General features: G+C 38.5%; 1 long non-coding RNA gene across 1 annotated transcript; it reads right to left on the reverse strand.

The window, feature by feature from the left end:
* Positions 1 to 30,224: 30,224 nt before the first annotated feature.
* Positions 30,225 to 102,712, reverse strand: LOC306669678. The gene is made up of 3 exons (XR_013766197.1): positions 102,608 to 102,712; positions 30,541 to 30,735; positions 30,225 to 30,416 (listed from the first exon to the last, which is right to left on the reverse strand). It is a non-coding gene; the product is annotated as an uncharacterized lncRNA (long non-coding RNA).
* Positions 102,713 to 144,179: the final 41,467 nt, after the last annotated feature.

A 144,179-nucleotide genomic window follows, 5' to 3' on the forward strand; every position in this document is an offset into this window, starting at 1 on the left:
ATTAATAATCCATTTGTGACAGGATTCTACAGTCTTGCCCTGGGATCATTGCTCAACAAAATTTACCATCTTAGAAAAGGGATATATGGCCAACTTACTCAGACTGTCAGTGTCCTGAAGACAAAAACATCACATTCATCTTGGTCTGGCAAAAGCTTAGCAAATGTGTCAAGAGTGTGGTGCATTCATTGTCATTGTCATTCCCATCCATATTGCATTCTGTATTGCAGAAGAGCCTGAAACTCCAATTCCCAGAATTCCTTTTCCCACTTTGTCCTAGCTAGAACCTGCCAGTGAGACATTGCATGTCTTGGAAACTGAGGAAGCAGCCATTATTATGGCAACTGCAGAGGAACCTGCCAGAGGCAACCCTGCGGAGATTCCAGGCAAAGACTTGAGAGTCTTCCACCTCAGGGGACATGCCAGGGGCAATGGCTTCCCTGGCTTGTTTCCTCTGCCCTTCCAACAAGGGCAAAAGCCTGTATTTCCCTGTATTAACATTCTTCTTAATTGGAGGAGATAAAATGGTTTCTGTTTTCCTTGCCTTTGCCTAAATGAAATGAGCCTTTACTAGAAAGAAAGAAGAGAGAGAGAAAGAAAAAGGAAGGAAGGAAGGAAGGAAGGAAGGAAGGAAGGAAGGAAGGAAGGAAGGAAGGAAGGAAGGAAGGAAGGAAGGAAGGAAGGAAGGAAGGAAATGAGAGGAGAGAAAGGAAGAGAGCTAAAAAGTAACTGCTTGGCTGAATGCAGTCCACCAGAGCCATGATTAAGCCTTTTCCTGATTCTGTGAGCATCTCCTCAGGAGTCCAGGACTTTGGATATATTAAAATACGAGGAACTGTGACCAAAAGTCAGTCTCCTTCAGCATCTGTGGACACAAATAAAGCAAATCACTGAAGACTGGCATCACAAGAAATTGCTACTAATTCTCTAAATTAGAAAATGTGAACGAATTGGCAGATTGATAATCAAAGTTGACAGAATCATGGGGCCACCCAGAGGGGAGGCGGGTGGAACAATGAGTGCCTGCATCCAATTCCACAGGAGCTCTAGGGAAGGGCACAGATAGGCAAAGCCTATTGCTCTTTTGAAGAATCTCCTATTCCAAATAAAACTAAGAGGTGCTACAATTCAGAAAATTAAAACAATGAAGCTTCTCTGAATCAAATACTAACTTCTGTATTTTACTATTCACAAACCAAATGTTAGGGGAATAAAAAGCAAAATATGTTTGAGGCATATGTTAAACAAAGGTGTTAAACATATGGATTTTGGCATATTTAAATTGGAACGAAAACAACTGCCACTTGTAATGCAACAATTTCTGAAACTACTAAGCTTAGTCTCAATATTTCTCTATATATGTGTGTCTGTGCAAATTAATAGACTATTAATAGACTATTGATCTAAGTATAATCTTAACTAGTACCACTTATTATTGATATTTATGCTTTTATGTATATTTGCACACACATATATGTATGTATATATATATGTTTTCATAAAAATCTGTCTTTAATTATTTGATTATTTTTACTGAACCACAAAATGTAAATAATCTGTCCCACACTCCAGTATTCTCAAAGAAGTGACAAACCCCATTATGCAAGGATAATTAATTTAAGTCATGTAGAGATCATCTGAGTCATTTTTAGATAGTACTTACTAAGAGACTCATGAGTTTTTAGAATCCAAGTCTAGTGGCCTAATTTCTTTAACTGCTTCTCAACAGAAGCTCCATTCCAAAAATCAACCCCTCATTACTCCCTATTATCGTTCGTTCAGACACCTGGCTCAGAAACTTTGAATTATATTTGATTCCTCCTTTCCTTTATTTTTCCACACTCAATCTGAAGCAAAAGAGCTTGGAATTTTCCTAGAACATTTCCCTTTTCTTCTCATTCCTGTCATACTTCACAAACTGGCCCTTCTCTACATTCCACTATATGGATAAAAGATTGAACGCATCTCTGAAAAGGGTCTGACATAGAAGAGAAGATCAGCAACGTTAGCGCCCTTATTCTGCTTTTCTCTCAACTGTCAGGTTACACCGTAAGCCAACAAAACACAATTCTGGTCAGACCATTCTCCTTCAAAGACACCACTTTCTTGAAGTATGGCCTACTCAGTTCAGCATCCAAGTCTCTAATTTCCATTTAAAGTTCTCTTGCTGTCTTATGTATAACGCTTACGCATAGCCAAACTAAACAGTGGGTACAAGCACATCTGAGCTTCATCCCTAATCAAGCAAGTTTCTATCAGAAATTGCCAAAAAAAAAAAAAATTTAGAGACAGAAACTACTTACCTAAAAATCAAGTACATTACTTTGGATATTTGACTTTCCTCAAGAAGAGAAACGTCAACAATTAATATGCTGCACACTAATACCCCAATAAACCAGATCACTTATTATCTAAGCTGTGGATCAGCAAACTGTGACCCACAGGCCAAATCTCACTGCCATTTTTGTATAGCCTTTAAGTTAAGAATAAGTTTTACATCTTTAAATCATTGAAAAAAATCAAACAAAGAATAGTATGTCATAAAATATGAACAGTATATGAAATTTAGATTCTGATGTCCACAAATAAAATTTTAGTGGATCACCACCATACTCATTCACATCAAGCATCAGCTTTTGTGTTACAACAGTAAAATTTGAGCTGCTAAAACAAGATCATAGGCCCCAGAAAGTCTAAGATATTTATTAGCTAACCCTTGATTATACTATTAAGCATGAACTTAACTAGTACTACTTAGTATTGATATTTATGCTGTTATGTATTTCCTATTTCCTCAATTTTCTCTGAAGCCCTTCAAGAATAGAAGCCTTAGCAGAATACAGTGGCACATGCCTGTAATCCCAGCAACTTGGAAGGCTGAGACAGGAGAATCACAAGTTCAAGACTAGCCTCAGTAACTTAGTGATACCCTAAGTAACTTAGCAAAACCCTGTAACAAAATGAAAAATAAAAAGGCCTAAGGATGTAGCTCAGTGGTACCCATGCCCCTGTACCACAATCCCCAGTACCACCAAAAAATAATAAATAAATAAAAAAGAAAGAAAGAAAGAAAGAAAGAAAGAAAGAAAAGAAAGAAAGAAAAAGAAAGCTTTCTGCTACTTTCTAATATTCTGACGTAGCACAATTTTTTACGTAGCTGACACTCAATAGAGACTTGTTAGGGATAAAGAGAACAGGTATAGAGGAGCACATGGCTTATCCTGGTCCAGCTGAGAGAAAGGGAAAAAGCAACAGTCTGTGTTAACTGTAGTCTTAATTGCAGCAGATGCTTATTGTCTCCTCTTAAAAAAGAGTTGACCATTTGCTAATACCTACTTGAGTATTTCCCAGAAGTGATTTCTCATCCTCCTCATACTCTTGAACTGAGAGGTACTGATACCACTGGTTATCGGTGAAGAGTTCTGCTTCCTCAAGTGTTGAAGTATAATGTCACAGAAGCATGCCCAGACAAGCATAGGAATCAAGTTTTATTTAAAGGTAGTAACACAGACTTCTCCCAGGAGGGAGAAGGGGGCCACGGCTGGTATTCTGGTATCCCAAGAAGTGAAAGCGCCCTGCCCTGTTTTAGATTAAAAAATTTCCTTTGTTCTCCTTCTCTCTTCCCACCCCTTATCTTTCTCCTTCCTGCCTACATGACTAGGCCCAGGAGATGCTGGAGAGAGGTGAAAAACAGATTGGCAGGGGAAGGGCCAAATGGAGTGATTCAGACAGGTAGGGCCCCAGGGGGCATTAATTAGCAATTCCCTGCCTGCAGTCTTTTGTGGGGGTAGTACAGGCAGGTAAACTTGGTGATCAGAGGACTCTAAGGCATTGACATTCTATTCTCCCAGGGGCAGTCTCCAACTTCCCAGACTCAAGATGCCCTCCATGTTCTCAGTTCCGCCCAATTCGACCCAATTCCCTATTCTACACTAACTGCCTGTCTCCAATTCTGGCTTCATTACCCAATGGCATTTTGATACCTTGGTTTCTATTGTCATTGCTTCAACTGAATTCCTATTTTGACCCAATTGTCCCTGACAAAAATTTAAAAGTCTAGGACCCATCTCTTTGAATGGAGAAATCTTCAAACCCACATCATTTCATGGAAGAGGGCATGATAGTCTTGGATGACCTCAAAATAACTGACCAATTAAGTTGGTTCAGTTTAATTGCATCGTAATTCTCTGGAAGAAGGGAATAAAATTGATCATTTGGATATAAAGAAGTAGTTTAAATCTGTACAAATATAGATTTGCATTTACACAAATATTTGTCAGCACTGTGTGGAAACTGTATAATACTGATTATTCAAATGTTAATGTTGCTTCATCAAGCACAATACATGTATGCACACATGCACATGTGTATCCTACTTAGGATGTCCAGATATAGAGCAATGTTTAATCTGAAACACCACCATAAAATATATCTCACACTTTTGGACCCACATAGACTTTACCACTGATTTTCTATTCTTTCTTCCCTCTGAATCTTCAAGGCCTGTCTGAGCTGTCAACAATGCTAGGTCAATTGTTTACAATACAAATCTCATTCACAGGGGAGATAGAAGCCTGTTCTTGTGCTCCCAGAAGCTGAGAAAGAAAGAAAGAAAAAAGGGATGAAACATAGGCAGTTGTAGATTTTTATTTGAAGTAGTAAAATCTAAAGAATAAAAATGATGTCAGCAGAATCTACAATTCCTTTTTTTGGCTTCAGGACTGTATTAAGAAATAATGTCACAATATTCTTTAGACATCAGAAACATTTTTAATAGCAGAAATCTTGAGAGAATAAAAAATTGATAAGTAACAGATTATAAAATAGTATCTATTTTAATTGCCCTTGTTTCCTTTACTGTTTTCTATTGTTCTATCTGCCTTTCTCAAAATTTTGCTAGCAAACATAAGACCATGTCTAGTCCCTCAAAGTATCTCAAAAATTTCAAATGATCACTGTTGGCTCTTCCACATCTCTTATAAAGAGATTTATTAACACACATTTCCAACAGTTGTTCCAAGCACAACATATACATGGTGTTTGAGAGTTGTCATTAGTAAATCTAATAGAGTTGAGCTGCACAGGGTAGTATATTAATTTGTGTAGAAAAATCACATATGAAGAGGAAGTTGGAAGTTGTACTTTATTATATAACTTTAGTACTTGGGAAACTTGTTCTTGTGAAATATCCCATCTGTCTCTAAATATACTTTTATGAAAAATTACTACAGGAGCAGAGTGGCAACTACTGTTTCTGATTCCCCAGAATCTACTCACACGTTTGCTAGACGTGTGCCCATCTTCATATAGGGACATACCCTTTATTCACAGACTACATGGTTTTTGTGGAGTGAAGGTCACTTCCACTCACTGGGACCACATGTGATGCCAGCTTCCTCCACCAGACCATTCCCCTCACCCTACAGACAGGGATTAGTCCAGGTATGAGCACAGAAGTTGAGTTGGTCCTCTCTAAGCAACCTCCCAACCTTAGCACGAGTGATATCATACTTGGTGATAGGCTGATGCTTCCTATAAAGCAGGAGTCCATTAGTGAATGGAGTCAATGCCAAAAAGGTTGTAAGAAGAAATGAGAAAATGAGAGAAAATCTTGTCCTGATGAAAAGTTTTTCAGCCCTGTTTTGCCCAAAGAGAGCTTATTCCCAGAATTTTCTCATTTTCATGAGCTGATGAATGGCCTACTTTGAGTTGGGCACTTGATATTTTAAAAGTCATGCTATAGAAACTGAGGACTCTTCCCTTCCTTTGTTTTCCTGAGAGAAACAGAAAGGGCAAAAACTCTTAAGAATTTTTTGGCCACCATCCAGGAATCCTAAGGTCCCTTACCCATGTCTTAGAAAGTTTCCAAGCACAGGGTTAAAGAGAGATTTTCATTCCTGAAATATCTCTGACTAGTTTCCCCCACAACCCCTTTCCCTTAGGTTTGTCAGCCTTCCAGAGGTCTAAAGAGCATTGCTGATTCCCTCAAAAGACTCAAACTCAAATTCTTCAAGATCAGTTATAACATAGGAAGAGCCGTAATTTGTAAGTTAAATGAAGAGAGACATCCAGAAATGGTGGTTGGGCATTAATGTTCAGTCATCTCTCACATGTAGATATTGGCCTTTATTGTTAATCTGGAAGGAGAAACAGTTTTGATGCTTGACTTTAAAAGAGGCTGATGACTTTTTACACATAAAGTGGTGGGTGGCAGGTTTGGGTCACTTCTTCTACCAGTCTAGAAGTGAAAGAGATATTATACCAGGATGAAATCATTCTTGTCAGACCTAAAAATATTCAATCCTGGAAGTAAAGAAGGGGGAGGTCTCATGCATGCCTGAGATAACACTTCTCAAAGACTTTCTAAAGGCCCCCAGGAGCATGATTTGTATGTTTGCACACATGCATTGATTTCTGTAACACAGTTTGTCTTTACCATTCTTTGAGACTTCAATAATTCAGAAAAGATGCTCCGGACAAAACACTTGCCCAGCACTTCCATCAACCAGCTGATACCAGCTCCTGCCTGGGGTATCCAAGACCATTAAACTTTTTCCAAGTAGCTAATTTAAAGTTCTCCCTTTTTTCCCTTTAAAAACTCAATCTTCTTGAATACACCCATGGTCCACTATGGCAAACATATTCCCATTACAATTCTCTGTTATTCCTAAATAAATACCATTTTTCTTTAGAGAAGCCTTGTCTGATTATTATGTAGGTGGACAAACAGAACCATAAGAAAGAAGCATGAGACTGACCCGGGCTTGGTGAGCAGATTTTAGAAAGTATTAAAAATAAAAGAAACTAGTATTAAAAAAATAACTCAGAAGTTGGGTTTCTCTTCCATGAACAAGTCTAAAATGTTTCCATTCTGCTCTAAAATTTAAAATTGCCTATGAATGGTTTTAGAGATAATAATTCAAGAAGTAAAGCCCACGAGCCAATATTGTTAATCCGTCTCCATTTTCCTAATCCTCCTGGTTTTATTCCTTATTCAACTTCTCTACAGAGCACCCTTCCCCTTCCTTGGAAAAATTCAACTCTACTAAAAGATCATTTTATTTCCTGTATTCTACAAACTTCGGCTCCTAAATGTGAGGGTTTCCAGTTCAGAACCTTAATTTTGGTTATTACCCATCATTTTAAGAAAGAAAGAAATGCTTTTATGAAAACTTAACCCACAAGACTCTGGAATTGGGTTTGAAATGTGCTGAAGGTCATTTCAAGAGCTGAGCAGTAAAGGGCTAGTGGCTGAACCTTCTTTGTCAGGGAGACTCGCCAAACCTCCAAAAGGACAGAAAAGCTGCTGGGTAGGGCTGTGATAGCCAGGCAAGACTTGAAGGTGAGGGAGAAGCTGGGTACCACTGCCCTCCTAAAGCTGGGAGACCAGCTCCTGGTGGCCTAGGAGCATCTTCAGTGACCTTTCACAAGCAACAAAACTCTTAAAAGGGGACTTGAGGGAAAGAAGTCTATGTCAAATTCATGAATCAAAAAGTTTTCACCCTGCTTTACAGAACTCGGTTTGTCAAGATCACATTTACCTTCCAAAGAGCTACTCTAAAGATGCCCTAGAAAACTATAGAATACAATTTGAAACACTTTCAAGCCCACATGGCCATTGAAAGAACAGAAGACATGCTGTAATGCACTTTGCTGTGATTGAGGTTGAAGTGAAGTCCTTTCTTTTGCCTACACATGACTGTGCATCCCAGTCCCAAGCTAATTCCATGGACAGCTGGTCAGGTAAGCAAAGCATCTCATTTTTTAAAATACTTTGACTTACTCATTTTTAAGCCATATTTTTTCCAATTAAATGTATTAATTTTTTTTCTAATGAGTTTTATTATTTTAAAGAAGCATTCTTTCCAAATTTCAATTCCAAATAGATCAACTCCTTCATTGCACACATTTTGTCCAAGTACATATTATTTTCTTTTGCTATAAATTATTTCTAAAGAAAGTAAAATATTTTCATTAGTAGTAGAAATCTCAAGCATTTAATTGAACATTCATATGATAAACACATTCAATGTATATCTTCAGACCATCTGAAAGAAGTTTTAAAAGTTAGAGTAAAATAACCATAATTTACAATATTTTAGCTAAAAAGGTTAGCATATAAAATGTTAAAGTTCATCAAATTGCATAGATTAAACTTAGAAAAGATACAGACATTTTAGAGGTATATATTTATATCCACAATGTGCAAAAGATATATAAGACGCATACTTTTTGGTAAATTACATAAAAAATAATGTATTTAAATTGTGTATTAAAACAATCAGACAATATTCTTTGTGACAAGAACTTGCATCCTTTTGTTTACTATTTATGTTCATCATTTTTAAAAAGTTTTTTCAGTACTATAAAAAACAGAACACTTACTATTCAAAGCTAAAACCCAGCTGGATATCAACTGTGGAAACCTTCCCATCTTAAGGAACCAAACATACCTTCCTTTCTAATTTACACTTTACTTCACAAGTTAAAGGTACTTTAAAAGTGTTAAAGATAACAATAATTCTGTGATCTTATCAAATTTGAAAGGGCATTGTTTTTCTTATTATTCATAGAGAAAGTTGAGAAAGATATTTCAAACTAAAATATTCTCAGGAGTTTTTGGAAGAAAAAGATTTCACTTCCAATATTAACTGCACTATTTGCATAGATTGCAAAAGTAGCCATGTTTAAGTCACACATATAAAGTGCAGTTGTATATAAAGCATTAAGCACAGAACCAGCAGCTAAATATTTATCATGTCAGTCCTTAGAGACCAATTCTATGGCAACTCAGGATCCTTGCTACCTAGGACATCTCAAAAAATTCCAGGTCTCAGGAAGACCCAGCATCATCCCATGTTCACAAACTGCAGAGAGACTCTTGGAACCTCTAAGTTGTTTCATGAGTACCAGGTGCCATGGAAACTCATCCTGATATTCCCAAATGTAAGTATTCAAGGCGATGCTGCAGAGGGAAGACTGGAGGTGAACACATGAACCCAAGGAAAACATACTCATGCACCATCTCTCTTGGGCATACTATTCTATCCATATGCAAAATTTAACAATAACATTATACGACCTAGGATTGCCCAAGACTGCACATTCTGGCGAGGGTCCAGATAGTCCTTCTTCTTATTATTTTTTCTTCTTTGAGGCCATAATGTGTTGCCCAGTCCTAGTTTTTCATTATTGTAATTCAAATGCAAGTTTTACACACATATGCATTGGTCATCCTGTCCTTCACCTTATTAAAATATTTCTGTTCTCTTCTCCCATTGTTCCCACCTGCTTCCCGGTCAAAATACCAAACCAGTGTATGGTACAAGTTCCCTCAGGACTCTAGGTAGTCAAGTTTGAATTTTTTCCTATTGCTTTTTCTTTTTAGTGCTTCTTTACACAATCTCCCACAAACAGTAAATGACATTATTTTAATCTGCCCTTTCCTCTCCTCTCCACTCACTTGTCTTCCAGTTCAGAGTCCCCATGAGCTCAGGTCTGACTGGCAATGGTGGCATCTGAGTGGGTCTTTGTGTCTCCAGTCTCTTTTCATCAGATCCCACCCCTCACTGATTTTCTTCTAACTTCATTTCCTTCAGATGTCTTGAATGCTCAGCAATCTCCAAGGCTTCAGTGTCACTTATTATGCACAGCCCAAGCCTTTTCTGGCCTTCAGGGCTTCCCACAATCTCACACCCCCCAGGATTCCATCCCACCTTCATTTCTCATTACTTCTCATGGCAGTCTCTCCGCTGCCACCAGCAATATCTGCATGTCATCTCCCATATGTGATTTGCTCATTTTCATCTCCGTATCGCTCCTCATGCAAACCTCCACCCACTGACCTACAAATTCATTTCTTGCTCTTTCCATCAACATCTTGCTTCTTTTCCAAATTCTGCTCATCACTCATTTCTTCAGAAATTCCTTAATTAATTGAAACCAAATATGGGATTCATTTTGTCTTTTACCCCTTAAGAAAGGGCAATGCCCTGGAGTTATTGAGGGTTTGGATGTGGAAACATAAAGAGATTCATTCAGGACAATGCATGGAGTTTGGGTGCCAAGCCTCCCAAATAGTTTGCTCTAAATTAAAAACAAACAAAATGTCTTACAGATGATGAAAATTATCAAAGATCCAAGTGAACAAACAAACCCTCTTACTCATTGAGACCTTTACAATAGGAATAAATATCTATACATAATGACAATATCTACCAATTATTAACTACTTTATTTTATTGCTGCTTAGAATCATATGCACATTGATTCATTTAATTTTTACCATAAGTAACATAGATGTTGTAATAATCATGTTATAGAGAAACAATAATTGATGATCAGGGCAGTGAAATAATTTGCCCAAGATCATACAGCTAGGAAGAGGAAAAGGCAGAATTTTAACCCAGAATTCAAAGTCAGTCTTCTCTCCAGACTCTGTTATACTTAAGCTATTGTCACATATTCCTAATAGTATTGATAGGATTGATTCTAGTTGGTACTGGAGAAGAAAATTTTAGCTGCACTGATTGGTTGCACTTGACCTATTGGCATTTGATACTGCCCACATTTTTCTGCCTTTCTCCAACAATTCTCTAGAATTAGAAAACTGGAGTCATAAGGTACACATCCCTCCTCCTAGAAACAGATTGACCTTGATCCTTCCTTTTCTCTCTCACTGTGTTGTCCTTTCTCCCTATAAAGATGTAACCTCTTCCACATGCTTGGGTACCAATTTCTTCTTTTCTTCTCATAGCCGTCATCCATCATTTAACCAGCATTCTCCTGTATCATCAACCTTCTACTGCAACACTGTCATCAGATCCAATGTGCTATGGTAGCTGCTATGATTTTAGAAATAAATAATTTAATTTTTAAAATGTTTAAACAGAGCATTTGCCTACATGTGTGAAGCACTGGGTTCGATCCTCAGTGCCTAAAAAAAAAAGAAAACAAATAAGGTATTCCGTAAAAAAATAATATATATTCATTCTCAAGGTCTCATATATTGGTTTAAATATGGTTTTGTTTCTTTGTCCCCTTTCATTGTTAAACTCCCTAAAAGCATTCCCATTTTCTCAATTCTTGTTCATTGTGAAGTCCTTTATAAACTGGTATCTTCCTCTAATTCCACAGAAACTATTCCAACTGGCTAAGGACCTCCATGAATGTCAAGATCCATAGAGCCAAATTCAATAAGAATGACCTTTCCTTATTTCATTTGATTTAAAAGGAAAGGGAAGGGAAGAGGAAAGGAAGAGTTTATTTCTTCCTCATTTAAATTCCAAAAGAATTATTCCTAATCTATGACCAATCTCTAATACATGATTCCACTATCTTCCACACATAGCTATAAAAGTATCTGTGCTCATATCATCCAGCCAACAGAAAGCAAAACAGCATTTAGGATTATGCATGTGAGCTTGTATGAGACAGGCCTGGAAATTGAAGACATCACTCAGTTCATGTGCTGTTACTTAGAATTTAGTCACATGGACACATCTAACTTCAAATGAGTCTAGGAAATAATAGTCTGTTATGTATCTGAAAAAAAAATGGCTTTGATAAACAGCTAACCTGTGACAAATTCATTAAATGGAATTTGTTTTCTTTTTCCTTTTGTATAGCCTCTCAAAGAATCAGAACCCACTGAGCTAGAAGGTTATATGACCATAATAGTACTGCTTGCAAATAAGAACTAAAACTGTACATGACCAAATGGAAATTCCTTAAGGTTGTCCATCAATCAACAGAAGAAACTAGAACAATAGTCCTGCTTTGTCTTATCCTCAAGACATTCTGTCTAAGCCTGAATTCACATCTGTTATGCTTTGGATCAGAAATGTCCCCCAAAAGTCCATGTGCTAAAGGCATGGTCACAGGCATATGGCACTACTGGGAGGGAGTACAACCTTTAGGAGAGGTAAGTTAGGTCACTAGAGGAATGCCCTTGAACAAGACATTGGGATCCTGGTCCCTTCTCCCCTGATCTCTCTCTTTTTCCTGGCCACCATGAAGTGGAAAGATTGGCTCCAACATATGCTTTTGCCATGATGTTCTGCCTCACCACAGGCCCAAAGTGATGGGACCAAGTGACCATGGACTAAAACATCTGAAACCATAAACAAAAATAAATCTTTCCTTCTATAAGTTTATTTTCTTCTATAAGTTATTTTGTCACAGCAATGGAAAGCTAACACAACATCAATCAATGTTATTGTTTGGAATGAATTGGTCACTTTCAATCATGGTTGAGCTCCCTACCAGAAATAATTTCTAATATGGATGATATTTTGCATAGCAGTCCTGAAATCACTAAGATATGACCATAATATTTGGGCCAATGAAATGATCACATTTTTATTTGGAATGATCTCTTAAAAGTCATTTTTTTTCCCCTAAAGAAAAGGTTATGAGAAACTGCATTGTCAAATTTATTTCTTCAATGCATTATAAAAATCAACTATTTTCCATCTCATGTAAATAATGTTTCCTCTATGGACTGATGTAAACCCTTCAGATTTATATATTGAATCTCTAATCTTCAATATGATGACATTTGGAGTGGGGATTGTGAAATAGGATTAAACATTGAAGATGAAGCCCTTACGGATAGAATCAGAGCACTTTTAGAAACAGACACAGAGGGATGATATTTCTGTAACCATTAGAGGATAGCATGGAGGTAGCCCTCAGCAAGAAAGTCCTCTCCAGAACTAAACCAGCTGGCCCCCTTATCTTGAACTTGCCAGCCTCCATAACTGTGAGAAATAAATGTCCCTTGTTTAAACAACCCAGACTGTGGTATGTGTTATGGCAGTTCACTGTAACTAAGGACAGCCTTCTTCTTCAATTTCATCCACAGCTTTTAAAAACCAAATTGGATGTTTTTCATTAGTGTGCTGATAACAAAATTTTGTTCGATTGTATCTCTGATTACAGCTGTAGTTCTAGAAGCTGCCCTTGCCTTCCATTTCTGTGCATACTATCTCTGTCTGACCTTTTATCAACAGGTGTTGCAAGTTTCAGCACCTTCTCAACCCCTACAGGAAATAGAGACATGAAGCCCTTTGGGGAACCTAAGAATAGGCCATACACTGCAAGGCTCAGCATTCTGACAGTTTACTCATCTCCTCTAACTATTCTCCCTCCTCCTGAGTCTCTTTTGGAAGCAAGATAAATTGTTCTTCTTATCTGATTCCCAAAACGTGAGAGAATTTTTATTACATGTACATGACCTTGGGGTGTCCCCATGTACCAAAATTGATGAATCAAAGTCCTTCTCTCAGATGATGATTTTCCCAAGAGAAAATCCAATAAAGAAATTGTCTTAAATCTTTACATGCTAATAAAATATATTCTCATTTTTATTTTTTCCTTATTCTTGGGCTTTCTTCATCACTACTGAAGATGAGAAAACTATCCCCAGTTAACCTTCATTAATAAAACAGTTGTTATTAAAGTGCTCACATTCTGGCCAACATGAAAATGGAAAGGTATTGACAGTTCTGAGAAATGTAGTTGTTAAGAGTTTAAAAATAAGTTCCTAAGGATGTATTTAAATGACTATTTAATGAGAGTCTGAGAAATTACATTTTTTTTAGTGTCAGAGGTAAAATTAGTTATTTCTGTACTAGCTAGTATTGTTTGTGGGAGAGATGGAGATTTAAAATTCAGCAAATTTTCCCAAAATTCCCAAGAGTTTGGTTTTCCTAGTAAAAGAACTTCCCAATATCCTGGAATAGAGTAGACCAACTCTTCAAAAAGGACATGCCTTTCAAATGTCTGGGGGAATATTTTAGCCCACTATTCAGAAAGGTTACACTGCTTATTTACACTCTGGTGATTATATCTTTAAATATAAAGCACTAATCAATTAGTATTAAAGATTTATGAAGGGACAAGTTAATAATTTTCCACTCAATTCCTTCCTACTAATTAAAGATTTTTCACCATTAATCTTTGTCCTTTAGCATTTAATCTGAAGTAATGCTTGTCCTTTAGCTTTAGAATTAATTTTAAATAACATTTTTAATTTCAGCATAGAGAACTATTTTCACAATTGCCTTTCAGATTAAATTAAGAAATCTCGAGAAGTCTCCTATTTAATTTTACATACAAAATGTCATTTGCATTAATCTGATGATTTTAAACTACACATTTGGCCCACAATATCTAATTAATCTGGCAAGAGAATTATGGAAATAATAAAATTACTTCCAAATTTCAAGGAACACTTCATTTTTAAATGCCTAATTAAATATATCTTTGTAATAAAAGAAATCATTCAGAAGAAATGTAATAGTATTTTAATTTCTCACTAATAGGTATGCTGAATGTTAATTTGTCCTACATTTGGCATCCACAGGAGACAAAAGCTTTGTCTTCTCAGTGCCAAAACTGGAAAATAAAATAAAATAAAAGATGTACAACAAAGAACACAAATGAATGAGTTAAAAAACTAAGTTATTCATGTAAAGAAATTAACTGTCATAACATGAATATAGTGAGTTTTTCTTGCATTTCAATCCAGGGGACACTGGAAAGCAATATTAAGAAGATCAGCATCTTACCTCCTTGTTTATTTATCATACTCATGGCTGCTGCTTCTAACTGACCTCAGGAATAGTCCAAAAAGGTTCCAATCCTTCAGGGTGAGCACTGAGGTTGAATAAGGGGAAAAGTTATTACACTTATTTTCAAGAGTTTTCATAGCTTTCCAGTCTCCTCTTTTAGTCTCCCCTCTTACTTCAAAGATGAAAATCATCTGATGCCCTAATTTCTCCAGTAAATTATCCATAATCATTCCATTTTATGGAATTTTGTATTCCTCATGTCTTTATTAAAGCCAGTTCAAAATCATTTTATTTCCCCTTACTCCTGCTTTCAAGTTCGATGGCAATTAAAAGGTATACCAACCACATGACACAAATATAACACAAAATTTGAGAAATTTGTGATTAGAACTTTAAGTATAGCTCTCATGAAACAAGCATTAATTTCAAAGGCAATAGGGTCAAGGTTAAATACAACTGGATTAAGACTCTATGACCTAAAATATGCCACATCTGAATATTAGTAAGCATTATAATTCTAAAGTGTATGAGGACTGCTGGAAGAAAACCTCAATACATAAGTATATTAAATAAATGTACCCATTGACCTACAAAATATTTGAAAACAACATATCTAAAAATTATTATTATTCCCCCTATTTTACATTCAAGTATAAAGAACTTTGGACTTGTGTTTCAAATTTCATTTTTATTCAGAGCAGAAAGGAAATCAAAAACCTGAAGTAGAATCAAACCACGTCATTTAGAAACATCTTCATCTCTGCATTATCAGAGGACTAAATTCCCCGTACCTTGCCATGCCAGAGAAGCGCTGAGTATCATTGGTTAATATTAGGCTTCAGGCTCCTGCAGTTTTCCAAGTAAATGAAAGGTCAATAATGTATGCTACCTGCTGGCTTCAGGCTGGCAGCTCTGCCTACCAATTCAGCATCGCCCCTGGTACCACTACTACAGTTACATGGCTATCCCAAAGGTGCTTACAGCTCTTTCCCTATTCATTCTAGCATAATCCTCTCACTTGCTGACCATTAGCAGTGTAATTAATGGGCATTTTCTGATCGATGTACCCTTGCAGATAAGTATTATAATAAAGGGTGATTACGGTAAAGAATAATAGAGTTGAAAATCAGCACCTAGTCGTCACCACTCATTGATAGTGCCATAACAGAACCAGACAGTGAGACCAGGCTGCATAGAAATTATATCAAATAAAGTAATTCCCTCAATTTATTGCACTTTTAATTATGCCATCTTTAATTTAAAGAACTACCTTGCCCCTGTACAATGTAGGCTTGAAGCTAAAGGGAATTAATCTAAGGCTAACTAATATTCACTTCCTCCAGCACATTTGAAATCAATTTTACCTTAAGCAAAATGTTTTATGAGCCTTTAGTTTACCCTGGGCATTATGCATCTTCATAATTTTCTAATGAGCTTAAGATACCCATGAGCAGAAGCCATGAATCATATTTTTGGTAGCCCTTAAAAACAATTTTTTTCCAACACTGCTGTAAATTAAAAGAGATGTGAGAAAATGAGAATAAAATCTCATTACCACTGACAACCTCACAGCTCAATAAACCTGTTTTAAATCTTATTAAAGGGTCAGTTATTTGTCATTTTTAGTAACCTTCATCATCACAGCCAATACCATGCCATCCAATCTTTCTTTAAGTATCAGGACTTTGAGGTCACACAAAGAGCTGGGGCCATGAAAATCATCCCTGGGAGAGACATAAGAACAGGAGCTCTATGGAAGGCTTCAGTTTGAATATTGACAGGCACTGAGCTGTGATATTACACAGAAGGGGTCAGAGACAAAGGTCCAATAAACAGAACCTGAGAGACCCTGCAACTCACGGGGGTCTTCTGAGAACCAGAATCAGGGGGAATTTGATGATCATTTCACAGATAGACCATAAGGAAAACAACCAAGACGAGGATTAATTATTGCTTACTGGATAAAATTTAAAAGGGGATGGGGGCAGTTAGATTAAAAGTAGCTTCAAATTTTGTGTATAAAAATTTTCTACATACAAATTAAACCAAATATAGATTATCCTAGGCTGGACTGTAATCACAACAGATCACCTTCTGCCCTTGGCCAGTGGCATCTGAAGTTTGGTTCTTTCCTTGTCCTGAGTATGTTCATAAGAAGAAAGAAAATTTTAATATAATCTAAACAGACTGGATTAAACAAAATAAAGACGGCAGACAACCATTCTGAACATACAAGTAATTTTTCCCAATTCTGTGGTTGGTCTAGCCACTAACATTCTTCTCTATTTGGTGAGTAATTGAGGTGACCATAAATAGAAGTGGGTCTCTTGCTTTAAAATTGAGTAGCCTTTTCTTAATATCTGTTCAGGGTAAGAGAATCTGTGTGCTGCTCTCAGGAGTTAAATGGAGAAATTTCTGTACCCTAAAAGACATGTGAAAGAGGCACTTTATAACTGGATAGGCAGGGCTCCTGCACAAAATTGCTCTTTAAGTAGCCCATGCTCCCTCTGCCCTTCAATTTTGCCCCTGTCAGAACATCTTATCTAGCCTGCTTTACCCCTCAACCAAAATTCTCAGGTTCTAAATAAGAGGAAGAGGTTAATAACAAATCAAAGGCACTGAACATTTACAATTTTGCTTACAGTCCATTAGATTTAATTATCCACTCTCCCAGCAGCTTGCTACTCTGATTTCATGAATTTGGGGAATGTTGATCGTAGCTTGAATTTTATCCTTAATTATTTCTAATAATTGGTGGCAAAATTTTTTGCCCTGCTGTAGCTTACCTTTGAGGGAATTCTGATGTCAAACAAGTTCACTATCTGTGCAATTTTCCTGTCACCTAATTGCCACATTCAGACTTTATGCACTTATCTGGTTGGGTTGCCACAATAAAATATCCCAGACAGGATGACTTCAGTGACAGAATTTTATTTTCTCACAGGTGTGGGGACTGGGAAGTCCAAGATCAGGATGCTGGCAAGGTCGGTTTCTAACTAGGGCCCTCTTTCAGGCTGACAGACACCACCGTCTCCCTGTGTCTTCATACAACAGAGAACAAGCCCTTGTGTCTCTTTCCCTTCTTATAAAGGCACCAATCCTAACCTCACCCTTAGGACCTCATTTAACCTTCATTACCTCTCCCAGACTCTATCTCCAAATATAGGGACTGTGGGGACCAGAGTTTTCAACATGAACTTGGAAAGAATATCATTCAGCCTATAGCGTTCTGTCCTTGGGCCCCAATATTCATATCCTGGAGCTCCCAACTCGTTTCCAACCTCTTCTATTCCTGCACCTGTGCCTAGTACCTCACTTAGTCTACACTCAAAACCATAACTCTTAAGACCCTGTAGGTCATGCCATGCCACTTCTCTACTCTTAACCTTCCATTAGCTTCCCCTGTCACGTAAATCAATATCCTTACAATGGCCTCGAGACCATTCACTGTCTACCCACCTCATCTTACCTTTCTTCCCTTATCTCATACTCTCCACCTGTTCATCACAGTCTAGTTGTGCTGGCTTCCTTTCCAGTGTTAGAAAGTGCCAGAGTCCTGCCTCAGGGCCCTTGCATTTGTTCCTTCTATCAAGAACACTCTTCACCCGGAGAGCTTGCTCCTTTTCGCCTTCAGTGCAGGTCTTTGTTTTCTTAGTAGCCCTTTCTTGACTTCTGTTGGAATAATTTATCACTCTCATTACAATATTCTCTTTTCTTCTCTGGCCAGCTTTTTAAAAGTTTTCCTCTATATTGCTTTTCACTATGCAACATATATGTCAGAAGGCATATACTTATAGTCTACCTATTAATTAGGATTCCTTATATTTCAAGTAATGAATGCACAGACTCAAACAGGATTAAACAAAAGGAAATCCATTTATGCAGATAACTAGAAATTCCAAAAGTAGGGCAAACTGTGGAAGGACAGGGCCAAGCGCAACCTCTATTTCCTGTTGTTTGCTTTATTATTTCCACCTCTATATACTAATTTTATCTATAGACTGTCATCTTTTGTGGCAATAAAAAGAAATAAAGCTGCTATTGCAGATTCCAAGACTTCTCATCTTATACTTCACCATTCAAAGCAAAGGAGAGTTTGTATCTTATGCAAATGAATTGCTCCTCACTCTGATTTAACTAGCTATAACCAATTGTAGATGCCAAGGTAATGCAAGGCACTGATCGGCATTGGCCCAGGTCATTTCTAATCCTGGCTTCAACCTCTACAGCAAGGGCTGTTTCCTTCTTGTCGAATAAAGCCCCTGTGTAGAGCTGGAAGTGTGAAGCCTACCCAGGGGATGAATGCTGGAGAAGCAAACACAAGGCCCTTACAGCCACTATGTGTTACTGTTCTGTACATAATTCGAGAAAACTGGATCTTGTAGATCAAAGTGACATAACCAATAAGTTGTACTGTCTATACTCCAAAGTCTCCCTGAGCCCAAAGGCAACGTCTTTAGCCATCCTGCAACTCAGCTACCACACATCACCTGAAGCTGCTCACAATACCTGTCTTTTCTCTCCTTAAAGAAGATTCTTGAAAAAAATGAGTTGATCAAAAGTGAATGCTCAAGTAAACACTAAGGCAATTCATAAAGATTCAAGGATGGAAAACAGACTCATGTCCCTCTCACACTTCATACTACTTCCTCTCCTCTTCCACAGGAGAAAGTGAGTCTTTGGGCATACTAGCACTCCAGGGTTGTCCTATAAAATAGAGTAAATTTTAGCAAGAGGAGGGTGGATGTGTCCTCCACACACACCATTTTATGAAAACTGAAATACCAAAGTGTACTAAGCTGTGAGGTCTATCTCTGCCTTCCTGGGATAATTTTTTTTTTTTTTTTTTTATTGTAAACTGCGGGGGCGCCTGGCGTATAGAACTCATGCCAGGGGAATGTGCCTAGCGGATAACAGTCCATGCCAGAGGTTGGAAACTTCCTCTGGAAGATGTTGGCAAGGACTCGTCGTAAGTTGGGCTCTGCTAAGGCTTTCCCTGGAAGACGCTGGCAAGGACTCGTCGTAAGTTGAGTAAAGCTGGAGCCCCTTCCTCAGAGTGTTAATCTCTCTTCCTTTCTTGTTTTTCACCAGAACTCACAATATTACGTGGATTAATCATGTTTAATAAAGTTCTTCGGTTGAAGGATGATGGGAACACAAACAGTTCATATGAGTCAACTCAATTCCAGTAAAATAAAGTTCATTTGTTTACACAAAGCACTAATATTCCTATAGGGAATGGTGGACATTCTGAAGCAATATGTCTTGTGATGTTTTTGTTAACTTTTACAAGATTCCCAGACATCTAGTTGCATATAAGTGATTCTCTTAGCTTCAGTGATCAACATATTTATTACATCTGGTTTCTTCTGCAAAGTAATGAGCCTCCCACAGAAATACATTATATTTAGTTCAAAAGAAAAGTTTTAGTTCTTTTAGATGAAGATTTTTTACTCTGAAGACAATAACTTGGTTCTTAATAGTATAATATGATTTAACATAGCATAGACATGTAATTATAATCATGAAAAATTAATAACAAATTACTAGAAGTTATAATTAGTCTTAGCGGTAAGAGATCAAATAGAAGTTAAACTTCAAAGAAAAACAAGTGGTATACATCAACTTGCTTTTGTAAGTTTCGAGTCAAGGATAGTTCATTGTGGGGAAATGTCAAGTAAGATGAATGTGCCAGGTGGCGCTAATTGGCTAACTGTGCAGACCTAGCTTCTGTTATCTATTGATAAACTTCTAAGAACTTTCTTCTTCATATGAAGTCATAAATATTTTTAGTGAAAAGTGTAAGGGTATAAAAACTGTAAGAAGAATTCAATAAACTTGTCAGCAACCTAACACCGACCTGAGTCTGTGTGGTTGCTGTCCATCGCCGACGCTGCGCCGCCTAATCTTTTGGGGCTTTTACATTTCAGGCCATCAAGGACCCCTGGACTCTGCTGCTAGGGCTGGTCCCCGGCAGTAAACAAATGGGATACATGCTGTTTCTCTGTTTGTACATGGTGTAAAGGCATACCATTTGTGTAATCATAAATTTACATAGGGTAATGTTGTTTGATTCATTCTGTTATTTTTTCCCTTCCCCCGACCCCTTCCACCCCTCTTTTCCCGCTATACAGCCCTTCCTTCCTCCATTCTTGCCCCCCTCCCTAACCCTAACTCTAACCCTAACACTAACCCCTCCCTCCCCCCATTATGTGTCCTCATCCATTTATTAGCGATATCATTTGACCTTTGGTTTTTTGAGATTGGCTTATCTCACTTAGCATGATATTCTCCAATTTCATCCATTTGCCTGCAAATGCCATAATTTTATCATTCTTTATGGCTGAGTAATACTACATTGTATATATTTTGAACTAAGACTTTGGCAGGGTGGAGTCAGGATCTACAGATAAAATCAGAGTTAAGAAACAATGAGGCAACCCAGGTGACTACCTGGTGCATCTGAGACATATTCTCTGAACCCATGGGCACCTTGATGGATCATGCAAAGAGCTCCACCTGTGATTCTGTCCCTCTAGTACTAATTCTGCTTTTCTTCTCAGGACTGCACTACCTCTGACCTCACAGGTTAATAACAGGCCAATGCTTGCTGCTTAGGCCGCTCAGAATTCTCTCTTAAGCAGCATCATGAATAAGTTATATTTGTTTATCTTAAATTTTTCCCTTGAAGTATAGGCCTTTCAGTTTTACTTTTAGAGTTTGATGAGTTTGAGAACCAACAACATCAGAAGGTTCAAAGTAGTTGGCAATCATAATCCTAATCTGGAGGCAAAACTGGTATTTTATGGTCTTGAGTTATAACTATACATTTTGCTGATGATAGTAGCCAAGGCAAACATTAAAATCCAGGATTATCAGTCACTTCTCCATTGACTCACAATATCTCCAAAGAATTTTCTGATACACAAATGGTATGAATCTACATCGTGTACAACCATGGAAACGAAATGATGAACTCCATTTGTGTACAATGAATCAAAATGTAGTCTGTAAAAATTAAAAAATAAATTTTTAAAATGCCAAATAAATTTTAAAAAAATATTTTCTGAGCTTTATTCCAATAATCTTAGTATTTGGCTACCAAGGGAACCAAATACCAGAAATCATACTCTGCACTCCCTTTCTGGAATGGTATGAGTTTCAACTCTGCCCTGCTGGATATAATTCATTTTCATTGTTTAAATCAAAGTTTTTATTGAAAAAGAAAACATTCTTTGTGCTAGAAATCCGAAAATATAGCCAAGAGAAATGTACATTTACTTCAAAGAAGTTTAGGCCTAGAAATCTTTCTAGAACAATTATAAAAGAAGTGAGATTTCAAGACCTTGAAAATGTGAGGGAAGAGAGATTAAGTAGGTACTAAAATTTATATTAGATGTTATTTTATTTGCTTTAGATGGATTATCATATTTAACAACACTGTAAAGTAAATATTCCCAAGAAAAGGAGTTTGGGTTTATTAAAGACAAATGTACTACTCAAATAATAGAGCTAAAATTAAACTCAGGCCCACTCAGAATTAAAAGCCATTGAGGGATTGTATAGAGGGAAATGAGGGGTCAGAGGGAGAGGAAATATAATGGAATCAGACAAACATCATTACCCTATGTACATGTATGATTACACAAATGATGTGATTCTACTTTGTGTACAACCAGAGAAATGAAAGTCGTACCCTATTTGTGTATAATGAATTTGTGTACAATGAATTAAAAAAAATTTTTTTTTATTTTTTAAAATGTCCCTGGGTATTGATAAGTATTTTTCAAACTACATTTCAAGAAATAGCAGTGCTATAGAAATTAAGAAGCTATACTCTTAAATTTGGACATATTTGGGGAAATCTGGGTTAAATAGTTTTTCTCTTAATTGCAATTGAGTCCTCCATATAGTGATTACAGTATGAAACTCTAAGACAAGGTATATTATACTGCATTTCTATAACTTACTTGAAGAAATTTTCACAAGCATTTGGGGATAATGACATATATTTCATGGACCACTCTTGGAGAAGCACCTTGACTCTGCACTTAAACCTACAAAAGGAATCAATATGAAGATTAGAATCTTGGATGAGAATTTATGCTTATAAGTTTGCATTAAGCTTCGTGTGTGTATGTGTGTGTATCAAGAGGTCCAAGTGCATCAATAGAAACATGTTAAAGCACATTCTTGTTGCCTATTGAACGCTAGCCTGAACTGCTTTAAGCCAAACAGCCAAAATGGTTCACTTGCAAAACAAATGGAAATTTGCACCAAAGACTCAGAGCAAGGCAAAGTGAAATAAGGTTCTTGCCAAGTCAACCTTTGCAAAAGAGAAAAGGAAAGGAAAATGTGGTGGTGGTATAAATAGATCTAGCAATAAGTCTTTAAGAAAGGTATTTAATGAATTTTCTATTGTAAATAATGTACAATAAAGCAGGCTGTTTGACCTTCTTCAATGATTTTAGCTGAAGAACTGTAATCCAAGGGATAATGTTGAAGGAAAAGTATCCATCAAAATGCTGATATTCATCATATGCACCTGAATAGACCGAGACCTACAAAAAGAAGATCCCTATTCTTCCTTTCCTGAAAAGGCTGGTGCTTTAAACACTGAATTGGCAGATAGTAAAATGATAACTATGAATTCAAAATATGGGGACAGTTTACAATTCAACTCAAGCAAGTTATTATATACATTATGTATGTGTAAATGACAATATATATAAGTTTATATACATGTACAAGTACATACATATATGTACACACACACACACACACACACACACACACACACGTTATTCTCCTTTTCTTTCTCCTCCCTTATTTTACCCTGTAATTCCTATACGATTTCATGCTGGACATTATAAATATAAGCTGCTCTTTTCAGTTGTCCATAAAATTCTCACCTTGAATGAGGTTATTCTGAATGAATCTACATAAGCTGTGCAGGTACAGTAGTTAAGAGCACTTCAAAGTTTTATGTACTCAAATTTGAGTCCAAATCCAAAAACAAAATAATTTTGATACCTCATTGAAGTTATTTAGCTTCTTAAGATTCATTTTCCTGAAAATTGGCTTGCCATGAATATTAAATTATATGTTACTGTAGTGTGGAAGAGAGTTTTGGACATATAAGCATTCCAAAATGATAGCTAATATTATTGGCTGCTGTGAACATTAACCCCATTTGGCATCAGCAAACTAAATATATGTACAGTGGCATCATCTTCTCAAATGTTTCCACAGAGTTATCTTTAATAACAGAGAATAGACACTTATGTCCTACTACTTAAGCTTTCCAAAATATATGAGTTCGCAGACTTAAGAGTCAAAGAATTGAAGTGGGTATCATGTGAATTTTCCTTTGTATTCAAGAATATATCCATTTTATTTAATATAAAAATATTTTCAATTTACTTGCCACAAAGGAAAATTATTGGTTGAGGGAGAAAACAGGCAGAGAAGAGCCATGCTTCAGAGGCACAAATTTAACAGGCCTGTATTAGGTCACACAATTACTTTGTCAATGCCCCTTCACTATGAGTTTATGACATTATTTCTTGAATTGCGTTCTGGAATTTCTTTTTGTTTTTAATTTTATTTTTGTTTTAGTTGTAGGTAGACACAATACCTTTATTTTATTTTTATGTGATGCTGAGGATAGAACCCAGGGCCTCATGTATGCCAGGAAAGCACCCTACCACTGAACCACGACTCCAGTCCCTTTGGAATATCTTAAACGTAAATTTTTTAACAATTACTATTCAACTCTGTTCAAAGGGCTGAGGTAAAACTAGTGAAAGTTCTCACCGAGGGTTTTGGGGAGAGGGACAGTGAGTTGAAATAGCATCATACCAAGTAGAATAAAAATTATAGTCAAGAAGGGGAAAAGAAGACCCTAGAGTCAATCAAGGAGGTCAAAAGAGAATTTAAGTGCACAAAGAATGGATCAAGGAAAATAAGGCAGGAATGAGGCACAAATGGCATGTCCCAGTGAGGTATGAAAACAGGTAAGCCAAGGGAATGCCTACCATGAACATGAGATCAAGCTAGGTGTCATAGTCAATACAAGCCAAGAAGGCAAAATCTGTACCCTCAAAACTATCTGGCTTCAGTGTCCCCATATTTAACCACAAAGCCACAAGCAAGTGAACCTGAGCTCCAGACAAAAGTACAAAATGGAGAGTGGTAGTCAAAACACCTTAGAAAAGAATGCTGTGTTTGTGAGAACATGGTCAGGTTAAAAGGAAAGGAAACTAAAAATAATTCAAACAAGAAAGAAGATGAATTGAGTCTAATTCTAAGTTATTACAAAATTACTTATGGATTTCCTCATCACAGTCACAAAAGCTGATCAGAAGCAACTCAAAACACCCATTACATGTTTGAAGCACCACATCTCAAAACTCCAATGAAGTGATGATAATATGTATCTCCAATATCCATCCATATGTATATCCCAGGGGAATGCTCTGATTGGCTTGGGTTCTTTTCCCCAAAGCTAATATTACTATAAGAATGGAGAATTGTGTTTAGCCAGGTCTCAGTTACACTCATAGTCAAGTGGTGGAGACTGTTTTAAAAATGGAAGGGGAAATAGGATCATAAGTTGAGAAGTTACTTTTGAGCCAGAAACAATAGCTACTAGAGTCCAACACAAATGACAGGGAATTTTCTGGTCTTGAGCCATGAGACAAAAATGGCAATCCTAGTAATTTCATTGAGCTGAGACATTCAAACAGCCTCTAAGAACAATCATATGTACTTCAAGAATAAGCAATAGTTTACATCTTTATAGTCGAGAAATCATTTTCTATGTGTTACTTCCTTTGGTGCTTGCCAAAAGATGGCCTCTTACCTGCTGTCATCTCTTAAGAGATCTACTTAAGAAATATCATTGTCTTATGTTTTGCTTCTCAAAAACCAATTCTACAGAATACAGATACACATGTACTCTATAATCTACACAATTGATCTATGATATAACTATGACAAAATTCTCTGACCACACTCCCCCATCTAAAGTTCTTCTGTGTCACTGGTCAACATATGAGAATCTACTGAAATAATGTTTAAGTACAATCTTTTAATGTCTGAAATGAGATCCCTTAGTCTTAGCATATAAATCCATGCATGCTATAATGTGATGTAGGGCTATCAAAAAGAGTGCTAATATCAAAACTGTGTTGAAAGTATAATGTGGACAAGAAGTATTTCAACACAGATGCTGAAAATAAATTACAAGCATATATATCAGCAAAGCATTCAGGGAGTTTGAGGTACTCAACATAGATTAACAATATAAGTAAAATGCTGTATTTAGTTAGTTTAATAACAAATGTTTTTAAGTGACTTTCATAGGCCATGCACTGTGCTTGTGAATCGACATAAAAATATAAATGATATATTTATATTTGATGGAATGTACTATAGATATTAGGTACACAGAATGTTTTAGTACCCACAAAACTCCTATGTTAAAGCCTTAACCTCAAATGTAATAGTATTAGGATGTGGGACCTTTGGGAAATATTTGGGTTTAGATGACATCGTGGGGGCAAAACCTCCATTGTTAGCACAAAGGACAAGCCAGGTGAAAACTTCATGATCAGCACAGCCTTTATTGAGTGATGAAGTAACACATCTTCCACTTTCCTGGTGGAAAATGAGCCACTGACCAAAGGGGGAATCTGTATTTATAGTGGTTACACTGAGTGGTGACTTACTTAATGACAGAGCGTGTCAACTTGGGCATTCAGGAATTAGAGAGTTGTTTTTACTGGGCAAGATGGAGGGTCTGGGGTCAGCAGTCAGTATCTGGGAATGGATTTGTTTTGGGATGGATTGATGCTTTGACCTCTTCCCAGAGACTGTCATTCTAAGCTTGATGGATATCTCCACCCCAGGGCTTGTCTTGTCACTGGGAAAGAATATATTGGGGAAGGATCAATGTTATCAATGTGTTGCCATCTTCCTCACTCCCTCTTCCCAGGCCACACTATTTTGGGGTTTGTCATATCTAACACCCATGATGGGTTAGTGCCCCTGTTAAGAGAACAAAAGACACCAAGCATCCTTTCTCCACCATGTGAGGAGATGGCAAGGGGACAGCCATCTACAAGTTGGGAAGTGGACCTTCACCAGAACCTGATCACCTTAGCACCATGATCTCAGACTTCCAGCCTCTAGAACTTTGAGAAATAATATCTGTTGTTTAAGTCACCAGGTCCATGGTATTTTTGTTATAGACCAAGTAGACTGAGACAGATGAGTAGGAATCAGTTCATAGAAATTTCCAAAAGTATATGAAAGATGATGGAATGAGACAGACATCCTTACCCTATGTACATGTATGATTACATGAATGGTATGAATCTACATCATGCACAACCATAGAAATGAAAAGATGTACCCCATTTGTGTACAATAAATCAAAATGTAGTCTGTAAAAATTAAAAAGAGATATTTCACTTTATAAGCAGTGAGAAGTCTGAAGGGTTATAAACAGAGGTCAAGGTCAGAGTGACCTTCAGATTAACAACTCTGGCAATTTTGCTGGAAGTGAGTACAGGGCATGCAGCAGTCCCCTGCAAGGAGGCTGTTGTGGTAGGTGAGGAGAGAAGTGTTTGCAGCTGATAGTGGTATAAGAAAGAAGAGACATAAATGCAACAAATTATAGAACAAGATAATAAGACTATGGTGATGATAATACATGCAACGTGGAGGATATAGAAGAACTAAAAGTGAGACCTGAGTGTTAGAGTGAAAAACTCAGTTATGATCCTAACGTAATCTACAGGATTGGAAGACAGGGGAGGAAGACAGAGATGGAGGGTGTTAATCAGTTAACAATCTACAGGCTGAAAACAAAGGATTACTTCACATTTTTTAAACATATGCTAAAAACCTTAACTCCGATTCCACTACCATTTCCAGGATCACTCATCCAGTTTATAACCACGACTAATCCAGAAGCAGCAATTGCTTCCTCACGGGTTACAGTCCTATTGCAATGTTCTCTCCATTTTGTATAATCCTATCCCTCTTATCTATAACCAATGTATATTCAATGTAAACAACTCATTATTTTTCCTACTTAAAAAGTAATCCTAGCTCTGATCCAATAGATTTATTTCTAACCATTACCTAGTTCTGCTGCTGGTAGTTATAGAACTTGTCCAAGGACTGGCTCCTTCTTCTCATTGGCATCTGTAATGTGTCAATTATCCCATTGATTTCAGACATCTCTCAGTCTCAAGAGTGTTGATTTAACAAGACCTAGATAAATGGAAAAATAGTGGCAGAAACAGAGGAAAGCAGGAATTCAGGCAGAGGAGCAAACTGGTGGGAGGGGATGATTTTGACATATAGGATTTAACCTACTGTAGAACAGCCAAGTAAGACCTGCAGTAAGACCTGCTTTTAAGCCTCATTCTCAGTGGAGTGCCAGAAGTGAAAACTTGCAGAACTTGGGAGACAAAGAGAAAATTTCACAACACTTTTAGGAAAAAGAGAAGGCTCTAAGTAAAGAATAGGAATCACAATGACTTTAGTTCCCTTAAAAGCAGCACTCAAACTTCAAAGATAATGAAACTTAAGGCTATTGTCCCACACAAGCCTCATATGACAGTACTGATAATTAAGTCTAGAGTGACAGGCAGGTCTTCAAAATAATTGTGGGTGTAGTTTTTGTCATGTGGAATTAAATAGAATCGAATGTATAAAAATCCAGCTGAGCATTTATGAGAGCTGAATAGATAAGAGAACCACACCCCAAACTAAAAGCTAGTAAACCAGTTCAAGATGTAAAACAACTTCAGAATCCTCAACTTTTTAGAGGCAGGAAATAAGATAAGAAGGCTCCCCAAGCACCAAAAATGGTGTATTCTTATGTACTCTTCAGAAATAACTTAGGAGAAAAGGAAGAATGATTGAGAAGGCAGAGAAAATCTCACACAAGTAGATTTTTTAAACAAATGGAAAATAGGTCAGAAAATAGTAAGAAATTAAAGTATATTGCAATAGGAATTTCAGGCAAGGAATTGGATAAAAGGAAGGATGATATTATTGAATAAATAATTCAGGAACATTTCTGAGAACTCTTTAAGACATGAATCTCCAAACTGAAAGAACCTACAATACATACAAACAGACTTGCACTGAGATGCCCATTATGAAATTTCAGAATTTTACCAGAGTCCCAAGGAAAGGACCACAATTCCAGGGAATCAAACAAACCAGGCTGAGCCACCAAACCCAATATGCCAATCAAAGAGATGAGCAATGCTGAAGAGCAGGAAAAGAGCTTTAATCCATGTAGCCACACTGTAAAAAAAAGATAAAAGGGTACAATAACCAAAGATCTGTCTTCAAGAGGCTGACAGAAACTTTGAGGTTTTCCAGGAAAGGGGAATAAAGAAAAGGGTTGGGGGTTTGCATAACCAGCAGAGTGTCATCTTGGTTAGAACTGCATCTACAAAGCTCTAGGAAAGTCATTATCACTCAAGGGGGTGATATGGTTCCCATTTGAGAGATGATTGTTCCTGCTTAGAGGGTCAGCCTCCATACCATCATGGGGTAATCACTCCCACATATGGGACAACCTGATTGTGAGGCTCACAATACCTTGGGGGTCATTTTGGTTTCTTGTCATGAAGTTACTTATCATTCAGACCTATGGTTCCTAGGATCCAAGGTCAGTGCAGAAGAAACTGACTCAGATGGAAAAAAAAAGAAGTTAAATAGGCAAATGGAGTCAGAGGGGTACAAAATTAGTCAGTTAGGTCTTGAAGGCCTTTCCTTCAAGAACATGGGAGAAAAAAGAGAAGGTTCTACAAGTGTTTTTACAAAAAGGAAATAGCTCATATGAAAAAGAAATTAGAAAGCCTTCAGATGTCTCACAGAAACACTGGAGACAGAGGAGAACCGACTTCAAAACTGTGAAGGAAAATTACTTCCTATCTGTCGTTCTACACGCAAGCACGTCAGGAGTAGCGAATGAATTATTGGGTTTCTTTGAACCATCCCGAGGCAGAGGTGATGCCCTTCTGAGAACTCTTGGTGGAAGCGTGCCAGCTGGGACTGCTCAGTCGCTGTGATGCCCTGTTCAAAGGGGATTCTGTGCAATTCACAGAATTTATTGGTTCATGACCTTGAGTTCAACCACCAGCTGCCAGGAGGTAGAAAAGATAGGGGCACAAGTTGATAAGCTTTAATTGGGCCCCTCTCCCTCACAACTTTGGTTTTGTTTGTGTAGAAGAAGTTTCCTCACAGTAAATTCTTTTGATGTTTAAACCTATATAATAAACATGGGAAGCCTGCTCGTGGCCAGTCTCTCTCCTACTAGGAGTTTGGTTGGTCCACCAATTCCTGTTTTCCCTGTATCTGAAGAAATGTCAGTGACACAAGAAACTATAAATCAAATGTGAGAGTAGAGTAAAATTATTTTTATATGTTAGAAGTTTGAAAAATACTTTCCACTAACCATTTTTCAAATCTATCAAAGGATGCACACTAAACAGAGGGAATAATCTAAGAATAAAGAAGTTATGAGTCATAGGACACAGAAAGCCCAATATAATAAAGAATCAAAGGGAATCCCAGGATAATGGTGAATGGAGATCCCCAAGAAGATTGCTGCACTAGGGCACATCCAGAGCACATCTGAGATATGCATTCACAAGTTAAAGTTGCTCAGTATTGTGCACTTGTTACCAAGATGTCTTGACAAAGTTCTGTTCTCGTTTTCATTTCCTTCTCCCTGAATCAGCGGAGGACACCCTCGAGGAAGTTCTGCTTTGACACATTGGTGCATTTATGAGACCTGGAGACAGGCTAAAGGAACTGATAATAAAAAAAAAATACACTGCAACCCACAACCTCAACCATATTCTTACTAAATAACCAGTACCTGGCTCACACAACCCTGCCTATAATCCACTAGGGTGAACACACTTACCTTCCCAGATGAATCACCTGTGAAGTCAGAGAAGGTGGCAACCAGACTATGACCTGAAAATGCCAATCAGCTTTCCTTCTGAAAAGCTGCTTCTGTTGGTGGCAGGATTGTCCTCTCCTTCACGGCTGGGTATGCACTTGCTACTCTCTTCCCATACTGTCACCTTTCACATTCTTCTTATATGTACAGAGTTCACTGATAATGACAATAAAGTATTAAAGATAAAATAGACAATCTGATCATGGTGGTTGATCTATTAGGCTTCAGTGAGGAAAATAGAAAATAATTTATTACATTGCAAAACAAAATTTAGAAGGCTGAAAAAATGCAGAGGGAACATTAAGAGAAACCAGAGATAATAACTGCAGGAAAGAGCTACCATCCTAGGTGTGAGAAAACAAAAAGGAAGAGATGCCATTACCCAAATCTACCCACACACAGGGAAGGGCCTCCGAGGAGTGTGCTCAGACATTTGTGGAGGAAGCCCCATCTGTTTCTGCTACATTTCTATGGAGTTCCCGCAGCTCGTTCTGGGGTTGCCAAAGAGCATGAATGCTGGGAAAATTGCCACTCATGACTGATAGTGACAGGAATGGGGAAAAACTAAGAGGTACCTTCCCCACTCCTCCCACTCCCTATTGGTAAAACCTTCCAGGAAGCCATCTGGTAAAACCGTCTGGAAGATACCTTTGGCAGACTCAAAGTACCCAGCTGTGGTTTCACAAGCAGAGTGAGGGTAGGTGAATCTGTTGCGGAGGAATCCAGGTAAATAACTAACTCAAGTGGCTACGCCTGATCATGGGACTAAAAACTGAGGGAGGACTTTGCTTTTCCTATGCCCTTTGAATCTTAAATTTAAAAATAAAAAATGTTTAAGAAAAAATTTAGGCTGATTATCAACTGAAGTATCTTTATATTTATTCAATTATTTATTAAAGGAACAAACTTATTTCTTCACTTGATCTTAGCCAAAAGGCATAGAAGTGATGGAACAAAATTATTTCTTAAGGAAGATACCACATTCTTCCACATTCTGCAATGCTTCACTACAGTGCTGTAAAGTGTGAAGAATTTTCTGGATAATTCTGATTTCAAATGGAAACTTTCATATTCAAATATGTTTTATAGTGAATAACTAAAAATAGAAAAGGCAAAATCCCCACAGGGAGAAGTCCACCAAAATACTGGAAGTGTGGTCATCATTGGCCATGACGGGCAATGCCAAGACACAGGCAGAAAGCCCTGGCCTGAGTCTCTGTTCCATCTCTTTCAGGTTGTGAAGTCTTAGGTCAGTTGCTTTATCTCTTGGTGTTGCAATTTCCTCATCCAGAAGAGGGAAAAAATATTTCTAGATGAATACTTGAGAGAATTGTGAGAATATATTACATGGGGGTCATTAAAAGGAGTAGAAAATATTGGGATTTTTAGAAATCTTTTAAAAAAGTTGAGAACTCTTCATATAGGTAAAAATTATTTCACCTAAGTTGTTTATTTCTCTAGATCTGAGATGGTGTTACAGCTTTACCTAAACTGAACATACACATAAAAGCAACAAATGCTTTGATCTTTTGAGATTGGATGCTGCTAGATTAATATATTCCATTTTATGAAAAGTATAACATAACACACTGGATACTATGCAGATCTCTGCCTGAGAAAAGATGAGCTGGTTGCTCCCATGATCACAAACCTAACATCAGCACACACATAAGCAAAGTGTGTTCTTGGCTTTGGGGCTACCATTGCTATTTACAGAGACTAGTGATGTTTGTCTGATTCTGAGACAACAGGAATTATTTCAGTCTTTGCTCAAATTTCATTTGGGATTGCTGCATGTCAAGTTTTTTTCATTTGCTGACATCATGTTTTGGCCCTGCGCCACCTGGTCAAATTATTTGAGGGTGGACTGCCATCAGTTCTCTCATTTTTCTCTTCCACTTTGTAACTAGAGACCCAATCCATTTTCTGAATCCTTGCTTAGAGTGTGCATCCTTAAATATCACTAGAAATATTTGTACACTTCAGCAGAAGTGTAGGTCACTCACCTTTTCATTCTTCAATTGAAACATTTATTGAGTGTTTTCTATGCATCAAGAGCCATGCTTGATGCTGTGGATACAAAAATAAATAAAACTAAGTACATGCCCCAAAGATGTCTACAAAAGGAAACAAAGAAACAGAAAACTAGAAAAAAAAAAAAAAAGTGCTAAAGAAAAAAATATCAAATAGGTTTCAGACAGTTAGGGAAGTGTGGTAGATTTTTGAAGGAGCACAATTTTGTATTTATAACAAATTTAGAAATGTTAGCAGTCTAAATGTCAGATACTCTATTCCAGGATCTAGACATCCCCAGCTGATTTCACATTCTCTCTCCCACATCAACTCCACTGGCATTTGTGCGTGTAGCTACATGTTTATGTATGTGTTCGTGTCTATATGTGAGTTGTTGTTATTGTATTGATGATATCATCGTATTGTTTTTGTTATTATTTCTTTTTATTTTTTCTGCACAGATAGGTGATTTTGGTAACTTCTCTTCACCCTGTACTGCCAAAGAAATTCTGGGTTATGTGAAAGCATCCCTCTGAATCAGACTGATGTTCTTTGTTACCAACTAACAATCTATATACTATTAACTCAGTAAATATTACTGTTTAAATACCTTTTCAAGTCAAATAGTTTAAAAAGAAATCAAACCTGAAACATGAAGAGGTGTGAGAACCTAATTCAGAATTTCTCAGTCTAGGGGCTATTGAAATTTTGGGAAGGTAATTTTTTGTTGAAGGAGGCTCTCCTGTGTATTATAGGATATTTGGCAGTACTTCTACCTTCTACTCATTAGATGCTAATAACTTTCTTCTCCACATGTCGTGGCTATCAAAAATGTCTTCATAAAACACCCAATGTTCTTTTAGAGGCAAAATCACCCCTGATATGAAACCACTGTGCTACTCAAAGTACCAATATCAGTGATTCTCAAAACAACTGCAACTTGTATGTTAGAGAGACACTTGAATAGTTCTGACACTTCTTACTACAGTTCTTGATATGGTTTCCAATCATGAATGGATAGATAGGAAATGAGGATTCATACTAATAGGCATAATTATAGATTATAGCAAATGAAGTTTCAAGCATCTCAAAATTGGCAAGAAGTACAGCTGCTAATGTACATAATAATAGCATCCACTAAGCAATTACTAAGTATTACTAAGTAACCACTAAATAAGTGTTTTATATTCATTATTTCATTTACTCTTTGCTACAACCCAACAATGAAGATGTCATTTCATCCGAGTACTGTAGATAAGAAAACTGAGGTTTAAGAAAGATTAAATGGGAAATTCTAGTCAAAATGGTAAGCTGACACAGGAAACCAAAAACTTTACTACCACCAAAACATAGAAATACTAGATTTGGGGAAACAATCCTTTAATATGTAGGTTTTTAATATATAGAATTATGTATATGGTGTACAACATGATAAATCATAATAATGGATTCATGGATAAGTTAAGCCAAGTGGAATCTGCATTATCTCATATACTTACCAATTTTTGTGAAAAAATAACACCTCAAATTTACTCTCAGCATGCAATATATTGTTTTTAACCACAGTCACCCTGATATGCAACACATCTCTTAAACTTATTTCTCTTGCCTAACTGAAAACTTCTGTCCTTTGTCCAAATATCAAAAGCGGAGTTTTTTATCTAAAATAAATAGAAAAAATTCAAAGCAAGAAATGTGATTCTGTAAGTGCCAAAAACTGAAAAGAGAATACATAATAGGAACAAGGTACTGAAATCGGATAGAGTGTAATTGTTGGTGTCTGAGGTATTAATACTCCAACAGAAAACTGCAGTCAGGGTCTCTGAATAAAGTCAGGAGGCAGACAGGGAAATCCCCTGGGCAAAGCTCCACCTGCCAAGGACATGACAGGAAAATGATCCTTGAAAGGAAAAAGCCTACCTCAATAAATAAGGTCCCTGGCCTACATCTCAAAAGTGTGTGAGACCCAAACTCTCGTGACTTGCATGGAGACTCAGAGATAGAAAAACTAGCTTACTAACATGTCCAGAGTGAGCAAACATGAAGGTCTACCCCAGAGTGAACCATGAAGTTTTCAACAAGGTCAGCTCCACAAATCAAGGGAATTATGAAACCCCAACAATAAATAGAGTAAGTTGACAAAAATTATAAGAAAATACATTGTCCTGACAAGCCACCAGAGGCACAGAAGCCATCACTAACAGAGCACTTTAAAATAATAGAGCTGAATTTATAACAACCAATGAGGTGGAGAAAAAGAAACGCAACCATAAAAAAAAGAAAGAATATTATGAAAGGCAAATGTGGATAACAAACTTTTAAAATAAAAATTGTAGTTATTGAATTTTTTTTTAAATACCTTAGTGGCTAAAATAAAATAAAGATTCTCCTGAGAAGAGAATTTCTAAATGGAAAAGAACTGTAGAAAACATCTAGAACATAATATAGGTGGTTACAGAAAGAAAGAAATGATCAGCTAAGGGACATGGAAGATAGAGTTTCCAAAACACATTTAATTGGAATATGAACTTGAGAGACTGGAAGACTGTAAATATTTGAAAAGATGGTGGCTGAGAAATTTTCAGAACTGAAAAAAAAAAGGCGTTGGTAGGTATGGATTAGCAGGGAAACTGAGTGGCTAACCCCAGAGTTAACCACGATGCTACACACTACATACATCAACAACTTATAATGTACACCTACCACTTTTCTTTATCATCTCCTATTAGCATGTCACTTCACTTCCCTGCACTTCAAACCCTAGCAGACATTTAACTATGTCTGGAGATAGTTTCTGGTTGTCTCACTGGTGGTTCAGGGGAAGGTTGTTTGCTACTATCATCAAATAGGTAAAGCCCATTGAAGCTGCTACACATCCACAAGACAAAGGATAGCTTTCTCAACAAAGATTTATCTGATCCAGGTATTAATAGTGCCAAACTTTAGAAACTTCATTTCACTTACATTGACATTAATTCTCACAACCCAGCAGGAAATTTTATTCCTGATGGAGATATGGAGGCCAAAGAGTTGAAGTAACTGGACCAAAGATACACAGCTACTAAAAACTAGACCTTGGATTTAAATCCATATTGGTCTCACTCCAAAGCTCCTGGCCTTCAAATCATCTTTTCTAAGAGTTTAAATCAATAGGGACTGTTATTGTGACGTTTGAAGTAGGAGCAGCAACACAGAAGGCACAGAGATTGACCACTCTGTCCATGCTACTCCCTGAGATGATGATCCCACCAGGCTTGGTTTCCTTATCCCCGATCCCATTCCAGCTTTTTTTATGTATTCCTTTCCCAGGATAGAAGAAAGGAGGAGGTAATTTTCTGCTCCTGTAAAATACCACTCACTACCTAAAATAAATGCTCTCCACCACCCTAATGTCCTTTGCTGACCCACTTACTACTGGTGGTCTAAAATTTGGGTCCCTTGGACTTCCACCCACTCCTCAGTGAGACTACTTTGGGGAGTGAATATTTTGTGCTCATATTCATCTATCAAAAGGGCCCTCCAGATTGTCTATTTCTTGTTGACTCAGCCCAAACACATGAATATATCAGCAGCAAATTTGGTAATAGAACACAACATTTGAAATCAAAATGATCTACTGGCACAACCAAGCTGTATTTCCAGGCCATGCTTTGATCTCTTAAATCATAGCAAAACGCACTTCAAAATAAAAACATGTCTAAATATGCCATTCTAATTGTATTCTAAAAATTAGATTCTTGAACACTTTTCAATCAAACAAGTGCTTTATTATTCTGTGTAGAAATTGCATACATTATTGTTATTATGGATAGCTCAAGCTTCTCCCAAGAAATCTAAGTTCATTCCAGTGTGATTCTTTGAAAATTAGAAATATTCTTCTTAACTGAAGGAACTGCTCTTATCTTTTCAAAATCTTTTCCAAATGCAGTTCATCTTATTCCATAATTTTTCTTATTACTGTTTTTAGACATGGGTTTCCTTGGAAACTGGACTTCTAATGGACTTTAGCTACAAATAGGCTAAGAAAATGCCTTTATTCATTTATCATTTTATTGTAATTAAATCTTCTATATGATGGGGTCTGTTCTCATGTATGGTATCTTGTTTCCATGGCAACAGAGGTTTTCTATTCTCCATAGTTTGAAATGCCTTCACAGTGTTTCTTGATTAACTCATGAGCCCAAAATTGCATTTTGTAAACTTACATGTAGTGGAACTTATAAGGAAAAGGCTGCAAAAAAAAATTATCTTGTTTTCCATTTCTTTGAAATTTGCTTTTGTTTTTATGATTATTTTTTCTGATATGCTGGCCTCCTAGAGCAACATAATTTTGTGCAGCTAGGAAAAGCAAAATGCACTACTAAATTTAGCAAACCCTGTCATTTTTGTGGTTGGATTGCCATCTACAGTTCTTAATACCCAGTGGCTGAGAGAAAATAAGACCAACTATGACATTTCTATAAAATTGAGAAAGCAGAAATGAAGCATTACTCTTTCTTTTTCAGCTAATATTTTTAAATAATCTATTGACATTGCTAATCTGCTAATGAATATCACACCTTCATTTCCTGGCAACATAGGCCTTTGTTTATTCCAAGAATTTCAGAACAATTCAGAAGGGCTGTAGTTACTGATCATATCCATAATACTGGAATAAAATCATGAACCTATTCATTTTTTCCAGTGTTAATGGCATTAGGAAATGAGTAAAGCTCTGATTCTTGCTAGAAGATAGTAAGAAATAACAATTAACCATAGTTAGAAGCATTCAATTATTCAATAAATATCAGTCACCTATCATAGCCAATGATACATTAATCCAGTTCTGAGAGGCTTAAGTCTTAAAGGAACCCAATTTTAAAAATTTGGCTTAAAAGCTTTTCTTAGCCTGGAGTATTGTGAGAGCTAAACTAAAACAATATTTACATGGAAAAATTATTTCTGAAATCATTGACTGTGTAATTCAAGACTAATTACATGAAGAATAGTTGGTGAGAACCTCTCCTGGATAGGACCGTCCTTAACTCCCATTTTATGAGTGCTCTATTAGAATTTCCAGCCAAAAACGATCATATGCCATCTTACCTGCCTTCCCTTATTCCCTGAATATATGGATATAACTCATATGTGCCTCAGAATCATTAATAAAATTCAAAAGCCCCTAGGGTTCTGACTGCAGAGACTGACATGAGAACCAAGCTATTTAGGAAAGGCTTATCCTTGGGGGGAAAGACCCTTCATCTCTTTACATCACAGTTTCAATGAAAAAGTAAGAATAGGCTTTTAGTACTTACTTTATAAAGCTGTCATAATAAATAATGATAAAATATGGAAATGGAATTTATAAACTATGACAGTATGGCATAAGAGTCCAGTACTAATTCTGTCAAGGTGATAAGTAGGGGAAACTGTGGTTTGATTCTGACCAGGATTCAATATGGAGAGCCAAGAGTTCTGCAATGAAAATGGAAGGAAGTAGAAAGTCAGCATTAATAGTCTCAGTCACGGCCCCTGTTAACCAGTTGCTTCTGCTATCAGTGTGGCTCATTCTTTAATAGAACCCCAAGCATATTCCAGAATCCCTCTACAAAGGCCCACTAATACAGCATTGCTCTTTCACATCACCCCTCCTCAGCATCTGAGTGTAACCTGTAAGTTTAGTGGCTGACTACAAAGAAAATGAAGATCCAAAGGAAATTTGGTCAAGTTTGGTCCCCCTCCAAAGGCTGACCAATAAAAATAAATTGTGCATGAACTGGAAAAATCTCCACTGACAAATGGTAAAATTATTCTGTTTTTAAGCATATAAGTAATCGTTCAGGAATTCCAAAACTTGAGAAAAGAAAAATGATAAATCCTCTACTTCTCTGTCAATAATCAAATAAAGGGCAATAAGAATGCTTAGCTCTAAAAATGCATCCAGCTAGAACTAACAGGTAACAAAACACACAGTGCTCAGGGGTCATTTCCTACACTATCCTTCAGAGAAAAAGATTTGAAATGGTTTTTTTAAAGGGAAAGAAATTTTACTGACAAAGAAATTGGGAGAATTTTTAAAAATAAAAATACTTATTATAAATGTTAATTTTGAAAATGTCCCATTATAAAACTAAATATTTCTGTTACCCTCCTACATAAACCAGACTAACCTGGAGACTAGGAGAGGGGAGGAGGAAACTCTGCAGGTGGTGAGAAATGATCTCTATTTTGATCAAGGTGGGAGTGAGATTGTAAAAATTCACCAAGCTGTACCTTAAGATTGCACTTTATCTAAATTACGTATCAATTTTTCGAAAATGAAAAAAGTGTTTTCCCATTTGGAAACATGGGACATAAAACTTCATGTTGCGTCCATAGTTATCTCCATGATCTGCTTAAGGAGGCTCTGAAATGCTGCCTGTTTTGAAGAAAGTAAATGTGCTAGAGATCTCCAACAAGATATCCTTGATTTCCCACAACACAATAGAGGAACTACTCAATTTATTTGATCAAACTCATACAGAGATGTTTCATTATTGAACTATGTCTGTCTTTTGCTATGATAATCAATTGCAATATTTGGCTCTCTTTTCTTCTCTAGAATTTTTTTTTTTTAATCTATAACTCCTTATTGCTGGAACCAGAAAGCAACCACAGAGCCTAAAAGACTTACCTTTGCAGCAATGACATTGTGGGTCAGGAATATGGAGCTTCACTAACAGGAAAGTCAGTAGGCAAGACAGCCAGGAAAAAACAGCAGGGTAGGATGGGAAATTTACTAAAAAAAAAAAAAAAAAATCACCCTATTTAAGGTAATTCTAACATGAATTAAGGAAACTTATGATCATTCCTAAGCATGACTTAACCCCAAAAGATTGTGTATTGTTATCAACTAGGTTAATAATGTTAGACTGATTTTAACATCAAGAGCCCACACCTTAGGCCTTAAAATTTAAAAAATGAAAAAAAAAAAAAATCAACAATGTGTGCATATGTAAGCTACTGGAGAGAATATCTGTAAAGGCAAGCAGATTCCCAGAAAATGTCAGCACTTTGTAGGATGAGCTCTGGCAGCCATCTCAGTGTTGACAATATGCTAGAGAGGCTCGGAACATAAATCAATCTACATTTGTTCTCACAGGGACTGGGAGCTGGAATTACTGTTTCTGAAACTTGAGCCAATATTGTCACGGCAATATAAATGATGGAAACTTTGCCACTGTAGTTTGCTTCACCCATTGCATGAACCTCCTGGCAAACAGCGCCCTGGAATTTCATTAATTAGTGCTAACTATGATTGGCATTGCCAGAGAGGACAATAAAACAATCGCAGTGTTTTTATGAACATATGGGTGGCAGAGTTGCTAGCTGGGTAATACGAGATGGCTTTCCAACTTACTAAAGCTTATTTATACTGCATATAATTTACCTAATTTTGTCTTTTTAAGCTAATTTATTATAATTTTTTTTATTTTCTACAGATTGAATATTGAAATATAAGCTGCTTAACTAGTAGAAGTTATGATAATCTTTTTTTCTTAGCTTTTTTATTTTTTTTGTTCCAATTAGTTATACATGACAGTAGAATGCATTTATACATTTTGATAGATCATACATAAATGAAGTGTAATCTCTCATTTTTCTGATTATACAAATTGTAGGATCACATTGGTCATGCAGTCATATTTCTAACAAACTTGAGATTTTAGATTGGGAAGGATACTTTGAAACAATCTATCCCAACACCTTTATTTTATATATGAAGAATTCAGTCTTAGGGAAGTCAAGTGACTTACAACCTCACAAACTCAGTAATTAGAGTTAAAGTTAAAACCCAAGTATTATGAATCTGGAGTCTATTCTTCATCACATAGTCTTTTGATTTATAACGGTTTTCACTACCATGACATTGAGTTGACATGTCACTCTTTAGTGTTGACATTGAGCTGTTTCCTAGATGCCTTTTTAACTAAACAAATGACATAAAATTGTCTGTTTCCATACATTGTTCTTCCAAATAAGTTGTTGACATAGGTTCCCTCTTAGGTTTAAGGAAAGCACCCATTAGACTCACCTTAATCTACCATATTCATCACATTTGATAGGACAATTCAGAATTTTGCTTATTTCATCTTTCAGTTGGGGAAACCTTTACAAGTAAAAGCTACACTTTCTTCAAGTCAGGGAGGAAAACCAAGTTTAGTGATCCTTTCTAGGCAGTATTCACATAATTTTCTTCCCAGACACTTATCTATTCTATTTGAAAAAAGTAATAATATAATCAAATATTCCCAGACTTGTATAATCAGGAGTCTATAAGTCAGTTGGATGTCTAAATCACACCAGCTCATTATATACTTCATTAAAAAGGAATATATATGTATATGTAAATTTTAATCACACCAGAGCCTCTCTCTCTCTCTAGCAATTTCTTCTTTCCTTTTCCTACAAATATTGTTTTATTAACTGCCATATCAGTTACCCATATCTTCTTAATAAGAAAAATAAAGTTTACTTGTGTAAGTCCTAAAAGCAGCCAAAATAAATACCATCTTTTGACCTCCATCCCCTTTTCCCTTGGGCAGACAGACAAATGTGGGTTTAGTATTATGTTGGAACATAGAAAAAATTGGTGGGAGGAGATTTCAGTTATTATTTTAAGTTTGGAAGTTACAAAAAATGAAAAGTCCTATTTCTGTGTCACGTTTCCCTAATGTACTTCTATAGTCTTATTGCATAGAGGGTGTGACATAGTCAATAGAATCTCCAAGTTAATCTCTGTATTAATTAAAGCCAGGAATTTAAGGACCTGCATAAGGACCTGGTAATAATAAATGTTTGGGGTATTCAGTACAATGCAGCATATCCAGGTAAGTTACATAAGAACTAGGCATTCAGATCAGATTGAGTTTGAGTTACAAATGCAGAACACAGTGTTTTTATCCCACCTTAAAATTGCTTTTAATGAGCAATGCTTTGTAACTTCAGAACACAATAAGGAGTCCTATAGGAACTGTCCTACAATGCAGTCACTGTCAGTATGCCCTCAAAGCAGTTGTCTGCTGCCTCACACAGTATCTCTTTATGAAGACTGATCAGAAACATTTCTGTAGGTCTCAGTTCAGGAAAATCCGCTCTAGCAACAAGTTATTTGGGTGTGTGTTAGGTGGGGGTGTTGTTTGTTGTTTTTAAATTTTTGCCTTGGTGGACCCTATGAAACTACAAAAGGGATATGCTTAGGAAAGTTTATTTAGTTTTTTTAGGTTAAGATGGACTGGAAGTCATACACTAAAGAAGAAAAACTTAATAAACACAGGAGAAGGAAAGAGACATCAGTCAAATAGCCTATACAGAGTAGAAAAGTGCCAAAAACTACCTTCTGCAACCACACTTTTTAAATCGAGAGGGGCAATGTAGATTATGTATAGACCTTGGACTTTGGAGCCAGATCATTACAGCCAGACCAGCACTAATACTTACTAGGTGAGTGACCTTGTTCAAGTTAATTGGCCTCAAGTTTCTCATCTGTAAGATGGGAAAAATAGTATCCTACTTCATAGGATAGTTGGATAGTTGCAAGGCTCATATAAGCTAATATGTATGGAATTTGGAACATACTTAGAATGTAACGAGCATTTAAATTTATCATCATTATCCCTGCTTCAGCTCTATCTTCTCAAGGGGTGGGGTAAAGGGTTAAATTTAATTCAGCAAAGTTACTAAACACTGATTGGTACCAAGCACTGTAGTGGGTGATGAAAAGACAAAGATGAATGCCTGCTCTCCAGGCAAATAAAAAATTGTACTGCATGTGTTAAGGTAATATCAAAATCAGCAATACATGCATGCACGTCTCTAGGTTGTGCAGGACAGGTAGGAGAAAGTGGAATGAGAAACTCCTGGAAAAAGTCTTGTGTGTTTTTTCTTGGGGCCCCTCCCTAGAGGCTACCAGAGCCTGGAGGCTACTTTCCCCCACCCCAGCTCAAGGAAAATGACCATACCTGCCTGCTACTATTGGAGAAGGAGAGATTAAGAAAGGAAAAAGAGGGGCTGGGGAGATAGCTCAGTCAGTGGAGTGCTTGCCTTGCAAGCACAGGCCCTGGGTTAAATCCTCAGCACCCCAAAAAAAAAAAAAAAAAAAAAAAAGAAAGAAAGTAACCAGATGACCCAGATGAATGGTGGTCGCAGAGTAATCGTGCATACTATGTCCAGATACAACATGTTAGAGTTCAAAAATAATATCCCTAGTTTACATGGTAGTATCTCTCCACTCTCCAAGTTCTTGGAGGTCAAGTCTGTGGCTATAGGTGCTGAGCATCACTCTGACAAGAGCCCCTTATGAAATCACCTCCATCAAGATGACTGAAGTAAGCACTTACAAGTTGGTTAATAAACACCCATTTAGACAGGAGATAACTTAACCTTTTGTAAGAAATATGTTTTAGTTGTCAATGGACCTTTATTTTATTTATTTATATGCAGTGGTGAGAACTGAATCCAGGGCCTCACACTTGCTAAGCATGTGCTGTAGCCCAAGCTGCAACCCCAGCCCAGTACCTTAACCTTAAACTGGCTTAATTCCAGAGAAGTAATATGTGCAGTGTTTTTGTGAATAGGAAAGTTTGGTTCAATTAGAATGGATCTTTAGTGAGATAAGCCAATCTCAAAAAACCAGAGGACGAATGATCTCACTGATAAGCGGATGATGATACATAATGGGGGATGGGAGGGAGGCAAAAATGGAGGAAGGAGAGACTGTATAGAGAGAAAAGAGGGGTGGGGGAAGGAAAAAATAACAGAATGAATCAAACAGCATTACCCTATGTAAATGAATGATTACACAAATAGTATACCTCTACTTCATGTACAAACAGAGAAACAAGTTGTACCCCATTTGTTTACAATAATAAAAGAATGGATCTTTAGTATCCTAAAATCTATTAAGTTAAATAATGCTATAATAAGTATGAAAAATTTGCAAAAACCTACACCTAGTCTGCTTTTACTTAGTCAAAAACAATGGAATAAAGACAAAGAAATTCACAATTATTCTTGCAACTGTCCTTTATCAGCCCATCTTTGAAAGAGATTGTGTTCCTGGGAAGACTTCTCTCCAGCTCTCTGCCTATACCCACCTAGACCCTTGCCTCTCCAAAGTGCCAGCTTCCCACCACCCAACCACAATCTGCACCTAATTTAGCTAAGTCTATCCATTTCCTTGACTCCAGGGACAAAGGAAGGGAGCTGTACTTGACAATAGAGAACCACACTAAATTTTGTACCAGAACCATGTCTACCTAGTAAGTCACTGAGTATTAGAGTAAATAAGGGAATAATTAAGGTCCTTGACTCTCCTTTGGTGGTTGTTATTTTCTCATTGATACTTAACACACTTAAGATTTTAGAAGCAGAGAAAGACAAAGAATTTCAAACAATATTTCATTTGGTTGTAAATAAGAATATGTTGTATTTCTTCTTTTCCTCTCTTATCAGCACTTTGCTTAAGTGTGTGCCTTCTTGAAAGACAAGGTAAGCTAAGGGTTTTCAGCTCTCCCAAGTGAACCACAGATCCAGATTAAAGATCCTGATCAAGGAAGAATTGCAAATTGGTATTAGAAGTTCTCAAGTATTAAGTCAGCAAGTTAGAGGATGATGGTGATGAAGTGTCAAATCTTCCCACTAGTAAACTTCAGAATAATTCCAGATTTTCTTATTATTGGGACATTTTGACCAAAAGTCTAGTTGACATGAAATACCTTCCAAAGTGTAATGCACTGGACTCTCATTCAGTTTCACCACTTAGGGGATATTAGTTAAAAATATTCACCTTTGGACAGATTATTCCTCTAATTATAACTAATAAAATTTAATTTCTCCTGAAACCTCCCACTTACCTTGTTGTCATTTTTAAATCCCTGGTTTCCTCTACTTTCTCTAATCTGTTGTGTTTTTCTCATCATAGCCAGGCAAAACAGCCAGATTACAAATTTTTAGTTACCAAAAGAAGTGTTGAATTATCCATTGAATCCACTCATTCAGGAAAAAAAGTTGTTTTCTCAGCCAACAGCAGACGCCTATGAGGTCTGGTATGTGATCCTCTTTTCAACTTCACTTTCTTTAGTGATCTCCTTTCATCACCCCCTCACATTCTTTAAGAAGCAGTGGCCTTTTCTATCCAGGTGCCTACTATCATCCTGAGTGATTTTGACGTATATTTTAATGAGACACCCCAAATCCTGGTCTCATTTCAAGATGTCCTCTACTTCAAATCCTAACTTCTGCTCCAGATCTATTCCCATTGATCTTATAATCAATCCTCTCACCCCTAAGAATCTTTGATAACTTTGCCCTTTGCTCTCATAAGCTCTCCACTGACTTCCTCCCTCATTAATTCAAGTCAGTTGGACGCTTTTCTTCACATCATACACTGCCACTCTTGGACTAAGGACAACCATTTTAAATAAATACTGAGCAACACCTCAGGTCCTTCATATCCTTCTCTTGGACCTTTGTCCTACCTATAATCTTCATTTACTTCCCCTTTCCCTGGTTTACCCAGTATCATGTGTGATTTTACAGCACATGCCTCATGCAAGGTTGCCCAGGCAAGGAGGGGAGAAAAGTGCTTCTTGCCAAGCTCCAAGTAGTGCCGTCAGCTGCAGAGATGGGCTCACTTTCCTGATGCATACAAAGATATCTTTACTTCCCCAAGCTGTTTTCTGTTTCACAAGACAGGAACGATATGAGCTATTCATGGCCCAGGGTAGCTAAGTACAGTTGAAAACAAAAAATAAATAAATAAAATAAATTTAAATAAAAAGATGCTTTTATCCTTATAATTTTTTTGTAATTTCTGACACTATGGAACATGCCCTCTTCTTAAAATGCTTTACTACATTACTCCAAAACACTACTTTTACTCTGAATTTTCTATTGTCTTTTTCACCTCTTTTAGAATCTCGTTCCCTGGCTCCTCTTCCTTAGCTCTCCCTGCAAATTCTGGGTATACCTCAGCATGCCGCCCTAATTCACTTCTGTCCCTCCCCAACTCTCTCTCTGTGGTTTCATTAGTTTTCATGTCTCAATTGTCGAGTGTGAACGTGACTCCCAAATCTATTCTACCCCCTCTGATCTTCTCTAAGTTCAAAATCCACCTTCCAGTTGCCTACTGAACACTTGCCTCTATCCCACAAACATAAAAATTCATCATGTCCAAGCATGAATTCAGTAATTCAATATTTCCCCAAACCCCTTGTTTCCTTCACCTATGTTTCTACCCATTAACAACCTGCCCACCCGTGGAATCCTGGATATTTTTTAGATTCACTGCTTTTAACTGACTTTCCACATCTAATCAGTCACCATGTCCTCCTAAAGTGTTGCTCAGACCCTTCTCCTCCCACCAAACTTTGACTTCCCATTCTCTTATCTGGATTGTAACTAAAGTTTCTTAACCTATCACCCTCTCTCCAGATTTAGTCATCTCAGATATCTCTTTCTTCTGCAGAGACTGATCACACTCCTGTGCTGATTAAAACCCTGTGCTCTAGTGAAATTCAAACTCAACAGCGTGGCTTACTTGCAGTGCCTTTGACGGTATAAATCAACTCACCTTTTAGCTACCTCCTTCACCCCTTTTCATTCTTGCATACTCTGTTCTAGCCACACTCATTTCTGCATGGGACATGAATGTTCACAAGACATTGTTGCTATTTACTCTCAACCTTCTAGCTCTCCTTGGACCTTCTAGACCTTCACCTGGACCTCTTTCACTTCTTTTCTCTCTCATGAACAGAATCCTATCCAATTGTCAGTTTTAATGCCTCCTTCTGTGTAGAATTTGCCCTCTTGTCCCTTCCTCCAGATAAAATTCATTCCCCTATCCTCCTTGCTTCTATAGCATTCTATCCTTTTCCAGCACATCATCTTTGGTATAAATTGCATACTCCATAAAAATGTGGGTCTATGAAGTATTCAGAGATTTAGAACCCAATAATCCATTTTACTTAGTATATGGTGAACAAGTCAGTCATTTCCACTTCCATTCTATATGATTTTCAGAATCCATATATGTTTTAGGCCACTCTGTTTCAGTGTTTATTTGTTAAATTGTTGACTTAATAAGGGAGAATTGTTTGGATGAAAGGAAGAGAAATTTTTACCTACTTTAATTATTGAATTCAATTTTTAACTTTTGTTTTAAGGAATGTTACACAGATTGGCCCAGGTCTCTGGGCACTAAAAGGAATCCGTGGGGAAAATGTAATTCACCAGATGTGAGAAGGTTCAGCATAGACCCCTACAGTGACATCCCAGGTGAAGCAGAAACCATCATCTCAGCACGTAGAAAATAGCGTCCCTTTCAACCTCAGCATTTTCCACTCCTAGTCCTTTTCCCTCTTCTGGTTTTTCAAGATACCACCGTCTGTGATACTTAGTTCTAGGTGTCAACTTGATTGGACTAAGGATGTCCAGAAAGCTAGTAAGCCGTTGTTTATCTGCCATGACAGTATCTCCAGAAGAGATTAGCACTTGAGTCAGTAGCGCCAGTAAAGATCTCCCTCCCCAGGTGAGTGAGCATTAGCCAATCCACTGAGAGCCCTTCTACATGGAACAAAAAGAAGAAAGGGATCATTTGCTCTCTCTTCTTGAACTGAAATATGCATCTTTTTCCACCCTCAGATATTGGAGCTTCTGGTTCACAGGCCTTCAGTCTTGGCCCGAGTTAAACCTCCAGTTTTCCTGCTTTTCCAGCGTGTAGATGGTATAATAGGAACTTCTTAGCTTCCATAATCACAAGAGAAATTCTCATAATAAATTTCCTTTTATCGATCCATCTATCTATATTTCCTATTGATCTATTTCTCAGGAGAACTCTGATTCATATATCTAAAGACACTCCTCTTGCCATGCATTGATATATTATCCCTTATGTATAATGCATCTCAGCCCTGTCTTAAACATAGAGCAGAACATTTATGTTCCTTTGTGATGCACTCATTTCATTTTACCCCCATCCTTTCAAAGTCGCGTTGTGACTGCCATTTTATATTTTTCACCCATACCCATGACTACTCCTGTATTCCAGTGCCCTTCACAGTCAATATGCATTAGCTCAACAACAAAAGAGTGAATTCACAGGAAAGATCTTACTCCTGAGTGTAAGGTATCAGCCATCTCAGAAGAGAGACCAGCGTGGTGACTCTATAAATGTCAGTGATTTCTTTTTTTCCAGTCAAGACTTTCTGGATATGAAATGATCATGTGATCCCAGTACTACCTTGTTTCTAGATAAAGCTTTGATTCCTTCCAGGTTGGATTCTCCTCCTCGAAGACTCAGGGAATCAGAGGTTACCAGGGGGAAACTACCGTCAGCTAAGATGGCTATTAGTGTTTGTGTTGATCAGATAATTATATTCTTCTCTCCCACAGGGATTTTCACCACAAATAGGTACATGTTAGAACTCTCATCATTTTTCAATTAGCGTTTCCATGGCTCCTCCTTTTTATTTCTGGTGAGCTTTGAGCTGGGAGCAATATCTGAACTACACTGATTCCCAGGCCCTTCTATATAGAGCAGACTCCCACAGCTGATTTCCACTGGGTAGCTGGGCAACTTCCTCTCCTATACTGCCAAATAAATTACTAGCTTTGTCATGCAACGGCATTCCCCAGGTTTATGCAAATGAGGGGGCTCTAATTTTCACAATGTTAATTCAATCTTTTCAGAAATCATATCTCTGAGCTCATAATTTTATGTTATGACTACGTTGCATACAGATGAGGACGATGTTTTGCTTCTTGCCATTCCTGCAAATATTCGGCATTTCTTCAACAAATAGAAACATTACCAAATTACACTGTAACTACCCAGTTTAGCTATACAAACTGTTTTGTTCACTCAAAAAAGAATGCATAGAAATTCTGCTTTAAATCTTATTCCTTGGTCCTTAGGTGGTTGATTTTGGAAAGAATAACTCAACATGCTAAACTCTGCAACTACACTTGTTCTTTGTTAGATAGAAAACACCACTTTGTGCCTATATTTCATTAAACTTTTGCATAACCAGAAGGTAGCTGTTATATTAGCAAAGATTCTGTTATATGGAAAATTACAGTTGTCACTCGACCATCAACCTCATGCTGATTCTTCTTCCTCTTCCTGATGTTCTTAGACCATAATAAGCAGAACTAAAAGATATATTTAAGAATCTAGGTGCAATGTAGCATTATAACCATGAAGAGAATTGCTGCTGCTGTAATTTCAACAATTGTATTGGCCTTAGCTTTGAAGAAACAATTTGGTATTTCTTTCCAAGTGCCCACAAAGGCTCTGCTGATGAACCAGCTGGATATTCTTCCCTGAATTAACAAATTTCATGAAAACCATCTGAGTCTGCATCTGCTGACAATCACACCTAACATTTCTGATTGATAGTAGTATGCCCAGTGCCTCATGTTTGCTTTTTTTGATTCTTACAACATCTCTGCCAGGGGGATACTTTCATAATTCCTATTTGATAGATGAGAATACAGCAGCTAAGGGTCTATATATATACATATACCAACACAATTGCCACTACACAATGATAGAACTAGAAGATGACACTCTAATTATTTGCACCAGCACAGAAAAGAATGCCCTTAATAGTGGCTTAGCATGGGATGTCCATGCTCCTCATCACTTTCAGATTATATTTAACAAGTGACTCATCTTTCTCAGATCAATTTAATGTATCAACCTCCATAAGACCAAATATCACCACTGGGGAAGATCTTGCAGTGAGTGAAAGGGATTTCCTAAAAGGGACAGGGCCCCTGGGTCAGCCAAAGTTCTGGACTTTGTCTTTAACAAAGAGAGAGAAGACACTTGGTGAACCGTCTGTCAAGAATTTCAATTTAAGTCGGTCATGGGGGTGCACACCTGTAATCCCAGTGGCTCAGGAGGCTGAGGCAGGAGGATTGCAAGGTCAAAGCCAGCCTCAGCTACTTAAGGGAGCCCCATCTCAAAACACAAAAAGAAAAATGGCTGGGGATGTAACTTGGTGGCTAAGGTAAGCACTCCTGGGTTCAATCTCTGATACTAAAAAAAAAAAAAAAAAAAAAGAATTTAAACCACTAGTAGTTGCAATTTTGACAGAAGACTGGAAGAAAGTGTCAGCCAGAATATTCCATAAAAGAAGCCAACTTATCCCATTAAGTCTCTTTTCAATGTTGGCTAGAACCATAAAATTTCTTTTAGGAGAGAAGGAACCAGTTTAGTGTTTCTGCACAAGGTATTTCTCCCCTTTTCTTCCCAGCTGAATTCATTCACCCTATGGAGGATCTCGTTTCTTACGGTCCTAGCTAACCTATCATATCACAGTGACACTTTGTCAAATTGGCCATTTGTTCAATTTTGCTGGAAGACATCTTGTCACTTAGCAAGTCTAATTTCTTACTTCTTGATTGTGGGTAAAACTTAGGATAATAAGTTGCATAAGTTAAATTTCACCAAGTTAAATGCTTATGGAGAAGTACTCTGCCAACTCTCATTTCTAACTTTTCGACTGTGGGGGAAGTTGGCACAGGTTCTAAAGACCCTTGATTCCCGTGTTATAAAGGGGCTTCAGTGTACTTGCTCTAAAAACAATTCTTGATGCACTTAAGGCATTCAATTATGACTGTATAATGAAACCAGGAAAGCCCTCTCTGTATGTGTTTTCACAAATACCCAGGAACATTAAGTTCACATGTTAGCTTTAATTTTAAATCCTGAAACAACTAGAAACAAAAGCAAAGAATGTTGTTCAAGGGACAGATCTTTGCAGAAAAGAATGGTGAAACAAACATTGTGAACAACACTTTCTATTATTAACACCAAGACTTCGGTGATGTTACAATGTACACCCATTTGCAAGTAAAACTGTAATTCAGTTAACTTCAACAGAAAATTATTGTCATTAAATGGTTCTAATAAGCTCTGGCTCAGGCAGGTTTTACTTTAGCGTGATGGGAATGTAAGTAATACACTCCAGAAAACCAGCTGGAAAGGCCTTAAAATGTAAATTTGGTGTGACTGGGATGTGTTTATGAAGGATGTAAAGAATATTTTCCACCCATAGCATTACACATGGTGTAGGTTCATTGAATTCTCAATTTGGGGTCAATGTTGGAGGTCAATACAAATAGATTGGCAAACACATATGTGTATGTGTGATTAACATTTATTGTCATAGGAATTTTGAGACTGAAAAACATTAAAGATTGTACGGCTCAGAGTTCCTGAAAGTATAACAAACTAGTTATATAGAGTGTTAAAATGTGTTATGTCTTCCATTCTTCCCTGTAGGACAGCCATTGGTCAAATTTTTAGAAATGGCAATCAAGATTAGACAGCTGCCTTTACTTCAGGATTTTTTTTAACATTTTCTAAGAGAGGAATATATTTTTCAGCATTTCTTAGACTTATTCAACTATGCACCCTTTTCTGAAGAACATATCTAGGGACATACTTTGTGAATAGCAATATAACCCATATCCCCAATTGTCTTATGCAAACCAAGGCAAAGGCTTGTTAATGGAGGATTGGTATTAGAACTCAAGCAATCTAATTCCTAGGACTTCCTTCTTGTCTCAACACCACAGAACTGCTCTGTGATAAATGGCAATGAAAGCCTGGAGAGCATAGAAGGTACCAGTGAGTACCCAGAGTCTTGGTTGGAATCTCCCAGTTCAGTCACTAACCCATGGTAGGTTTCAGTAAGCCCACCTCTACCATGGTAGAGCTGCTGTGACAGTTGAAGAGTTAGTCCATGCCAAGCTCTTGTGACTTGGCACAATGAGTATTAGCTATTACCATCACCGCCGCCATTGTTATTGCTGTGAACTGCTTTCACCTTGGCTTAGGTGTAAATAATCAGGGTGACAACAATTTCCAGGAACCTGTCCACACTGTGTGACACACTTACTAGTCTACCTCATCTCTAGTGATTCCACCCAGGAGTAAAAGAAACATCTCTCTATTATAACTGCCAAAGCTCAAGAGCATCTTCAGGAAGACTAATAACAATATTGAACTACAAAAATTTTAAAGAAATGCAAGTTTACTATATATGATAACAAAAAGCTAACCAGTGTTGCCTTAATAAAAGAAACTGTTTTGATCTATAGTTAGCAGTGTCAAGTCACCAATCTAATGATTTTAGACCATGATCATACATTCTCCCTAACATATTATAGTTTTTCGATGCTCCTAGTGTTTTTTCTTGTTGTTATTGTTTGTTTGTTTTTTGTACCAGGGGTTGAACCCAGAGGCCCTTAACCATTGAGCCACATCTCCAGCCCATATATAAACATATTTTATTTAGAGACAGGGTCTTGCTGAGTTGCTCAGTTCCTCACTAGGTTACTGAGGCTGTCTTTGAACATGCCATCCTCCTGCCTCAACCTTCCGAGCTGCTGGGATTACAGTTGTACCCCACCACCTAGTGATGCTACTAATTATTTACCTAATCATTTAGAAAGTTCATTATCATTTACAGAAAAAAACTGAAGTAACAAATTTATATTAATGAAAAAGAGATTATATTATTACCAATGCATTTTAACTTGGAAAAAAAATCTATTTATTCCTGGCTGAGGTTCCCTCCCCACATGCTTCAACAGTATCCTCTAATAATCATCTTTTCCTTATCTGTTTTTCTTGTGAGATGATAAATTCTCAGAGGATAGGGACCATGTCTCTGTTGTCCAGTTGAATTCCCACCATCTTACTCAGAATCTGTCACGTAGTAAATGGTCCATAATTAATACAGAATGAAGAAAGCAAAGAAGGAAAAGAAGAAGTGAGGGGAAAAAAGAAAGAGACTAGTACACACCCCAGACAAGCACAAAGTCAAGAATAAGAAGTTCACAGTTAATAAACTAAATGAGGCCACAGAAAGCCTCAGTCCTGATTGGGCTGAAGATGGAGTCAATGAACATGCACCATACTTGATAGATTTCCATTTCTGACCTTTTGATAAATTTACTATTGTATGCTACGTTCTCATTATAAAGTTCTCCCCATCATAAATTTCTCCTGCCATCAGGTTCTCATACCTTTACCCCCTACTTCATTACTTCCCATTATATTAATTATGCACCTACTGATGGCAGCATATTTCTAGGAAGACAAGTCTTAACTCCCCATGGCTGCGTTACAGGAAGGCTCTAATCTTGATGCTTATAATCAGACATTGGTGGGGTGTCATTCTGCAGCAAAGGATGCATGAGTATTAAACTAATGTACTGTATTACTTTGCTGATTGAGTGGGACCTGTAATGAGTAACCTCAATCTAACTGAAAGAATTTCAACATTCTGAATTCATATCCATAAAATTTTAAGAAAAAAAATGGACAAAAACAGAATGGATGGGGATATTTCATTGAGAAAAAAGGATACTATTGTTTCAGCTAGAGGGGGACACATTTGTTTTCTAAATAATGCAAATACATGAGAAAATAAATGAAGAAAAAATGGAGCAAGTCATATAGAAAATGGTAAGGATCAAAAAAAAAAAAAAAAAAAAAGCAGCAATATGAACAAATAGCATAACAAAATGATAGCTTGAGTTGTCCATGGCCCAAGAGGACCAGAAGCCAAGTACAAGACACAGACAAAGCTATGAAGGTCATTTCGATGTTTGTAACATATCTTCTGTAAATTCATAAAAACATTGAACTGGAGTTGAGATGGTGTGATCCTCCTTCTACGGACTTGCCACATTGTGTGGGGCTATTCCAAAGGAATCTTAAGCCCATTTAGAAAAATAACTAGGCAGATTATTTTCTCTGCCTGACACCCTGGGAAGAGATAGAAATCATCAAGAAAACTGGATCTCAGAAGACAAGTCCCACATACACTTGCTTCTCAAGGAAGGAGACATTATACATCTTGATACTTGCATATCTAAAATCTAGAACAAAAGTTGTCATGCTTTTGCAGCAAAAGGCCAGGAATAAACATGCTAGGCTTCAAAGATATGGTGTATTGTGTGTGTGCGCACGCGCATTACTGGAGATTTAACCCAGGGATGCTCTACCACCAAGCTATACCCTCAGCCACATTTTTCCTATTTTTATTATAAAATAGGGTCTCACTACTTAGCCCAGACTGGACTTGAACATGTGATGTTCCTGTCTCAGTCTCACTAGGATGACAGGTGTGTACCACCATGCCCAGTGAACATGCTGTTCCTTTCACAACTATTCAATCTTGCCACTGTATCACAAAAGAAGTCACAGATAATATGTCTAAAAATGGGTGTAACTGTGTTCCAATTAACTTTATTTGCAGACAAGATTTGACTCTGATCTAGAATGCCTGGCATATACACACCTAATAAATATGTCTTAAGTTAATATTACCATTACCTAGATTCTAGCTTCCTCTCTATTCATGACCTTGCTGGAATAATACATAAGGTCAAAAAAAAAAAGAGTTGTACCTACTTGATGGGGAAAGTAGATTTGAGGCTGGAGAAATGTAAACCCAGAGCTGTTGATAGCCCTATCTCTTACTCTGTGCTCTGTAGGAAGATAGAATAAAACCCACTGGTAAAGAGAGACAGAGACTAGTAGCAAAAGTAAACACTTTATCATGTTTCAAGGATTGTTATTCCTGTGGTAGAGACTATTTGTCTTCAGTATTTGTTATGGTTTAGATGTGAGGTATTCCCCCGAAGCTCAGGTGAGATGCAGTGAATGTGAGATACAATGCAAGAAATCTTAGAGGTGAAACAATTGGGTCATGAGAACCCGATAGGGTTTAACTGGGTGGCAGTTGTAGGCAGGTAGGGTGTGACTGGAGGAGGTGGGTCACTGGGGACCTGCCTTTGAGGTACACATTTGGTGAGCTGAGCTTAGTCTATCTCTCTCTGCTTTCCTCTGCCAAGTTTCCCGCTGCTTCCCTCTACCACACACTTCCACCAGGATGTTCTGCCTCACCTCAAGCCCCAAGGAATGGAGCCGGTCTTCTATGAACTTAGAACTCTGAAACCATGAACCCCCAAAATACATTTTTTCTCCTCTAATTGTTCTTTTGGTCATAGTGGTAAAAAAAAAAAGCTGATGGCTCACACCTGTAGCACCAGTGGCTTAGGAGGCTGAGGCAGGAAGATCACAAGTTCAAAGTCAGCCTCAGCAACTTAGTGAGACCCTAAGCAATTTAGCAAGACCTTGCCTCTAAATGATATATAAAAAGGGCTGGGGATGTGGCTCAGTGTTCAAGCACCCTTGGGTTCAATTCCCAGAATCAAACAAAAAAACAAACAACAAAAACTGTCTAAGATAGTGTCCATTCTTCTATTCTTCCTTTTGTTAATAGAACTCCCAAGTTTTAGTGGGATTCACAGAGAACCAGCTAGACATTATACTTCCAGACTCTCTTGCAGCAGTACAACTAATTAGTTTCAAACAAAGACACATGAACAAAAGTGAAGTGACACACTTCCATGTCCTGTTTTTATAAAGGAATAGCTTGTCCTCCCCATTTTTTCCCTATGCCCAGGGATGTAGGCAATGGGAAGTGACCCAGAATCAAATATGCAGGAGGTAAAACAACCGGATAGATGGAAACTTGAACTTTGGATGATAGATCAGATGACCTCCTTTCCCTAGATTGCCTACACATGCTTTTTACATATGAGAAATAGACTCTCTTGTTTAAGCCATGCTATGGAAACAGGTGAAATGACAGTCTAATAAAATCTCCAAGGAAGTTTCCCATGTTCCTCCCTTCCTTAGTTAATCAATTCCATTGATTCTGAGAATTAATGATTCTTTTTAATAAATCATACTTTTGATTAATTTACTTCCATTTGGATTTCTGTCACTTATAGTCAAAGAGTCCTGAATAAAACGACAGTCACTATTATTATCCTATTGCTCTTCCCATAAAGTGATATTTTTCCTCTGGTGTTAATTTTGCAAGTTAATGTTTTTATTTTGTCAATGATTCGGCCATGTCTTCACAAAAACACTTTGCAAGCTAAGAGTAATTGTCCCAATTCTAATGAAAAACACCACCAAAGTCAATGATCTCTTTGGAACAGGGAAGGAAATAATTTAGAAGACTCTTGAATGAGTGCATTTCCTAAAGCAGTAATTTTCAAACTATTCACAACATTCTTTTAAGTGTCTCAAGGAGCATTTTCAAATAGAATAAGGCCATGATGGATGTACTTAATTTATATATTCTTCATGATCTTGAGGAACTATCTCTCACAAGATTATATTAGCAAATGGGTCTTCTAAGTTGTGCACACAAGCATATGCATGTGCACACACAAGCATACACAAATATGCACAGAAATGAAGGGAGCTTGCAGGGACTTGGATTCAGCTTCATAAATATTTAACTAAAGTTTAATCATAAAGCTTTTTTATTTTATCAATACAAATTATACAATTTTATCAATACAATTTTATCAATACAAATTATATATATATTCAAGGGGTACAATGAGATACTTTGATACACGTACACATTATAAAATGATTATCGCAATCAAGCAAATTAACATATCCATCAGTTAGCATTGAGTTTAATGAGAGTATTCAAAGTCTACACTCTTGGCAAATGTCACAGAGACATTAACTATTTGTCATGCTATATGTTATGTCTATGGAATTTTCTTTATCTTCTAACTTGAAGTTGGATGGATTGCTCAACAAGTCCCCATTTTCTCCAGCCCCTACCCCTGGTAACTCTCCTGAACTCTGTTTCCCTAAGTTTGACGTTTTTAGAGTCTATATATATTTGAAATCATGCAGTATCTGTCTTTCTGTATCTGACTCATTTCATATGATACAGTGTCCTCCTGATTCATCCATGTCATTACCAATGGCAGGATTTCCTTTTCTTTTTTATCCTATCAATGGAAGCTAAGGATGTTTTCATATATTGGCAGTTGTAAATAATGCTGCAATGAACACAGGAAATCTAATAACACTTCAAGGTATTCTTTTTATTTCCTTTGGCTATATACTCGGAAGTAAAATCACTGGATCACATGGTAACTTTATTTTTAATTTTTTCAGGAACATTGCTATTGTTGCCATAATTGCTGCACCAATTTACATTCTGACAAACTATGTATAAAGGTTCTCTTTTCTTGATAACCTTACAAACATTTGTTATTTTTTAACTACTTTTTCACAATAGCCATTCTAATAGATGTGAAGTGATATCTCATGATGGTTTTAATTCTCATTTTCCTGATTAGTGATACTGAGCACCTTTTCACATCCCTGTTGGCCATTTGTTTCTCTTCTTTGTAAAAGTTGCTAATGAGATACTTTACCCATTTTCAAGTTGAGTTCATTGGTTTTGTACTACTGAGTTGTATGAGCCCTTTATATAGCTTAGATATTAACCCCTTATCAGACATATGGCTTGTAAATATTTTCTTCCATTCTCTGGGTTGCTGTTTCATTTTCCTCTACTGTTTCCTCTATTATTCAGAAACTTTTTATTTTGAAATAGTTCCATTGTTTACTTTAGTTTTCATTGTCTATGCTTTTGGTGTCATATCCAAATAATCATTACCAAAACCAAAATCATGGCATTTTTCTCTTGTTTTAAACAAGATTTATGATTTGGGATCTTATGTTTAGCTCTTTAACCCATTTTGAGTTGATTTTTGTGCATGATAGAAAATGAGAATCCAGTGTTTTTTTCTTTGTTTTGCATGTGGCTGTTTGACTTAATTAACTTAGTTGACTTTATTGACTTAATTGACTTTATTGAAAAGACTGTGCTTTCTCAATTGCTTATTCTTGAAGCTTTTGTCAAAAATTATTTGACCATATAAGTATGAGTTTATTTCTGGATATTCTGTTCTGTCACATTGATGTGTGTAACTGACTTCACCCCTTTACCATACTGTTTTGAAATGATAGCTTTGTGATAGAACTTAAATCCAGGAAATATAATGCCTCCAGCTTTGATCTTCATAATCAGAATTGTTTTAGCTCTTAGGGACCTTAATGGTTCCATACAAATTTTAGGATTTTTTTCAACTCTGAAAAATTCCTTTGAACATTTGACAGGGAGTGCCTTGAATATGCGCATGGCCTTGAGTTGTATGGATATTTTGATTATATTAATTCTCCTAATCCATGAACTCAGGATGCATTTCCATTTATGTCTTCTTAAAATTTGTTTCATCAATGTCATAGTTTCCAGTGTTCAGACCTTTTGCCTCCTTGGTTAAAATTATTCCTAAATACTTTATGTATATGCTATTATAGAAAGATTATTTTCTTGGTTAATCAGATATTTGTTGTTCTTATAGAGAAATGCAATAGATTTTGTATGTTGATGTTTTATACTGTAACTATAATAAATTCACTTATTAATTCTAACATTTTAAATGGAGTTCTTAGAATTTTTTAACTTTGATTTATTTTTGTGACATTTATTTAATTATGACTTCTAATATACATTCGTACAGAACACATAGGTGTAGAAATAAATGTGTGTGTGTGTGTGTGTGTGTGTGTGTGTGTGTGCTGCACATCCTCACACACACTCCACATACTTCCTAGTTTTCCCTCTTGAGAAGCCTAGAAACAATGACAGCCCATATCAAGGAGCACCTGTAGCCCAAGATGTTGGTTTCTATTACCACCCTATGATAAAAACTGGAGATCCTTGAGAAAAGGATGACTCAAGGTCCTGGAGAGGGAAAAGACAAAATGAAACTGGAAAATCTTGTGAGACCAGAATGTAAGGAAGTATCCAGAAAAATGAAAGACGATGTTGATAGGCATCAACCTGAAACAGCGGTTAATGGTTAAATCTGGGACAAGTTGAATAACAAAATAAGCATGAAAGAAGTAGGTCATAAACCAGAGAATAAAATAAATGCCCACAAATCCATATTGATATAATTGAATAAATAAACAAGAGCAAAAGGATAGCACTTCCTCAGAGCAGAATTCCAACTAAGACTGGAGGAGTTACAGTTACAAAAAATCATCTACTTATAATATGTCCCTTTGTTATTATAATAATATTATATTATTGCAATAATATATTATTGTAATTATATAATACTATTATTGTAATAATATATTATATGCCTTCTAATTTTTTGGTTTATTTATTTATCTTTTCATTTGTTTGTTTGTTTTGCCTGATTGTTTTGGCTAGGACTATCAGAATTACGTTCACTAGAAGTGGCAACTTTGGACATCTTTGTCTTGTTCCTGGTCATAGGAGGAAAAAAAATTCCAATTTTACATCATCATTGAATATGACGTTAATTGTGAGCTTGTTATACATGGCCTTTATTTTGTTGGAGTACATTCCTCCTACACTTAATTTATTAAGTTTTTAATCCTGAAATTACATTGAAGTTTGTCCAATGCTTTTTCTGCATTTCTGCATCTGTTAAGATAATCATATGATTTTTGTCCTTTGTTCTGTCAATGTGATATATGATGTCTATCAATTTGCATACAATGAAACATCTTTGAATCCCAGGAAGAATCTTTCATGATAGTGGTATGCAATTCTTTGAATGTACTGCTGAAGTTTGTTTCCTACTATTTTGAGGATTTTGCATCTATTTTAATCAAGAATTTTGTCCTGTGATTTTCTTTTCTTGTAGTGTCCTTGTCTCACATTGATATCAGTGTGATACTGGCCTCATAAAATGAATTTGGAAGTATTCTTTCCAATTCAAATTGTTTGAAGAGTGTGAAAAAGATTGGTTTTAATGCTTCCCTAAATGGGTAATATCATCAACTTAGAAGAGGAAAAGTTTATTGTACCCTCATGGTATCAGAGGTCTCAGTCCACATATGGCCAATTCCATTGCTCTGGGATCACAGTGAGACAGAACATCATGGCAGAAAGGCATGAGAGAGGAAAGCTGCTCAACTTACCCAACCAGGAAGCAGGGGAATGGGGAGAAAGAGAGAGAGAGAGGCCAGGAACAACATATAATCTCCAAGGGATCATGTCCCAAGGACCTATTTCTTCCAGCCATGCCCCATCTGCCTACAGTTACCACCCAGTAAACCATTCAAATTATTAATTCATCAAATGGATTAATTCACTAATTAGGTTATAGCTCTCATAATCTAATCTCTCTCCTCTGAACATTCTTGCATTGCCTAACATGAGATTTTCAGGGGACATCTGATATCCAAAATGTAACATTAATAGAATTCATCAGTGAAGCCATTAGGTCCTATGTTATTTTTTAAGTGAGATATTTGATTATTAATTAAATCTTCTAGAAATACTTGATATTTCTCTGTTCAGATTTTTCTATTCTTAGGTATTCAAATTTTGAAATTTAATTGTTCATAGTAGTCACTTATGAGCCTTTATATTTCCACTATATCCATTGTAATGTTTCCTCTTTCATTTCTGACTTTATTCCCATGAATTTTTGCTTCATTTTCTCAATATAGCTAAAGGTTTACAATTTTGTTTATCTTTTCAAAAAACCAACTGTCAGGCTTGTCAATCTTTTCTATTATTTATCAGGTCTTTCTTTTATTCCTGTATTTGTTTTTATTATTTCCTTCTTATTACTAATTTTGGGCTCAGCTTTGCCTTCTTTCTCTAGTTCCTAGATGTATAAAACAAGGTTGTTTACTCAAGATCTTCCTTTTTTTTCTTTGTTCAAGCAAACATTTATTGCTATAAACTTCCCTCTTGACTGCTTTTGCTGCATCTCATAAGTTTCATTATGCTGTATTTCTATTTACAGTGTCTCAAGACATTTTAAGTATCTTTATAATTGTTTAACCCATTGGTTGTTCAAGACCTATTGTTTAATTTGTAGATACATGAATTTTTCAGTTTTATTCCTGTTACTGATTTATAGTTTTCCACCATTGTGGTCAGAAAAGGTATCTGATATGATTTCAGAGTTCTTAAATTTGTTAAGATTTGTTTTGTGGTTTAACACATGACATGGGAATTTCTCTGTGTTTTATAAGTGTGTATTCTGCTACTATCAAAAGGAGTGTTCTATGAATGTCTATTAGGTCCATTTTATCTAAAAAAGAAGTTAAGTCCAATATTTCCTTATTGACTTTGTTATCTGAAAAAATCTATCCATTTGTGAAAGTGGGGTATTGAAGTCCCCTATTATTACACTATTGTCTATCTCTCCATTCAGATCTATTAATATTTGCTTTATATATTAAGGTACTCCAGTGTTGGAGTAGTTATGGAGTATGTGTATGTATTTACAATTGTTATACCCACTTAATGAATTAACTCTTTTATCATTATATGATGACCTTCATTGTCTCCGTTTATAATTTCTTTTTTTTTTTTTTTTTTTTGGTACCAGGGATTGAACTCAGGGACACTTGGCCACTGAGTCACATCCCCAGTCCTATTATGTATTTTATTTAGAGTTAGGGTCTCACTGAGCTATTTAGCACCTCACTGTTGCTGAGGCTGGCTTTGAACTCAGTGATCCTCCTGCTCAGCCTCCCAAGCCAATCGGATTACAGGCATTAGCCTCTGCACCTGGCTCCTTTTATAATTCTTGACTTAACGTCTATTTTGTCTGACATAAGCACAGTTACCTCTGCTTGCCTTTGTTGCCATTTCATGGAATATTTCTTCCATTCACTTTCAGTCCATCTGTGTCCATACAGATGAAAAATCCCTTGCAGAAGCATTTACAACATATTGGGTCTTGTTTGTTAATCTATTCAGGCACTCTCTGTCTTTTGGTTGAATAATTTAACACTTTTACATCCAAGGTAATTATTGGCAGGTAAAGAATTATTATTGTTAAACTTTTATAGCTATTTACAGATTTTTGCTCCATTCTTCCTCTCTTGCTAACATCCTTTGTGATTTGGCAATTTTCTTTAGGGATATATTTTAATTCCTTTTTCTTTATCTTTTGTGTAACTGCTACAAGTTTTTGCTTTGTGGTTACCATGAGGCTTACATAAATCATTAGGTTATAAAAGTGAATTTTCTGTTGATAACAACTTAATTCATATGCAAAAACTACATTTTTTCCTCCTGTCCACATATTATGTTTTAATATGACAATGTAAATATTTTATATAGTATAATTATTAGCAAAATTTCAGCTACAGTTATTTTGATATTTTTGTCTTTTAACCTTTATATTAGAGTTATAAATTATCCACATAATGCCATTAGAGTAGTAGAGCATTCTGAATTAGTGAGCTTACTTTTACTGTTAATTTCATGTGTCTACATGTTATTAAATCACATCCTTTTATTTCAACTTGAAAAACTCCCTTTGGAATTTCTTAGAATGCAGTTATGGTGATGATCAACTCCTTCAACTTCTGTTTGGGAAAGTCTATCACTTCTTCATTTCTGAAAGGCAACTTTTCTGGGTACAGTATTCTTGGTCAACAGTGTTTACCTTTTAATGTATTGAATATATCATTTCACCCTCTTTTGACTGAAAAATGTCTGCTAAGGAATCCACTGATAGTTTAATGAGGAACCCACTTACACAGAACATCTTCTTGTAACTTTCAAACTCCTGTCTTCCTCTTTTCTTTTTGATACTTTTATTTTAATATGTCTTAGTGAAGACTTCTTTGGGTTGAAAACAACTGACGATTGATTTCCTGTACCTGGCTATTCATATTTCTGCCCAGATTTATGGCTATTTCAATCATGATTTCTTTAAATAAGCATTCTCTCCCTATTTTTCATCTCCTTCTGGTGAATTTTGGTGTCCCATAAATCCTATAGACTTTCTTCATTTCTTTCCATCCTTTTTCATTCCTCCTCTGACTAGATATTTTCAAATGTCCTGTCTTTACTTTCATGAATTCATTCTTTTAATCAAACCTGCAGTAGATACTCTGTTACATTTTTCCATTTCATTCACTGTATTCTTCAGTTCAAGAATTTCTGTTTTTCCATTTGTGTTTGCTTTTATGATTTCTCTTTATTGAGACTTTCATTTTGTTCCTTTTTTTTTTTTTTTCTGATTTCACCGAGTTGTTTTGCTCTGTATCCTTGCAGCTTTCTGAGCATCCTTAAAACACTTATTCTGAATTTTGTTAAGAAATCCCTACCTTTCCATTTCCTGTGGTCACTTGTTGGAAAGCTGCTGGGTTCCTTTGGTAAGGTCATGTTTAGTTGATTTTTTTCATTTTTATTATTGCCCTGTGTTGACATCTGAGCATTTGGTTTAGGCAGTCACCTTTCCCAGGCTTCCTAGATTGATTTTAGCAAGGAAATAATTATTAACAAAATTTTAGCTATAGTTATTTTGATATTTTTGTCTTTTAACCTTTGTATTAGAGTTATAAATTATCCACATAATGCCATTACAGTAGTATGTGTGAGGGAACAGGCTGGGTGAGGTACAGTGGTGGAGTCTCCATTTTGGTCCATGAGCTAAAGTGTGCTTTCATGAAGATTACAGGTCTTGTTTGTGGGTGCACATACGTGGTGGCAGTAGCATCAGTGTCTGACATGTAGCATGCATGCATGGAATGGCTGAGAAGCTGAGGTCTGAAGCATTGGCCTACATGAATAGAGTATAACACTGGGGTCTGAGATGGCAGTGGTAACAAAGTCCAAGAGCCTGGGCTATCACTGCAGCACTGGGTATGACGTTTGAAGTTCTGGTTCTTATGGTTCTTATGTAACAGATCTGAGCATATCCACGCCTGCTGCTGCAGTAGTTTTGGTGTCTGACGAGCAAGTGCATGAAGTGAAGTCACAAAGCCAAGGTCTGGAGCAAGGACATGCACAGAGCTAAGATTGCAGGGTCCAGGTTATGCATTGTGGTGGGGGTAAGGGTAGCCCCTGTGCCAGGGTGTTGCAACAGTGACTCCTTTTTAAGAAAGGAGTCACAGCAGCACAGGGGTCTCTCTCCAGAGGATCCGTGGCAGTGACAGGTTTTGGTTAGCCCAGTAGTGAAAGCTACAAGTGTCCTCTGTGGAGCTGGCCACAGCAGTCCACACTGATGAACGCTATTAAAGCTGCAGCAGGGCTATGGGGGTTGTTGAAGCCCTCAGAAGCAAAGGTTGCCAGGGTCTCTCACAGAACAAGCCATAGGGACCTTGGTGAAATCCATGGCATGTCTGATATTGATAGCCCCCACCCTTCTTCCTCGTTCCCAGCCATTTCCAGGTTTCTCAGGTCTCCAAACTCCTTGGTGATCCCAATGTATGTAGTTATTTTTCTTTTTTTGTTTGTTTGTTTGTTTCACTAAGTTGCTGTAGATTCTTAAGAGACATCTCCCAGGGATATTCTCATGTGTATGTAGATCTATAATGGTTATTTTTTTGTAAGGATTAATATCTCTTACTCTGCTGTCTTGCTTATATTACTCCCTGGAGACAATTTATACAGGCTGCAGCAAACTAAAAGCAGCTCAGGACCTAGGCAGGGCAGAAACCAAGATCCTGATGAGGGTATAAGGTGGTAGCTTTCACATGTCCTGGAGTACCTTTATTGTACAGAAGGAAAACCATATATAATTATTTCCTGAAGGAAACACTTGGTATTGTGTGGAAATAAAATTGTCCACTGAAAACAAAACTAAAGACAGAGGAAATATATGATTTGTGATAGTGAGAAAATAAAGGCAATAAGACAGTTTGAGCCGAAGGTATCAAATTTTGTCAAGGAAAGCAAAAGTGTGAGTCTGAAACACAAAAAAGACAAGCTAAGATACTCAAGAGAAAAGCAGAAATGCTAAATAATAATAATAATAATAATAATAATAAAGCTGATGCCACTATTAACAGTAAGGTGGAATATGTAAAAGTAAGAAAGTTAGACATTTTCTAGATTTTCAGTCCATTATTTAAATCATGCAACTTCTACTCTATCCCACCAAAAAGGAAAATAAGCAAATGAGCTTGAACATTTTGGAAACTACTAGAATTTTGGTAAACTCACAAAATTAGAGCAGGGAGAAACTCATAAAAATTATAAAATTTTATAAGTATAACAGATTTTCCTGATGTAGACATTGCCTTAAAAAAAGAATTTGTATTATTTATCATTGTCTCCACAACAGGTAGCACAATGCTTGGCCCATTCCAGGTGCCAAATTCACTTGAGTGAATAATAAGGCAATTGTGGAGTTATCTAATGCATGTGAGATTTATATTAGAATCTTACTAAAATTATATATTTTAAGTTCTTTAATAGTCAAAGTCTACATTTTGCACATGATATGCATAGACCAATCATGGATGCTATTATATAAGTAGTCTGACACACCTAAAGTTGGGGGGGAAAAAACTAATGATAGAGAAAATTGAAGTATTTGTAAAATGAAATGAGGACCCAGCAGTTGTGCCAATAAACTGTATACACAATTGTATACAGCTACCACTTCCCTAATTCTGCCCTCCCTCTCTTTCTTAGCTGAAAAGAAAGTCTGTTAAAGTTGCAATGTAAGTCTTCTCTCAATGGATGGAATAGTTCAAGTAAGAAAAAAAGATAGGAGGGAGAAGGAAGAAATAGAGGTAGGAAAAGAAAATGCTTACATGTTTACTAGACCTCAATTTTTATTTTCATAAAAATACTTGGGCATACTTAAATTTAATATTTTTTCCTGGGAAAATCAAGACTCAATCCACTTCCTACTTCTGAGCTTGCTTTTGCTAGCATGTAAGACAGCCAGCACAGGCAAGTTAATTATTTGAACATTCTTGTCACATTTCTCTAGATAAAAAATTAAAAGTGCTGAATTGCTGAACCAGTGAATATCCTCACCAAAAAACACTGGTTTTAACCAGCTGGATGCCAATAGAATAGAATTGCATTAGATAAAGTTCAAAAGATAACAGAATTCATTATAATATTGATTTAAGAGAACGAAGGAAATAAAACAGTCCTTTATGTATAGATTCCTATAGTTTTTCTTACTTTAACACAAATAAGTTTCAAATAACAGAATATAAACCTTAATAAAAAATTTCTCCCACAACCACTCAATGTTCATTATATGTCTAGATAGATCCCTCAAGGGAAAAGAAAGAAGTACAATGTTTAGGGGGAAGAAATTTATTTCCTTTTAGAGTTTAAACAGGTATAACTCACAATAGCTAAACTATGGAATCAAACTAGCTGCCCCTCAACAGGTGAATGGACAAACAAAATGTGGTATATATATATATATATATTTATAAATGTGTGTGTGTGTGTGTGTGTGTGTGTGTGTCTGTGTGTGTGTGCATATGATGGAATATTACTCAGTTTTAAAGAAGAATGAAATAATGGCATTTGCTGGTAAATGGACGGAGTTGGAGAATATGCTAAGTGAAATAAGTCAAACCCAAAAAAAACAAAGACTGAATATTTTCTCTGATATGCAGATGCTAATTCACAATAAAGGGGTGAGGCTAGGAAAGAATAGAGTTACTTTAGATTAGGTAGAAGGGAGTGAAGGGAGGGGAAGTGGTTTGTGGGTAGGAAGGATAGTGAAATGACACAGAATTATTACTTCATGTACATGTATGACTGCATGACAGATGTGATCCTACAATATGTACAATCAGAAAAATGAGAAATTACTCTCCATTTATGTATGATTTTTCAGAATGCATAAATGCATTCTACTGTCATGTACTACTAATTAGAACAAATTTTTAAAATTAATTAAAAAATCTTCAACTGTTTATCTTCAATATTTACTTCAAGTAGTATCATAAAATTTACTCTTTTGTGGAAAAAAATCCTTTTTAAATGTCTTTGATCTAATACCAAACTTTTGATGTACTACCTCTTTCATATATAAAGTTAATTTATATTCTAGGGATCCAGTATTATACAGCATACAGTTTGAGAAAAGCGAGGGCAAACATTTTGAGATATAGAGCTGGCTAATGTATAGCAGGAAGGGGGCATTTGTCTGGCTTTTTGCTCTTTCTAGTGTCTAAATTTTATATGAATTTTATGATACGATAGACGAAAAAAATTAACGTCAATTCACTCAATTATAAGACATGTCAGAAGCAAACAAGTTGCAACCCTATAATGTATCTGGATATTCCTCATTTGTTTATAAAGTAATAAAACATCATCGTATGATAAATGTAAGAATTTAACTATGTTTGAAGCAAACTACAAGGAATTTAGATTTTTACACAATGTTGTTAATATAGAAATTTCATCCAAGTAAAAAGAAGTGACTATACTCAAATCACAATTATTATACCTCAGAGAATCACATTTTAGTGATCATTTATTTACTAAAGAGGAAGAAATGAAAATGAATTCACAATGACATTTCTAGACTCAGTTGTTCTCTGTCCTCCCTTGATTATATTGGAGAACTCAGAGAAATCAAAAACATTGCATAACTTGGTGGAAGGAGCAGACCTTCACCAGGTACACACGGGAATCTATATGGCAAGCTGGCAATTCTGTCTGGGGGAGTAGACAGAGTATGTGATAGCTGACCCTGGCATAATTAACTACCAATCTGGAAGAACATGAAGCTGAAGGGGACTCCACATTAAGTATATAAGTGAAATCACAATGCAGTACGTATCTGAATCTGAAAGTAAAGTGATCTAAAAAACTAGAAGAAACTTTAGTGCAATATTTCAGTAAGTTTAGCATAAGGAAGGCCTTCTTAAGTGAGACAGGAGACCTTGAAGTCACAGGCAGAAAATTAAATACATTCAACAACAGAATGAATTTTAAAATACATGTGAAAAAAATGTGCCAAAAACCAAAACAAAAAACTGAGAAAAACGTTTGCAACACAAAAGACACACAGGAGTGATATCTCTAATATATATAAAGTAGCAAAGAAAAAAGGAAAAGAAATGGAGAGAGAAAATGCAACCAGAGTCTAGAAGACCTGCGAAGGGCTAATAAACTGAAAAAGAGCTCCATCCCAATGCGATTAGGAAAGTGTGAATTGTATTCAAAATAGCACTCCATTTCTCACCAACAGCAATTTGTGAATGGCAAAGAGGATTACTCTCCAGGATGAGAGGGAACAAGCACTCTCCAACACTTTGGTGGTATGTGGATATTGGAAGCGCTGCACAGGATACAACCGTCTTTAGAAAAGTTATTTACAATGGCTATTAAATGAAAAGTATATGATTATTTTCCCTAGAAATTACAGTTTTTAAAATAAATTCTGCCTTATTAAAAGAAAAAATATATAAAAGAAATATAGAAATATAAAAATATATGTTCTGGCATATAAGAATGTCTATATGAGGATGCTTAAATATAACATTATCAGCAATAAAAGTGAAAAACACATATATGCCTATTGGTAGAAAAGAAAATCTCCAAGATTATTGAGCCATTTTTAAATGACTTGGTTCTGTGTCTACTAACATGATGAAGACCCATGATTCACTAACCTGTATGCTTCATGAGGTCAGGAATTACTTGTTGGCCATCATGATCCCAGGGCCTGGAACACTGCCTAGCACATATTCACTGACTACTTTTGGATGAATATATTGTCAAATGAAAAATATAAGAACATATGTTATTTAGAAGAATATATAATGTATTATTGCAGTCTTAATATTAAAATATGGAAATGTACATTTTGCAATGTTTTATATATATGTGCCTATGTACAGTCACAAAAACTCCAAAGGGATAAAGTCTAGAATATTTATTAAAGATACTTGATAAGAGATGACATGGAAAGAACAATCCCTATTATATTGTTCATGGATCTTTTTCGCTCACCCCCACTGGATCTAATGACCTCAGACTTTGTTCTTTAAACAAAGAATGATTTACACCACAAAGCTGATGAGCAAGTGTCTGGTTGCTACTATTCATTTATCAGGGCACCCTATTAAGGTAAGCAAATGAGCAGGAAAATAAAAATACGGATCATCCATCCTAGATAATGCATAAGCAGAGCCACCAAGTCCCTGCAAATGAATCCTTGTTGTGCCCATTCATCTTTGCTGTTAATTATGGGACCGAAGATTAGAAATGAGCTTGTTGGTGTCTCCCATGCTGGCAGTACTCTAGCCACTGCAGTGAAAGGAAACTCAGAACACTGAGGTTGCCTCAGAACAGAGATAGGGGGGAAGGTGGGGGAGACAGCCTTGGCAGGTTATTCACTGTTGACTGCAGAGATGAAAGACACATGTTTGGAAGAAAGTCAAAGGAAGGGAGAATAAACTGGCAATGAGACAGTTGGAATCTCTTAAAAAAAGAAAGCACTCGGTGACACTTCTCTTGGATAGAATAGCAATTAAACAGGGAAATGCTATTTGTCACATCAAATATTGAATCCATTTAAGAAAAAATAAAAAAAATTAAAAAAAAACACCGTGTCCCTATCTCTGAAAGAATGTTGGTGGACTTTTAAGTATTTTAGAGAAAACATCTTTGGCAGTCCAATTTTCCTGTGTTCTTAACCGGGAAAGGATGGAATTCATCTGTTCTTATTAAAGATCTCAAAAAGATCAGTCCCACCATTCTCCAATAAAAAAAAAAAAAAATCTTGTCATAAAAATACAAATTAGAAGTAAAAGTTGAAGTGCGTCATTCCCTGATAGTGTTTTTTATTTTATCAATAAATTAATATTGTTAATGTCATTCATTTTGCAAGAAGACGACACGAGGATTTATGCTGCACTTTGAAACATTCTGCTTTCATCTTAGGAGGAACCCAGTTTAAGCTTTGAAATATGTATGCTTGATCGTGGGCTCCTAGCCAAGGTGCACCTAATTAATCGGAAGATCAAATGTGTGCTCAGTGGGAGACACAACTACAGAACCACAGGTGGTAGCCAATGGCGCCATTTAATAAAGGTTGCACAAACAGTGCTGTGCTGGGGCTCCTGTCACCTGCATGCGGCTTTGCTGCCATTTTGTCATTGACATGAGAGCAGTTACTGTGTCATAAATAGATCCCAAGCTCCTCGTTCCACTGAAGTTCAGCTCTGCTCCTCAGAGCAATCCCATAACATAATTGAGAATGTAAAATCTGTTTGTTTAGTTTTGTTGTTGTTATTGTTGAATTTATTACTGGCTTGTCGCCAGAACATAAAAACTTATGATTCTGTTAAATAGACAGGCAGTGTTGGCAGCTAAGGGCATGGGTTTTAGAGTGAGATGGAGTTGGAGCAAGATAATAATAAATTCGCTCTGCTAATTATTAGCTATGTGATAACAGAGTTATTCTCTCTAAGCAGCTATTTGCTCATATATGAAAAATGTATGAAAACTAATCTTGCCCTTAGTTGGAAGTATGCAGTCAGACGAGACACAGCAAGATTTGAGTTCCTAGTAGTGCATGACTGTGGCCCAGTTATTTAACCCCTCTGTACCTCAGTTTCCACATTATAGCATGAAGCTCTGATAATATCCACTTCAGTTGAGTGGGTCATGGAATCTGCATGTTTAGTGAGCTCCTTGATTTTTATTCACTCTGAAACTTAAAATCCATTGCTCTAAAGTCATATTTTTTAAATAGAAAAAATAGCAAATAAAATACTTCTAATATTTGAAGTGAGTGAGTTAATGTGCCTTTACTGAATCATTATCCTGAGACCACTTAGCAGCCAGATCTTTTATCAACAAATGGGAGAGCTGGGTATGAACAAAATGTTTTAACCTGTGGTGTGTGTGTGTGTGTGTGTGTGTGTGTGTGTGTGTGTGTGTGTGTGCACTCAGCAAGATGAAAGAAGGAAATAGGGAAAAGAGAAAGAAAACGTCCATGTGATTCCAAGTGGATTTTTCCATTAAGTGGCCAATGGCTGTAACTGCATGATAACACTTGTGAATATGATACTAATGATGCACTTGCCTAATGGACTCGACACAAATAATGCAGAAAATTACAAATAATGCAGACTCAATTACCAATGAATTCAGGCAAAAGGCAGTCGAAGATAGAGCATGCTTCATTCTATGCTATCCCCCTTCCTTCTACTTGGATAAGACAGTCCAAGGACTGGAGAAATTCCCTTTTCCAATTATTTCCCATGTCCTCTCAAAGGTATTTTCCTTCCCCAGACTCCTTGACTCATTTTAATATCAGGGCCAGTTGTTATTTGTATGATATTTTTGTAGCCCAATTCCTATCATGAAAGAAACAGACATCCATACTAGATTTGGAAAATGTGTCTATCCTGCATGCTTATCCAGGATGAGATTTAGTAATAGGTACACATTATTTCAGTTACTCTTTATTAGTATCCTGTAAAGAAAGTATCATCTTTTCACTTAAAGAAAAGGGAGCAGGAAGCTCAAAGATTTCAGGAAATTTTAACTTGGACTGATAAATGGTACAGTGGGATTCAAACCAGATTTGTCCAACTAAAAATTCATGTTTTTTTTTTTTTTTTTTTTTTTTTTTTTGACTACCAGGAATAAATCCAGGCCTATTGAAATAGCAAGGGTTCCAAGCAACAGAAACCAGACTTGGCAGACATAAACAGACAAGGAATTCACTGAAAGCTGATCAAGCAGTTCACAGAATCGATGGAAAGACCAAAGAACCACACTGGAGTTTCCCAGACAGGAGCAGAGCTCCCTCAAACCACAGAAGTCATCTAGTGGGGAAGCCCCTCGCTAGAGCTGCGTGGACACTAGAGGCTGGGGCTGAGTTCACTGCCAATATCTGGCAATCATCACCACCAAAGAGCACTCTCCACAATCTCTGTTTCTCCGCATGACTAAACTTCCAAATGTTTAGTCCTTGTTTTGCACGTTGCTTCATGTAATGTACTTTGTTTGCATTATCTCGTTTATTCCTCCCTGGGGCTCTGGGGTGGTCAACGCTTATTATCACCAATTTGCAGTCAAGGGGCTAAAGTTCAGACAGGTTAAATGACTTGCCAAGATGACAAACCCAACAGGCATCAGAAGCATTTATTTACTATTTGTTAGTGACATGTTTTAGTTTAAGGATCACCAGGGTACTAGAACCACAAAAATCAAAGTTCAAATCCTGGTCAAATTCTCACTCTAAGAAAAAAGAAATGTCTAGGGCTATACACATAGTTTGTGGAAACTAGCTCTTGTGGTCATGTCCTAGATTTGAAGGAGGCCAGGAAAGGTAACATGTGGTATTTTCATCATTTTTGGTGAGAGACAGGCTCTGCTTCTCAACTGGAATCATGGAAATTACAAACAGAAAGTGGGCTCATATGTAGACAACTGAAAAAAATGGTAAATGTCTTTACAATCTACATTTCTGGCTGCCCAACATCAATATCGATCCTTCTTTTCATACTAAGACATTCCACCTCCCAAACTTTTCCCTTCTAACTTACACAATTAACTATTATATGATCAAAAAATATGTTCACCAACTATCCCCATGAACATTTCTAGTTATTGTATCCAATGTGAAATCCAGGACCTCTGGATGACATCTATTCCTAATCTTGGTTTAGTTGGTACAATTTCATTCCTCTGTAACCCGCTGGTTTGATTGTAAAGTTAACCTATCAACAATATACATTTTATAGAGATTGGGGAAGCCAGACATGGTGGTAACTCAGGCAGGAGAATCCCTTGAGCCCAGGAGTTTAGGGTTAGCCTGGGCAACAAAGACAAACCCCATCTAAAAAAAAGTGAGATTAATATGGAAATTTGTTAAGGTTAGTAAAAACTATATAAGTCAGCATAAACTAAGTTATAGTTCAGTAACAAGCAACCACAAAACCTCAGCAGTTTCCAACAAGAAAGATTTATTTCTAACTTGCAGCACGTGCTTATTGTTGGTTAGCTTAAACTCTCCACATCATCTACACTTTGAAATCTATGTTAGTGGAGTAACCTTTACCTGGAATATTGCTGATCTCATAGTGTAAGGAAAAGAGACACAGAGACCCTCTCTGCCATAAATTTCTATTAATAGTAATTCATATCACTTCTGCTCACTTTTCCCTAGCCAAAGATACTACGATTGGTAAGTCTGAAGTTAATAGGGTAGAAAAATACATTTTCTCTCCTCAGAAGAACTAGCAAGTATTTGGGAACAATATTGCAAGATACCACAGCTACAGTTTTAAATTCTGAACACAGTAAGGAAAACGAGAAAGATGTCTCTGCATGTGGTTACAAGACCACAGTTTTTATTTCTTATTTCTTTTTCCCTTTCTGATTCTATCATTTTTTAAACCACCACTCCAGAGGGTTAGGATTTTTCAACTGGTGGGCTTACCATAATAATAATGAGAGATAATGGGAAATTCGGTATTCCTTCCTGTCTTAGTTTTGTGCTGTTGAAACAGAGTACATGAGACTGGGTAATTTATAAAGAACAAAAATTTACTTCTCACAGTTCTACAGGCTGGGAAGCCTAAGATCAAGATAAAGGAAGTTTGGTATCTAATGAGAGTTGCCCTCTTCTCTTCCAAGACAGTACCATGAACACTCTTTCCTTCAGAAGGATGGAACATGGTCCCCTCATGTGGAACAAGGTAGAAGACCAAGAAGTTCAAACTTCCAACTAATGTAAACTCTCTCCATCAAGCCCTTTTATAACGCATTAATCCATTCATGAAGGTGGACCCCTCATGACTCAGTCAGCTCCCCAAGAGTCCTGCTTCCTAACACTGCTGCTTTGGAGTTTAAGTTTCTAACTGCATAGCAGTGCATCTAATTATTGCAACTCTAAACTTTCCTGCATTGTCTCACACATTAGCTTTTGGATGACACCTCATACCTAAACCTTAAGCCCATTAAGAAGGACATCAAAGTGGCTAAGAAAGAAAGCAGGGGGTGAATCATCTTATCCTTACTAAGAGCCTCTCTTTAGTGAAATGTTTTCTAATGAGCATTCACACAGGAGCTAGATACAGATAGAGATACAGATAGATGTAGACAGATACTATGAACCAATTCCCAGCAGTCTATCTACATATTTCTTCCTCAAACTTCCCTATCACCATTCTTCCTATCTCGTCTCTTCCAAATCTCTGACCATCTAGTCAAATCATTTGCTACTGCTGATCAATAGATATATACTTATATCAGATCATCATTTCTTATAGATAAATTAGATAATGGTGTACATTATTCAAACTCTGTTCTTTGAGAAATTTTCCTTCTTCCTGTCTTTCAAAGCCACCATTCAATGGGAATATTGCAGCAGGACACAACCAGGGCCAGCACATTTTGCAGAGCCATCTGTAACATAGGTGCAAATACTTCCTCTCTCAACCAATGATCATATGGAACTCAAAATGATGCTATGAATACAGACTGAGGAAAAGGGACTGAGGGGCTTAATAAGTGTAATCCACATGGTTGTGCATTTTAGTTTGTCTTCACTAACCTACTCAGGTCCAGTCTCAGAGATTGCAATTTAACCAATGAAATAAAATTGCTGGATATCCCAAATTTATGTCTTATGATTCTGATAGTATATAATTCATACCAAATAGCTGGAGGAGGGCTGGTCATCTCATATGTGTGGTTAAGACTTAAGTCTCTAACAGGGTTCATTAACAAGGCAAGATCTGTTTTGCAGAAAGGATGATTACTTACTGAAAAGAGCATGGCTTCACTCCAAAACCTTAGGTATTTCTGCCCTGATTCTCCTATCTTCATGTACATCTCAATTTGTTGCAGATACTTTGACCACTGCTTATTGGATCCACTACCTTATAAGAGTGGAAAGAAATACACAGCAACTTAAAGAAGCTGGGGGAGCTTCTTTGGCTGTAGACACCACAAAAAAAGCTGGTAGTTTCTGTCAGTGAGTCATATGTGGTATATAGTGATTCCAAAACACAAAGTAGTCCATCAAGCATGACTTCTTCCTTACTAATGGAGAGGAAAAAGCCTAGCAACTTATTTTTCCCATTTGAAGACCTTTCCAGACAATTCTCAGACCACTAGAGCCTCAGAAATTTCCCTGACACGGCAGATTCCTATTTTGAAACATGTGTTTCCCACCCTCTTGCACATATTAATTTCCCATCTGGTCTGTTCTATAGGTCCTATGAACATCATACCATAAGTGTAATACACCAACATCATTTCCTGTGGGAGATGAGATTATGAAAGGCCCTGGACATGGAACCGTGGCACACAGCTAGAAAACTGATATTACTCTAGGGGAAGGTGATGAGGACATCGGCCCCCATCCTACCAGGTTTAAAGTATTCCACAAGGCTCCCATAGTGCAAGTACTGCTTCCCTGCTAAACTGAAGGCTCTTTCTCCAAGTGTAGCAGAGCGGCAGGGGCGTGACATTAGAGGTGAGATTCCTCTTCGGAATTTCAGGCTGGCATTTCCTAATGTACCCTCAGAAGCTCAAGTTTCATCCTCTCTCCCTCATTTCTCTTTTACATAAAACATCTATAGAAAAGGATCAGTTACCCTTACTAACTGTAAGGTATACTGCTGAAAATCTTGGATTGTGACCCATTTTCTGGTGTGTTCACACACAATATGGACTGAGAAAGGTCTGATCATGGTTGCTAACAGTATTTCCATAACCCTTATTTTCCCCCCCTAGACATAAGCCTAGTCAGAATTTTGACAATTTTTACTTTGGGATCTTTAATACCTATTAATTCTCATCTCTGGGTCCTAATGCAAACTCCTGGTCAACAGGAAATAGTCTCCTACAGAAAAAGATAGAAGAAAGAACTGAGTTTTTTTGGCAAAATAGAAAATAACTCCAGCAAAATACCTAGGTAGAAAGTTACAATTTTAATCACTTGGAATTTTATTGTAATACCTTAGCACTATTAATGACCAGCATTGAATATGTCCTGGATTAAATGCTAAGCTTTTTGGAAATCATTTCATTGCATTCAGCTAAAAGTCATCAATTTTACTATGTCCATTTTATAGATGGGGAAACTGAGATTTAAAGGAATTAAATAGACAGTTCTCCCTGCCATCAGATCACTGAGATAGCATAAATCATTCCATCCTAACACCAGTTAAATTGTCTCATTTTCTAACATTTGCTTTACTTGTTGTCTACTAACTCAGGTATTTTTAACTCTATTAACACTACAGAAAGGCGGGGGGGGGGGGGGGGCGGTTCCCAGCAATGCCTAACTTTTGCATACTGCAGTTTTCCACCGTTTGAATAAAATTTTTCCCTGTCCCTAAACAAAAGCACACATATCTACAAAATGTATGGAAAAAGAATTACAAATTTCACTATGCAGACAGATCACAGCATACTTTTCCTCTTTATTTTTCCATAATAGTAAGTCTCTCCACTTGATCCAGTTGCCCCTCTCTACTAAGTGGAGAGATGGGACAGACAGAAAATGAAGAGCCTCTGTACCCTGAACTCCCCTTGTCTCCTTAACCAGTAGCCTGAGACTGAACGCTGAATAAACTTGACTTGATTTCCCTGGGGCCGTCCTCTGCCCAACAGCCTTCTTGGGTGAGAGAAGAGGAAGCAGCGTCAGGTTCAAGGACCTGACACTTAGTGCACATTCCAAGACTCTTTGATTGCCCAAGGGCATCCTGCCTGGCCTTGAATAAATGCAGATTGAACTGAGGACTGTACTTCCTTATCTCCCTGCCAAAATTCACTTCACTCTCTTTTGAAAACACTGGAAATGTAAGAACCAGTGATCCTGATTAACATTATATCTTCCACAAAGAGCACCTTTAACTGGAAGGCTTGCTGAGGATTTCTTAATAGTGTGATTGCCAACTTGGAAAGAGGGGAGAGAAAGGGCAGAATTAAGAAATGATGGAGGGATTGATCTGGGGACAGGAGAGGAGAAGGAGAAACTTACTGGGCAATGGTACAATTAATACATGTTAGCCCTCACTTTCTCTGGTGAACGGACTGTTTTCTGGTGTTTATTTTTGGACACAATTTTAATTAAACAGCATGGTCTTCAACTATTGCAAGGGTTACAATGAGCATAATTCTGCCCCCAAAGTTCACACAGTGCAGGCAGCTGGGTATGACTTTTAAAGTCATCAAGAAATGTGTAGGATAAATACTTAAAACCATCTATTTTGTTGATTCAAGCTTATTCAACCTTTTGCTAGTGGGAGCTTTTACTGTACACTTGAGTTGCTTGCTTGATAGTATTTGCCTCCAGTGAAATCCTGTTTGGAAACTCATATTCTTTTATATGCTGAGATCCAAACTGTTCTGAACAGGGCTGGCTTCATTAAAATGATTTCCTACCGTCACACAGTGACCTAAATGACAATTGACTTTTGCCTTCCATTAGCAGAATGCATTCGGATTTCATTTTCATGTATGAATGCAATTCATGCTTCATGTCATGTTATTTTAAACAATACCACAATGTGGATTCATGAATAGTGCTCTAAAATCGATTTCCAATGTGGATATCTTTTAAAGGATAAGCTGTAAGGAGTCCTATGCCCTTACACGTTCTAATTCTCTGAAAATTCATGGCAGCATTTAAAGGTGATTAGCCTTATAACACTTAGTGCACCAGAAGAATCTATTGGAATGTGTTATATAATCAGAAACAAAAGATTTTTCTCTCTCCTCCTACCAAGCCTCATACAACACACAGAAGCAAAAGAGTTGAACTAGCATAAAAATGCCTTTCAAACATTGATTAAATGGCAGTAAATCCTTAACATGAGTTCCCAGTGTTGCTACACAGTTTGGTTTATTCTGTCTTCTCCACTAATTAATAACAACAATTTGTATCAGCCAAATGGAAGATTAGTCAGAAGTTTTACCTCCATTATAGAAATAAAAGATGGATTTGGGATTAAAGAAGAAAAAAAAAATTCCTCATTTTCTCTTAGTTCCTGCATATTTCCCCCTATATTTAAGTTCCAATTTTATTTTTTTCACATTTGTGGAACTCAATGTGTTACAGCTGCCGAACTCTTGATAAAAACAAAAAGCCCACAATGGGCGTTTATTTGATCTAACACATGATTAATGGGGTGAATTGCATGCAGTCCCAACCTTTTAAATCTCTCTGAAGATGGGCATGTCAATGTTAAAAAATGAGCCGCCTAATAAAGGAACACAAAGTATATTAATATGTAATTTCTCTCCCAGTATGAATGCTAATTACTGACAGTGCAGACCGTATGCTTGGTTCTTGATGTGGATAGACTTTCTAGCCATCTTGTTTGGTATCATCAGTCTTATTCCTCCAATTCACCCACACTTTTATTTTAAAGGCTCCTGGAGATTGGCAGGGGGGCTCTGTAGTGTTTTTCTAGATCTAACACAGTTTAGTTCTGCAAAGAGAGAAGTGGGGAGCATATTCTAGCTACAGAAATTAATTTGGTTTGCATGAAAAGAAATGCCATTATGTTAAATAATTTCCCTCTTTAAAGTACCTTCTCGGTTGCTTTCCGGCAGTCTCATTAACCTATAAAGATAATTCGGTTGCCTAACTTTTTTTTCTTGCTACTTTCCAAATGAGTACTATGCAAATGTGAGATTTCTACAAATTATAGGTGCTTCAAATGCTCATTACTATTGTTTTATAGTGGTAGAATGGGGGCTGTTCCTTTTTAAATACCAGAGACTGGTGGGAAGGGATGTCTCATGTAGGGCCTTCATAAATTGACCCACACATTTAGCTCTCTTTATTCTTCAGGCCCTTATATTAAGTCCACAATCTGCATCCCACAAAAATCTTCTTCCTCAGTAGGAAGAGCTTTCAAAAACATATTAAGCCTCCAAAGGCAAACTCTTGGCCACATATTAATCCTTCACACTCTTTGATACAAAACATATTCACAGGTCTTAATTCTTACTCTTTGCAGAATGGTGTTAAACTCATCTTCATTCCTCCAGTGTCTAGCACCATGTCTGAGAGCTATAGAAAGTTCTAAGTATCTTTTCCTCCATCTCACCAGCATGGAACCCTGAACTACAGAAGCTCTATGATAAGCACATGAGTATCAATTTAGTGAATATGCAAACCGTTTATTGAATCCCCAAGTGGCTTAAAAACCACACTCTACACTGCTTTGACTAACATGCTTTTAAGGGCAGGGAGTACAACTGAACTCATCTATCTCTAACAGTGAGAAAAATGACAATTATAACACCTCGTCCTTTTGTAACTAAAATTTTAACTTAATGGGATCAGAATGCAGGAAATTATATCTGAATTTTCTTTATAGGTCAGAAGAGGAAGAGAACCCACTCCAAGGATGCCCACAATTTCAAGCTATATCAGAGAAGAATAAAAAGACCTGACATGATGCCTGGAGGCTGAGAAGCCATCAACAGTGCCTAGAATAAGGACATTCAATGACAATATTTGACAAGGGACAGTACATTGGATGTGGAAGAAAAGCAAAGTGTATAAACTGAAGAAACCTGCCTTTGGTAACTTCACCTTCAAAAACGACAATTAGAGAAATTAGGTCCCAGAAAATTGCCATAGCAAGATCTATCAAAAGGCATGCATTAACTGAAGTTACTTTTGGCGATTTGATTAGGGCCTTCCAAGTACCCAGACTGCATTCCCAGGATGCATAGTAGGCATACAAGTAAAGACTTCCTGTTGAATGAATGTGCTTGTTCTTAAGTCACTAAACTTGCACATCTTCTATTAGCTTAGATGATGTACAAATCTCAGCCCTTAAAAATATTAAGAACTATTAACCTTACCTTCAGTTTAAACTGTGAAAGGAAAGAACTCGAATGTAGATATAGTCTATGAGAGGTTAGTTAGCTTGTTTCTGGATTGGTTATTTGGTTTTGTTGTTTTATGATTGTTGTGGCTTTTTTAATATTCTCAAGTAATAATTCAACTTTCCAAGCAACGCTTAGCCTCCAACCTGACTGACTCTTTTTTAAAATCCAAATTACTAACCAACAACTTACATGAAGAAAGCTTTATTTTTCAATTCAGATGTGCTAAATATAAAAGATGATGTTTCCTATCAATTGGTAATGTTCTTTATAAAATTTGATCATCTATTAATAAATTTCATTAGTTGAAACCACTTTATTCCTAAAGTGGTATTCTATTTCAATAGTTCACCAAGTAACAAGATGCTACCACTAATTCACTTTGAATATTGTCATATGTGCATAATGTAATAAAAACCTACCAAAAAAAGTTATCTGCTGGGTATAATGTTCCAATGATTAACCTATAAACTCTCCTTGAACAATATTTTCAAGAGCCAAATCACCTGCTCCATCCAGCATCACCCTGGCTTGACCCCCAAATGCTCCAATTCCCTTATTCCCTTGCTTTATACAACAAAGAACTGTTCTGTAAAGCAACATCCATTGATCTCTAACTCTGATGCTTGAAATCAAGAGAAAGTGGGAGTAAAAGGGACAGTTTGGGAAAGAAACTGAAGAGAAAAATGCCTCTGAGCCAGAAATGGACAATTTGTGTGAGCTGGGTTCATTTCCTCAATTTTGCCATTTTATCTCTTCTCAATACCAGGCCCTACACATTTTCTTACAATTTTTACAAGGCATGCATGGTTACCTTCACATCTATAAAGAAAATATTCTACCTGTAAGGGTGGCCAAGTTGTCTCCGAAGACCTAAGAGGGTTTTGTGGTGTTTATTCTTTCAGCAGTAAAAAAGATAATGTAGAAAGTCAATGGCCCATTGGTCTCCTAACGCTTCTGGGCTTTCTTTTGTTTTGTTTTCTCACTTTGTGCCTGAAATATTTGCCTTTACCACTGCCTGAGAGTAAAGTAGGTGTTTTCCATAAGAACTTTTTCAATTAACTATTTTATTGACTGATTAATTGCTTCGCGTCCAGTACTCACTACCCACAACTGCTTCTCATACTTTCCTTTTTGCCTTTCTAAATCTAAATATGTCTGTGTAGCTTGACCTACTTTGAAGGGAAATTACGGCAATTTTTAAAGATTTTATAACTTCCCATTTTAAAGATTTTACATTTCTCCCTGTTGCATCATATCAAAGAATTAATCAAAGTTTATTTGTTTAGTTTATTATCTAAGTTCTTAGTACAATCAAGTCTTTTATTTAGCAAGAGGGTTGGCTAACATGTTAGGTCGTGGAGATGCTGAACATGGTATGAGTGGCAGGGACCCAAATAGGCAGCTACAGTGTTTCATATTTGAAAAATTTAAGAGTGTTCCATTCCTCCAACAAAGTGAATATGCTAAATTACCAAAATGTGGTAGTCATTGGCAGTTCACTTTTCTTCTAGGAGGCATTCCCAGTGACAGAATAATCCATTGCCTTTTCTGAGCTGAATAATCTAGACAGGGCTGGACTCTAAGTGCAGAGGGTCCTACTACAGCAGCAGCCATCAGCCACAAAGCAAGGCCACCCACCCTGTGGCCCTCCTGCCTTATCTCTGACTGGTGACTCTGACTGATGCCACAGCACCCAGTGGCAGCTCTCTGGTGGTCATCTGGACAACTTCTAGAGAGTGCAGGACATTTAGATTAGTTGATTCTGTCTGGCTCCCATAAACATGCTCTCTCTTTCTTCACTTGTCTGACTGTTCAGCTCCCTGAATCATCCCAACTCTAAAAGCAAAAACACTCAGATGATTTTTATGCCATCTAATCTTTCTAAAAACTATTGGTGATGTTTTAGTGATGTTAGCTTCACTATTCAGAGTCCAAAGGATTAGTATCCAGACAATAGCAATTTAACACTGCAAGGGATGTATCAGGTTTGATTTGTTATTTGTTCGGGTTTTTAGCACTAACTGCCACCACCCCTCAGTACCCTCATGTTACCTACCAGTAACATGTTTTTTTAACACGTAACACCTATGGAATGAAACTCAATGAAATAGGAAGAAAGTATTTCACAAGGACAGAATATTTTGCTTCTTTTCAGCATTTGCTTTCTTTCCATTATGTAGCCCTGAGAATCATATAGTTTCTCTTTCTTTGGCCACTAGAGATCGTGGAGTCCAATATGAAGCTCACCTCATGTGAATGATTTCTTCTTCAGACCATTTAATATTATATATGCTCCATATTATATATTCTTTTTCTACCTTTATGTCCTCTTCATCCTGACTTCATTTGTATTCATTCTTTATCTTGTGATCCTGTATATTCATACATTTTGTTTGGGTTTTTTTCTGTTTGTTGTTTATGAGGCAGGTCATGAACACGCAATTACAAACATATACACCTGCATGTGTACAATGGGAAATGTTGTCAGAATATTGAGAAACTTTTTTAATGCCCTTTTATGATTTGATGGCACTCAAGCTCAGACAGATTCACAAACAAAGAAGAGATTGTGTATTTATTCTGCCGGTAGTATTATTATGTGAGGGAACGTCGGAGGACATAACAAACATCTCAACAACATCTAGATCTGACCTACAGGGATATAAATCACTGCCTGCTGTTGGCTTATCTGTTCATTTGGTCACTACAACCCTGAGTGATTTCAGATATCCCAAAACAATCAGTATGCTTAGTAAAAGGAAGGACTAAAAAGAAGAGAGGAATGGGGAGGGGGCTCTGAGACTAATAAACACAACCACAAATCGCCTGAAAATTGACTTCCTATTGACAAACATCATGATGAGTGAATTTTTCACTTCTCTGATGTTCCTGCAGTAGTGTCCCCTGAGGCATATGTTCGCTATACTTTTTCTTTTAAAAGGGCCAAAAGAGCGTTTTGTTTCTCTTGCTTTAGGTTTTATTTTTTTCTCCCTGCTGGCAGAGCATGATGATGCTTTTGAATATACTTTCTTCCTCCTCCCTCAAATGATAAGAGACTAATTCATCTGACCCTCCAACCGCTATTACAACAAATCACCCAGCATTGCCCGTTCAGGAAGCACAGTCCAGCTACCTTCCCAGGGGGTTAATGCAGCTGCAAATGGGCCCACCAAATTGAGGTGATTGTCCTGGAAAAAATACTGACGGCTTGAACAGAGCCACTGCCATTAGTATCATGTCTCTGACAGAGGTAAGTTTTACTTTGATTCTGCATGTCAGCTGGCGTGCTCAGCAAACACATGACAGTAAAATAATGAGATGGCAGCTGCTCCCCTGCCCAACCCCTGGCCCAGACCCTATCACTGGGAATCCTGCCAGCTACCTTTACTTGGCATCTGCCAGCCTCATGCCAAGAAGGAGCGAGAAGTATTAGTCCTTTCACTGCAAGATGCATTGCTTTGTCTTTGCAGCCCAAGTTGGAACAACCTCACTGGGAATGATGCCATATGCCAAGGGGTTTACCTTGTGACTTGGGTGAAACTTGAGATGAAGGGAGTCCTCACATGCTTTCTATGGGGGAAGAGAATAAATGTTTTCATGCTCACATTTTGAATATGTATTCTGGAAGAAGGAGGAAAAATGACAGGGAATTCTAATCGGTTAAAGTAGTTTACAGATAGATAGGCAACTATTCTTCCTCCTAGATTTTAACTGACTTCAAAATTGTGATACCAAAACTTATTTAAAGGATGACAGCAATATTTCTTTTTTCTCTTTTTTTTTTTTTTTTTTTTTTTTTACTACTATCCTTTTTGTTAAAGTGTATTTAGAATCACTTTGCAGCTTTCTGGAAAAAGTAAGCCATTCTTCTGAAAAAGAGGAAAAGGAAAAATGAAGTCATGTACATGGTTCCTAAGTGGCAAGTGGGAAGCAGGAAAAAGTCAGAACTGGCCATGGAAATGGCCATCAGATTTTAACTTTGAATGCATAATAATGTTTACCAATCTGAATTACTATAATTCTGTAGCAAATGCAATCAGTCCTTGAATATGACTCCCTTGGCATATTTTCCTTTGATTACCTCTTCATTAGATGCCTGAAGAGCTGAAGACTCATTTCTTCAACCTTATAATCAAACAGGAGTGGGCAGTTGACAAAATTCTAGCAGATAAAAGTAAAAAATGAAAACAAAACAGATATACCTGAGAAGAGTGGCTCCTGGAAAGGGAAGATCTGGCAGCAGCTGGATTATGAGTCAGCTTTCTGATACTGTAACAAAATCCCTGAGATATTCAACTTTAAAAGTTGAAAAGTTGATTTTAATTCATGGTTTCAGAGATTTCATTCCATGGTTCTTTGGCCCCATTTTTGCAGGCCTCTGGCAAGGCAGAACATCTTGGCAGAGAGTACCTGGTAAGGCAAGCTACTCATGGTGGGTAGGACGCAAAAGATGGGCAGGACACAGCCAGGGTCTTAATACCCCCTTCAAGAGCATGCTCCCAATGACCATTCTTCCTCCTTCCAGACCCCACATCTTAAAGGTTCAACCACCTCCCGATAGCTCCACACGCTGGGGACCAAACTTTGACACATAGGCCTTTGAGGAACACATATTAAAATCATAGTAGGGGATGCTTCTTTCCTAATAAAATAAGGCCATTGCTCCTGATCTAGCCCATTTTCCCCATTTCTCCTTCTTCCTGAATCAAATGAAGTCTCCACTGTAAAGCTGCAGTCATCTTCCAACCATATAAGCAATGCACATAGGGATTGAAGCAAGCACATAAAAAATCCTAGAGTGGAAAGACAGAAAAAGAAACCTGATGTCTCATGGCATCAATGAGCAGCTGAACTAGTGCCAGAAACTGTACAATTCTAAAGTTGCTACAAAATAAATGTTTATTTCCTTAGGTACCCTTGGTGAGATATACCGTTAGCTGCAGCCAAAACACATTTCTAACTGATCCCCTAAGAGTGGTCAAAGGTTTATATGTTTGCAAAGACCAATCTCACTAGGGAAGAATTGGTGTAAGTCAACGCTTATGAAATTTGGGAATCTGGAACTTGAGAAATAAGTAAGTCTTTTTCTGTTCAGTTCTCATCATGTCGAAGAAGGGAAGGGCAGAATGTGAACAGTTAGCTTTTCTATCATGTACACCTTTCTCTCAGATAAAGCCTCAATGGTTCTGGGCAACAGAGGCAGAAACCAAGAAATTGCCAGGGAACAGCCCTCTTTGAGTAATAAGTTGTCTGTATCCAGATATCTATGACAATACTAGAATCTCTCTCTTGAACTTAAGATCCTGATAAAGGTATTCTGAAGTTTCCACCTAACAACTGTTACCCACTCATTCTTGGAGGGACTCTATGCATTGGAAAAAATCAGGTTAGACCATTAGAGACATGCTCTTTGCTTTGAAGCCATGTAAATAAACACTGGAATTTTCTATTTGGTCAAAGGGAAATGGTGCATATGAGAAAGAAAATCTGGCACTTAGCGGAAAGATTCATTGCTGACATTTTCATTTGGTTGTTATGGCGAGAAAATTCACAAGCAGTGGCTGTCAACCCTCAACGTACAGAAGTTAACATGCTCCAGTAGTTGACAGATGCACTCATTTTTACCTTCATAAAAGAGAACAAAACAGGGTAGAGGGTACAAAGTGTGCAGGAATGGCCAAATCTAATTCTTTTTGACACTCATGGTTATAAAGATTGGGGCAAATGCACATATTAACCCCTAAAGAAACTGGGGTTTCAAAGAATGGAGAAAAGCCAAAACGTATACCCTTCTTTTCACTTCATTTCAAATTCTGCCTTCCACTTTTGCCGAGTCTTATCAGATGAATGCTATAAGCAACGTAATTTATGTAAATAGAATCCATTATGCAAATACTTCCAACTTGCTTGCTACTTAGAAATTTTGTTCTTTTATGTTTAAGAAACATAGCCTTTATCCCCTGGAATAGACAGATTGGTTATGTTTATGTTCTTAAAGCCTTCTGCTACTGTTCTGGGCTTTGAGAAAAAGTCATTTTTTATTTTAAAAAAATGTTTTGCCTTGCCTCTCATCCTTTCTGTAAAAATAGCCTCTTTGTTTAATTTGGTGGTTTGCACACTGGCTTAAAGATTGCAGTACTTTAATAGAACTTTGGTGAACAGGGTAGTACACAGAGATTAATGCATAGATTATACCCTCGACTCCATGGGGGACCTGTTATTTTGTTGGGTTAGCATGAAACCAAATAATTCAATTAATTCAGAGATCTCTATGAGTTTTATTCCCCACTCTGCTTAATTTTTTTTCCAAATGTGAACTTGATACAATTCTTGTTTGGAGCTATAAATAAGGAGGGGAAAAGGTATATGTTCTTTGTGTTCATACACTCTCCATGCTTTAGAATTGCAAGTCAAATTATCATGAAATATGGAAGAGCATGAACCTATTAAAACGCTCTTTCCATTAATATATTGCATTTCATAATTTCTTATTTATAGGTGTGCATACACATGCATAGAGCATGCTAAAAGGAGAAAAAGACATGATGTCACAAAAAGAGAAGGCAGTAAGAGAATATGTCGGTGCTTTAATAAATGAACATGGCAAGGAATGAATTATGAATTTAAAATCTCCTCCCACCCTGAAGAAACACATTTTTCAAGTAGATGAGTCATTGTAACAGAACTGCAAGCTTCCAATCATTTAAAAATAGTGCTGTTTTAATAAAAGAGAACAAAACATACCAAAACTTCTTCTTTGATGTTTATTTTGCCACTTTATGGTCACTCCAATCCAAGCAGCCCAGATATAAGAATATTCACTCTTGATCTATCCACAATAAATTCCCCTTTTTCACCTGGACTAATAATTTCATCAAAACATCTTGCATTCAGCTGCCCTGTGTTTTGTTAGTTGCTTATAAATGATATTTGACAGCTTGCTCTAAACTTTATCTGTGTTCAAATTAAGGGAATGTGTTTTGGGGTACTGTTCTTCAAGCATTCAACCAATATTTACTGAGCACCAACTAAGTGACAAGGCACCTAGGCTACAGGATTGCAGCAATAGCTAAGAAAGACAAGGACCCTAATTTCATGAAGCATATGATCTAGTGGGGAAAGACAAATAATAAATATGCAAATAACTCAGTAAAAGAGATTACTTCAAATAGCGATAATGCTATGAAAATGAAATTAAAAATGAAATAGAATGAGCAAGGGCTAGGAAGAAAATTGGATCAGATGAAACAGGGACATTGCACTGAAACATAAGTTCTAAGAAAAAGGCAGTCACATGAAGATCTAAGGGAAGAGTAATCCTAGCAGAGCAGATAGCTAGAACAGAGGTCCCGAGATAGGAATAAATTGTCTTGTTTCAAATACAAGGAAAAAAAAAACATTTGTGGCTGGAATTGTAGGGATAAGGGGGGGGGGATTAAAAACAGAAGATGATATCAGTGAGGAAATCTTCAGAACACATCACTTAAGGTTTCCTAGGTTCAGAAAGAATTCCAGTGTTATCTTTATTGGGTTAGGAAACCATTGGGAAATTTTAAAACAGGAGTGATGTGACATGAGTATTACCCTTTAAGTCCACTACTGTATGAAGAGTAGAGGGTGCAAATGTAGAAGCAAAAATAATTAGGAAATTTCTGAAGCATTCCAGGTGAGAAATGAAGTGTCTTGAGCTAATACCTGAACCATGGATTTGGTGAGGAGTCATAAGATGCAGCATATATTTTTGAGGTAGAACCTGGAAGATGTAGTGGTTGGTTGGATGCGGTTTGCAACCAACTTCTTGTAGAAGAAGAACTACATATACCGTTGAGATATTTATTTTTTCTCTAGAGACACTTCCTTTCAGGCAAACACAATGGTCCTTACATGTAAACTAGATCAGAGTTTAAGGAACCAAAGTGGACTCTGGCACTTATTTCTTTCCCCACAAATTGATCTGCAAAACTTTTGCCTTTATAGTTTAGATTTTAAATGATCCCCAAAGGTCATATGTTAAAGGCTTGGTCCCCAACCTGTGGCTCTGTTGGGAGGTGTTTCAACCCCTAGGAGGTAAGTCCTAGTGGAAGGAAGTGAAGTCATTGGAGGTGTGCCCTTGAAGGGGATCTTGGGACTCTGACTCCTTATCCATCTCTCTCTTTGTTTCCTGAGCACCATAAGGTAAGCAATTCTGCTGCATTACCTGTCCCCTTCTATGATGCTCTGCCACATCATAGGCCCAGGCAACAGGTCAGAATGACTAGAACTGAAACCTCCAAAACTGTGAGCCAAAATAAATCTTTCCTCCATTTACATTGATTTTTCTCAGATATTATATCATAGTCTCAGAAAGCTAGCTAATACATCTACCGACCTAGTTTCTAACTCTATTAATTAACACACCTCCCACCAAGATCGCTAATGGACCACATTAGTACAGAAAAATTAGGGGCAGATATTAATAACATATTTCTGTTACTTCTGACAGAAATTATATTTTTATCCAATATAAGGCTAGATAACATATTTCTTTACTTTTGATTAAAATGATATAAAACCATAAGAAAATTAGTAGAGAAACAACTTGATCAATTTATTTTGATAAATGTGATCCTTAAAACTCTATGGTTTTTAAGAGAGGAAATCTTAATAACAGTGGTTTTTGATAAGTCTTTTTATGATCACTGGATCAACAGTTTAATACCCTTTCCTGCTTTCAGGCCATTTGTGAACCCACCAGAAAGATGGGTCACAATCCAAGACTTACCAGCAATGTACCTCAGAGTTAGTGAGGGTATCAGATCCTTTTTTGTAGTCATTTTTTTTATAAAAGCAGAGAAAAGGGAGAGATAGGATGAAGCCTGAGCTTCTGAGGGTACAATGGGAAATATCTGCCTGAAATTCCAAAGAGGACTCTCACCTCGAATGTCACACCACTGCCACCCTCCTACACTAGGAGACCAGCAGGAGACAAGCTCAGTAGTCAGGTCAGCCTTTAGGAACAGATGGGGTTTTTAATCACCATCTCTGTGTTTTGCTCACCAAGGAGCCAGGGGTGAGATCTGAAAGGAACAACTTTGCCCAGAATCTAGAAGAGTTTTCAGAGAGAGGGGCCAGGGGCCACGCTCATGGTTCCTGTGAATGTTCAGAGTTAGCAACAGCTCAGAACCAGAACTCAGACTGGTTCTCTAGCACATGGGTCCCCCATGTACGCCATCTACTTCAACTAGCATCAACTATAAAGTGCAGAAAAATGATACCAAACGCTCTCCTTCTGCCCAGACACTCTGGGGCCCTTCTGTATAACTGAACTCAAAAGAGATGTGGAGAGATTAAGCCTCTGCAACATTATTCCTTTTTTATGTCCTGCTGGTCACATCTTGTTTCTTGCCTTTACTCTTCTGATTTTACACTTACAAGTAATTGTCTCCACATTCCTCTTCCGTGCGCACTCTGGTTTCCAATTTAGATGACATTCCTATTTGTGTATCAGGTCATTATACAGCTCTTTGTTCAGCTAATTTGGCTTCCTCTCACCCTTCCTATTTTTCTTATAATAAAAGGTTATATTCTCCCTTCTTAGGGTAATTTTCGACTGTAATATTGTTCTTCCTTTATGTTGAATTATTAAAACCCATGCTGAAATTTCCACACAGGGTGAGAAATACTAACATGGAAAAACAAATGTAGCCCACAAATCTAAGGCATTTTCTACAACACAAAACAGAGGCATGAGAAAGGACTCTGGGGGTTGATCCAGTCTGCAATAATTATTTTTAAAGCAAACAACTGCTTATTGTTTCATTTCTGGATCTTTTACTCTGAATTTAAGGAGAAAAGAAGCCTAACCATATGGTAGTCATTGCAGGAGGAAAAGAGAAGAGAGAATTATGCATAATTTCATGACCTAAAATAATCATTACTGTTTTTGAATATTTTTTTTCTCCTTTGCTTCTTTATGGTTTAGTTCATGTTATTTTGAAAATAATACGGTTAGGAAAGCATTCAACCATTGGGGTTTTGCTAAGGAGGGTTTTCAAACTGGTTGATGTGTGAAGTCTTAGAAAATATTTCCTGTAGTGGTGGTAAATTATTTAACCATTATTAGATGCCAGAATGTGGTAGAGATGACACAAAAAACATTAAGGTAGACGGGATCATCCTTATCCAGTCAGCATCTAGCTGAAATTAAACTAACAAATCAGAAAGTGAAAATTATGGGGAAAGGAAGCCCACATATACTGGATAGGAGGAAAGTGTATGTCATAGCCATTTTCAGAGGGTCCAAAGCAATACAAAAAGATTTTGCAGGGTAGAAATGGTTTGAAAATAAACACCAGAACAGACGAGAGAAAGATTACTTGACAAGTTCACCCAGGAGACGCACACAAAGATATATTATTCATGCATAATGTAAATACTTCATTTTTTCAATACTTGTGCAGTTGTCTGCTTGTCCTTTTTTTTTATACAACTGTCTGTGTCACATGTCATCTATCTTAGATGGTAAGTTCTTAAAGCAGTGATTCCCAACCTTTGGAGAATTGAAAATCCCTATTGTTGGTTATGTGACAACTGTCCTACCTCAACCTCTCTACCCCCACAGAAAGAGGAGGAAGAGATCAGAGAGCTTGAAATTATGTGAACTTTCATTTTATGTAAATTGGAACTCTTCTGGTTTAAAGGAATTTTGCAATTCTCACTCTGATAACCAAGTATTTCTCCCATCCTCCTACATGTTATAAAATTGAGTTTGCAAGCCATTTTCTTCTGGGAAAAGGTGTAGCTAACAAACTTTCTTTCTGACTTAAATTTGAAAGGATTTTAACCATATTAAAGTAGTTGGGGGAGGGGGGTCAGAAGAAAAAGTCACCCTTAATCTCATGACCTATGATCCAAAATGATCATTACATTTTTTATTATTTTGTTCCTTTGCATCTTTGTTTTAACTTTTATTCTTACCTTAACATTATGCAAGAAGACATTATTTTAAGCTGACTTAAAAAATTAACAATAGAAGTACCTAGAAAATAATAAATGAAAATCCCTGTTTTACCCTCTCCCATCTCAAATGCTTTTTCTTCCCAGAGGTCTGTGCTGTTAGGAATTCTTTCTGTGTTGTTCTCAGACTTAGTACATAGATTTATATATAGCTATATATAAATATATGTATTTGGACTATATTATATTGCTTGTTTTGTTTTAATGAAATTTGGTCATATTGTACACAATTTTTAGCAACTATTTTTTTTAAGAGAATGGGTCTCACTATGCTGCAAAGGCTGACCCCAAACTCCTGAGTTCCAGCATTCCTCCTTCCTTAACCTCCCAAGTAAGTAGCCAGGACTACCACAACCTGCAATTGTATCTGGTTTGATGTTTTTGTTAACAATAAATTTTAGAAATTTATTCATGTTGACACATCCTTCTCTTTATTGATTCTGTAATATTCTGTTACATTAAAGTTAAAATTAAATCCAAGCCTACTCCCATTGTTAGATATTTAGATTGTTTCCACATTGTGCTCTAAAAATCAGTACTCCCTACAGTGTTTATGTTTTACTATATCTTTGTGTACATGCTCTATAAAACATATACCTGGAAGTAAAAGTGGTGGGTCTGGGGATATTTTAAATTATGATAAACACTGAAGTTAACTACACACACACACACACACACACACACACACACACATTTAAAAGCATGTAGTCTGCCTTTTTTTCATAATTGTATAATATTGAGAACATTAAAAAAATCTTTAGCCATAGCTGGAAACAGTGGCATATGTCTGTAATCCCAGGGACATGGGAAGCTGAGGCAGAAGGATGGCAAATTCAAAGTCAGCCTCAGCATCTTAGCAAGGCCCTAAGCAACTTAGTGGGATCCTGTCTAAAAAAAAAAAAAAAAAAAAAAAAAAAAAAATAGTAAAAAGGGCTACATAATGGAATACTATTCAGTCATAAAAAAGAAATGCTGCCACTTAAGACAACATAGATGAACTTATAAGCTGTTATACTAAGTGAGTGAATAAATCAGACACAAAAAGACATCATGATAGCATGTGATTTCATGTATATATGGAATCTAAGAAGGTCAAACTCATAAAACCAGATAGAATAGGGGTTGCCAGGAGCCGGGGATAGGGAAAATGGGAAGATGTGGGCCAAAGATATAAACTTTAAATATAAGATGAACGATTTCAGGAGAAGCTAATGTACAGCATGAATGGTAATAGATATGTTGGTTTAATTATGATAATCATGTACATATAGCAAATTGCCATGTTTTATACCTTAAATATATGGAATCATTATTTGTCAATTTGATATTCTTAAATTAAGAAAAAACAGTTAACTTTATACTTTTCATGTTTTCTGTTTTAAATTTTTTCTCTAGGTTGCTCTATTAATTTTCATTTTGGTTATGTCCTTTTTCACTGTTACAGTGCAATAATAAAACATAATAAACATAATATTTGGAGCTATTAACTACACTGGCCACACTTAGCATTTTGCTGATAAAGGAACTATGGATTTTATCAATAAAATCAGTAGGTCTTCCCCTTATAATTTGTTCTCTCATTTTAGAGCAGAGAAAGTCAATTTTTTTTAGTTGTCAACGGACCATCACCTTAATTTTTTTAATGCAGTGCTGAGAATCGACCCCACACACGCAAGACAAGCGCTCCACCACTGAGCCACACCCCAGCCCTTCCATTCTTTTTTAGAATTTTAATAAATATCTACTTCACTTCTCTCTGCCTTAAATAGTTGTCTTTCTAAACTCTCTAGACCTCTCTGGCTATGTGACATCACATAGCAGCCACATGACAGCCACGTGGATATTTTCCCCCAGAATTCTTAGCACTTTCTCAAGTCACATTCACAACTGCAGTGTACAATGACAACTGAAGAATGGGAAAAAAGAGATGGTGATGAAAAGAACAAGAAAGGAAGATGATCATATAGCTGTATTTATAATGAATCCAAAGAAGGGAACAGAATATGACAAGATAAATGTCAAACCATAAGCTGTAGAAATTTGCCTACATGCCTGATGCAAATTTACCTCTTGATCATTGAACTTCTGTTATGTCACATTTGTGTTATTCTAGTAATACTTAGGGTGTTTAGAGAGGTATGTTTTTGCAGATCATAAAATGGCTCTTCTGATGGACCAGCTTTCCTAAAGCGAGGGTCAGGGATTGGGAACATGACCGTGCTGCTGTCTCTTCATAGCACCTACGCTGTCAGACCTCAACTGCCAGGCAGTACATGGAAACTTGTCAATTGGTGTAATGCAATATTCTACTGACTTTTTCCATAAGTATTTCTGGACTGTTTGTAGCAGATACCACTGGGTTGTCATTAACCACAAAACAGAAGCTGTCCCTGCCCTCATGGAACCTGTATTATATTTCTCAAATAAATTATAATTACAAAGTAGAAGTCCTCTAAAGGAAAAAGGCAGGGTAGTTAGAGGAGGTACCAAAGAAGGCTTCCCTGGAGGAATGGCATTTCAAATAATATCCAAAGACTGAGTAGGAGTCAACTAGGTGTTATAGTTCAGATGTGAGGTGTCCCCCAAAAGCTCAAGTGTGGAGGAGAAATGATTGGGTTATGAGAGCCTTAACCCAATCAGTAAATCAATCACCTGATGGAATTGAGAGGTAACTGAAGGCAGGTGGGGTGTGACTGGAGGAGGTGGGTCACAGGGGACATGCCTTGTATCTGGCAAGTGGACTCTCTCTCTGCTTTCTAATCATCATATGAGCTGCTTCTCTCTGCCACACTCTTCCACCATGATGTTCTGCCTCACCTTGAACCTGCTATCTATGGACTGAGACCTCTGAAACTGTGACCTCTGAAACTGTGAGCCCCAAAATAAACTATTCCTCCTCTACAGTTGTGCTACTCAGGCCTTTTAGTCATAGTGATGAAAAAGCAGATTAAAACACTTGGTGAAGGGAGAGAGATGGTGGACAGAGCAAGCATGTCATGCAAACTCTAATCCAAATCCCATATTCTCGAAGCATAGCTTTCAAATGATCATTGCTACATCTCCAAAGAAAGTAAAAAGCAATGGAGAAAATGGGGGCCTTGCCAATGGGGCAGCTAATAGGAACAATGACCCAATTCCTTAATATGAAAGAATAAGCCAAAAAAGATATTTTAATTTATTGCTAGTTGTTCTATGCAACAGATACTAGGTAACTGCCTTACCTGTGTCCTTATGCTCAAGAGACTACCCCAGCCCATCCTTGGCAGCTAGCCACTCTTGAATCATGAGCCAATTTTGTGACTTGTCAATGGTTAGCATGCCTCCCTATCCCTAACGTGCCTGCTAGCAATGCAGGCATGTGTAATACAATGTCTTAAGCTCAGAGAGGGGAAAAAAAAAAAAAGTGCTTTCTGACAAATTTGTAGAGAGATTTAAAAAAAAGAAAATACCTTTGCCATATTTTCTCAAATTGTTCATCCTGCATTTCCATCTCTGTCACCATGACAACATATCCAAAACAAATCGCAAAAGTATGTTTCCTTTTTACACAGAATAGAAGGGAAGAATGAGTCTAAACAAACGTTTACCTTCACCCACATGGAGGATTCTTGTCTCCAGAGGTGATGTTCACAGCCTCGCCATTGATTGGTGGGCTCTGGGCATAGTCGGACACCTAGCCAGCAACTGCAACTGCACATGGTTCAGGTGGATTCAGGAGCTCCTGACAAGTTGCTATTCCCAGGGTCTAAGTGTTTCCCACATCTCCAGCGTCAGTCAACAAAAGAATGCAAATTATCTATTAAATATTTATCACCAGGTAACTCTCTACCTAGAGGACGCAAATGAGAACTTACAGCATTTCCAGGGAGGAAAAAGGAGAAGGCAATACAGGCCATGGAAGGCTGGAGTCATGTCTCTGCTCCATTCACATATCTTTCTTTTTTAGACCTACTCTCAATAGCCTGAGACGAGGGGTGGCTCTTTTGATTCTATTCGACAATCAGTTGCTTTGGTTTGCCAAAATCCACAATGAAACCATCTTTCAAAATGAGTTTCTGATACATGTGGCACTCAGGTTGCATCCCTTGTCATGAAGATTGAGGCAATTTTCCCAGCCTTTTTTTCAGCCGCAGTGAAAGCCCTTTTTTCAGTGGAAGATGGATGGGAATCCCTCCTCACAGACACAGGGCACCATCAGGCAGGCGCGCTCTCATTGGAACGGCATCTTCAGTCCCCAGCGGGTTGTTCGATGTCAGAGGCTCCAGGCTTGATCAGCATCCTACACATTTTCTTGACAGATGGATGTCTTTGGCACCTCAGCTAGTAAACAACAGCACCAATGCCCACAATTGCTTCCCCATCTCTCCTGCCAAGCTATAAGAAAGAGGTTTCTCTTGTCTTAGAAAACTATATGTAAACATTGTTCCCTCTTCTTAATTGTGTTCAATTGTTCTAAAATAGACCCTCAAGAGACCACATGCAAGTTCAGATTTCTCAACAATGCTTGTGCTTGGGTAAGCATTGTGCAGAACACATCCCTCAAAGACTTGAAATCCTTTAAGAAGGGGAAAGTGCTGCTTCTGATTTGCAAGTTGTTCTGAGATCACAGTGTAGAGTTGAAACCTTCACCTCCCCAGGCTGGGAAGGAGACCTGGCAGTGACTCTTAGATCCCAGGCCCAGATTCTCACCCAGAGAGAGGCCTCTCTGCACTACCACACTGGTTCCCACAGATGAACCAGGTGACCCCTCTCACCAGCTGACAGCCAAGGAGGCAGAAGGTGCGATTGGTGTCATGACTGACATGGTCTAAAACGTTGACGTGTTTATTACCTGTGTGATATCAGACTAGCAACCGGCCTTTCTTTACCTTTGTTCCTCATTTGTCAAATGAGGACACTAACACCTTACTACCTCAGATTTAGGTTGGGTGTGCACAGTGCTTGGTATGCAGTAAGCACGCCATGAATATTATTTCTTTACCTACCTCAGAAAGTAAGAAAGCTTTGATGTCAGGCAAAATGACTCTGTTCTTGTTCATATACAAAGTTAATGTCATTCTCTTGAAATCATGTTGATCTAACACAGCAAATACATCCATTTCCATGTATGTAAGTTATGTTTCTCTCTCTCTCTTTTTTTTAATAAGAGGAAATATGCAGCAAAAAAAAGAAAGAACAGAGGATGAAGAGTAACAGGAAGTGGAAGAGAACTACATTGTCTTTGGCTAAGCTGTATTATTTCTGGACACTTGAATCGGCTTAAGTGTTCACGTTCCCATGAAAGATATCTATTGTTATCCCTGGGTGAGAGATAAAGAAACTGAGCCTCGGAATTTAAGCGACTGGCCCAGGTCAGAGGCAGGAATGATCAGAACCCAGTCCTCCACCCTCCACATCCTTCAGTGCTTTCTCTCCACTGTCTCTTTTCCTGACTTCACTCTTCCCTTCACTACTATGTCTTCTTGTTTGTTTCCTGCGTTTTATTAAACCGGCATCAACAATCTACCTCCTAAAATCAGCTGAGAAACATTTGCATTCCTCAAAGGGAAAATTCCCACGTAGGACCAAAACAAGTCTCCACTGATACTCAGCAGAGAGAATGCAGCAATCCTTGTCTTACTAACAATGTCACTGAGGACTCAAGGGGCTGAGAAGACAGAGTTAAAGGAAACAGATCAGTGATGAACATAACCAGTGTTTTGCCTCTAAACTATTATTAAGGTATATGGAAATCCATCCTTATAAAGTTGTTTTCCTTGAGAGGATCATTGATGTGATTCAAATATAGAAAATCAATGTTACATGTGTCTATACTTTCAAAATATTTGATTATCTAGTTTGTTAGCACACTTAGTACAAGATGTTTGGCATGTTGATTAATCACTTTAAATTATAGTTTGAAAAAATATGGATGGAAAAATTTATTTTCTGGGTTCTTAAAAAGTTTTTGCATAGTCTCTAAAAATACCCTACAGCAAGAAATAATCTGGTCTTTGCCATGTAACTATCCTTAAGCTGTATAAAGAACTTCAATAAGCTTCCAGAACAAGCCTGTGGTGTCAGACAAGAAGCAAGGAAAATGACAAGGATGGATAATTTCTCAGACAAGATCCACATGCCACAAAGCACCCAGAAAACACTAGGAAGCTCATGTCTTCTCTCTCAGCTCAGCTCCTTGCTAGATAGATGGAAGGGACACCATCTCCAGAGAAGGACATGACTCGAGCACATCTAGTTATTCAGGGTATGGGGAAAATGGGGAAATGCTAGAAAGAATAAAGCCCAGACCCCAAGTTATTGGTTTCCCACAGTAAGCCACTCTAAGAATGATTTCCTATCAGCACTATAGAGTGACACAAGTAATTGAAAATTGTTCCTAGCTAATTGCTTGGCATTCAGCTCCCAATCAAGAGGTGGATGAAGGAAAGCTCTGTCATGACAATGGAGCATGATCCCACCTCTCCAGCCTCACTCCCCTGGAGGGACTGCAGGCTCATTGCAAAACGTGCTAAAGCACAGGATGAGAATAATCTGGAAAATATGGACACATGATATTGGGCTTCGTGTTGCAACATGATCAAAACCATACTCAAATGAAATGATAGTATGAAAACGGAATTCCATGTTCCAAAGCAGTCTACCTAGTCTCTTCGTGTAAGCATCTCAGTACTGTTCCTCACCTAGAACAATGTCCAAAGACTCTCCCTGTATAGAAGTCCTATTTGAAGTCCAACCACAGATGTCATTATTTTCCACAAAGTTTTTTTTTTACCATCTGGCACCGCTTTGTTCCCATTTGATGAATCATTTGTAATGGTTGATAACTCCTATAGGCTTCAATTTACCATTGATTCATTTCCTCTTTCATGGGTAGCTACTATGCTAAATGTGGGAGGTACTGATATAAATACGTCAGTCATAACATCAAGATTTTTCATCTTCAGAGGCTCAAACAGATTCTCAATTCTTAATTATACTGTAATGAGTTAAATGAACTTATAGAGAGAATATGGGCTTGCAGAGTAGATTACATAACTCAAGGCCACTAAGATTCAAAGAATGGGATTTAGGGACTCTTAATTTACAGGCTGTCTCACTATGCATTTACACAGAAAATTAAGTTGTTAGTTTGGATTTTATATGTGCTTTTCTATTACCCACTTGGTCTGAAACTTAACTGTGGGCCAAAGCATGCCTTTAATTTCTGCAAATTCCCTTAAGTATCTTGAATATTTGATATATACCCAAAATATTGCAAAATTATTCATGATAGATTGATTAGTTTGTGTTTTTAGTAGTGAGAAGTAAGTTTCTGGAATATTTGAAGCTCGAGGTTGCAGACTAACAACTTCATATCAATCTGTAAGAGTGTCTTGCCTGCTTTTGTATTTTCCTGTACTGTTTTGAATTTGAAGACCATATCTATCATTTCCAATTTGGTATAGTTCACATTTGAAAATTCACATTTCTTCACTGCCTTGGAAAATTCAGACAACCTGGTAGAATTTGTGCGAATTCTCTTATGGCAATAAATCGCTGGATTGAGAAGGAGCTAGTGGTATCATTAGTTTCTACTCAGTTGACTTTACTTGTTTACGCTTCTTCCCACATGACTGTGGCATGTATTGAGTTTGCAGCCTGCCTTAAGCATTAAGATCTTAGGAAAGAATTTGTCATTTCCAAATTCCCTTGTGCCCTGGTTGGCAGATTATTTTCAGTCTGCATGTCCTTCACCCGTGACTCTGCATTTGAAGGTACTGTGAGGGACTAAACCATTATTTATGGGAGAAGAGGGGTGATCTGTGGAGATACAGGGTGTGCATGGGGGCACTTATGGCTTAGGAAGAAGAAATGGTTTCTTATTTTAAGAAAAGGAAAGAAAGAGAAAAAATGTGTCTAATCCAGTTAGCAGCTGCTATTACAGTGAATGCATGACCTCATCTGGGAGCCCAGACATTCTACAGAATTTGCTGGGAGGAAGACAAAGTACACTAACTTGGCCCTTTGTTATTCATGAAAAATTGTATTAATGCACAAGACTCATCCTTTAATCCTCAAAGAATCATGTCACCCATTAAACTACAATAACAGGAGGCTGATTCCCTAATAAAGTCATAGATCTCTAATTCATCATCATCAACCACAAAAATAATCCCCTTGTTGAATAACTGAAAGAATAACAAACTAGCAGCTGAGAGAACTAGCAAGGCACTCATTTCTCTGGGCTTCAAGTTCTTCATCCATCAAATGAAAAGGATTGGATGGTCTCTAGGTTCCCTCCAGCTCTAAGACTGGATGATTTGTTCCAGGGACTTTCTGCCATGCTAAAGATTTAAAGAGATATAGACATTTCTCTGTCATTCTGGAGTTTGATTGAGAAAGCAAGGCTAATAGACAAAAACAATCAATAGCATTTCACTTTTGTTGTACTCTGTGCCCAGTAAGGAAACAGAATTTCAAAGGAAGAGGCAATTTCTGAGAGTGGGAATAATGGAAGGCCCACATAGGGGCTGAAATTCAAGATGGTTGCAAATCACCCAGCACAAATGAAGGAGGCTCACAGGCAGGACATCCATCAGGGTGATCATGTGTGGACCACTTCCTCACACTGATGCCAACATGGAATATATAATGCTGCTTATGAAAGTCTTGCTCTTTTTCCATTCCCTCCAATCCATTAACCCCACTGCTGATCCCCTTAACAGATTACAAGCCCAACTGCCTTACCTGTGTAAACCATCAATAATTTTCACCTACAGTATATATCATAAACTCCCAAAACATTATAAAAAAGACACTCAGGTCAGACCACAACTAGTCCCTCCAGCCCCATGTTCAACACCTCCATGATTCATTCTCTCACCCTGACAACACACGGGCACCAATGTCCCTGGAGGGATCATGGGCATGTTTGCTAAGTTCACTCAGCATAAATGCACTTGTCGAAGTCCCTCACCTTCCAGTGGCTCCTCCACCCTCATGATCCGGGTTATGCTTCACTCCCTGACTCCTGCTTTGCAAACTCCTCATGGATTACCAGTTTAACTTGCTCTGTCTTTCTCTGTTAGATAGTAAAGATAGGGAATAAATCTATTCTATTTGCCCTGTATCTCTAGCACCTCTTAAAATGTCTAGCACACAGCTGTCTCTCAAGAAATATTTGTTGGGTGAATGAATAAATTTAGGAAAAAAGGAATAAGGAGACAGCAGTGCAAGAAGCGTACATGGTAACCAACCTCAAGGTTCAGGATATATGTGAGCATCTAAAACTAGCATTAATGAACTTTAAAGAGGACATTGGCATCAGGTAGCTTATAAATATCTCTCTTGACAATCCAAGATCCAGAAGTCAGACAGGATCAAACTCTGCACATCACCACACAGTGTGCTCACTCTCTCATGAGAGACTGGCAGTGCTTGGGTATTTGAACATGAATGCCTTTAGGTTCAAATTTCACTATGAAACTCAACTACGTTGCTACAGGGAAGGAAGATTCACTTTTGCTCCCACCATGTAAAACTCAAATCCCCAGTTATGATATTTTTAGCTATAATAGAAAGCAGGCTGAGACAAATAACTCATAATTATGGCAGGGACACTGAAGATGAGCTCAGAATTCAGTAAGTTGAATGCCAATGCATCTTTCATCCTATCGTAAATCATTGTCAATTCTGCTTTTAAAGGAAAATAAGTGTGTGATCCAGGTGATGGCCACTTATAGAGAGAATACAGATGGCCTTAAGAGTTTTAGGCTGGCTGGCTTAAAATGTTTTTGACTTTTGTTTGCTCCTTCCCTTGATGGAATTGGAATATAGGCTTAAAATTCCCTCTAACGCCAAACAGCTGCTACTTTGCTTTGTTTCAATTAAAATTGAATGTTGCTACCCCAGATGCCCTGCCCATGTGGATATGCGTAAGATGTCACTGAGCATCAGCACCAAGTCCTGAAAAATGGCATTGTGAATGCATATTAATGAGCAATGGAGTGTTTGGAACATTGGAGAAATTCTGACACGTATTTTTTTATAGCACTGTGTTTGACTATCAGCATACTAAATCCTCACTCATATGACTTGGATTCAAATATGTAGAAATAATTGGTCAGATCCCATTCCATGGTTAGAACACTGAGCCCAGTAATTTGCCAGTGTCACATACTTGATCTACCTTGACAAGGTGCCTTTTTAACAACTTGATTTTTATTTAATTATCACTACCTCAGCCTACACGAATGCCTAGCAAACTCCTACTTGAAGTCTCTCTCCTTTCTCTTCATCACTTGTTTCCCATAGCCAAAAATTCTGCTTTAATCTTGGTAAGTGTGCTTTACATCATCCTGAAAAACAGAACCAAACACAATGGTGATTTTCACTCATAGGATTAAGTTGGCCAGTTCCATAACAGGCCCAAAGGGAAACAATCTCAACAAACTTTAAAAGAAATCTTAACATTATGAAGTGTCAGTAAAGAAAATGTGGTTATGCAATATGTTAAATATCCTTTTTTTTTTTTTGTACTAGAGATTGAACTCAGAGGGAGTTAACCACTGAGCCACATCCCTAGTCCTTTTTATTTTAGTTGCTTAGGGTCTTGTTAAGTTGCTGAGGCTGGCTTTGAACTTGTAATCCTCCTGCCCCGGCTTCCCAGGTCACTGGGACTACAAGCACGTGCCACCATACCTGGTTCCTTAAATATCCTTTATGTCTCTTTCTGCCTTTCCTCAGTCACAATTACTTCATGGAACCCAGTACACATCTTGTTACTGATGAAAGCGTAATATTTGGATTAAAAAAAGATTTAAGACATTCTCCAATCGCAGATAACACAATATGTATCATAGTTGGGGGTATACTAACCTAACAAATAAGCCCCAAAATGAAAAATGGCTCAAATATAACAAAAGTTCATTTCTAACATGCTTAACAGTACTGGACAATGAATGAATGAATCAGCAGAGCCTCTTCTTGGTATTTATTCAGCGATCAGATTAATGGAGGGGACAGAGGTTTTGCCATCTTATACATGTGAGTTCCAAGATGTCCCTAGAATTTCCTTCCAGCTTCATCCCAACCAGCTGCAAGAAAAAAAGGAACATGGAGGAACACATGAGGGGTTTAAGGAGCCAGGCAGAAAGTTAGAACATAACAGCATTTTCATTCACAATCCACTGGTGACGATTCAATCACATGGCCTCCCCTAACTACAAGGAAGCTGGGAAACAAAGTCCTGTGGAGCTTCTAGGAAAAACAGAACACACCACTTGAGTGATAGAGAATCCATTTTAATCCCTGTGATGTGTTTAAATTATATTAACAATATCCAAAAATTAAATAAATAAACAGCAGCTTGGACCTAATCTTATTTATATACTCAAATTCTTCCATGGTTATTGTTTTAGTCAGCTTTTTTCGCTGCTGTGACCACAACTGTAGAGGAAGAAAAGTTTATTTGAGGGTTCACGGTTTCTATTCATTGACAGCCAGCTTTATTCCTCAACTCTTCAGGTAAGGCAGAACATGGCAGAAGAATTTGGCAGAGGGAAGCAGCTCATATGATGATCAGAAAGAACAGAGAGAGACTCTTCTTGCTAGATACGAATATATACCCCAAAGCCACACCCCCAATGCCCCACCTCCTCCAGCCACACCCTACCTGCCTTCAATTACCACTCAATTAATCCCATAAGGTATTAACTCACTGATTGGGTTAAGGCTCTCACAACTGCATCATTTCCCTTCTGAATCCTCTTGCATTGTCTCACACATGAGCTTCTGGGGGACAATTCACATCCAAACCATAACAGTTATAAAATTGAAAAACCAGAGAGACACATTGCTTCTCTGAAACCAACAAAGGACATCCAAGATTACAGACATAGTTAATGCCATAAATTAATAAATTGGAAAGCTAGACAATAAACCAGATTTGTGTGAACATTACAGCTCATCATAGCAAATAATTGGTTTGACTGAATTTGCTCATTATACCTCATACCTGCACAAATATAATCAGGTTTTTATTATACTTTTCCGATATTTTGGCTTCAAAATTAAACAAATTCAGTTAGTCATTGAAACAATCTGTTTGATTGGATTGCCCATTACTTTAGAAGCTTCCATTTATTGTTTCTTCCTCATCAGACACCCACATATGGGGCATGAGGCTTCCACCTCTATTATGGTATCCATTTTGCAATGGAAAAACAGGCTGAATGAAAGATGAATAATTCGTTCAAGGTTAAGTTATGAGACTGAGATTCAAATCCAGGTCCATCTGAATCCAAAGCCATGGGCTTCCTCTAAGGCACCCTGCTTCCCTTCAAATATTTAGATGAGTTGCATGTAGATTCAGGCTGAGCATTGGAATATTCTGAATATGATCTCAAAGGAGTTTGTGGAGACTTAGAATTAACAGTGCCACCATGACTTGACGGGGCACCTCACCTCCCTCTACAACCATCACTGCTTACCAATGAGAGGAAGGTGCAGGGAGACTCTTCATATGCTACCCCTGAGATTCCACTTTTTAATCCAAATTTATGCCTTTCCAGCCTCTGCTTTGGGAAATGCAGATGGGGAAGGCAGGATCAAGCCTACTCAGAAATACAAGCCGAGGTATTATCCTAGCAACTCCCCAAAGCAATTGTACAACATTGTTTGCCTAAGCCTCAAGAGCTGATGCCTGCAAGTGTACAATGCAAAGTTCAAAGGGCTGCTCATCACCATAATGGGATATAAGCCTTTGCTGTTGGCTGTGGAATAATGAAGATAATTCTTGTGGATTGTTCCTTCAATCTGTGTTTATTCAAGTTAAAGAAGTTTGCTGTGTTGCTGTTTTCCTTTTCTTTTTAAGTTTTTCTGGAAACCTCTCCTTTCTATGATCGGCTCTAAGATAATATTCAACAAAATCCTTCATAAGGGACAGAAGATTATAATTGGAAATTTTGCCCCACAAAACATCTTATCTTTTAACTTTCCTTGGTCAATAGATAGCACATTAGTATTTCCATATTTGCCAATAACAAGAGACTTGTTAGCCTGACAAAGCCAGATTTAATTAAAACACACACACATACCAAATATGTTCACAATACTGAAAAATATTGGCAGGCAACAAATGAGAACATATTGAAAAAATAGAACATCTCTTCCCCTGCATGATAACTTTAGCTACAGCAGTGATAGCAAATTCACAAAGCAAGATTAAATAAAGTTTTTTGTCAGCATATTTTTAGGGTCAACTTTTGAAAATAAATTCACTTATGCTCTGCTTTTTATGCCCCTATACACTCAGACCCAAAGCCAAAAACCTATAAAGCATTTAACTTTTGTTTAATTATTCATGCCATATATTCCTTCCAGAGATGCACATTCCAAAACTGCTAATTCCTCCACCTTGGGTACAATGACCTAAAAAGAGATATTACAGGATATTATCACACCATTCCTTCTGTCTTGGAATATTTGGAGCCACTGCAAGCTCATAATTCCTCCTGTGCTAGCAGCAAAGAGTTGGTCCAGAATCTGCTTGTTACCCACAAGTCCACAATGAAATAAGGTACTTGAGTGCTTATCTAGTAGGACTTCTCCCAGTAATCCCCAGAGTTGAGGGGGAAGGGTGGCAGAAGGACAGAGGGGAGATAGAGTGCAGTTACATTTGGTCCTTTGGCTCTGTTCTTCTGGACCTCCTGCAAGATGACTGGGAATCATTGCATCAGCCACGTCCTCCTGGGTACCTTTCACCCAAACTGCCCAGCTTCATGGGACTCGGTGGAGATACACCAAATCCTTTCTTAATGGTCAACTAACTCTCAATAAACAAGACTCAGAGGAACAGTGGTGGTAATTTTCACTTATCTTCCCTCTTTGTGGCCCTAGGAAGAGGGTTTCAGACAGCTTTTTTGCTACTTTTACTAAAAGACCTAACCAGAACAACTTTACAGGAGGAAAAGTTTATTTGGTGGCTCACAGTTTCAGGGTCTCAATCCACAGACAGCAGTCTCCATTCTTCAGACCTCAAGGGGAAGCAGAACATCATGACGGAAGAGTGTGGTGGAGGGAAGCAGCACACATCATCAGGAAGCAGAGAGAGACTCCACTCTCCAGACACAAAATACATACCCCATAGCCACGCCTCCAATGAACCACACCCCACCTGCCTCCAATTACCACTTAGTTAATAGCATCAGGAATCAATTCACTGATTAGGTGAAGGTTGTAACTCAACAATTTCTCCTCCAACCCGTCTTGCATCATCTCACATGTGAGCTTTTGAGGGACACTATATCTAGAGCATACAGAGGGCTTATCATTGCTGCTATGGTTTGGATCTTAAATGCCCTTCAAAGGCCATGGGCTAAAGGCTTTGTTACCAGCCTGTGGCACTATTGGGAGATTGTGGAATTTTATGAGGTGGGTCTGATGAACAGGTCACTGGGGGAGTCCTTTGGGAGTATAATGGGACCCCAAACCCTTCCTCTCACTCTTTGCTTCCCAGCCACCATGAGGAGAACAGGTTTTCTCCACCACACACTTTCAGCATGATGTTCCGCTTTATCATAGGTTCAAAAGCAATAGGGCCATGTGACCATGAATTGAAATTCTGAAATCATGAACCAAAATGTGAGAGAAAAATGGAGGAACTTCAGATTATGTAAAAGAAAATGAGAGGGAGGGGGTATGAAAAATGGTGGACTGAGACAGACATCGTTACCCTATGTATATGTATGATTACATGAATGGTATGAATCTACATCATGTACCACCATGGAAATGAAATGATGTACCCCATTTGTATACAATGAATCAAAATGCAGTCTGTAAAAAATTAAAAAATAAATAAATATTTTTTAAAAAACTTTCCTCCTTTAAGCTGACTTCTTCTGGTATTCTGTCACAGTGACAGAAAGCTGACTAACACAGTTGCTGGCTTCTGAAAAGAGACTATAATACAGAGATGTTCACCATCTCTCAACCTTTTTCTCCTTTTGAGTAATCTCTCCCTTCATGAAGACAACCTGGATTCCTCACACCCTCCCTTGGTGCTATGGTTTCAAACATTTTTGTTGCCTCCAAAATTCAATTTGAAATTTAACCCTCAATGTGACACTGTTGGGAAATGGAGCTTAATGGGAGGTGTTTGGGCATGAGTGCTCCAAAGGCCATGAGGATTGATGCACTGTAAGAAGTGTTTGGGGCAGGTTTGCTCTCTTCCTCCCATATGCCATGGGAGGAACAGCATGTCTCCCCTGCAGAGGATGCAGTTCATAGTGCCACCTTACAAACTGAGACTGGGCTCTTATCAGACACCAAGTCTGCTGGTGCCTTCATCTGGGACTTCCTGGCCCCCAGAATTATGAGGAATATGTTTCTATTGTTTGCAAATGTGTTATTTTGCTATAGCAGAAAAAACAGGGTTAAGACACTGTAGAAACCGTACCGGCCCTTTATACAAAGAAGGATTCTTGGTAGCTTCTTGTGTGGCTTAAAGAGTAGACGTCTCAGGCTCTATCAAGGTATTAACTGAGGGTTTCAGTTGTAAACACTGGAAGGCAGGGAGATGGAGAAGGTGGGATCTAGTCCTTGGATTGAAAGCAAAGATTTTTGCTCCAATTTTTATTTCTTCACTCCGTAAGAAACAATTGCAACTGGGTTTTTGCTAGTTTATCTAAAACACAAGCTGATGCCAAGGTAAGCAACTTTTCTTTGAGGACAATCAAATCTAATCATTTATAAAGAAAAGACACCCTGCAATCACCATGACTTGGGATGCTGCCTTTGTGAAACAAAACTCCTGATATTTCAGGATGAGATGTTTGGGGCTCTTTCCTGAACCAAGCTTACAGGAGACACCACTTAAATTAGGACAAGCACTTTCTTTTGCTATCCAAAAGGGATGGTATCAATTTCAGGAAGATCTCTTTTTGTTTCAAAATCCTCCCAAATCAGTAGTATCAATGTGGGGGAGGGCACTTCTTCCTATCTCTAATGCAAAGCATTCTGCCCAACAAGGCAGGCGAAAGACAAAGAAGAAAGAAACTCAATTTACAAGAAGCCTACAGACCATATTGGCTATCTGTTGGTGCATAATAAATTACTCAAAAATAGTAACAATCACAAATACTTATTGTATTCTTGTCTTAATTTGTTTGATGCTGCTTAACAGAAGACCAAAAACTGAGTAATTTATAATGAACAGAAATTTATTTGACTCCTGGTTCTGGATGCTAAAGATGTCCAAATTATAGGAGTTGCAACTGGTGAGTCTTTCTGCTGCACATCCCATGATGAAAGGAGAGAGAGAGAGAGAGAGAGAGAGAGAGAAGGAGAAGAAGAAGAAGAAGGAGGAGGAGGAGGAGGGGGGGGAGGGGGAAGGAGTGGGGGAAGAACAGGGCCAAGTTCATCCTCCAATGAGGAGACTCCCAAAATCAAAGCCCACTCCTGTAGTAACATGAGTCTGTTGATAAGGGCCGATCCCTCATGGCCTTACCACCCTTTTAAAGTCGCACTTCTCAACACCATTGCACTGAGGATTAAGTATCTAACACATGAACTTTGAGGGACACGTTCAGACCAAAGTGATCATCATATCTGAGTCAGGATCTAGGTATCTAGCTAGCTGCTGCTGTCTCGGGGTCCTCGGGAGATTGCAGTCAAGCCGTCATCTGGGACTGCTTGTTCTCAGGCTAATCTTACCCTTGCCATCGGCAGAAGAGATGAACAACCATTCTCTTCTCAGAGCAATGAAGGGCAGTAAGGATACTGGCCAGCCCAGACCGGGTGTTCTCTGTACTCAGGCACATTCCTCCTGCAATGTGCATCGCCTGCCACAAGAGAAGTTGGAATGTCAAGCCTGTGTATCTGGGGTCTCTCTAAAATATCCTCCAATCTCCTGACTCCTGGGGACACTGCAGATGAGAAAATGTGTGAGACCTTGTTTTGTCCCCAAGAAAACTCCACTTTGTCAAAGTAACCAGAACCCTGTAAAAATCATCATAGACACAGTTCTTTGAAACAGCAGGCACCACCATCCATAATTATCAAAGTTTTAAAAAATTGTCTTGAGCCAGCATGGTGGCACACACCCAGCAGCTCAGGAGGTTGAGGCAGGAGGATTGCAAGTTCAAAGCCAACCTTAGAGATCTAGCAAGGCCCTAAGAAACTCAGCAAGATCCTGTCTCAAAATAAAAAATAATAATAAAAATGGGCTGGGGATGTGGCTCAGTGGTTAAGCGCCCCTGGTTTCAATTCCTGGTACAAAAAAAAAAAAAAAAAATTTTGTCTTGAGTCTCATGAAAGAGAAAGAATCAGATCATCAATCATGGAAATTTTGCAATTGAAGTAATAACAAATATATTACATCTGTAATATGTATTCTATATAAGATGTAATAGAGATTCTAGCTGTTCACAAAGTCCTGTGTCTCTTCTACAAGAACACAGGTGGACTACATTTTCCAGATTCCAGGGTAAGCATTGCTTTAAAAAAAATGCTTTATTAAAGTATAACTAACATGCAAAATACATGTATGCAACTCGATAACCTTGGACTCATGCGTGTACCCATTGAACCACTACGTCAATCAAGGTGATAGACATGGACAGTTTTACCACTTCAAAAACATTTCTTCTTTCCCTTTGTGTTTTTTTTTTCTTTGTATGTTTGTTTTGTTTTTACTTCTTGGTTTTGGTTTTTCTTGGTTGGTTGGTTTGTTGTTTATTCACTTTTAAAAATAAGAACAATTAGCATTAGATCTACGTTGTTAACAAATAGTCATCAACAGATAATGGATAAAGAAAATAAAGATATACATACACACACATACATATCACATTTTCTTTCACACACACATATACACACAACAGAATATTATTCACCTTTTAAAAAGAAGGAAATCCTTCCATTTATGACAATGTGGAAGATTCTGAAGAATAGTGTGCAAAGTGAAATAAGGCAGTCACAGAAGGACAATTCCACATGATTCCACTAATATAAGGTGTCTAAAATAATCAAACACATAGAAGCAGAGGACAAGATGGTGGTTACCAGGGGTCAAGGGGAGGGGAAATCAGGAATTATTGTTTGATTGGTATAAAGTTAGAGTTATGCAGGGTGAATTCATTCTAGAGATCTGTGGCATAGCACCTGGCCAACAGTTGACAATTCTGTATTATACACTTAAACATTTTTTTTTGTTTGACAGAACTCTAACCTGGAAAATATGAGAGACAGATGTACTTACTCTGAGGAATTGGCTCATGCAATTATGAAGGCTAAGAAGGCCCACAGCCTGCCATCTGCAATCTGGAGACCTGGGAAAGCTAGTGGTATGGTTCAGTCTGAGTCTAGAGGTCTGAGAATCAGGAGAGTTGATGGTACAAGTCCCATTCTGAGAAGAGAAGATGAGTATATCCAAGTATTATTGATGAGGTAGAAAAACAGAAACAAGGGCTTCCTCCTTCCGTTGCCTTTGTTCTATCAGGCTCTCAGTGGATTGGGTGATACCCACCCAGGTTGAGGAGAGCAATCTACTTTACTGAATTCACTGATTCAAACAGTAATCTTATCCAGAAACACCTTCACAGACACATCCAAAACTAGTGCTTAATCTGGGCACCCTGTGGCCCAGTCAAGTTGACACATAAAATTCACCAGCAACTCTTGCCTTCGTGGCACTCAGTCTACTGGATCTAGACAATGAGATGTTTCTTGTCCACACTCTGTCCAAGTCACCTTGCTCTCCTAATAACCACAAGGAATCTATCTTAAAATCCCTGTCTAACCCTAAGCCTCCCAAAATCATCACAGTGCCCACCTTCTCCCACAGGTCTCCCTGTACCCAGCACCAGTGCAGGTAATGCTCTCTCACCACCCTAGCCGCTCTCCCTTTCCCCACCCCATCCTGGGCTTTCTCACGGAACTGATGCTGAAGGCATTAATGAGGCTGGGCCTCTGTTGCCCTCTAGAGGTCATATCCAGCAACTGCCTGAAAAGCGCAGCATCCTGGATGCCTAGCCTCTTTACCTGCATCCCATTAACTCTTCAGGGCCATGTGCTGCTCCACAAGAAAACTGGACAGGAATATGATACACATTTCAGAGTAAAGACCGACCAGGAAACACTGTGGCATGCTCCAGCTCTTCAGGATTCTGTGTCCTTTCCCCACTTACTTCCTGCATATTTTCCTCCCTCTTATTCCCTCTTTTGCTACTTTTTGCTTCATTTTTGGATTTCCCTTCCTATGTCTTGAGCTTACCCCTGAGGTTTCTAACACCATTGCTTAAAGACACAAATTCAGCTTTATCTATGAGCAGAGTGCACCACTGCCTGTAGCATGCAATTTCATGGATTTCAGGAACTAATACACCCAAATTCTACATGCCCCTATACCCCAAAATTTCTTCCATGCTATCCAAGATAACTGGCATTGCTTCAATCTATTCAATAAATATGACTCGAACCTTTACAAGGTGATAGGCACAGTTCCAGGCACAGGGGACCGAACAGCAAACAAAACATAAAAATATGGGACAGATATTTTATTCCATAATTAGGGCTTCCTTTAAATGAAAATATTGCTGAGAGATAGCATGTAGATTTACATAAACACTGAATTATTCATGCATGTCATCAAATTTCTCTGTGAAAGTCATGCACCAGGAGGCAGAGAGGGGGTACTATTTAAGAAGCCACGCTAGTCCTTTTCTGGTTCACCTATGATCAAAACACGGAAGTCATTATGACAGCATAATTTGGTAGAAAGAATACAGTTTACAGTTACACAGACATGGGTTTAAATGCTGGCTCTGTTACTTGCAAGCTCTGTGACCTTGAGCCAGATAATTAACCTCTCTGAATTTCTGTGCTTTCATCTGCAGAAATAGAGAAATCGATATCAATTTATCAGGATTGTAGAGCAAGCTCACATGTGTAGCCCCTGTGTACTGCCTGGCACAGAAAGAACCTCTACAAATGTTACCTTCCTTGCTGTTCCCAAAGCAGCTCCACTTATGGCCAGAGACCAGTGAGCTAGAATGACTCTAATAACACAGTTACGAAATGGCAGGCATTGCTTTTAATGAGGGATTGAGGTTCTGATTTCACAATTAGAGTTGTTTTCATGATTAGCAGAGTTGCTACCCCTCATTTGTGGTCGGACCATACCTACTCCTTTTGCGTGCACAGCCTGCCCTGGCAACTCAGGACACCAAACACAGCAGGTGGGGTTCCCCAGAGCCCTGGAACCTGTTCAGGGCATTGGTATTTTCCTGAATGGGACTGAACAAAGGCCTGATTGGGGTGTGCATCAGGGGAAGGTTAGTGAGACCCCAGGGAATTCAGAGAAGGAGAAGCAGGCACTGAGAAGAAGAAAAACACCTACCTAGTGTCATTTCCCCCATCTGATGTCATTTTATTTACTGCCTCTAGGAAATCAATTAAAACAGTGCTAATTTATGGATCTTAATGAACAAGGTATTATGCAAGCTGTTTGTAAGCATGGCAGGCTTCTTGAACTGGAGAACACTCAAAAGCACAGTCACCTGATGTGACATGCTCTCAAGATCTCCCCCCATTTCAAAATGCACAGGGAATGAGACAGAGAGATCTTGGGGGGGTGCCGATTGTACATGGTCTCCACCTCCTCTCACCTTGCTTCCCCTCTAAGAGACTAGCACAGAGTATTAACTGAAAAATACAAAGATGATCTTCATAATCCACCATGGTGGTTTGCTTTAGCTATTACTTCCTGAACTAATTGAAGAACTTAATGGCACACTAATGAAACAGGCACCTTTGAGCCTCTACCATTAGAGAGACTCCATCCCAGGCTCCTGAAGTGTTGAGGTAATGAAACACAGTCCTCTGCTTTAGACTCCACAGTCTGGCTAAGGGAAAGACACCTAAACAACCCAGCATCACACTGTGGCCCAGGGGAGAGACACTTTGGGGACTAGAGAGTATAAGAGAGTATAAGGGAGTCAGGATGGGCTTCACTGAATCCCTGGGAGACAAAAAATATCCTCTCCACCCTCTGCACAAATCGGTCTTGGCTTCCTAGAGCTCATCCTTTGTCTGGCACAATGGGACTCTAGGATCTGTGAGCGATTCCTCTCTAAATCCCATTTCCTGCCTGCACAGAGCTTCCTGGCAGAATGCTCATGAGGGCCCTTTATCAGTGGACTGAAAGTGGGTGTCATCCTCCATTGATGTGCTCACTGCCAGTAGACTTGGTCACAGCCAAGTCCCATTTACCCGAATCCAAGCACACTCACCTGCCACTCAAACAGTTGGAGCTCCAAGGTAGACAACGGAATTTGAATTTGAACCTTGAATGAATACACTAGATCATTAGAAGGAAAAAAAGGGTTCTATCCAGCAGAAGCACTACATCGCTTCAGTTGGCTTCAGGCTAGGCAACCTGACGTTCCCTGATTCTTCTCTCACTGCTCTGTCACTGTCATGACATGCAGCTGGCAAGCCCATCCTTCCTTGAAGAGGCAGTGTGGTGTATGGTTAGGAGCACAGGATCTAGCATCAGGCTGCTAGCTGGGCCATTTGCTTACTGCATGCGCTTGGGAAAGTTACTATGCCTCAGTTTGCCCACCTATGACGGAGGGATAATAGTCCACCTGCACACAGGCCGGCTGTGAATGCCGGAACCGGGCAGAGCCAGCAACCTGTGTGGGTTTCCATCATGGTCCTGGTAGGCCTCTGACTGCTCTACTTCCTCTCATGGTTTCTCCTTCCTTTTTCTCTTCCTTACTTCCACCTCCATGTTTAAATCCAGCCAAATCTTTTTCTTTCTTTGCTTCCTTCTTGGTGACCTATGTAGCTGTGGTATGACCATGAAGTGCACATGCCTCAAACTGTCAAGATGCCAACTCAGGGGAGACATTTCTGACAACGAGATTGACCTGATGAAATGAGAGCAGCAGAAATGTCCCATACAGATGCTTGCTGATGGTATTGATGAATAAACAGGAGATGATGCTTTTGAAATTAAAGCTTCATCTAACCAGCCCACATACAGCTCCTAACTTTTCTCCTTGCTCTGTTGGAGGTTTATAGTGAGATACAGTTTGGTGCCTCCCAAAACAGATTCCTTGGCATAGATGGTAATTTCTCTAGGACCAAAAGTCCTGTTTACTGAGACTCTGGGTCATATCCCATTTACAAGAATTTTGCAGAGGAGCTTCACATCCATTTGCTTGAATTTGGCCTTGGGGTACAGAGAGACAAGCTTCTGGCATAACTTGCTGATCAGTCTCCCCCTCTAGACCACGAGGTAACAGACCTATGAACTGCCATATCCCCAGAACCAGGTCTAGTGCTGGTTCAACATCAACATTTTTAAATAAATTAATTTAAAGGAAGGCACTTTTTTTCTTTGAAGCTTTTCAGCATTCCCCAGGGGCAGATGAGGACGGCACTCTGTGGATAAATCATGACTCACTGTGCACTGTGATCAGTGGTACACAAGATGGCAAGTCAGCATGATCCTCCTGGAAGAGCAGCCACTAATGTTGGTGCTGACTGCCATCTGTAGCATTTCATCCATTTTCCTCCCCAAAACAGACCATCTTGAAGCCACTGAGGCAGCATCATATTCTCCCACTGTCGTGTAGATGAATGTTTCTCTCTGTGCATAAAAGTGAGCTCACTGCTGTCTGTAAATAACGGCATGGTGCTGAGAAGCTAGGAAAGGAACCCTACTGTCCAGGGTCCACACTCAGCTCAAGCAAGGCACTTAGGTCTCCAGCCTCAGGTTCTTGATCTGAAAAATAAAGCTTATATCATGACCTCTATCCAAGGCGATTTGAGAGATGAGACCTGAACAAGGATAGGAATGTATGGCACAGAGGCCATGTTTGGCTTGCAGTGTACTATGCCAGTGTTTGGTGATGGTGTTATCTGAGTGAACTGTTAGTTAGTTGGAATTCCTGTATGAGGTGAATAAGAGAAAATGTCAAGAAGGAAAACCAGCTAATATTGAACGTTCCTGAATCTCTGACCACCGTGGGCCCTGCATGGCTGGGAGCAGTAATGATTGTAATTAAAAGCAAGCTCCAGGGTCTCAGAGACCCAGGTAGGATGCAGCCACTTGTCAGAATATAAACCTTGTGAGAAAGCAACACTGTAATAGGCCATAAAATTGCTCTAACCTTCCTTCCCTAAGCTGTCACATGCCGCCAGATCGATGTCTCCCTGGCATCTGCCGTTGATAGTAATTTGGGCACACTTTCAACAGCACCTCTGGGCTGCTGTGTCTGTGCCAAGAACAGCTCAAGGGACTGATAAAGAGACCTAAGTGCCAGGGGCACACAACCAGGGCTGAAGAGAGGGCAGGTGAAGGGAGGTGGTGGGCAGGAGGCAAGGTGCAGGGAGAAAGAGGGAGGACGGGCAGCCATGCTGACCCGGGGTGTGCCCATCTTGTTTTAATATCCCTCTGACCCAGGGAAGAGAAATGACAGTGAAAAGCTTGCTAATAGCAACGGGACACAAAACTGATCCTTTCTTTTCTCCACTTTCCACAAGACCTAGGTGACACTGTGACCTGATTTGTGTTCTCTATGCTCCATGGTATTTGGCCTACAGGTCTCTGCATTTTCTTTCCAACCTTTTAAAGCCTAAGACCTGCCCGTACCTTTCCAAAGCATGTGTTAGAGATAAAGAACACAGGAATATGTCATTTCCTATAAAGGCCAGAAAGACTGTTGTGACCAGCGAAGTGCTAAAATGACATTTGCACTTAGGTGACAAACCAACCCCCTTCCATTCCAGGTAAAGGCCAGGGCTTATTTCCAACAATGGTAAAACAGAGGAAAGTAAAGGCTGCCCTCCTCAGGGCACTTTGGGAATGACACGTGCAGGTAGACCCTGCCTGAAATCCTGGGCTTGACCAATAACCTCCCCAGCACTGGCACATTAGGAAAGAAGTGATCAACCAGAAAAGGACCCAGTTTATGCTGGCAAAGCCAGACACATTTTCACGTAGACACTGCCTTTCTAAAGATGATTTCCAACACATTGAACTTGAAGAACCAGTTTTAACAGTGAAAGAATTTTTAAACATGCCTTCGACTGACTGACCTACAAACTGTGGCTGAATCTAGTGCACTTTAGGACCAGTGAGACAGGCAGTCATCCTTCATACGGATAAAGAAGAAAAATACAAAAGTGGCAGGGGAGAAATGTAAGGTTGCTCCTGGCTCCATCACAAGATTAGCTGCCTGGAATCAGGCAAAATACTGCTGGACTCAGTTTCTTCATCCATAAAATGAGGTGCCTGGACCAAAGGCAGCCTGGTACTCCTTCCAGCCAAGACGTGTTATGATCCATGACCTTTATTTTGTGCCCTCAGCCAGCAATGTAAACGCTCCAAAAGAAATAAATGGAGCAAAAGGAAGGAACAGAATTAAAAAGAATGTCACACCAACCCATTGGTTTTCTACAACCCAGGGGCCCAGCCCAGCTGAGGGTCCCAGGAGTTAGGGCAAAAGGGTCTACAGTTCTGTCTACCACCCTGAATGGCACCCTCAGTGCATTTTAAACTGATGGCATACTGTTTTTCAAATCTTTTACCAACATACTAAGGTCATGATTTTTTTTTTTTTTATTTAGTAGATTTTCTTAATTAACAGATACCAAAAATGCCCTGGTTCACAAAGATCAATGTCCTGATTTAAAATAATAATAATAATCCTTGACTAAGAATTTAGAATCTCTGTCCAACAATTCAAGAATTAATTTCAAAATTCTCTAACATGGTTGGGGAAATAGCTCAGTCAGTAGAGTGCTTGCCCTGGGTTCGATCCCCAGCACCGCAAAAAAAAAAAAAAAAAAAAAAAAAAAAAATCCCTTACAAAGTTCTCTGAAAGAATTTTGCGCAAGCATGCGTGCGCACACATGTCTGTCTGAAATTCAGTAGTACAAGCAATCAGCAGTGAAATGTAGAATGAGGAACCTCCTTAATGGACTGCAGTGACAGGCCAGCTGAATCTTTGGGACATTTCCAATTGCTGAGGAGGAAAATCCATAACCAGAATAAACCTCGTACAGTAGCTGAGGCACAAGACACGGAAGTGGTTGTTAGAGGCTGGCCTCACGGAGTCCACATCCTCACTTGAACACCACAGTGTGCTTCTCCCCACACACCTCTAATACGTGTGAGGTATACGTTTTTAAAAAGCAAAGTTATCTCACTGACTCAGCCTGTGTGTGACCGTTCCATGCATCCCATAGCTCTTTCTTGGGCTTTTGCTCTGAGTGGGGAAACGTCACAACTCCTGCTAGTTCCACATTAGAAAAGGTCAAGGCTACAACCCTGATTCTGAGCAACTAAAATCCTGGGTCAGATGATCTTAAGAGAAAGTTCTGCCACTTGTGTGAGCCACCATCCTCCTGCCCCTGAAAGCTGGCACAGCAAGTGGGCAGGTTCAGGAGCAGCTTGCCCCAGATGCCCTGTTTCAGTCTCCTTGGCCTCCCTGCTCATGCCTCCCATGGGGGCAGCAGGACAGTCCAGCACAGCTCTGGGAGATGAGTCCACAGAGGCTAGTGAGCACACTGTAACCCTGTGGAGGCCATTGTGCCACTGTGAATTGCAGGGAGAAGCCCTCCCAGCTCTTGGTCTTTGCTTGCTCTTCTCTAAACCCTCCTCTGGGACACTCAAGAACACAAAGCCTGAACATTCACTCTGGGTGTTACAGTGGGTGTTGGAATCCTGTTCTGGCCACATCAATTCTGAATCCATTCAAGTAACAGGAGATATTAGAGGAGACTTACCTTCTCACAATATATTGCATTTTGCCCCAAAACTGAAGCTCGGTCCCAAGTTTCCTTGGATGTAAAAAAATTCACAGTATAAGAAAGCTTCCATTCCAAGTTTTCTAAGGAATCTCCACACTGCTTTCCAGAATGGCTGCACTAATTTGCAACCCCACCAGCAATGTATGAGTGTACCTTTTCCCCCACATCCTCGCCAACACCTATTGTTGCTTGTGTTCTTGATAATCACCATTCTAATTGGGGTGAGATGGACTCTTAGGGTAGTTTTGATTTGCATTTCTCTTATTACTAGAGATGTTGAACATTTTTTCATATATCTGTTGATTGCTTGTACATCTTCTGTGAAGTGTCTGTTCATTTCCTTAGCCCATTTGTTGATTGGGTTATTTGTATTCTTGGTGTAGAGTTTTTTGAGTTCTTTATATATTATGGAGATTAGTGCTCTATCTGAAGTATGAGTGGCAAAGATTTTCTCCCACTCTGTAGGTTCTCTCTTCACATTACTGATAGTTTCCTTTGCTGAGAGAAAGCTTTTTAGTTTGAATCTATCCCAGTTATTGATTCTTGCTTTTATATCTTGTGCTATGGGAGTCCTGTTAAGGAAGTCTGATCCTAAGTCAACATGTTAAAGATTTGGATCTACTTTTTCTTCTATAAGGTGCAGGGTCTCTGGTCTAATTCCAAGGTCCTTGATCCTTATTTTCCTTACAAGGCATGACAGAAACCTATTCCAGCCAAAACTTACAGGGTTTTGTATTCTGTGTTTTGTTGTTTTGTTTTGCTTTGTCAATACTGGGTATCCAACCCAGGACCTCACCTGCGCTTGTCAAAACACTGAACTTTATCCACTTTTGAGCCCAAAACTGATGCTGTTACTGTGCACAGGGGTAAGAAAGGCAAAAGAGGGGAATCGAGAGAGGGTGGTGCATGTAGGGAAGGGTGGATCATCACGTGGTCGAGGAAGGGTGGTATTAGTTGCTGCACCAAATCTCCAGGTGGTATTTGGAGGTGATGGGATGTCTTGAAACCTGAAGAGGGCAGATTAGCACCCAAGGAAGTGGACATCCATCACCCAAGTAGACTGGAGATCCCAGAGTGCAGAGAGCAGGTCAGAACAGACACACTTGGCTCAAGATCACCACGACCAATGTGGAGGAAGCCTGGAAGACGAGAGTCGCACGGCCGAACTTCGAAGGCTGGTTGGTGAAGGGTCTGTTCAGATCCTTTGCCCATTTCTCATCAGCCCGGGTTTTTTTCCTTACTGAGTTGTGAGAGTGCTTTGTATATTCTAGATGGAAGTCTTTTATCGAATACATGCTTTGCAAATATATTTTTCCGATCTGCGGTTTGTCTTTTTGTGTTCTTAATAGTGTACTTTAAAGAACAGAAGTTTCTAAATTTGTGGAAGTCCAATTCAGCAATCTTTCTCATGCCTGATTCTTGGTTTTTATGTCCTAGGTAAGAAAATGCAGCCTAACCCACCACTACAAAGATGTTTTCTTCTCAAATTTGTATAGATTTAGTTTTACATCTAGGTCTATGATTTTGAGCTAATTTTTGTACATGATTATATGATGTTAGGTATAGATATGAGATTTTGGGTTCTGGGGTTTCTTTTTCTTTTTCTTTTTTTCTTTTATTTATTGTGTGTGTGTGTGTGTGTGTGTGTGTGTTTGTGTGTGGGCATGTGTGAGCATATCAATGTCCAATTACTTCAGCCCCATTTGTTGAAAAAAGCTGTCCTCGATCAAAAAAATCACTGTAGTACCTTTATAGTAAATCAATTGCCTACGTGTATGTGGACTGTGTCTGGACTCCCTTCTGCTCCATTGATCTATATCCCTATTTCATTGCCAATGCCACAGGTACCTCTCCAGAGAAAAAGTTTTTATGTCAAATAAGCATGTGAAAACATGTCCAATATCATTATTCATTAGGGAAACGTTAACCTAAATCCACAATGAGATGACACCACACTTCTCTACGAAAGGATCCGTTTTCTTTAAATATTGAAAATCCAAAGTGGTAAGAATGTGGAATAAGTGGAAAGCCCCTACAGTGCTAGTGGAAGTGTAAAATGATGCAGCCACTTTCAAAAAGACTTCCGAAGCTTCTTATAAAAGTAAGCATGTACTTATCCACATGACCCAGCTGTGCCACTTCCAGGCCATCAAGAGAACATATGTCCACACAAAAATGTGTAGGTGACCTTTTAGACCAACTGTAATCATCATTGTCAGATACTGGAAACAACCCAAATGTTCATCAAATTGGAAGTGGATTAGCAGACTCAAGCCCATCCATATCATGGAAAAGTGTCCAGCAACAAAAGAAACAAAATAGCCCATCCAGCAACAAGGATGAGTCTGGAAGGCAGGCTCTGCTAAGTGAAGGAAGCCATGCTCAAAAGCCACAGAGTGCGTAATGTCATTATGTGGCATTAAGGAAAAAGCAGAACCACAGTGTCAAGAGTCAGAGGTTGCTGGGGCTGAAGCGAGGGCAAGGGGCTGACCCTAAAGGGGTAGGAGGGAACCTTGGGGATGATGGAAAGAGTCTCTGTTCTGATGGTGAAGATTGCACAGCTGGCTACATTTGTCAAAGCTCATAGAACTGTTCTCCTAAAAGAGAGGATTTTCTATATGTATATTATACCGCAAACAACCTGGCTTAAAAGAAAACAAATGCTGGCCATAGGGCACTCACAGGATCGGCAATGTGGTGGTGTGAGAGAAGGGAAAGCGCTCCAGTCACAGATGCCAGTGGCTGAATTAACTTTGCTTGATGTTAATTAAATGTATTAATATAACTCTGTGATAAGAGTACCTGTCTTCCAGTTCCTATATTCCCAAGAGAGATGGGAGTTGGGGAGATGTGCCAACCTGGCGGTGTTCTGTGAAACTAATTACCACAGGAATTTGTGTAAGAATGAACCAACACAGGTGTTACACTCAAATAACAAATTAAAAATGCCAGTCTACGGAGAAATTTCGCGACATACCCACAAGAACCTGGACCTTGTGGATGAAGCCGGGATCGTGGTCCTTGTGGGATTGTGCCACTTCTCCCCTAAGATGGGCCTTGGAAAGCTTGTTACTGTTCTTTTCCTTTTTTCTGAGCCTTCCCAAGTTTCTTTTGATCCTCCCGGACACTGGCTGCTGTCCATGGTCTCCTAGTGGTGACTCAGAGACATCTCCTCAACAGGATTAACAGCTTCCAAGGGAACCCGTTGGTGTGACGCAGCACAGCCCAAGGAAACAGATGCACAAGCCTCACAAACCTGTGGATTCCAGTCCAACACAGCAGGTCCTGGGGGAAGTCACCAGCTCTGATTCTGACGTTGGCCCAGCCCAGGAGGTACCAGCATCTCCCACGCCTAGACAGTGTCAGACCAGGAGCACTGTGCTGGCCTTAGGCACCTCCCAGGACACGGTTTGGAATCATAGGGCATGGGAATCCTTCCACTCTTAGCCCCAACCCTCCTTTTTAGCACTGTTTCCTGACCACGCCTCCCTGTGCAGCCTCAGCCCCACTTCATTATCCACACATCCCATATTATGCCTCAGACTCCTGGGATGTCTATAAACTCAGTGGGCACCTACTCATCTTAATTCCTTTCTTCACATTCTTCTTTCCCATGAAAATCAGTGTTCCTTCAGAGTCCTGTTAAAAGGGCGCCTTCTCCAGGAAGCCCTCCTGACTCTCCCAGTCAGAACTAGTGTTCATGTTCTCCATGCTCCTCCACCTCCTGCCTGCTGACCTTGATGCCTGTCAGGTGGCCTACATGGAATAAGAGTGCCGTCAGCAGCTGCTGAATGGACCACACTTACCTCCATCACAAGACATGCCTTGCTTAAACATCACCCTGCATGTTTCCAAATAAAATAATGTCTTGTATTATTCTTTATTAGACAATGCATAGTTCTCTGTAAGAAAATTTTCAGTTATATTGGGACTATGAACACAGACTCCAAAATAAAGATCAAAAAAAATTTGATCAATCCAAATATTAAGGTTTATTAAGCAATAAAATAATTGCCTTGCTAAATTCAAATGCTTTTTTATTATTTTTTGAAATGCTTTTTTAAAAATAACTGAATTCAGTCATGTTGATCTATGTTAGTGTAGGGTAGACCGCTATTCCCATTAGGTATTCCAAGGCAGGTGTCCCATTCTTAATCCATAGTGTCAATTTTGAGATTATTCTTGGAGCATTTCTACATGTCCTGGAAAAAAAACAGGATATGAAAATGTGAAGAGACATTTTTATCAGACAATGTAGTACCTTTATTTCGTCTATAATCTTGTCTTCCTCTGAACTTCCACCTGCTGGTTAGAGAAAAATAAATTAACTAAATGTCTAACCTGGTTTAAATTTAGTTTGATCCAATAATTTAAACAGCCGCTTTAGGGAATACGCCGTTTCTCTTGAATAAAATCGCTCTTTCAAACAGCCTTCCCCTCTCCATACCTTGCTCAGTCCGATGACTGAGTGTGGAGCTTGGGGGGGGGGTGGGGGGTGGGGAGCACAGGGAGGGACCTCCAGCGCCCTGCAGCTGCCACATCAGACCTATTGACTATGTATGGATTCTGCATCCCCATTAACAGTCAACCCGAGACCCTCAAGAGTGGCAACCAGACCCTCTCCCGCCCCAGCTATTTCCCCTCTTCACTACGTAGCCACCATGCTGGTGAGTGTAGGCCCCTCCCTGAGTCTCAAAGCAAAAACCCAGTATCCGCCCGGTGTTCCATGTGTCTTCCCACTTCCAGGCAAAATTCACAGCTGGCCACCTCACTTCTTTCCCTCTATGAATCCTACCCCTTCCCTCTTTCTCAGGAATGAAAAGCTCAACTGAACTACTAAACCAGCCCCCATCATTAACTCCCTTCCCAACCAAGTAGTGACTTGGTGAAAATTCAGGGTCGTAAGAACCCTGTGAGTCTGCGACCCAAGGCTAAATTCTCTGATGAAAAGCAGTTCTTCCTTGAAATAAATGATGGCTTTCTTGTTTTATTTGCCATGGGTTCAGGATGATGGGAGGCAAACGCTTCAGTCCCATCTATTGAATATGAGTGCATAGTACCACGACAGAATTGCCCTGGCTAATGACAATTTTCCTAAAGAGGCATCAGAGTTACACTGACACCTTGTGAAAATGCACTTCAGTCTAATGCACATCTGGCCACCCACCTTTTGTCTAGCCTAAGTTCTACCATAATGGCATGTGGCCTGGGCTTGCCCACCTCACCTGGCTTTACCTAGGCAGGATCAGTCCTGCCTTCATTTTATCCTCAGCACTATATCTAGCACTGGTTATTTTTTTAATGCATTAGAGTTATACATAATTGTGGTTTGTTCTGACATATTCATATATGTGTATGACGTCATTTGCTCCATTTTAATACCCAGTACTACTCCCTTCCCATCCCTCCTCCTTATTCTGATCCTCTTCCTCTACACAATTGGTCTTCCTTCTATTAATTATTTTTAATTGGTGCATCATACTTAAACATAAAAATGAACTTCATTGTGTTGCACTCATACATGCACATAGAATAATTGGGTAAATTTCATTCCACAGTTCCCCTGCTTTCCCATCCTCCCTCCCACCCACTCCATCCCTTCCTCTACTCTACTATTCTCCCTTCTATTTTCATGAGAGTCCCCTTTCCTTTTTTTAATTTCTTATTTATCTCTAGCTTCTGCATATGGGAGAAAACGTTTCACCCTTGACTTTCTGAATCTGGCTTATTTCACTTAGCATAGTGCTCTCTAGTTCCATCCATTTACCAACAAATGTCATCATTTCATTCTTCTTTATGGTGAACTTCTGTGTGTCATCTCATACTGTGTGTGTATACCACATTGTCTTTATAAATTCATCTATTAAGTAACACCTAAGCTGGTTCCCTAACTTGGTTATTGTGAATTGTGCCTCTGTAAACATTAGTATGCATGAATCACTATAGTATGTTGTTTTTGGTTCTTTTGGATAAATACCAAGGAGTGGGACAGTGGGCTATATGGTGGGTCCCTTTCTAGTCTTTTGAGGAATCTCCTTACTGCTTTTCAAAATGATTGCACTAATTTGCAGCCCCACCAAAAATACATGAGTGTACCTTTTGCCCCACATCCTCACCAGCATTTACTTTTTGTGTTCTTGATGATTGCCATTGTAACTGGAATGAGATGAAATCTCAGCATAGTTTTATTTTCATTTCCCTAATTACTAAGGATGTTGAATGTTTTTTCATATACTTGTTGGTCATTTGCATTTCTACTTTTGAGGAATGTCTGGTTAGTTCATTTGCCCATTTATTGCTGGGTTTATTTGTTATCATGATGCAGAGTTTTTTGAGTTCTTCATATATTATGTATATGTAGCACTAGTTTTGGTTAAAAGTCCTCTCTTATGATTCTTTTTCTTTTGAAATGGACTTTTTCTTGCACTGCTGTGCACCAGTCTCCAACACTAACGCAGATTCCAAACTCAGACATTCATCTCCTCTGTTCCCTCTCTAATCCTCTCTGTCCTTCTCAGATCATCCAAGAAGTCTTCCTTCAGGATCATCCTGGAACCTAGACAGCCCATTTAGACAGTACTTTGCAATGCTAGTGACATTAGATTTTGTAACTTGAAAGGGGCCTCAAAGTTCTTAGGTACCAGTTTGAGACTCTAGGTCTGCTGCAAAGTCTATTCAAATTGAAATAAAGTCATACTTTTTTTTCCAACCTTTAAAATTTTTAACTTGCCTGTTCATCTCTAACAGGTCACAGGGACTATTCTCTGGCAAGAAAGTCAGGAAATCTGCAGACTTCTCCCGCTACCAGCACCAAGCAGCCACGTGAACTTCTGTGTGTCATCTCATACTTCCACACCTTAGTAGACTTAGTGATCACCTAGACTCATCCCTATTCTGTGAGGCTATTTGTTTCCATAAATCTCTATCCTTTTTAAACATAATTCTTTGCATTTGATTGAGGCAAATAATGAGAACTTTCTTCTTTCACACCTAGTATACCTTTAAATTAGAAGAAATAAAAAGCAAAGCACCCCACAAAATAGCTTGCCTTCCTTTCCAACTGTTAATTGGCTCTTTAACGGGAGTCATTTAACTTGCTCTCCGCACCCACATTTTAAAATATGCATTCATCACATTAGCAAGAGCTTTCCAGCATTTTTTTTAATAAAGCATCTAAAGTTAACAGAGATAAACAAACACGAGGAACTACTTTTATTCTGAGTGTTCAGTTATATAGCACAGTGTGTATATCTGTAGATCAGCCAAGAGCAGATTTTTCTTCAATCTCCTTTTTCTTACTTCCCACACCTGTTTCCCAAATTCGACACTGACCATTCTAACTCGCAGAACATGCTTCCAAGTTCCTGATGTGCTCATTAGTTGCACTGTTTTCTGAAACCTCCTGCAGTCGTTGGGAGAGTTTGGTTGTTATGTTTCTTTCCATCACAACTGTGGCTTTTCCTCTCTTTTTCTCTATAACATGTGGTCATTTTACTCTGGGTGATTTCAGATCCCTTTGTCTCTGAACTTGAAAGAAAAAAGAAGAAGAAAGAAAAGAACTTTTGCATTATTGTGGTTATTTTTAAAGAACTACCCACATCACAATAAAAGTAAATACTTTATCCAATAGAGTCCAAGTATGGAAAAATTCAAATTTTCTTACACAGGCACTGTCTGTTGACCCTTTGCTTGTATGTATTTTCAGTGATGGGAAAAGGGGCAGCATAGAAACATTTTAGTCAATTATAAATACTTTTTTTGTTCCAAAAAAAAATGCCTTACAATGTTCACCAAAAAGGTCAGCCCACACTTGGGTCCTATGAAACAATTGGTTAATTCAATGAAGTTGCCAAAAAATAGCAATCAATTCAGTGAAAAGAAAATCAATCACAGAGGTTGTTTGGTTGTTTTGTAGACAAAACAGTCAGTGGACTGATTGAATTTTTCACTTTTCAATGAGTTGTTTTGGCCTTGTGTGGATGCAGCCATTAACTCATTAATCACCCAGAACTCCTGGGTGGCTGAGAAGGAAATCATTACTTTCCAAGTATGGATCGCACGTATATTAACAATATGCAGAAGGCCTGCCAGGGTGAATGTGCTCAATGACCCCATTTGAGAAAAATGAGTTTCCCAAATATTTTACAGCATAAGGAGGTAAACCGTACCTGATTTATCATTTCACTTTCCAGTTGCAAAATTCCATGTCCTTTATAAAAGCTTACAGAGTAATGCATATGAGATGTACACATTTAATCCTTAAATTGGAGTGAATTTTAATTTATGGAGTGTTAAAAAATAATCCTTGCAACATATCAGGTTTCCCCACATTGATTTCATGCAATATCAAAATGGAGTTTCGCACGCAACACAATTAGCTCCCGCCCATGCGGTATACATATATGCCATTCTGATAAATATGTATATTTTCCCATATGGTGTTGAATGTTAGCTTCTAATTTACCTCTTAATTTTTAATTAATTTTAAATTACATTCTAAATGAAGCCGACAGGAGTCTAATTTGCATGCTTATTTGCATATCTGTAAACACACTGCTTGCATTGTTTATCTAGTCCCTGTCCCCATGACATAGAGAGGTTTTTCTCACCCATGTGGTGAATTGGGAGGGCCACAGCATCAAGGTGCCCGCTAAGACTTGCAGAGGCTATTCTAATCCAGAATGGATGATGCCAGCTCTCTCTTCTCCACAGTGGCCACAGAGGACTCTGAGAGGCCAGGTCAATGATCATAGTTAAGCCCTGCACTTTCTCAGAGGGATAGCAGAATCTGTGCTACATCTTTAGAAAATAAAACTATATACTTTTCACACACTGGATTTTAAAAATATACTACGCCCTGAACTCCTGAATTATTAACACCAAATCAGAAAAAAAGTTACAGCCACTCTGTTCCTGGGACGGATGAGTTCCTAACCTAGTCAGAAGACGGCAACTCAGAGAAAGGACAATTTTCTCTGTGATAAATAATGGACAAGTTTTTGTTTTGGTTTTGGTTTTTGGTTTTTGGTTTTGTTTTTCTGGCAGAACAAGTGCTCAGCTGTGGTCTGCTGGCACCTCGCCTTTTGATCACAACACACGGCGCACGAGACTCCAGTCAATCAATATACAAGCCACCTCAAAGACCTTTTGGAAACCAACAAACAGTGCAGGATTCAAAGAGATTTGTTACCTTCCTGTACACAAACTACCACCGGACAGGACTGGAGAGGAGCTTCTTCTGCCTGGAAGTAGCATGCTTTTCCTTTTTATTAGTACCTTCAAAGAAACTATTGTATTGCAGTTAAGGATGTTGCCCTGTTACTAGAGAGGCAAGCCACAGATTGCGTGCTAAAGGACTTGGTGATAACTTTGTAGTTGTACCTACCTGATTCCTAACCCCAGGTTTTCTATGACCTTGGACAAATTCCTTAATTTCTCTGAAGTTTTACTATCTTTATATTATAGATAAACATATCAGAAGTGATTATCTTTTAAGGTTGTAGCAAAGACTAAACAAGATGAAAATTACCTGGAACATTTTTTCATATTTTTCTTTCCTCTACAGTGGAAACAGATATCAAGTCCCACACCTGGCAGGTGTTAAATGTGGCACCTCATGGCACATAAAGGGAACAGACTAGACCCGGGGGAACTGCACACAGGTGTCCTGATCTTTACTCCAATAGGACCACCTGCTTTCTTGTTTCAATAAACTTCTATAGCCGACCTACCACAAGGCAGCCTTTCTCTTTCAGCCGGTGTTTATCAGAATCTAGCCAGCCCTCACTGGACCAAATGTAGTATTAAATGTGTAGAGATGATGGTCTTTACAGCTGGGCTGTCTTCATATGATCAGTCAATCAGCAACAAGAACAGCCACACTTTTCCTGAAAAGAGTAGAAAAAAATATTCTTCCTTCTAAAATAGTCAGAAGATATTTACATCAAACATTGCTGGTGCACAGTGTATTGTACCTGGTCACCCTGCCCACTGAGCGGGCATTGCACACAGAAGCCTGCTTGATGCCCTTCTATGAGGATGTAACTCCAAACTCACACCCCATGCCCAACTACCAAGAATTTCAATCAACATAAAAGAATGCATGCAACTGGGTATAAAATGTAAATATATCAAGAAATCACAACAAGGACAAAAGAAAACCAAACCAGGGGAATATCAGCTCACCAAGAACTCACACACAAGTACAAAAACAGGAGCCTTAGTGCTCTTCTTAGTTTCTAGAGAGCCAAAACAAAAGGTTCACTTCCTTTATTATAAGAGATACACTCTCCATAAAATAAAACAGCACCTGTTACCCAAGAAAACAGCGTAATAGGCACTGAACTCTTAGAGATGCATTCCTCATGAGTCCCCAGGAAGAGAAATCTATGAATTTGAAACTACCTACAAATTTATCCTATAACTCTGTGCCTTTGAGATAAAAGACTCAAAATTAATCTTGCAATACTCTTGCTACTATACCATTTTTAGCTAACGTATTTTCACAGGCTGTCTTGTTTCAGGGAAAGGATCACATCTTGGAGTGTTCTTGGGTTGCTCTGTACAGCTGCCCAAGCTGTGCACAGCCTTTACCTAAACTATGGCGAGTGGTGCCCCCTAGGGTTTAGTGATACAGCTTCCAGCATTCCACACAGTGCCTTTCCCGTGGGAAGCTCTAAGTCAACATGCTAGAACTGGAGAAGTGACAAATGCAGGGATTATGCATGTGGCCCTGCCCGGATATAAATTCTAGCTCTGTCATTTGCAGTGTGACCCTAGAAAAGTTACCTAACCTTAGACACTTCTTTGACTTCTTCTGCAAGGTATGGGTCCCTGACGGATGGTTGCCTGATCTGCTGACTGCTTCTGTATCTGTCCGGTGCTGCCACAAATCCCAGGCATCACGGTGTTGGTGGCTCCCCTGGCATCTCCTGCTGGGCACTAGGTGCTCATCAACTAGCGTTACTGCATCAAGCCTGGGTTCTTGGGACTGCTGAAGGTCTAGCAGAGTGTGTGGGAGCAAAGTCTCCCTGTCCATTGGGGTCACTGTTCTTCCGCAGAAAACAGGAATGCTTCTGCCTTGGTTTCTGCTTCTGTTTCCCACTACTTGACACCATTTCTAGAACCACTAGAAACACTCCAGAACCCAAAAGAAAGGAGGCCAGGTCAGTTGGATATATCTGACCCCATGGTTGTGCTAAGAAGTATCCTTGTCTCTGGATTCTGCAGCCTGCCCCTGGACAAGACTACAAGGGGTTTTACGGTTTGAAAAATCTTCAAGGGTGCCACGTTGCTTTATTAATTAGACAAAAAAATATTTTTCCCTAATATGTCTTTACAGAGTCAGAATAGAAACTATGCTCCGTTTATTTAAGTGTTACTGCACTCATATTGTAAGCATTAATCACATCTTGAAAGAAAAATGTAAGGCTAGTGTGATAATGACAGATTGGAATAAATAAATATCAGCTCTGAGACCAAATAGTGTGAGTTTTATCTGAGCACGTTTGGGTCAATTATTCACTTTTTCATCTATAAAACTGAGATAGTAAGATCACCCTGATACCGTCCAATATAGAGTTACTGTGTATGAAATCTCTGGCATAAAGTAGGTACTCAATAAATGGTTGGGGTTCTTTTCCCATTATCAACATTTTGCAACTTCTTTGAGTATAGACTCTGCAGGCTCTAGGTCATGCAAGGCAGAGAGCAGCTAAACAAAAGACATTCATCCCACAACTACTTATCATGTTTCCTATGTAACCCCAGGTTAGCTGGTACAGATGCTACAGAGAAGGAGATCCAGAAGTTTCCTGCTCTTACAGGAGCCAGCATTCTTACTGAGAATATATAAAATAAACAAGTATGCTAATAAGCAGGCAGCAATAGTATAACAAATTGTTTTTAGTACTCTGAAATGAGTGTATGAAAGATGTTAGGAACCAAAAATGGGAAATCTATGGCGAGTTTTACACAGAGAAGTAAAATTACCTAGTTTGTATTTCTAACATCATTGTGACAGCTGGGGAGAGTGGACTGGAAGGCCGCAAGTGTGCAAGTGAGCAATTAAAAGACCTTCTCTGCTGCAGGAGGGCAATGTGAGCTGGCCTGATCCACTCCAGAAAGGTCTTCCAAATGATCAGCAAGCCATTTCTATGGTAGGAGACGTGTTGCTCGAATTCTTTGGGGATGGAAAGGTTTTTGAGTATGGGAACTGGTAAGTTGGCAAAACAGTTCACAACTCCAACTTGGATCCTGGGGTGATACAACAGAAGACTCCAAAGTCACAGATGAAAGAAGACTGTGCCAGACTTGAATGAAGAGATCGAGAAAGGCTCCAGTGGACTCAGGGCACAGGTTCCAGATGGCACAGGAGAAGAGAGCAAGCAGCACCATCCAGGACTCCTCTAAGAAGGAGCCAGGAGCAGCTCCCACAGAAAGCTGGACTCTGCCTCTCCGTGGCAGTTAATTCCACCTTTGAACCTCCAGCCCAGTGAGGAGTCTAAAGAGGCTCCTGCGCCTGTGAACTTGGCTTTTCTGAGAGACTTGGCAACATTTGTGCATGTACAAGTGCACAAACATACCGAGAATCATATTTAGTTCACTAGTTTTACAACTTATTGACCTATAATAAATTTCCTTTTTAAAAAATGCATTAAAACCCTTAAGAAAAGCTAACAGACAAAGCCTTTAGGTAGACAGACCCATTCCGCAACTTCTGACATTATCAGTACTTTGAATAAAAATTATATATATCACTTTGTCAGGATAATTTTTCTGCCTAGCCATCTGTTTGGAGACTGGGCTTTTAACAAATAAGGTTCTGTAAATTAGATAGATCCCAAGGGAACAGGTGAGGGGCGGGAGAAACTGTGGGAAAGAATGAGGCAGGTCCCTGGGAGGGGAGAGGGTGGTGGACCGAGAGGCAGAGAGCCTGGGAGGCTGAGGACAAAGCCCTGCCACCCACACCCCACTCCAGAGGCTGAAGGTGTTCTTGTTTGCCGTCGCCTTTGTTCACTGTCTGTTTTCAGTAAGGTCGTCTGTCCCGAGAGTCGGAGAGGGTTCTACTTCACTTTTACACTAATGCATCTTTTAGCTATAAAGAGCAATTAGCAAAATCTGTCCTTGAAAGGTCAAATTTAAATTGGAATAAAATACTGGGGGCGGAGCGGGGAAGGACAGCAAAAGTTGCTTTAGCTTCTCTGTAGTCGTACGAAATCACAAGCAAGAACTAGCGACGTACACTTGAGGGAACACAAAGTCGTGTGCTCCGCGCTCTCTGCAGGGAGAGAGGTGCTGATTCTTGGGATGTTTATCAAAATTCCCTGCTTCCCTCAGGGTGGCTGAAGGTCGCAATCGCAGGAGCACTGCGCCATCTTGTGGGCAGTGGGTGACATCAGCCTTCCTCAGCGGAGCCTTTCACACACATGCACACGCGCGTGCACACACACACACAAGCGCTTACTCCTGTCAAGACAAAACCCAGAGTTGAGCTGACAACTACAAAAGTACCATCAATTAAAGATATCCCCTGGTAAGTCTCACGACAAATTAACTTAGAAATGAAATGGGTTGAGATGAGATAACTTCCTAAACCTTTACTTTTGAGGAAGATATCTGATTACTCCCTGATAGTTGCTGAATGTATACCCCATGCCAAGTGGTGCTGGCCTATGTACTTCACATGCATTAACATATGTCATTCTCACGACAACGGCATACGACAGACAAACGATCATCATCCCATTTACAGGAGAGGAAAGTCACTTTCCCAAAATCATAGAACTGATAGGTGGCAGAGCAGAAATACAACCATGATCTTGAGCTCTTAGGCACTATACTAGGCTGCCTTTCTGCTAGTCAAAATGTAGTATAGGAAGACTGGACATTTTTAAGGAAGAGGCCAGAGAACATAAAAATTGAAAAGCATGCTTCTTAAAGCATAGGTTCTGATTTTGAATTGTTTCCCCACACTGAGAAATAACATTCTTAGTCTCCCATGAGGCTCACCTTTATTAAAAAAAATAAAAAGTTTTTAAAAGTCGCTTTTACAATAAAGTACCCTTTTCAGAATCACAGAATTTAAAACCAAGGGACGAGATCCCTTGATGATCATAACTGTGATGAATAACATTATATATTGAGCCATTGGGGGCCCAGGTATTTGATCAAACATCATTCTGGTTATGTCTGTGAGGGTATTTTCAGATGAGATTAACATTGGAAATTGGCCTCCCTAATGCAATGAGCTGTGTCCAATCAGTTGAAGTCCTAAAAGGACAAAAACACTGAGCTTTCCCCAATTGAGAGGGAGCCCCTGCCTGACCACTTGAGCTGGGACATTAGCCTTTCCTGCCTTCAGCCTCAGCAGAAATACCCACTCTTCTCAGGTCTCCAGCCTGCTAAATGCACAACTTAGGAGTTCTCAGTGTTTGTATGAACCAATCTCTGATCATAAATCTCTCTCTCCTGTTGGTCTCTTTCTCTGGGAAATCCAGACTAATACAATGATCACTCTATCATCATCACATCAGAACCAGCAGCAGAGAGTTTTTGCCACCCACAACATGGTTGTCATCCTCTCCACTGCCATTTACTGAGTGTTCTCCCTGCGTCAGGCACTGTGCTCAGTGCCTTGAGATTGGATGAGTAAAACCTTCATCTTAGAGATAAGCAAACTGAGGCCCAGTGAACTGGGAGACCTACCCAAAACCTCACGAATAGTCCACAGTACAGCTAAGACCGTGGATATGCACAACCCAGTTCATTTCCCTCTGTGCCAAGTTGCATCTCCTGTTAGAAGGAACAGCCATCCACAACCAACATTTGGAAGAATAATGGCATGCATTCCATCTCCAGATATCTTATTAACTCTAATTTTCTACAAAAATGCTTTTCATTCCTTTGAAAACCATTATCTTCTTTCTTTTCCGGGGTAACATGTTGTCATTTCAGCTCAGTTACTTTTGATGCCATTTAATCTGATTTTGCTAGGAACCAGTTTTTCTTCTTATATCTGTTTGATCATTCAGCAACTAATAGGCATTTCTCCACAACCGCTGATATAAAAGAGACAGGAAAGAGTACAGCTCACCTTATATGCCCTGATTCATCTGAGCTGTGCCTGATTCATAGATATCTCATTTGGAAAGTCTGTCTATCTCTAGACTTTTCCCTCTCATTTTATGAGAGAGGAGCTGGAGAGTCAGGACCCAAAGAGATAAGCATGTTCATGAGGCTGCTGCAAGCCTGCGTAAGAGTGCACGTGTGGACCTGCTTGCAGAGAATAAGGCAGGTGGGAGGTTGGCAAAGCAGATGCTCCCATGATAACTTCCAAAGGAAAAACAGACCACAGTTCCCAGAAACTCAATTGCCTATTAAAATACATGAAAGCCCACATAAAATGTGAAATTAGAGTCGTGTTTTTTTTCGAATAGCAGAAAAAAAAAAAAAAAAAAGAAATCCAGAAAGAACATTAACATCTACCAAGATCCATCCAACTAATCTGTGTCCTTCCTTCGACTGAGACCCAACAGGATAATCAGACTTACCCTGCCAGAGTCAGGACCATGTGACCCATGGACACACTTCCTTGCAGAGAGAAGCTATCTGGGATAAGAGGAAAACTTGCTGGAAAGAGCCTGATAAATAAAAATGGATTGTAGCCTATCTGCCAGGAACCACACTTTTTCCCCAGCCATTTGCAGGAAGAGCTAGAGAAGTGGGTTGCTATGCCATTACAAGTCATTTTCTCTCCTGAGCTTCGCCACCCCGTGCTCCTTTTTCATTCCAATTGCTGCATTTCTAGAGTATCATACTGCCATTTTTCTCCTCCCTGTCTAACACCAATCGCACTTCTGGGCTGTTGTCCCCACTGTTGATGGTGTTAATCTCCATGGGAACCAACGTGACTCAGAGGGTCAATGTGTGCTTGGCAAGTCCTGTTACAATCATTGCCAGCATGTTACCAGCAATGGCAGCATAATCCTCAGCGATCACATTTTTGTCTTGTGAATTTTGCCAGTGAGTCACGCAGCTTAAAGGCAACAGCCTCAGAGGAAATCTTAGCTTCGCGCTTTGAGTAAATGCTCTCCTGCTGCCTTCCATGCAAGCTACATCCCAGCATCCCCCATTTCAGAAGTCACCGAGTCCACTACTTGCTAAGGAATGAGGTTTCCTTGGACTTTTCTCCGTACCCATTATCCTGCATTCTAATAACAACAACTGCTATTGCATGGGGTAGCAATGGCCTTGGAAATGACCGCTGTCCTTTTCATCAAAACACTCTCACTTTTCTGTTGTTGCAGGGATAGCAGTGATGGTGCGTTTTATTTGATAGTATAAAACCTACCCAGTGGCTTCCCCTAGGATGAATCCAATGAATGAAAGCTGTTTGGTGGATTGAAAAGTGTCTCACAAAATCTGAGTGCCTAACAGAAAGCTAGCAATCACCCCGCACCTCGTGCAGGTTCCAACAGATATGCTCAGCATCTTTTTGATTAGCACAAAGCAATGAGAGTTTCTCTTGTTTTTGAGGTGTACCATCCAATGGGGGATCACTTAAATTTTCAAATAAAAAGTCTGTTCTTGCACTGAGTGAAAATCTGCCTCCTGTAACTTTTACCCACATGTTATTTTTCTGTCTCTGGAGAAACAAAAATACTCTCCCTCCTGTATTCCTATTTTATCTACCAGGGTTATCTAGTACCCAGCCCTTCCTACATTGCAATAGGACTTGCGTGTTTTCTGTGTGTCTGTGTCCTCCACAGAGTTTGTTGAAGCAGAAAATATATCTCATTCTTCTTTGCATCGCAAGCATTTGATGACACGCCTTCAAATGTTCCCTGCTGATTTTTATTTCTCCCTTGGTCATGCCAGTCCAGGCTAAGCACTTCCAATTCCTTCAACTGTTCCTCAAATCAGAAAGCAGACAGTGGCCTCTTCCCATCCACCAGGAGCACTAATGGGGTGAAAGAAGGCAGATTGGATCATATAATGTCTCTGTGACAAAACTATACTTTCAAATATCATGCTGTGTGGTGAGGGTAATGAAGTAGTTCAGAAAGTCTATAAAGGATGCTCTGGGTCCTTCAAACAGCCTTGAAATTCTATAATAAATGAGGATTTTACAAGAGACTGTAGACATCACCTCATCCGATCAGTATCAAGAAGGATATGGGGACCCAGGTATCATAGTGAATTGCCCAAGGTCACGGATCCTCTTCCTGGCATGGCTGAGATTGCAAATAGTGCCTTCTTTTTCTGGAGATTGTGTTCTTTACAACACGCCACACTCGCTCAAAGGCAATATTATGCCCAAGCACTTTCTACGCTCCTGAATAGTTAACTGGTTATTTCAAACAGAAAAAGTACATTCTTAAATCTCTGGACCTCAACTTTAGCACTCTCACTTCCCCGATAGCATTTATGTGGTGCTAAATACGCCAACAGGGTTTTAAGGCTTACAGCCCCTGTCCCTGGCAATCTTGGGTTGGACTTCAGAAGAAAAAAATGCCAATGTAAAGTCTCCAGAACCTGATAGAGTCTTTTCTCTCAATACTCACCATATGCCAGCCCATAGCACAGTGCCAGAGAATAGTTACCATCTAAACAATACTTAATAACTTTTACATTATTCCTTGATGAATTATCCATGATGAAATTTCAAACCTAGGTTAAATTCCCTACCACTTGGCCTGTTTCCTATTTCTAGGCCACATTCTCAATTATCAACTGATTTATGTTTATGGAATTTAAATACTAACACTTATCCTAAAACAATATGTGATTTGAACACAAATAGGGTAAAGATAGACCCAAAAACTATTCCAGCTGCAAGTGGGTGGCATTCTGAAGGGTCATAGATGAACTAGAGACTAAAACTTGAAATCTATCCTCAAGAGGAAGTAAGATGCAAAGGAGGAAGGGGAAAAGAAAGAGAAAGAAAGCACTGTTTCCACCAGTGGGGAAAAATTCCCTTTGTGTTAGTGAAGCACATCATAAAGAACATGGCACAGAGAAGAGAAGAACCTGTTTTCTTTTCTGCCTCTGCTGGGAACAGCCTCTATGACCTTGAGTTGAACAGATCCCCAGAGCTGGGAAATGAGACACCACTTAGGATACTGTTTATATGGGGAATACAAGGCCCACTCCAGAATGCAGGGTACCAGCAACCCAAATCCCATTTCCCACAGCCAATTGTCAGGCGAGAAGGAAATTTGTTCCACACTCATTGTGTGTGAAAGGCGGCTCTCCTTAGCCCTGAAGAGACAGCACCTTTTCACAGCCCTACCTCAGTCACTTACCAATCTGCAATAGGAACTTTCTTATTTTGTGCAATCAGAAAAATGAATTACGAATGTTGATTCAAACAGAAAACTATCACAAAAGACATATCTTAAACATTTATTTAAATGTCAAACATACAAATGTCCACTCGTGTCCATCTCTGATACATAACCCAGTAGCAACCACCTAAATTTCTTCAACATTCTTTCTGTATAAGTTGCTCCCAGAATTCCTGCCATACAATGGACAGATTCAACGCCTTTAACGTGCAAAACATTGTGACGCTTGAGAAGCAATCTGACTGCGTAAACTTTCTTGATTTTTGTAATTTTTGGAACATATTCCAGTATTTCCAAAACTTTTCACTATTTTTCAAAGAGATAACTCTCTTTTCATACTTATAACTTATTCATTGGATGTATACCATATTATAAAATTATAAGTACAATAGAAGCAGATTTGGGAACAAACACTGCTAATTTGTGGTAGGCAAACAGCTCAACTCTTGAAAGTAGAAGGGTTTTGGGTGAACTACAGAGTAATCCACTATTAAGAACTATTCAGTGAAGTACAGGTCCCTATCAGTATCCCGTACAGAGGGCATGAAGGTTTCCATTCATCTGGTAAACCAACAAGAGTGCCTACTTTGTATCAATAGAGTTACCAAAAAGAATGAAATTATGGCATTTGCTGGTAGATGGATGGAGTTGGAGAATATCATGCTAAGCAAAATAAGCCAAACTCAAAAAACCAAAGGCCAAATGTTTTCTCTGATATGGGGATGTTAATTCACGATAAGTGGGTGGACTAGGGAAGAATAGAGTTACTTTATATTAGGTAGAGGAGAGCGAAGGGAGGGGACCGGGTATAGGGACAGGAAGGATAGTAGAGTGAAACAGACATTATTACCTCATGTACATATATGACTGCATGACCAACGTGATCCTACAATATGTACAATCAGAAAAAAGAGAAATTATACTCCATTTATGTATGATTTATCAAAATGTATAAATGCATTCTACTGTCATGTATAACTAATTAGAACAAATCTAAATTTTTTTAAATAAAAGAAAAAGTAATACTAATCAAGAAAAAGTTACCATGAATTTCATAGGACAGTGTTACTGATTGATGGCTGATTCCCTATTCCCAACCTTCCATTGACTACTCTTGGATAAGACTCCCCATTTATATCTAAGGACTTTTGTAACTAATTACCAAAAACTAAGTGTCTTAAAACAATAGAAATGTTTTTCTCACACAGTTCTGGAGACCAGAAGTCCAAAATCAAGATGTCAGCAGAGCTACTATCTTTCCAAAGTCTCTGGGAGAGACTTCTTCCTGTCTCTTCTAACTCCTGGGCTCCCAGAAGTTACTTCTGCAAAGACTCTGCTTACAAATAAGTGCTTAGAGTAAGCACTAAATAAACATTTGTTGAATGGACTCATCAGTTAAAAATTTCAGAGGGCAAAGCAACTAATAAGTGGGGTGGGAAAGTTGGAGATCAGAAGTTACAGATTTTTGCCTGGAATAAAAGCTTTCAAGTAACTCAAGACACAATAAAACTGCCTTTCTTTTATTCAAAGTGCTGGAGCAGAAATCCATCAGTGGGAGATTGGCCTACATGTTTCTGAGGCAGCTTCCAATTCTAAGATATTTTTTTCATTCTTTGATAAATGAAATGCTAGAGAGATGATATTTGTTCTGTCTTTTTCCAACACAGATCAAAAACACCATATTAAGTACTTACAATATACTGTGTGTGATGCTAAATACTTAATACCAACAAAGTATTAGTTAAATCCTTACGTGCATTCATAATAATCGAGTAAAATAGTAAAGGAAACTACTGGCTATTCACCAAAGGATCAGTCTTGTCTTTGTCCTGGACACACAGCTAAATTACTTCTTCCAGTGTCCCTTGGTTAGGGGTAAATATGTGACTGAATTCTGGGAAAAGAAATAATTGCAGAAATGATTCTTGCTACTTCTGGGGAATGCTCCTAAAAATATCCCAGTTTTGCACCTCTCTTTTTCCCTCTTCCAGAATACCTTTCATGGAGATAACTTCCAACTTCTCAGCAAGAGTGAAATGACTCCTGATAAATGAAAATCGTTGCTTGGGAGAACAAAAATATCTTAGCTATGACAATGGTTCATGGCCTGACAGAGCTTCAATCTACCCAATAAAAATCTTATTTCTTAGTATTTAATTTAATTAGAAGTTAAATTTAACTAAATTAGTTAATTTAAACTAATTGGGTTTAATTAATTTAATTTTCACCTTAAGGGGAAATAATGAGAAAATATTAGAGAAATATTGCCCTAAAACAACCCTGAAAGCTACATATTCAAGATAATAGAATCTGTCAACCTGAGTCTCTGAACAACTAACTGAAGAAGAGACACCTTGGTCAACACCAAATACCATGGGTGAAAGTCTCATTTCTCTTGTGTTTGAAGCATTGCACATTTGGGAATCTAACTAATGTAACGGTCAGCCAGCCCTAATGTATTGTATCTATTATATTACCCATTTTGTGCATAGAGAATGCTGAGCTCCAAGAATATAAGCCCAAGGTCAGGACTGCTGGTAAGTGTTAAAGCAGAGATTTTGAAATCTGATTCAAAATTCTTATTCTATGATCTCTTTCTTCCCCCCACTGTCAGAAACTACTCATTTCCACTGTATGTATGAGACCATTTCTGATCTGATTTACTCAAGGATGCAGAATACAATCTCCAGTTTGGGGATTAAAGTTACACTACTTTAAGGTCTACATTTCCGCTCATTCAAAGTTGATAAGTGCTCTCAGAAATCATAACTTTAATTCAAGTTTGCAAAGTTGAGCTGCAGAAAATTCCATGTAGTCAAACGCACACATTAATGAGAAGTGAAAGGTAGCATGTGGAAATAAATTAATATTTCTTTTGATAGACACAAAAACAAGATGCATCGGGTTGGGATGAAACCTATAAAAAATTCAAGTACAGATGAACAATCGTCAAAGGGCTGTGGAATTTGGTTTCATGTGCACTAGAAAACATCAAAGTTTTCCCAGCTGAAAATACAAAGTCAGGCTGAAGATTTCATGAGAGATCTTATCAGAAATTATTTCATAGCTTTTGCTTTTTTAAGCATCTGACTATATAAGATCACATCCCAGACAATGACGGGCTTTGTCCTAAGGTTGTTAGTGTATGGTTTCCCCAGAGAAATCACAGAGAATGTGCCCATATGGAAACTACTTAGCTTGTGCTGTCCTCCAAAAGTATTATCCATCCCCACAGAAGTCTTAGGGAGCTTGGCATTATGCTCTGTGTAGGTACCCACATCTTTAAAGCATTGTGAGAGTCTTAGAATCACTGAATTTAAAAGGATAGCAATAAATAAATGTTGGTTATTGAGTCTACTATGGTGATACAAGGGAAGAGCATTGCTCAATTCTTTTATTTCTCTATACAAGTTTTATTGTGCATCCTTTTCCGATGGCCTTTGGATACAATTGAACAGTGCTCTCCAGAGAATTTCCCTCTTTCTTGCTCCACTGTATTCCATTGCTACTTAAATATGTTGATCGACTTCTCTGAGACTTAAATGCATCACATTCCAACCTGAAACCCGGTAAATGTGAGGGGGTGGAACTATTGAGTACTAGATGGAGATTATAAACTGCTTTAGGTGAAGGTCAGGGAAGGAATTATTGCTTGTCTTTTATTCTTATATATTTTAAAAGGTGCTCCAGCTTTGGAACACATTTCCAGATGTGAAATTAACATCATAGAGAATCACCAGGTTCACAGTTTTTTATATTTAATGTCAACCCTTCTGTATGCTGTGAGTAGCCGTACATTTTAGCATTTAAGAGATAAAGCTCCACGTTAAATTTTCCAATTATTACCTGTCTGGTACAGTTGCAACAGGACCATATCAAGTATTTGAGTTTTACTTGGGAAACGTAATTACAGTTTGAAAAATAGTAGAAAATGCATTCCTATCACATCCTTAGTGGCAGTTTATATGCTAAAAAGAAAAACGCTTAGGGCCTAATTCATAAGAGCTTTATGCTTCATTTACATTTTTCTGTGCAGTTTACTTGGAAAAAAGCATAATGCATGTTTTTCAAGTAAAATATGCCATTTTGGGATTCATTCAACTCACTTTCCATTGTTCTCATTGAGGGCCAACCATTCTTTTCTACAATCCTAAAGGGCACCAGTAAATGGGGTGGGTGGAAAGCCCTCAATATTAACTAGAAGAAATGCCTAAAACTGTTGTAAAGATTATTTAGAAAATTTACAGCAGTCTCTAGCAGTCAAATCTTGGAAAGCCTATTGTGTGCTTACTAGGCAGTCTGTTTTCCAAGCCCTTTGTATAGGATATTGAACAAATTACAAGTCAATAAGGATATTTTTGAGGGCTGCTCAGCATTCACAAGATTCTGACCATTTCCCAATCAATCCGTGTTCCTTTACTCAGTTCAGTGTTTCTCAAAACATGGTCTGCAGGCCAGCAAGCATCAGAATCAATGGGGATTCTTGATGAAAACATGATTTGTTAGGCTCCACAACACTAATCCAACGTTTCCAGGCTGGAGAGCTGAAATTTGAATTTTTCAAGCTGCTTGGGTAACTGCTATGACTGCTTCATAATGGCAAGCAGCAGATTTTAAACGCCATCATTATGTGGTAGGAAATCCACTTTTAGGTGGGGCCAACACACTCTGCCTTAGCAACTAGTGATTTTTTAAGCATAAAGTTTTCTAGCTGGAGGAGGCCAAAATCGCATTTGCTAGAGATGGCAATTCTGTCCCAGGCACAGCCATAACCCACAGGGGTACAGTCCATGGCGCTTTATCTTTCTTTCCTCTTCCTGATTCCTGCAACTGCTTTCTAGGCTGTCCACCATGGCACAAAGAAAGGTCGTGACCCACAAGTATTTCTCACAGTGTTCACTGATGCACTGGAAAATAAAGACTGCAGACCATCAACTAGTTATTTATTCTACCCACTATCAAAATGTCGAGGCCAATTTCCTTCCCCTGCCAGTTTCATGGAATGGACTGGTGGCTTTGGCATCATGTGGAGATCACTATAGCCTGATATCATGGAAAACCAGGGACCCCATGCAATTATTCTGAAAGGGAATTGTCTGTCATTATATAGCAGCAGATGTAATACATCTAGTGGAAGAAGGCCACACGTCTTGACTGATTTGACTAAATTAACTCCAGGTTAAAGCCCCATACTCAGTACTACTTTGTTGATTGAGGAGAAATTGCTATTTCATGCATTTCTGATCTTTCTCTTTCTGGTACATAAGATTGTATTTCCATGCTCAGGTGAATAGAAGAGGTATGTGTCTGCACCTTGGCAAAGCACTTCTTATTGGTACAAAGTCCTCAGGACAATCCAACCCGGCTGCAATGACTGAGGAGGTGGAAGGTGAGCACTTCCAATGGTGGGCATTCGCTATCCCGCACTATGAGTCACCCCAGTCACCTGGGTTTGCAGGTGACTTTTTTTTTCTTTTTTTTTTTTTTTTTTTTAATGTTCGGGATTGAACCCAGGGCCTTGTGCTTGCAAGGCAAGCACTCTACCAACTGAGCTATGTTCCCAGCCCTGCAGTCATCTTTGGAAGCATAAAACAAACTATCCCTCTTTTATGCCACTGAGAATGGAAGTTGTCTGTCACCACAGCATACCATGTCCTATCCAGATTGACAGAACAGAGAGCACTCTCACACTTCAGTGTATCAAGCATGTCTTGGTCAACAGACAGATACGTGGCAGAAGAGTCACAATGACCAAACAGCTCCTTGACAAAGAATGTTCCATCTCCATGTTCTGAAGTAATGTCAGTATCCAAGTGTCAATGAGAGATCTTGAAACTTTTTCTGGGTCTGAGAAAGCTTTGGGGTTCTAATTCGGAGGAGATGATTTTGAGGACCAAATGAGCTACTGTATGCCAAAATGCTCTGTTTAGCGCATAGAGCTCTGCAAATAGGAATCAGGCCTGACGCAGAGCCCATGTAGCGTGTTCTTGAGATCACATGGATTTTAAAGTAAGCATTCCATCTTCTTGCTTCCTGTTAGAGGGGTTTTATTTTGAAACCTAAAGGAGAAAGGAATCTGTTGGATAAAAGGCCATCCACATCTTCTAAAAACAAGAGTTACATTTCTCACTTTGCCATATTTGTCTACATTTATATCCATCCTTTTTTCAATATATATCCATTAAGCCTTACTAGAAGGACTACAGAAAGGCCGTGGAAGTGGAAAAGGAGAGGAAGTACTCACTGGGGGCTCCAATATCACACCTTGTGCAGTACAATTAACAGCTGCTAATGTCCCTCCTGATCCCACCAAGAAATACCAGGAATAAAAGTGCTATCCTTTCTATTAAGTGCTATCTTTGGGAAAAGATCTCAGGAACAATGGGATTTGGTTGGTATCTTTAAAATTCAATTTTCATCCTTATAAAGTTCTTTGAATAAGGTTGTTTTTCTTTTTGAGAAGTGGCAGGGATTAATTAAGCATTGATACCTAGATAAGAAAAGGTTAACAGAAATATTAAAATCCTTAACTCACCATTGTACATTTTAAAGAAAGAGAGAGATTTTTCTTTTTAGGCTTTTCTAGGAGAGAGAAACCATTACACTGTTTTCTCTTATGTCAGTTTGCCCTAAAGGGACGTGGCTTCCCGAGCTTAATAAGGCTCCTATTTCTCCTCAGCCCTTACAGTCTATTAATTACTCTGGCGGGTGCTTAGAGACACCGAAGCAATCATTTGTAAGATGATAGGAGCCCTCCTCATTCCAAGATGTGGGTTTTAGCCATCTAAAATTACCCAAATGAAACAGATGTTGCAAATGTGAGCCCTTATTAGAATGTTTTCCTCTCATTACCCAGCAGAAAGCTGGGTTCCACACACTCCAATCACATACAGAGGGACAGCCTCAGCAATCTTGGACTGGCCCTGCCACCTGTGTCTCTTTCTACAGGACCTGCAGGTACCCAGGGAGCTCTGGCTTGAGCATTGACACAACATACACACACACAAAAAAAAAAAAAAAAAACAGATCAGGAATGGAATTACCAGCTATGCTCAGTCCCCAGCCTCCCCTACATGCTAGTCAGAGTCAATTCTGAGGCCTCCCTGGGCCACCCAGAGGCTAGTGATGCATGAAGCTGCTTAAGGAAGAATCGGGAGAAAATGACCCTTTAAGAACACAGCCACCACAGTACCACTGGTTCTGATAGTGGAACTTTCTGCTGTTTATAGAGTTGTTCTCTTTGTAATACAAAAAAGAAAAAGCTGTGTAATGATGTATCCTGATAAATGGTAAATGCCAGTTCCCTTACCACTTTCTCTATTCCCCGGTACCTCAACTTCATATTCCAGAATTAAATCACTCAATAAATATTAAATATGTGTAACTATGGGCTGGACATGATTCTGGTTACTGAGGAAACACAATGAACTAGAGAAAGTCCCAGTTCCCATAGAGCTAACACTCAAGTGAGAGGCAGACAATCGAAGAAACAGACGGAGAGTCTACTGTCGGCTCTGTGCATGCTTAGAGGAAAGCAAAGCAGGAAGAAAGGAAACAGCTCTGATTTTCCATAGCAGAGTTCGGAAAAGCTTCGTTAAGGAAGTGATCTGAAAGAGACCAAGAAGTAAGTGAAATTGAGAGAACCAGCCACTGGAGAACCCAGCTGAGCGTTGCGGGCAATGAGAAGAGCCACCCTAAGGTGGAAGCAGGCCTGGGGTGTTCCAGGCACAGCCAGGGTGGGAAGGTGGCTGGAGCCAAAGGACGCAAAGAAGAGTTCCAGAAGGGACCTCTCACGTAGGTCCAGCAGGCCGCAAGGACAATTTAGGCTTTTGTTCAATACAAAAACTATCCATGGAATACTATTAAAATGGTAGAGCAGGTGAAGAGACGATCTGTTCTTTTTGAAGATCACTCTGACTGAGATTAGTCTTATGGTGCAAACTGGGAACCAGGAGACTAATTGAAGATAGGGAAAGAAACCCAAGTTCTGTTTTGGACAGCAGATGGGGTCGCTACCCCAGATTCTCACCACTGTTCTTCCCTTCTTCAGGTTGGTACCCACCTGCACCAAGTTAGCCCTCCACTTTAGAACAAGGTAAGACTTCAAGTCAGGAGGCATTGAACCTGTTTTCTCAAATGGCACAAGTGAGACTATGTGACAGTCCAGAGGTGCCAGGGACCTTAGTTTTCCATGGGGTGAACCCTGACCAATGGGAAATGTGAGATGAGAGGAAAGAGGCAAATCAGCGTCCCTTCCTTCCCTCTCCCTAGTCAACTCCAAAGAGCCATTTTTCCTTACAGTCCTTTAGGAGATGTGCTAAGTAAGCAAGCCCATGGATGATCACATTTCCTTTTGTGTTACCAAAATGAAATACTTGAGGCAGGCTAATTTAATGATTAAAAAAAAAGGTTTGTTTAGTTCATAGTTTTGAAAGATAAAGAGGTGCAAACTGCATGGTGCAGGCTTTTGTGAAGGTCTCTTGACAGATGGCAGAAACACACGAGAGGAAGAGTTCATATCTCCAAATAAAAAGAAAGAGGCTGGGATCCCACAGCTCTTCCAAGGGTCTGTCCCCAGTGACCTAAGGACCTCTCACAAGGCTCCTCTCTTTAGGGTCCACCACCTCTCAGCATCATTACATTAGGGACCAAACTCCAATACATAAACTTTAGGGGACACTCAAACCATGTCTAAGCCACCACAGATTCCAAAGCATAGCAGCTGGGTTTTGTGTCAAGGAATATTCCTTCAGTAGGATGTTTGCAGGCACTTTCTCAAGTCCAACCCAAAAAGTTCTGGGCAAGGTGGTGCATGCCTATAATCCAAGTGACTCAGGAGGCTGAGGCAGGAGGATCATAAGTTCAAAGCCAGCCTCAGACAATTGTCAAGGCCCTAAGCAACTCAGAGAGGCCCTGTCTGTAAATACAATACAAAAGGGACTGGGGATGTGGCTCAGTGGTTAAGCGCCCCTGGGTGCAATTCCTGGTACCAGAGCTGGGGGTGGGGGGAAGCACAGAAAACTTAAGAGTTGAGGGAGAATTTTTTTTTCCTTAGAATGGCAGAGGACCCAACCTGTCTATAGGCTGATGTCCACAGGCAAGTGTAGACAGGATCAGAATGAAGCAGGAAAGAGGAACAACAGCAGAAGAACAGTCTGAAAGGTGCAAGGGAGCAGGATCTGCTACCTGAGTGGAGGGCATGGACTTTGCCCAAGAGACACAGGAAGGGAAACAAAGTCCATGGTACAGACTCAGGGATTTAAATTGGGAACCTGAAGGAGTCATTTCCTGATCGCCTCTACTTCCTCAGGGAAATAGGAAGCAAGATCCCCAGCCAAGAGTGAGATATAGGGAGGGAGAAATGAAAGAGTGAGAAGAAAATAATCACCATGAAATGGTCATCAGGAACACGGGGACAGTGAATCAACTGAGGAAATGTGGCAGAGTTGTGGAGTTCACTGTGCATGAACAAGAGAAGATCATCATCATGCCAATAAGCCTTACCAAACAATAAAATCATTGTAGATTTATTAAATTACAGATAGTTGACTTAAAATCACTGAAAGCAAGAGCTTTCCAAGCAGGACAGCTCAGGCTTGATTTCCCACTGATCCCACCCACTGGTAACCTGGAAATTTCCGGCACCACATACATCAGGACACAGCATAGTCCACCTGGCTGACTCAATCCTGGCAGGAAAGGGCAGCTACATGGATAATTCCCCCAACCACTGATCCAAGGGGGTAACCTGCCCCATTTGTTCACATCCACACTCACCTTTAGCAACCACCTTCATGCTGTCCTGGAAAGGAGATTCTAGCCCCATGTGTCTGAGAGGTATTTGGAAGATTTTTGCTGCTCATCACTCAATGAGAATTCTGTGCAAAGA

This window comes from Sciurus vulgaris (assembly GCF_902686455.1).
Source record: "Sciurus vulgaris genome assembly, chromosome: 9".
Classification (NCBI taxonomy): Eukaryota; Metazoa; Chordata; class Mammalia; order Rodentia; family Sciuridae; genus Sciurus; species Sciurus vulgaris.